This window comes from Zychaea mexicana, assembly GCF_025766255.1.
Source record: "Zychaea mexicana strain RSA 1403 chromosome Unknown BDB00scaffold_122, whole genome shotgun sequence".
NCBI lineage: Eukaryota > Fungi > Mucoromycota > Mucoromycetes > Mucorales > Lichtheimiaceae > Zychaea > Zychaea mexicana.
In genome coordinates, this window is record NW_026516785.1 from 6,921 (window position 1) to 131,632 (window position 124,712).

General features: G+C 43.3%; 33 protein-coding genes and 1 non-coding gene across 34 annotated transcripts; 18 read left to right on the plus strand and 16 right to left on the minus strand.

Moving 5' to 3' along the window:
- Window positions 1-6,509: 6,509 nt before the first annotated feature.
- Window positions 6,510-8,196, minus strand: BDB00DRAFT_877967 (uncharacterized protein; the record flags this gene model as incomplete). Its single annotated transcript, XM_053127677.1, has 6 exons — window positions 6,510-6,862; window positions 6,937-7,181; window positions 7,253-7,442; window positions 7,516-7,725; window positions 7,784-7,967; window positions 8,110-8,196. The coding sequence occupies 6 exons, from the start codon at window positions 8,194-8,196 to the stop codon at window positions 6,510-6,512; spliced, it is 1,269 nt and encodes a 422-aa protein (XP_052974172.1).
- Window positions 8,197-8,397: 201 nt separating this feature from the next.
- On the minus strand, window positions 8,398-9,476 carry BDB00DRAFT_85202 (uncharacterized protein). Its single transcript, XM_053125549.1, has 3 exons — window positions 8,966-9,476; window positions 8,665-8,900; window positions 8,398-8,569 (listed from the first exon to the last, which is right to left on the minus strand). Exons 1-2 carry the CDS (start codon window positions 9,226-9,228, stop codon window positions 8,690-8,692), a joined length of 474 nt encoding a protein of 157 aa, XP_052974173.1. The 5' UTR covers window positions 9,229-9,476; the 3' UTR covers window positions 8,398-8,569; window positions 8,665-8,689.
- Window positions 9,250-10,369, plus strand: BDB00DRAFT_85235 (uncharacterized protein). The gene is made up of 4 exons (XM_053125558.1): window positions 9,250-9,354; window positions 9,430-9,555; window positions 9,652-10,010; window positions 10,086-10,369. The coding sequence occupies exons 2-4, from the start codon at window positions 9,552-9,554 to the stop codon at window positions 10,224-10,226; spliced, it is 504 nt and encodes a 167-aa protein (XP_052974174.1). The 5' UTR covers window positions 9,250-9,354; window positions 9,430-9,551; the 3' UTR covers window positions 10,227-10,369.
- Window positions 10,370-16,065: 5,696 nt separating this feature from the next.
- Window positions 16,066-17,688, plus strand: BDB00DRAFT_850978 (uncharacterized protein). Its single transcript, XM_053125473.1, has one exon. It carries the CDS (start codon window positions 16,201-16,203, stop codon window positions 17,611-17,613), a length of 1,413 nt encoding a protein of 470 aa, XP_052974175.1. The 5' UTR covers window positions 16,066-16,200; the 3' UTR covers window positions 17,614-17,688.
- A 3,418-nt stretch (window positions 17,689-21,106) lies between these two features.
- Window positions 21,107-22,916, plus strand: BDB00DRAFT_792285 (rho guanine nucleotide exchange factor; the record flags this gene model as incomplete). The annotated part of the gene is made up of 6 exons (XM_053121106.1): window positions 21,107-21,242; window positions 21,385-21,685; window positions 21,769-21,820; window positions 21,895-21,999; window positions 22,133-22,326; window positions 22,424-22,916. The coding sequence occupies 6 exons, from the start codon at window positions 21,107-21,109 to the stop codon at window positions 22,914-22,916; spliced, it is 1,281 nt and encodes a 426-aa protein (XP_052974176.1).
- A 1,363-nt stretch (window positions 22,917-24,279) lies between these two features.
- Window positions 24,280-26,764, minus strand: BDB00DRAFT_850985 (cytochrome P450). The gene is made up of 5 exons (XM_053125474.1): window positions 26,660-26,764; window positions 26,157-26,473; window positions 25,868-26,071; window positions 25,166-25,776; window positions 24,280-25,071 (listed from the first exon to the last, which is right to left on the minus strand). Exons 2-5 carry the CDS (start codon window positions 26,421-26,423, stop codon window positions 24,417-24,419), a joined length of 1,737 nt encoding a protein of 578 aa, XP_052974177.1. The 5' UTR covers window positions 26,424-26,473; window positions 26,660-26,764; the 3' UTR covers window positions 24,280-24,416.
- Window positions 26,765-35,585: 8,821 nt separating this feature from the next.
- On the plus strand, window positions 35,586-36,399 carry BDB00DRAFT_851023 (uncharacterized protein). The gene is made up of 2 exons (XM_053125476.1): window positions 35,586-35,923; window positions 36,004-36,399. The coding sequence occupies exons 1-2, from the start codon at window positions 35,867-35,869 to the stop codon at window positions 36,169-36,171; spliced, it is 225 nt and encodes a 74-aa protein (XP_052974178.1). The 5' UTR covers window positions 35,586-35,866; the 3' UTR covers window positions 36,172-36,399.
- Window positions 36,400-38,042: 1,643 nt separating this feature from the next.
- On the plus strand, window positions 38,043-38,563 carry BDB00DRAFT_851025 (C2 domain-containing protein). The gene has a single exon (XM_053125477.1). It carries the CDS (start codon window positions 38,089-38,091, stop codon window positions 38,395-38,397), a length of 309 nt encoding a protein of 102 aa, XP_052974179.1. The 5' UTR covers window positions 38,043-38,088; the 3' UTR covers window positions 38,398-38,563.
- Window positions 38,564-41,770: 3,207 nt separating this feature from the next.
- Window positions 41,771-43,178, plus strand: BDB00DRAFT_851029 (ubiquitin-protein ligase). Its single transcript, XM_053125478.1, has 7 exons — window positions 41,771-41,926; window positions 42,170-42,265; window positions 42,392-42,469; window positions 42,554-42,659; window positions 42,734-42,778; window positions 42,850-42,939; window positions 43,011-43,178. Exons 1-7 carry the CDS (start codon window positions 41,903-41,905, stop codon window positions 43,013-43,015), a joined length of 444 nt encoding a protein of 147 aa, XP_052974180.1. The 5' UTR covers window positions 41,771-41,902; the 3' UTR covers window positions 43,016-43,178.
- BDB00DRAFT_947798 (uncharacterized protein) lies at window positions 43,179-44,843 on the minus strand. The gene is made up of 4 exons (XM_053129539.1): window positions 44,818-44,843; window positions 44,204-44,737; window positions 43,619-44,061; window positions 43,179-43,511 (listed from the first exon to the last, which is right to left on the minus strand). Exons 2-4 carry the CDS (start codon window positions 44,608-44,610, stop codon window positions 43,354-43,356), a joined length of 1,008 nt encoding a protein of 335 aa, XP_052974181.1. The 5' UTR covers window positions 44,611-44,737; window positions 44,818-44,843; the 3' UTR covers window positions 43,179-43,353.
- Window positions 44,844-46,374: 1,531 nt separating this feature from the next.
- On the plus strand, window positions 46,375-47,906 carry BDB00DRAFT_792290 (uncharacterized protein; the record flags this gene model as incomplete). The annotated part of the gene is made up of 4 exons (XM_053121107.1): window positions 46,375-46,399; window positions 46,572-46,707; window positions 47,403-47,482; window positions 47,581-47,906. The coding sequence occupies 4 exons, from the start codon at window positions 46,375-46,377 to the stop codon at window positions 47,904-47,906; spliced, it is 567 nt and encodes a 188-aa protein (XP_052974182.1).
- Window positions 47,907-48,812: 906 nt separating this feature from the next.
- Window positions 48,813-48,884, minus strand: BDB00DRAFT_t110. Its single transcript has one exon. It is a non-coding gene; the product is annotated as a tRNA-Gln (tRNA).
- A 9,141-nt stretch (window positions 48,885-58,025) lies between these two features.
- Window positions 58,026-59,942, minus strand: BDB00DRAFT_851039 (sterol 24-C-methyltransferase). Its single transcript, XM_053125479.1, has 5 exons — window positions 59,586-59,942; window positions 59,311-59,451; window positions 59,059-59,192; window positions 58,741-58,953; window positions 58,026-58,651 (listed from the first exon to the last, which is right to left on the minus strand). The coding sequence occupies exons 1-5, from the start codon at window positions 59,857-59,859 to the stop codon at window positions 58,271-58,273; spliced, it is 1,143 nt and encodes a 380-aa protein (XP_052974183.1). The 5' UTR covers window positions 59,860-59,942; the 3' UTR covers window positions 58,026-58,270.
- Window positions 59,943-62,880: 2,938 nt separating this feature from the next.
- On the minus strand, window positions 62,881-66,167 carry BDB00DRAFT_851045 (kinase-like domain-containing protein). Its single transcript, XM_053125480.1, has 10 exons — window positions 65,781-66,167; window positions 65,554-65,718; window positions 65,387-65,470; window positions 64,947-65,282; window positions 64,737-64,871; window positions 64,113-64,644; window positions 63,972-64,035; window positions 63,618-63,897; window positions 63,364-63,537; window positions 62,881-63,276 (listed from the first exon to the last, which is right to left on the minus strand). Exons 1-10 carry the CDS (start codon window positions 65,898-65,900, stop codon window positions 62,908-62,910), a joined length of 2,259 nt encoding a protein of 752 aa, XP_052974184.1. The 5' UTR covers window positions 65,901-66,167; the 3' UTR covers window positions 62,881-62,907.
- Window positions 66,168-68,734: 2,567 nt separating this feature from the next.
- On the plus strand, window positions 68,735-69,148 carry BDB00DRAFT_728865 (STE like transcription factor-domain-containing protein; the record flags this gene model as incomplete). The annotated part of the gene is made up of 1 exon (XM_053118280.1): window positions 68,735-69,148. A coding segment is annotated over one exon (414 nt), but the record flags the coding sequence as incomplete, so codon positions are not given.
- A 1,392-nt stretch (window positions 69,149-70,540) lies between these two features.
- BDB00DRAFT_721936 (uncharacterized protein) lies at window positions 70,541-70,705 on the plus strand (the record flags this gene model as incomplete). Its single annotated transcript, XM_053118190.1, has 1 exon — window positions 70,541-70,705. A coding segment is annotated over one exon (165 nt), but the record flags the coding sequence as incomplete, so codon positions are not given.
- Window positions 70,706-72,804: 2,099 nt separating this feature from the next.
- BDB00DRAFT_773571 (uncharacterized protein) lies at window positions 72,805-75,096 on the plus strand (the record flags this gene model as incomplete). Its single annotated transcript, XM_053120101.1, has 8 exons — window positions 72,805-73,006; window positions 73,115-73,170; window positions 73,259-73,426; window positions 73,534-73,754; window positions 73,880-74,068; window positions 74,152-74,293; window positions 74,405-74,796; window positions 74,880-75,096. The coding sequence occupies 8 exons, from the start codon at window positions 72,805-72,807 to the stop codon at window positions 75,094-75,096; spliced, it is 1,587 nt and encodes a 528-aa protein (XP_052974187.1).
- Window positions 75,097-77,652: 2,556 nt separating this feature from the next.
- BDB00DRAFT_86028 (RNA polymerase I-specific transcription initiation factor RRN3-domain-containing protein) lies at window positions 77,653-78,843 on the plus strand. The gene is made up of 2 exons (XM_053125988.1): window positions 77,653-77,863; window positions 78,350-78,843. Exons 1-2 carry the CDS (start codon window positions 77,726-77,728, stop codon window positions 78,692-78,694), a joined length of 483 nt encoding a protein of 160 aa, XP_052974188.1. The 5' UTR covers window positions 77,653-77,725; the 3' UTR covers window positions 78,695-78,843.
- On the plus strand, window positions 78,720-80,389 carry BDB00DRAFT_773584 (RNA polymerase I-specific transcription initiation factor RRN3; the record flags this gene model as incomplete). The annotated part of the gene is made up of 2 exons (XM_053120102.1): window positions 78,720-78,986; window positions 79,100-80,389. Coding segments are annotated over 2 exons (1,557 nt in total), but the record flags the coding sequence as incomplete, so codon positions are not given.
- A 299-nt stretch (window positions 80,390-80,688) lies between these two features.
- Window positions 80,689-81,465, minus strand: BDB00DRAFT_792297 (uncharacterized protein; the record flags this gene model as incomplete). Its single annotated transcript, XM_053121108.1, has 1 exon — window positions 80,689-81,465. The coding sequence occupies one exon, from the start codon at window positions 81,463-81,465 to the stop codon at window positions 80,689-80,691; it is 777 nt and encodes a 258-aa protein (XP_052974190.1).
- A 260-nt stretch (window positions 81,466-81,725) lies between these two features.
- Window positions 81,726-83,324, minus strand: BDB00DRAFT_851073 (galactose-1-phosphate uridylyltransferase). The gene is made up of 2 exons (XM_053125481.1): window positions 82,249-83,324; window positions 81,726-82,169 (listed from the first exon to the last, which is right to left on the minus strand). Exons 1-2 carry the CDS (start codon window positions 83,196-83,198, stop codon window positions 82,061-82,063), a joined length of 1,059 nt encoding a protein of 352 aa, XP_052974191.1. The 5' UTR covers window positions 83,199-83,324; the 3' UTR covers window positions 81,726-82,060.
- Window positions 83,325-84,441: 1,117 nt separating this feature from the next.
- Window positions 84,442-86,485, plus strand: BDB00DRAFT_877987 (uncharacterized protein; the record flags this gene model as incomplete). Its single annotated transcript, XM_053127678.1, has 10 exons — window positions 84,442-84,542; window positions 84,651-84,706; window positions 84,793-84,906; window positions 84,984-85,015; window positions 85,099-85,367; window positions 85,435-85,471; window positions 85,537-85,627; window positions 85,699-85,964; window positions 86,053-86,129; window positions 86,221-86,485. The coding sequence occupies 10 exons, from the start codon at window positions 84,442-84,444 to the stop codon at window positions 86,483-86,485; spliced, it is 1,308 nt and encodes a 435-aa protein (XP_052974192.1).
- Window positions 86,486-89,977: 3,492 nt separating this feature from the next.
- Window positions 89,978-93,453, plus strand: BDB00DRAFT_851079 (uncharacterized protein). Its single transcript, XM_053125482.1, has 3 exons — window positions 89,978-91,156; window positions 91,991-92,059; window positions 92,154-93,453. Exons 1-3 carry the CDS (start codon window positions 90,126-90,128, stop codon window positions 92,953-92,955), a joined length of 1,902 nt encoding a protein of 633 aa, XP_052974193.1. The 5' UTR covers window positions 89,978-90,125; the 3' UTR covers window positions 92,956-93,453.
- Window positions 93,454-94,743: 1,290 nt separating this feature from the next.
- On the minus strand, window positions 94,744-95,673 carry BDB00DRAFT_773537 (UV radiation resistance protein/autophagy-related protein 14; the record flags this gene model as incomplete). Its single annotated transcript, XM_053120100.1, has 3 exons — window positions 94,744-94,924; window positions 95,010-95,166; window positions 95,502-95,673. The coding sequence occupies 3 exons, from the start codon at window positions 95,671-95,673 to the stop codon at window positions 94,744-94,746; spliced, it is 510 nt and encodes a 169-aa protein (XP_052974194.1).
- A 511-nt stretch (window positions 95,674-96,184) lies between these two features.
- On the minus strand, window positions 96,185-97,711 carry BDB00DRAFT_86193 (uncharacterized protein). The gene is made up of 2 exons (XM_053126055.1): window positions 97,487-97,711; window positions 96,185-97,364 (listed from the first exon to the last, which is right to left on the minus strand). Exons 1-2 carry the CDS (start codon window positions 97,548-97,550, stop codon window positions 96,274-96,276), a joined length of 1,155 nt encoding a protein of 384 aa, XP_052974195.1. The 5' UTR covers window positions 97,551-97,711; the 3' UTR covers window positions 96,185-96,273.
- A 351-nt stretch (window positions 97,712-98,062) lies between these two features.
- BDB00DRAFT_792304 (uncharacterized protein) lies at window positions 98,063-99,940 on the minus strand (the record flags this gene model as incomplete). The annotated part of the gene is made up of 5 exons (XM_053121109.1): window positions 98,063-98,100; window positions 98,581-98,884; window positions 98,971-99,189; window positions 99,275-99,530; window positions 99,618-99,940. The coding sequence occupies 5 exons, from the start codon at window positions 99,938-99,940 to the stop codon at window positions 98,063-98,065; spliced, it is 1,140 nt and encodes a 379-aa protein (XP_052974196.1).
- Window positions 99,941-103,241: 3,301 nt separating this feature from the next.
- On the plus strand, window positions 103,242-104,095 carry BDB00DRAFT_964455 (uncharacterized protein; the record flags this gene model as incomplete). Its single annotated transcript, XM_053129770.1, has 4 exons — window positions 103,242-103,309; window positions 103,404-103,517; window positions 103,583-103,681; window positions 103,807-104,095. 4 exons carry the CDS (start codon window positions 103,242-103,244, stop codon window positions 104,093-104,095), a joined length of 570 nt encoding a protein of 189 aa, XP_052974197.1.
- Window positions 104,096-104,165: 70 nt separating this feature from the next.
- On the minus strand, window positions 104,166-105,361 carry BDB00DRAFT_86329 (uncharacterized protein). The gene is made up of 4 exons (XM_053126119.1): window positions 105,229-105,361; window positions 104,803-105,041; window positions 104,427-104,697; window positions 104,166-104,324 (listed from the first exon to the last, which is right to left on the minus strand). Coding segments are annotated over exons 1-4 (600 nt in total). The 5' UTR covers window positions 105,230-105,361; the 3' UTR covers window positions 104,166-104,235.
- Window positions 105,362-105,419: 58 nt separating this feature from the next.
- BDB00DRAFT_851091 (uncharacterized protein) lies at window positions 105,420-106,013 on the minus strand. The gene is made up of 2 exons (XM_053125483.1): window positions 105,630-106,013; window positions 105,420-105,532 (listed from the first exon to the last, which is right to left on the minus strand). The coding sequence occupies exons 1-2, from the start codon at window positions 105,921-105,923 to the stop codon at window positions 105,494-105,496; spliced, it is 333 nt and encodes a 110-aa protein (XP_052974199.1). The 5' UTR covers window positions 105,924-106,013; the 3' UTR covers window positions 105,420-105,493.
- A 1,496-nt stretch (window positions 106,014-107,509) lies between these two features.
- Window positions 107,510-108,361, minus strand: BDB00DRAFT_885040 (uncharacterized protein; the record flags this gene model as incomplete). The annotated part of the gene is made up of 2 exons (XM_053128378.1): window positions 107,510-107,896; window positions 108,092-108,361. 2 exons carry the CDS (start codon window positions 108,359-108,361, stop codon window positions 107,510-107,512), a joined length of 657 nt encoding a protein of 218 aa, XP_052974200.1.
- Window positions 108,362-108,517: 156 nt separating this feature from the next.
- On the plus strand, window positions 108,518-109,772 carry BDB00DRAFT_851095 (Metallo-dependent phosphatase-like protein). Its single transcript, XM_053125484.1, has 5 exons — window positions 108,518-108,755; window positions 108,849-108,930; window positions 109,031-109,209; window positions 109,316-109,360; window positions 109,445-109,772. Exons 1-5 carry the CDS (start codon window positions 108,626-108,628, stop codon window positions 109,720-109,722), a joined length of 714 nt encoding a protein of 237 aa, XP_052974201.1. The 5' UTR covers window positions 108,518-108,625; the 3' UTR covers window positions 109,723-109,772.
- A 661-nt stretch (window positions 109,773-110,433) lies between these two features.
- On the minus strand, window positions 110,434-112,646 carry BDB00DRAFT_877995 (Scd6-like Sm domain-containing protein; the record flags this gene model as incomplete). The annotated part of the gene is made up of 6 exons (XM_053127679.1): window positions 110,434-110,614; window positions 110,731-111,136; window positions 111,256-112,084; window positions 112,181-112,359; window positions 112,440-112,521; window positions 112,611-112,646. The coding sequence occupies 6 exons, from the start codon at window positions 112,644-112,646 to the stop codon at window positions 110,434-110,436; spliced, it is 1,713 nt and encodes a 570-aa protein (XP_052974202.1).
- A 4,572-nt stretch (window positions 112,647-117,218) lies between these two features.
- Window positions 117,219-117,680, plus strand: BDB00DRAFT_750542 (uncharacterized protein; the record flags this gene model as incomplete). Its single annotated transcript, XM_053118608.1, has 1 exon — window positions 117,219-117,680. A coding segment is annotated over one exon (462 nt), but the record flags the coding sequence as incomplete, so codon positions are not given.
- Window positions 117,681-118,049: 369 nt separating this feature from the next.
- Window positions 118,050-119,078, plus strand: BDB00DRAFT_851114 (uncharacterized protein). Its single transcript, XM_053125485.1, has 3 exons — window positions 118,050-118,162; window positions 118,267-118,711; window positions 118,836-119,078. The coding sequence occupies exons 2-3, from the start codon at window positions 118,539-118,541 to the stop codon at window positions 118,864-118,866; spliced, it is 204 nt and encodes a 67-aa protein (XP_052974204.1). The 5' UTR covers window positions 118,050-118,162; window positions 118,267-118,538; the 3' UTR covers window positions 118,867-119,078.
- Window positions 119,079-124,712: the final 5,634 nt, after the last annotated feature.

Below are 124,712 nucleotides of genomic sequence, written 5' to 3' on the forward strand. Positions count from 1 at the left end.
GAATCAGACGGACAGACGGAACGCACGAATCGAACGCTTGAAGATATGCTTCGTCATTACGTTGCATATAATCAATCGGATTGGGACGAATGGCTGCCGGTCCTCGAGCACACCTACAACGACGCCAAGCACGCTTCTACAGGGGTAACACCCTTTTACGCTGACTTGGGACGACAGGTGTCACTCGCTTTGACCACGGGATTTGCCTCCTCCGATGTTGATTCAGCAGACGTTCTCGCTACACGTTTGGAGTCTATCCGCCTTCAAGTCACTGAGGCAATCAAGGAAGCAACGGATCGCCAAGCCAAGTATGCCAATATGAAGCGACGTAATCTGGAATTCGACGTGGATGACGACGTATTAGTCAAGACGACCCACTTGAATCCTGATGTTTATTCCAACGCTCCCGCCAGAAAGTTACTTCCACGGTGGGCGGGTCCTTACAAAATCCTTGAACGTATTGGATCCGTGGCATACAAGCTTGATTTGCCGGCTTCGATCAGGGCTCACAACGTTTTCCATGTGAGCGCCCTCAAGAAATATTTGGAACCTGACGATGTGGGACGCAAGCCAGAACGGCCACCACCAGTGATCACCAATGTTTCTGACGACGAAGACGAATGGGAAGTTGAAGCCATTCTCGACGAGCGCAAGCGACGAAACAAGCTACAATATTTGGTTAAGTGGAAAGGTTATCCCTTACACGAGGCGACGTGGGAACCCGCCGAACACCTTTCCAATGCGCCCGAGGCTCTTCAAGACTTCAAACAATCCAAGGAAGCGACGCCATCAAAAGCTTCGGATACGAATTTACTTCCTCGACGCCGTGGTCGTCCGCCCAAACACAGACGAAACAGGTAACTGTATGTGCAATGGGTTGTGGTGTTTATTTTTTTTATAGTTCCTCTGGGTCTATTTCACCACGACGACCACCTTTTGGGATCTCTCGCGACGTTTTAATTTGCGGGGGGAGAACCCTAGACCGGGACGATTTCTATCCAGTCGACGCACAAAACGATCCGTCACTGCTGTAGAAGAGTTCCAGCATACGAACCCACTTGGACGCGCACAAGGACGGTGCATACTACTCGCAGATCGACGCACAGACATTAACGAGCTACAAAGGACGGCGATTGAAACGACGCAAATCAAGAATTACTTTGGACGAGTCGACGGATCGACGGCGAGCACCTGACGTTTTACTTCGAGTCGACCTCTTGAAGTAGAGGGGGAGGATGTAACGGTGCATACCGTTACGACGATATCCAACCTGCATGGTTGACGATTGACAACGCATGGTTCAGACGATAGGATGACTTGCGGTCAACCGCATGGTTGAATATGGAGTAATAGGCGTGGATATTCTAGATAGAAGTTATGATGTAGATCAATACTTAGACGATAGCTAGCCCCCTATTACTCGACGTATATATAAAGACGGGATCCTGAGTTATATGGATCCCGATCGTTTTATCCTTTGATATATCCGAGTCTCACCTTATTCACTGATCCACACTGTCTACCCATTCACGTTCCCGATTGTAAGTATCTGGGCCGACACTGTTACACCTGACGTTTTACTTCGAGTTGACCTCTTGAAGTAGATGGGGGAGGATGTAACGGTGCATACCGTTACGACGATATCCAACCTGCATGGTTGACGATCGACAACGCATGGTTCAGACGGTAGGATGACTTGCGGTCAACCGCATGGTTGAATATGGAGTAATAGGCGTGGATATTCTAGATAGAAGTTATGATGTAGATCAATACTTAGACGATAGCTAGCCCCCTATTACTCGACGTATATATAAAGACGGGATCCTGAGTTATATGGATCCCGATCGTTTTATCCTTTGATATATCCGAGTCTCACCTTATTCACTGATCCACACTGTCTACCCATTCACGTTCCCGATTGTAAGTATCTGGGCCGACACTGTTACACCTGACGTTTTACTTCGAGTTGACCTCTTGAAGTAGATGGGGGAGGATGTAACGGTGCATACCGTTACGACGATATCCAACCTGCATGGTTGACGATCGACAACGCATGGTTCAGACGGTAGGATGACTTGCGGTCAACCGCATGGTTGAATATGGAGTAATAGGCGTGGATATTCTAGATAGAAGTTATGATGTAGATCAATACTTAGACGATAGCTAGCCCCCTATTACTCGACGTATATATAAAGACGGGATCCTGAGTTATATGGATCCCCATCGTTTTATCCTTTGATATATCCGAGTCTCACCTAATTTATTGATCCACACTGTCTACCCATTCACGTTCCCGATTGTAAGTATCTGGGCCGGCACTGTTACAGTAATCGTGCATTTTTTGTGTTAGCAGGGCGTCCTTTCGTCTTCACATTGCTTGGTAATTCGATGTCGCTAATGTCAATACCCATTGTATATTCGTCGATAGTCCCATCGATACTACTAAGTAGATCGGATTTTTGCTGATCCGACCCCATATTGTAGAGTACATCATGCAGCTTCTGTAGTACCATGTTCTGTTGCTCTAACAATTGCTTCAGGAGTATACACCTTTTGGAAGCTATCTGTGGATAAATAACTCTCATATTAGGATATAAAGTATATTACAGGCGCATAGTATAATCACAGTATTACTATAGCAGAAAATTATACCTCTGTCATATTCCAAACGCCATCGATCAGGGATATCCGACAAGCTTATACTGAACCCTTCTCGTGCGATATTATGTTGACACGGCAGTCCATAGTTTAGCGTAGTACCACACCAGCAGTCGCTTGAGTCAAGTTGATATTCATCGCAGTTATCCCAAGCTCGTTTGAACTCCCTTCGGAGTCGATTCAAAGCAAAAAACGAAATAGTGCCAAAGAGCTCTTGCATCGCAAACCGATTCACGCTTTCCATACAGTGGCATTTTATTCTTTCTTGCAAGACTGAGTCTCTTCATCAGCCAACTAGTACAGAATTTTGATTAGCATATCCGTTAACACATTGTCTTTTCAATCCGAAAACAAAGGGTGTAGTTCATACCGATTTACGCATGACACGATCAATTGCTTTGACCGTTTTAAACAAGCTTCCGGTGGTTTGCATTGTATCTTTGTTGCGCCAGTGTGTTCCTTCAACACGCGATGATGCCCTCATTTCCATGTTTAAAAGTCTTCCAGCATAACAAGCACCCCATTTCTCCTTATATTCTAGGCAGCTATATAATATACTATAATACAGCTGGTGAGCACAACTCGGCAAAGCTCCAGTCAAATATTGGATAAAGGTAGTTAACGTACCCGTTGAGATAGTCCATCATTTTCTCTTTCTTTTTGTTTGCCAGCAAACATATTGCAGACGTTGCATCATCTTCAGTATCTTTGTCGTTCTCGCTATTGCTGCTGTCGTCATGATGCTTCGCTTTGGACTTTGTTTTCTTGTGCTTTTTGTTGGATCGCTTATGGTTTTCGTTGGCATACGCAAGAGCACCTTTTTCGATCAGACACTTATAAGCGTCAATGGCAGCCTGGAAAATCGCTTCGTCTTTTTTACCAACATAAACCATTTGCTTAATGATAGCTTTGGCTTCGCCTATCTCTTCGCTGTTCGGTGGAAAGCAAGTACTGAAGATGCTACGTAAATGCTGCTCCATATGCCACCCGCAAAGTATATGCTCTGCATCTTTGAAAGTTGACTCGATGGCGTTGATTAAAGCTCTTTCGTTGTCCGTAATGAATATGTGTACGTTTCCTTCTGGCCATATGACTTGTCGCATAGTCCGAAGGAGCCAGGTGCACGACTCTTCTTTCTCGTTTACCAAGAAAGCAGAGGCAATAAGCACGTTCTTGAGCTTTGATGCACCGAGATGACTGACACCAACAACATTGACAAGAGGTTTCTTGGTTCTGCTCGTTTTGTACGTCGCATCGATAGCAATGATCTCGTTGAATCGTCGTGCTTTTGCTATACTCGTTTCATGGGTAAAAAAGAGGGCGTCGAGACTTTTACCTGTGCCGTCTAGCTTATATCCAGTGATATAGTTGTTACCAATGAGGAGCTCGAATATCTTACTGAAGCCGCCATGATTATCCTCACGGAATATTTGCGCACGAAAATTGTATAGATCCCTCATGGTCATAATTGCGCCGTCTTCGTGGTTCTGGACTTCTCAATGTATCATCAGGGGCCTGACAGAATTATCTGTCAATGATAATATTTGCTGCTCGGCATGGGGAGTTGGCGTGCGGTGTTGGTGGTAATACTGAGGAGGCTTGTCGAGGAAGTGGTGGTGCTCATTATCGTTGCTGACCTTCGTTACTTTCCAGTGCTTATCCTTCCTGGACCACCTTAGGTTCATGGTCCATTGGCAGTCGATCGTTTTCGTCGCTGTTTGGCGTCCCCGCGTTTCTTCAGTTACTCCATGTGTATTGCGATAGCTTCCACCATGTACGCACTGGGTCACGATTTTTACGTTCTTCTCACTTCGTTTAGTTGAAACGGCAAAGTTGTATTCTCTGGCTTGCTCGTTGATTGCTTTCACAATTTGCTTATTTGATCCGGTATAAGTAGTGTCAATCAATTGCTCCATAGTGTTGGGATAGTAGTATGATAAACGTAGGTAGAAAGTTGAAGATATACAGTAATATCAAAATATACTGTTTATTGAGGAGCATTTATATAGTTTATTTAAACTACTGCACATAAAGACATCCGTAGAGACACCCTAGAGAGTTTGAAAAGCATTAAGGAATGTTTCTCATGTACCTTTTATGGTTCTCTATTGTTAATATATCGAAAGATGTATAATAACAATAACAAGTGAACAAATCCAGTGAACACATCCTTGCGGACACCCCCACAAGTATATACTTATAGGATGTGTGTAACCTGATGAGGATTAAAAATAGAAGGGGGTGTCCGTAAGGGTCAGAGTGGGGTGTCCGTATCAAAAGCCTTTTCCTACAGTGAAGATCTTCTTCTTATAAACTGCACCCGTGCTAAATAGTGCAGAAGATCTTCTTCCTATAAAATGCACCCGGTGCTAATTAGTGCAGAAGGTCTTCTTCTTATAAAATGCACCCGGTGCTAATTAGTGCAGAATATCTTATTCCTACTAATTTCTGCGAGTAAAGAATAAAGATAGAGTATGAATTACTGAAATTGGGCCAAATTTTTATATGAAAAATATATATTGAGTGCCTATGGTGTATAACAAAGCATGTGGATGTAGTGGAGAGAACAAAAAACATCTTCTCGGAATTAAAATGTTGTCTTATATATCTTTTGTATATACTTCAGCGTATTTTATATCAATTAAATAAAGCATTATAACGAAGTAATAGTGGTATTGTATATACTAACATTTGGCGATATCATATGAATACAGTAGGTGGCTGCTTCTTATTAATGATTACCAAAAAATATACTGTATGTATTGATTGGTCTTTGAAGATCATATCACGTAAAGAGCGCATTGAGTGCCAACCATTACAATATGTATCCATCGAGGCATGGTGCAATAATATTGCTGATTTTTTAATAGCTGCCAGATAGCAAACAAGTGTCTGGATTATTTTGCACAACAGGAGCGATTAATAGGAAGAAGATCTTCTGCACTAATTAGCACCGGGTGTATTTTATAGGAAGAAGATCTTCTACACTAATTAACACCGGTGCAATCAATATGAAGATGATCTTCTACATGTATTCAAACTTATTTTGTGGCTATACATCAAATCACCATTTAAGAAAGCACTACTTTCTCAAATATGTACTAATTTTGACCATTCAGGTTGTAATTACTCCAGTGGTTTCAAGTATTTTATCATCACAAAGCCGAGATTGATCAATAAAGAACATGATTGCGGATGTACTTTAGTAGTAGTGCATGAAAGAATAGCAGAAATCATGGTGGATTGCACTGCTGAATGGCATTATTCTATGTGACATGCCTAGAGTTGTTATAGCTATACCAGTTTATATAGTTTGCTGGACCAAGAGGTTGCGTTTTCGAATGCAAACACTTTCACTATATATATATATATATGTATATCTTATATACGTAGATTCTTGTGCATTGTGCAGTCTGGTCCAGCTAAATTCTATTTTTCAGTAAGTAGTATCTTGCATCATACGAAAAAAGTAGAGTTTCTTTAAATTTCAGTCAAACAGGTCTTTTTCTACTTTGCTTCGTCTTCTACTTTCAAGGCAAAGATATTTCACAATAAGTTCATATACATTACAACACTTTCTTATAGACATAGTAAAGCCCTTTTAAATTAATCATCGCAATTGAATTTACTGTAAAGAGGGCGAATATCAGAATCCTATGTATTCCTACACTAGATAGTTACCTGAGTATATTCTGGCTTACATCAATTCAATATTCGCTCACAATAATTGTTATATCAGTAAACGCCGTTAGAATTAATACCACAAACCCCTTTACAAACAATCATATTATAGAAACTGTTATACTTGCCATTTTACTTGTACAAGATCGAATATTGTTTTCTTATTACTTTCATTTCGAACTAGTAGTCGTCGTAGTCAACGTTGCTGCTGTTACTATCGCTCTCCAGTTCTGAGACATCCGTGTGGCTGTCGGTATCCTCTTCTTCTCCTCCTCCTCATCGTCTGTAAGTGCTTCCGAGCACGACGACACCGCGTCATCCTCATGGCGAGTCCAATTCACCCGGCCAGACCACTTAGCACCACGGAAAATTGGAACGTTGGTTCCTAGGGCGAGCTTGTTGACGTTGTTGATTGCTGATTTGCAATCGTAGAACAAGATTTCCTGCTCTGTTGCTGGCAATGCCACATAGTCGTTGACAGCTGCACGCTCAAGTTTGAGATCGTTCAGAGACATGTAGCTGCCTTTTCCAACATCAATCTTACCGCATGTTCTGGTTGGCGGCTAATCGTTTGATGGATGACCTTGGTTGCTTTACGGACTTGCACTTCAACGGCCTTGCCATCCATTCTGAAGGCGTTTCGCCACTCCTTCGCCTTCTTAATCCAGTGCTTATGCTTCTGCCTGTCTTTTCTGTCGTCTTTATTGGCATAGTAGCTCTCTCTTGCACGCATACGCCGTTCCTCTTTTTCCTCTTCTGTCTTCTGGGACTTGTGGCCACGTCTCAAGCCTGGAGAGGCTATACTATGCTCCTTGGACTGGTGCTGGCGCATACTCCATGCCCTTGTAAAGGGCATGTCGCAGATGTTGCACTTGTATGGGGCACGTTCAACCGCTGGGAGGTCAAACCGTACAAAGAAATCTGGCGACGCGCAATTTTGAGCAATTTCTCGCGTCTCATTTCAAGATCGTCATCGTCGATCAATCCTTCCAGGAGATTCTGCTTGTTGTGATCTTCTGCCTTTTTCTGCCACTGCGCCTTTTCGTCATCGCTTAAACCGGCATACATTTCCTTCAACCGATCCATCTTTATAACCGATCCATCTTTATAAGATTGGTGGTAACTAATTTCGTTTATGAGTACTTATATATGCTGAGAGTCATAAAGAAGTCTTACCGCTGGAGGTGACATCCCTAGGTGGGGCCTCACCATCCTGGTCACCCATTGAAGACAAAACAGCACTGCTACTGCTACTGTTACTGCTATTGCCAAGACCACGTCCACGACCACGTCCACGTCCACGTCCACGTCCACGACCACGTCCACGACCGCGACCAGAAGCGGAATTACTATCACCGCCATCAACAGCCACGTTATCAGCAGCAACTGAGAGACCAAAAGTATTAATTAAGCGCTTACAAATAATTTCAGACATAAATATTACCTTTATTGTTACTGACAAAGTTCCAAGCATTTCTTGCGTGGCTCGACTTCCAGTATCTGGCGATCTTGCCACCGCAACGCTCGATGACGACGCTCTGAGGAACGCCATGTTTCTCCTGCATATCCAGCAGAAACTGCTTGATGTCGGCGTCGAGCAACTTGTAACGCTCAGAGGTGTTATGTTGCTTTGATAAATGTCGTTACAAGTATAAACGTTTGATTAGAATTAAGTTTGCTATTTCGTAGCAAATTTTTTACTATGGTAAGAGACGGTTGCACATGCTCAAACATTTGTCACCAATCTCAGTGATTCCTTCAGCTCAGTACCTCAACCATCTCATTCAGTGTTAGTGATTCGGTTGTTGTAGCGTTAGGGTCAATTTGGTCGCGAGGTTTAGTGGAGATGTCAGTCATTGGAAACAATAAAACGTAACTAAAGGTATGCGAAAGTCAGTGAACAGGATTGATTTAGGATACATTCAGGATCGATCAGTGAAGGGGGAATCCTGAATTTTTTTAGCGCTATACTAACGGGAAATTTGGGGTGACTTAGGTGCGAAAATAACCCACATGTCTACTCCTGCGCAGCGTTCAATATGAACAGCTACACTGTCTATACTACCACCAATTTTGATTATGCCATGGAAACCGATTTATGCAGACAATGAAAATTGACGGATCCAGCGACGCCCAGCGTACGATTGACCGGTAATTATCATGACACTTATTCTTCATTGTCTTTTTTTTCTCATGCCAAATCTATTCTCGTTGAAATACTTACTTTCTCCTTTTTTATCAGTGAGCAAGCACGGACATCATGTTCTGGCTTCGTGATGGTGTTCCCACTGCCATGAATATATTTCAAGAAATAACAATACGAACCGCAACACTGGCAACAGGGGACCATCTACCTGGACCCACCATCTTCATTGAAGATGACAACTACTTGTCCGTGCAGTATCGTCCAACACGAGCTATTGTCAGTCTGTCCAGTCTCCAGATTGCCGCCCAGGATCTCCTCGTTCAATGCCGTGTGCAATTGGAGGAGCACGTGTTGCGAGGATATCGTTTGCCTGTCCCTTTTACCTCCACCAGTTGCAACAACGTCGACCAACAAGCTAGTGAAGGTCCATCTGTTGATTTTTTCACTGCCTCGGGTAAATCTACTGCTGATCCTGCCTACCTCACTGCCTTGATGTTCCACTTGGCCACCCAGTATTCGGACGAGTTCATCTCCCATGTCGCACCCAACGGTACTCTAGTTTGGAAGCTCGATAGCCTCTGTCGGTGGCTCAACCAGGCGCGGAAGTTAATCATGATGATTATGGTCCTTGTCCATATTACCAGTGGCCAGCCAGCACGCGGTGAGGAACTCGCAGCCACCACCATCCGATGTACTGCCCTTGGAGCTAAGCGTGGCATGTACTGGTACCGCGGCAAGATCATGCTCGTCCAATACTACTACAAGCGCCGTTCTCGAAGAACTGCCGACCGGTACATTGCTCGTTTTCTTACAAGAGAATTGAGTGATATTTTGCTGCAGTATCTTGTCTTGGTGCGCCCATTTGAACGGTATGCATTACTTTGATAACTTTTGGCTATTGCTGGTCGATGATTTGCTGAACTGTTGTTTCGAATTTTATCTAGGGTAGCGTTTTCGGAAACGCACAGTGGTGACAGTGCTGATGCCGGCGTCGCAAACTACCAGAACTTTCTCTTCGTCGCCAACGGCAACGTTGTCGCGAGCAGAGATTTGAGCCGATCACTGTATGAGTATGTGTCATCTCAAGTTGCTCATATGATAACCAAAGATGTTAAAAAGTAATACCCAACACATATAACAAATACTTACTTCTCTTCTTCCATTAGGCACCTGCGCACCTATGCCGGTGTTGGCCTTGGCCTCCAAGCGTACCGCCAAGTTGCCACGTTCTTCATGCGCCACCACCTCCAACGCGGCTGTGCTTTCTTACAAAGCACAGAGGAAGTCGACAGTGAACCTGACACTGGCGACAATGACGGCGTTGACGATCAACAACAGGACCAAGCGCGATCTGTCACTCGTGGCATTCGCCATGTCAATCCCGAATTTTATGACTTGCAGGCTGCACACAGCAGTTCGGTTGCTGGCATGTTTTATGCTCGCACCACAAATGATTTTCGGTATTTGTCGTCGGAATCCATACATGAGTTTGACCTCTGTTCTCGTGAGTGGCAGGCCTTGTTGGGTATGTATCAACGTCGCTGTTCACATAAAGAAATAATAGATTACGTGATTAATTATGCAAATGACAAATATATAGGCATTGATGACCATATTGCCGCACCCATACCCTCTCATCCTCAACAACAACCATCGCACCGACCGCATCAACAACCAGCTCAACAACAGCAACAATCTCTTGCCCTTGCTCCTCCTCTCTCACAGTTGCCTGGTATGGTGAACAGCTTGCTTGCCCAAGCAGCTGAACGATTTGTCGTGGCCATACACGAAAAAACAACCAAGAACATATCACCGGTCATTGAACACAAGCGTATGTTTTCTTCTTATCCTCCTATGCCCTTTTCTCTGCTTTTTACTTATCTTCTCTCATTTTTATAGCCGTCCTTCCCGAGCATGTCAATGGCTTGCGTCGGTTCCTCGGCAATGACTCTGCCTACTTTCGTTCCCTTGAACAGGGCCTTGCTCTACCTTGGATTGTAGAGCGAAAATTGGACCTGCTAGTTGTCATGCCAACCGGCATGGGCAAAAGCGTGCTTTTCTCGGTTCCCCCTTTTCTGGAAAACGGCAAGCTTTCGGTCGTCATCGTCCCCTTGGTAGCACTGGTCAAGGACCACGAGCGTCGCTTGGTGCGAGCAGGTTTACGGGCCACATTGTGGCAATGTAAGTGTTTTTCTTTATGGAAAAAAAAGAGTATTGCTTTGTATTAGTATGCCATTTATCAGTTTAAACTCATTATCTATACATTAATTAATATAGCCGGCGCCCCTACCATGCCCAACGCACAGGTGCTGCTGGTACCAGTTGAAGCTGTTGCCTCTGCCCCTTTTGTCCAGTTCTGCTTGGAGCATGAAAGCCGAATCTCCCGTTTTGTCGTCGATGAGTGCCACCTGGGCATGACATGGCTATCCTTCCGCTTCGCCATGGCCAAGCTCACTGTTCTACGCGCCATCCCTGTCCCTCTTCTCCTTCTCACAGCCACCATGCCGCCGTCCATGGAAGATCGAGCCCGTATCTTTTACGGCTGTAACTTTGCAACAATTCGCGCACAGTCCACATCGCGGGTAAACCTGTCGTACCAAATCCATCCCTTGCCCAGCAACATCACCAACAATATCGCATTCAACACATTGGCAGAATCTTTGCGTGTTGTCTTTCCCAACGAACGCGGTATTGTTTTCTGCAAGACAGTACAGGATGCCGAAACGCTCTTTGATGTTTTGAATGGTGGATATCAAGACTTGGCTCCACGACTTTACCATGGCCAGCTCCCAGAGACAGCCAAAGACGAGGCTCAAGAGGGCTGGATGTCCGACGGCGGCATCATGGTCGCGACCTCGGCGTTCGGTATTGGCATTGACGCTCCTGATGTGCGGAAGGTGTTCCACTGGAGGTTGCCTTACAGTTTGTTGGATTACGCTCAACAAACGGGTCGCGCAGGTCGTGACGGGCAAACTTCAGTGTGTCGGGTGTATTATGTCGAAGACAGAGAACAGAGCACCATTGACAGAAACAAACAAAACCAGGAAGTCGAATCCAGCATCAGCGACGCAGAAGAGATGCTTGCGTTTGCAAAGGTAAAACCTAAAATTTAAAGAAGGAGATACAGTTGGGAGGTTAATCTATTTGCGTTTGCTAATATACAATCTGTTATAGTCCAAGACATGCATTCGTTTCAAGTTACAGCAATATCTCGATGGTCGCCCATCCTTGAACTGTCTTACCGACAGTGAAGCTGCAGAGTGTAGCATCTGTCACGACTTACAACAACAACCACACCATGAATCTTCCTTGTCGTTGTCTGTTCGGTCAGCCAATGCCCTGCAAACACAGACGCGGCAGGAAGTTCCATTTGATCTGCCGGCCCCTTCACATGTAAGTCAAGTATATGTTTTTGTAGCTTTATTGTTTAGAGGTTCAATTTTTACTCATCGTGTATATATTTTACTTGTCACACTTACCAGCCTCCAATGCAACGACGACGACAGCAATCACCACCTGCCCTCCGCCCTGTTGCTGCCTTTGTACAGGCGCAAGAAGAGCACGACCGCATCCAACAGGAGAAGGAGCGTTTCCTTGATCAATGTGAAGCGCTCAAGTCAACTTGTGTCGTCTGTTTGCTTCGCCGTCTCCCGCAATGCAATGTTACACCTTACGACGATCATTCGCAGCACGACTACTGCAAAAGGTGCTTCATCAAGCATGGTTTATATGGCATGTGCCTCACCTATAAGTATGTAGCCTTAATACCAAGTTCTCGTATTTTCTTTTTTTTTTCCTTTACTAACCTGTGCTCGATTATTCTCTACTTTGCTTCACAGGCGGTTAATGTGTTTCAAATGCGGCCTACCATTCAACCATCCCCTCTATCACGGCAACGGTGAGGAGTGCAATGCGGTGATCAAGAACGCTGTGTTGCCAGCCTGTTGGGCTATTTTTCAGAGCGAGGACACCGAGGATCAAGAGTGGTTGGTTGATGCATACAACGCTATCCATCGCGCCAACCAGCACCAAAGAACAGATCCATTTTCGGCGACTAAACCAGCATTCGCTCGGTGGTTATCAGACAAGGACGACGGCCATGTCAACAATGCGATGAAGCTATTTGATAAGATAGTTTCTGAGCTTCTCTATTGTTAGCCATAGCTTCTCTTTTTCTCTTCCTCTTTCTTGCTCTCTCTTGTTCTCTTCTCTCTGTCTTTCTCTCTCTTTTTCTCTTCTCTTTGTCTTTCTCTCTTTGATTTTTTGTCATATTTGACCTTTTTTTTACAATAATAAATATATATACTACCACACTTCTTCGTTACTGTGCCCAACCTTGATTGCATTGCTAGTAGCAACGGAACAACATCATTATCTTGGTAGTGACCTGAGCTTCTTTTTTTAAAGAGCACCGTAGTTTGTATCGATGGTGACTTGAGAAACTACGCACATTGATTAACTTTGGCAGTGGCTGCAGTGAAGCAGTGAATATACCATCTAGTGTAGATACACGTCATACGCCAACCATTGTATCCTCACAACGAGATATGAAACGAGTAGCTCCAAACCAGCATCGTCGTCGTTAATTTTATCGTTGTCATCTTACCGTTGTATAATAGCTGATACTGTAATCGTCAAATGATGTGCTGCTTCCAACATTAAAAAGTTGCTTGACTTCGGCTATATCTTTTGCCTTTTTTTTAACAGAACCCAGTTTCCATTCATTGCATATTAAGTTGGTAAAGAATTATTTTTCTTGAAAGTTGCCGACTTTACTACGAAAAGGTGCTTTTAGGTTGACAGTAGAGAGAAGGTAGAAGGGGTGAGAAAGTAAAGAAAAGGAAGAGCACCATCGCCGTAGATTTTTCTACCTGAATCCGGGGTCATCGCTGCTAAATTGTCCGTACTGATAAGCGTGACGATCATTTTATCTGGAGTATTGTAGCCATAGTGTTTTTATTCAGTTACAAGGTCATTATATAGAAAGCTAGAAGTGGGGTACATACTTCTCCGATGTCACAGATATGAGCTGGTGAAAGAGGTGAGGGAAGTATCTGGGAAGGGACTGATTAGGCGGAAACGACAGGAACGACAAACTGGATCAAAAGGGTGGGTTCGAAAAACTGCATAAAATCGTCGCACACGTTTTAACCAACCGGTTTCAGTACGTTCATCGCCACTCGAATACAAACTTCGGGGGTCGTTGGGGTCACTCATCAATATCAAGTTTATAAAAGTAAATTACAGCAGCAAAGCTATATAGACTAGTAAGGTAATCACGATTGACGTGTTGTGCGTTGAGGCTGCCGTAAATGGCTTCTATGAGGTCGTATGTGTTGTAATGCAGCATGAGCATTTGATCTGGAAGCCGGACTCTGTCATCAGTAGCTGGCGCGAACAGCTCAGCACCATCACCAATGCGAAGTTAGTATTGTGCAAGCTCGCGAAGCTCGTTTGCATCAGTGGTGTTTGCAGCTTGTTGGACGCGCATGTTGGTTTCAAGAGGTTGGATGGTGACACTGTGCCAAATAAATGAGCGATTAAAGCATTGCTGTACGATTTGCGAGCGTGGCGCATTTGGAATCACAGGAAGGACCTATTGTCACATTTGATGCGGATACTTTACTGTGAGTACCACTGTTCAATAGTAAAAGAATGCAAAGTAGAAGAGAGGATACAGTGTTAAATACCTGGCGAAAGTCACCACCAAAGACCATGGCTTTTCCACCGAATGAAACATCGGCAAGCGCGGGATCGTCATGTCTCAAGAGATCGTGAACTACTGGTTTACAGTCTCGATAACATCTTTACTGATCATGGATGCTTCATCCCAGATGATAAATCTTGCCAAACATGCTGCGGGGTCAAGCGCGGGTAAAAGCTACCCACTGTCGTATCGTTGTTTCTTTTAAAGGTATTTTGAACGTTGAGTATGCAGTTCGTCCACCATTGAGTAACCTCTTTTAGGTGAAGAGTTTTGTGGATGGAGTGCATAATAGAAGTAGTGGTAAAAGGCTATTTGTCAAAGGTTAGTGCACAATGACCACGCCATGATTCATGTATGACTGCTTCGATGATGAGGGTACTGGGTAGATTGGGTTAGTCTTGCGGGAATTGCATATGGATCATGGCAGCAGCGATTTGTGTGTCGTCAACAGGAAGAAGCAATAAATCCCCCCAAACGCGACGCCAAACAAGTCTTTCTTGGGACAAGCAAACACGATATTTTGAAGACTATCAATGCCATAAACACATATGGGACGTTTGACCGAATGAATTTATCTGGTAAGAGTCGATGTAGGGTCGCGCGGCAAGAAAGTTTTTGGTGAAGCGCACGGAACCAAAGATCGCGCACCGGTATGGCCATCGTGGTCGACCAAAACCGTTGCCATTCTCTCTTGGTAGGAAAATCAGTCGGGCCATCAGTATGGAAATCGTGGTTAATCACGGTATCTCGGAAGTACCAAACGCGGTGCTAATAGCTATCATTGCTCTTTCTGTCACTGCTTGTCATTGTCTGGTCAAACGCTCCCCACCACCGCTGTTCCCTTTTTGGAAAATACTGGTCATGCGTCCAAAAGCGTTTTGGTGATTGTCATTTCGCTTTTCCCTGCTAAAAAACGTGTCCGGCATAGGTTTTTCACTGCCCTTGACGGCAATGCAAAAAGACAGATGCTTACGCTATTTTTTTTATTTATAATACTAGCAATGTATGTGACTAGAAAGAGGGGAATCCCGTGTACACAGTGCTAAGAAACCACTTTTTACTTATATCAGGTTTCTGACGAGTGGGTGGATGATGGTACCAATATGGCGCTAGTATTCCGAGATGAGTACAGTAACGACAAAAATTTGCTAGTCGATCCGATCAGCTTATATACACAGCTCTCTACTTCATAATAAGTAACTTACCTGATCATCAAAAACATGTTAGCACGACCATTATGGCGAGACATTATCGTCGATATATATCGACTACCTAAGCTTTAACGATCTTATGCATACGGCTACTATACAAGTTGATACGGGACAACAGAGCACCAGTCTCGTTATTGCCGTAACCACCTATCCGCGGTCGCGAGGTAACAACTGATAACGTCACCAATAAGCCTTTATCCTGTTATTTTAGTTATACAAAAGTAACGATAGCGCTTCGCTTGAAATATAATTATTAGACAGACAAAGAAATCTTACATAGACGTGAACTGTACAGCACATTGACTTATTGATTACAGCTTGAAGCTATATATAGTGTCTGTTAAAATCACGTCCTACCGTTCACCGGCTACTTCGGCCGGAACTAGTTGGTCCCATCCGAAACCTGCTCAATTATATTTCTATAAGTGATTCGTCAGAAACGCATATCTTGTCTCAGCAGCGGCTGTCTGTCAGTCGTTTGAAAATCCCATAACCGTGCCAAAGCATAGAAAAAGGAGGAGCATTTGTTCTTTAACGCCTCAGAATATACCCTTTTCGTAATAAGCATGCACCAATTTTAGAAATAGATGCACGGTTCAAGAAACCGAAGGCTATTGGTGCATTTGGACCTCTTGAATTGACATGCTATCAAATATGGGCTCCCGCTAAAGAGGTTTTTTTATATCGCCGACACACTTTGAGAGATATTTTTCTTTTTTGCCAACGTTGTTTATCGCTCCGTTTCTTATCGCTCTTTCTCTTTCTTGACTAGCAAGGATCCCTACAACGGCAGAAACATGGTTGCAGCGGTTGCAGTGAAAGATTTTGTTGCAGTCCATGGTCATCCCGAAGAAAAGCATCGCCATGGTAACCAGCAAGGAGATCATTGGCTCAAAGCTTGCTCGCTACAAGGTAAAGGCCGAGGATTTGTCGCCACGCAACGGGTGGCAGCCGGTACTCGGGTGCATACAGCGGAACCATTAGCAGCCGTTGTGTCTCAAGAATGGGTCCCAGAGACTTGTGCATGGTGCTTTCATTTCACCTATCCAAAACGTATGCGGTTTAAAGCCGACATCACCCTCCCGACGACGGCAGATCCAGCAAACAACAGTACCAAGAGAAAGAAAAAGCAAAACGCGCTCATGACTACTACGATAAAGGATGTCATGTTTTGCTCAGAATCATGTCGCAAGCAGTTTCATTTTCATGGACACAGCGAGGATGAATCCAATCTCTTGCTGCGTAGCTATCACGCACTTGAACAAGAGTACAACAGTCGGCAAAAGCAGCATCGTGAATATCCGGAAGAATGCAATGACAAAGACGATGGGCACGACATACAACTTTTTGACAGCGAACAAGTGGATATCACCGATGATGACCAGCTCAGCCATTGGATCAACCGGATATGGACCAGCATCACTCGCTATTCATGTTTTGTACAATCACAGCAACGATGGATACCTGATAACGCAGAACGGACGATGATGCGACTGGTGGCTTGCTGTCTTGCTCGCAGACAAAGTGAAGCGGAGTATCTCTTCTCCGAAAGGCAACATCAAGCAGCAGTTCCAAAGTTTGACGATCTCTTAAACGTGCAATGCAACGAGCTCACTTACGTTCGCCGCATCCTCGACGGCATCAACAGCGATGGCATCAAAAGTAGTACTGACAGAGCCACAGAACGAAAACAACGCGAATTACCGGACGAGCTGCTTCATATAATCAATATGTACTCGTTTTTCGTTTCTGCTACCTCAAGCCTTTTCGATTGTCCGCATGCCGTGTTCCGTGCCATTTATTTTCGTGAAATGTCAAATAGCTTTGGTCTTTGGGAGATGTCACAACAACAGCAAAAGGAGAAATACAGTAAGAACAGCAGTGATGTTGCGTTTAGCGATGACGTCGATGATGCCAGTGATGACATTGGAAACGTGACGGACGATTTGGAACTGTTGGGCTGGGGTATTTACCCGTCTGCTGTGTACTTTAATCATTCCTGTAAGGCCAACGTAAAGAAGATCCGTGATGGCCGAAATATGGTATTCATCGCAAAGCATGATATTGAGCAAGGCGAAGAAGCATGTATATCTTATGGCTGTATTGAGGATTCTGTGCAGGAAAGGAGAAAACGATTGCTTGAGCATTATCACTTTATATGTGCATGCACTCGCTGTGAAGAAGAATCTACAGTTACCAACCCACAGTAATATATCTTTTAAAAAATACTTTATCCCCTATCATCATCATCATGCTTTAAACAAATATACCATTACTGCTCCTATATTTTCTCTTCGAGTGTATCTGATAGAGACCATGCTAATCAGATTAGAAATCACTGCGGTAGCGACGACAGCAACCAGCGAAATCATCACATTTTGAGCGTTCGATTTCTTGTTATTGGTTTTTCTGGCTTCTTTAAATTAGCGAAACTGATTTGCAGCAGAAATCAGTTTGTTTGCACCAACATTAACAGCGTTGATTGTATATGCAGCAAATATATGTAGGGAAGGACGTCGGGGAAAGCATCATATCGTGCTATCTTGGTCATTATATTTTTACTGATGAGTCGAGACTTAATACCATCAGATGGGACCATCTTTTTCATATCAAGTAACGCTTTTTTACTGCTATAACAGTAAATAAATGATAGTGTGCTTCTATTGTGCTGGTCACATCAGAAACTAAACAATTACATACGATATGTCAGTTATCCATGAGTGTGATCGACAGAAGTTCATGCATGGACCCTTATTCTGCAGGTGCGCATGCGGTGAAAGAATAACAATCAATCACCGCCTTTCCAACATGCGATATCTCGTAGTATTAGCGTCGTTTTGCTTAATGTTCTAACAATAATAGTGCGAGACTTAAATATAGCAAGCTATATTTCAGTTTCTCAAGAATGTAATAAATGAGCGTGATGTTTGGATCTCGGTTATAGTGTTGAACAGCATGGAAGCTTCGTTGTGGGCTCATAATAGCTTCTAAACTGAAGTTGATATGTAGTGTAGTGAGCTACTTGTCGTACAACTGACCGAGACTTGCTCACGAGATGATATGGTCTTTTCCAGAACAATTCCTTCTGTCCTACATACACGTACAAGCTCGGCATCTCCCGAACAAAGATATATTTACGGAAAGGCGTATTATACTTGTTGCGACAGGACTGCCTATCACTAAAAGTACTAGACATTGTTATGTATGATATTGTTGGACGATTACAATCAGAGGACGAGACACGTTATTTGTTAAACGGCGAGCTAATAAGCCTCAGCCTTACACGTGTATGATTGCCGTGAAATTCAAGATGATCGACCATCCCGCCACATTGCGGCTTGACAAAGGCAATAGAAGCATGTTTCAGATCAGGAACAATGATAAAGCTTATTGATAGAAACGCAGTTATGAATAGCTCTGTATGATTTCATGTGGATATGGTAAGCAAAATTAGTTGCTTCACACACAACGTATTTTCTCAGAAGGTGACGCATTAGGACACACAAGTGCGACAGACAGTTGACACGACTTGGAAGTTCCACGCACAAGATAATAGCCTCTGATAGGAGTAGTGTAGACAGAAACATACTTAATGATACAGGATCACAGACGGGAAACCACCCGTACACAAAGATACACATGTCAAACTGAAAGCCTTAAGAGAGAAAGCGAAATGACGATCGCTCAACATCTAAGTTACCAGCAGAAAATGGCTGATTTTCTGTACGACTGTATATATGAAATGTACAACAATGCACTCTGGCTCATACTCCCCTGTTGGAGCTGCAAACTTTGTACACGAAAAAAAGGATCTAGGTTATATATAGTAGAGAGCACTGTTCCTATTCTTAACGGGCGTCACAGCACTATTAAGGTTGGCAACAAAAAATCTCTGCATGTAGTAAGGTGAAAGGTATATAACATCGTGATACGTGGCACAACGACTCGTGCTTTTAGCAAGAAGACGTTCGGTACGCACTTACGCAGGTACACAACATAATTTTTAAGTCGTGATAGCACAGTTAGATTAAAAGGTTCTGTGGGTACTATGGTATCTGCGAATATGATGCGGTGATGTACGCTGGTTATAAGCATATTTCAGTTACGCGCCCCAGCTCAATCAATATCCTTTTGGTCATAATAATGTAGGAACAACAATTAGCAGAGATATAAAAAACATCATGTGATGTGGAATTGGCCCATTCACAGCTGAAAACTGTGGGGTCCCGGCATTTACAAAAGATCTGGTCGCTGTAATGGATGATGGGGGGTTACAGGAAGTCGCCAGCGCAAAATAGGGGGGAGGAGAACAGCGGTTGACAAACAACTCCCCGCCGGCCATTTTCTCTTGTAGGTATGGTTCGGACCGATTTGTATCGAGCAGCAGCGGCAGAACTCTACACGACGAGAGAGAGAGAGCGCGCGCAATAACAAGAATCGTGCGACCCAACAATGGAACGTGTGCAACGGGTCTCCGTCTCGGAGGAGCTTGAATTTCAGCTGAACACTACGCAAAGAATAAGTGAATAACAGTTTCCTAATTTCTTGACGTCCACTTGCGAGTCAAAAAGGAGCAAACGATTCTACTGGTGCAAGTCCGCCGTTATTACAAACAAGACGTCATTGCTCGGAAATGACATGCACAAAAAGCATAGACAAGAGATCCTCCTCTTCCTCGCTAAGGAGTAGATGCTTCGTTGTTGCTGTCCGCTGGCTTTATTCGGGCTGGGATTTGCAACAAAAAAAGCGAAGATCATCCCATGTGTTTTTCCACATTCCGCCCAAGGGCCCAAACCCAACAAATTGAGCGCAACAACAAAGGAAAGATTTTTCCAGGCGATCGGGTCAGAGATGTTGGACGACGGCGCTACGTGTGTGTGTCAATGGGTGTGATTTTCCCTAGCGCGAAATAGCCTGTTTCAACTGGTATTAATGAAGGGCCTCTCGCTCTGTCGTTCGCCGCACACTCATTCAAGAAGCTGGACAAGGTGGGGGGAGACAGTGCAACGATTGTAGAACGGGGCAACCGTGTACAGGACATTTCAATACCCGCCGCTGTGTGCTGTGTACATGCTGTGTGCGCTGTGCGTTGGAGGGTGTACCTGTTTTTCATAATTTTCCACAACCTTTCGTGTCTCCCTTGCAAACACTCCTAAGGAAAGCAGTAAAAACGGCATAACTCACAGGCACACGGGCACACACAAGCTAGAGCGCATCTATTCCCGCTCTACCGGGCACACAAATAAACTTTTCTCTTGAAACCGTTTCTGTGTTCTTCAAGACAATGCTTCTTCTTTCTTCCCTTTTCCATCACCAACCGTAAAGCCCTTTTGTTGTCGTCTCTCGCCCATCCTATCCCTTCCTTCTCTTCTTCTTTCTCTTTTCCCTTACTATTACTATTATCCAACCCCCGCCCTCCATATTATCTTTTCAGTATATATATAATATCCCTCTACAACGCTTTGTGCATCGACAATTAAATACAACGACGACGCCTAATACCATCACATACGCACCGTAATCCTTTCCACAACTTCCATGCTGAAAAACACCAGATCGGCAAGCACAGCCTCTACTCGAGCCAACACCATTCGGACAACCACGTCTTCCGAGCTGTCGTTTGCAAGTAGTTGCAGCAGTAGCCGACTAGCAGGAGGAGCATCATCAGTGAGCGACGCAAGCACCGCGATGAGCACATACAGCATGGAAGATTCAACCATATCTCCGTTTCGCATATCCGCCAGCTCATCCCAGTGTCCAACCACACTTTACGACGACGTCGACGTGATTGACGAATTGTACGAGTTCTTTGGAAACGAGCTGGACTCTCGTAATATGGGTACGACGAACTATCCCTTTTTTCTTTATAAACGATACGCTGGCCACCCTTCTCTTACCCAAACTGCCGAGTACTTGTGCTCGCTTAAAGCTGCGATTACACAACTTTGAATCTTGTTAAAACGATACTGACTGTGACATAGATCTGGTGGTGGAGGCTGATGTTCAAAATCGAGAGCGTATCCTAAGAGAGCTATTCGACACAGAAGGACGTTACATTGCAAAGATTCAGGCAGCGCTTGAGTACTACAAAAAGCCAATGATGGGTAGTTTTCGCCAAAATCCAAACGCGTCGGGTACGTCGTCTTCCTCATTACCTCGCAACTTTCTATCCTCAAACAAATCCGCCGGCATGGTCCGTGGCAACGACGTCGAGCTGGTTTTTGGCAATCTTGAAGATATCCTCAGCATCAGCCGTCGGTTCTTCAATGGCCTCAAGGAACGGTAAGGAAACACACACGACCTCGGATGGTTTGACAAGTAAAATTAATCTGAATGTGTGCCCTTGTCCCGCCACTTGTTCTTAGATTCCGTATATGGGGTCCCACGCAACTGCTATCCGATATCTTTCGTACCTTGGTAACCATTTCTTCTTATTGTCTTATATACAGCGATCGCATATATGCTGGCCGTTACTGATTAAGCCAATATAGGTGCTTGACGCATCATCGTACTATACGTATTACGAAAACTACGGAATCGCTATGAGCGTACTGGAACGACTAGCACGCACCCCAGCCACCAAGAAACATGTAGAGGTATGTAAAACGATCGTCCCTTCCCCTTTCTCCCCCAAGGTTGATGGGCGTACAATACAACGTGTATGTTGTTGTATAGCGGATACACTTTTTCCGCGTCACTCACTCTTAGCAACTTTGACGATAATCATAGGCCATACTTGACTCGACCGGCTCTGGTCAAATATCCTTGTTCTCCCTCTTAAGTTTACCGTTACAATCAATACCACGCTACGCACAGCTCATGAACGAGCTCGTGCGATACACCGATCCACATCATCCTGACGCGCAACAATTGAGCCAGTGCGCAAAACGAATGACACGATTAGAAGCTAATATCCGGCACTTGTAAGTCCTACAGCCATGGCGTGTATACTTGAGAATGAGAAACAGAGCAGGAGAGAGGAGAGAGATCATTTATACCAAACGCCTTTGTGATGACTAGGTTACACAACTGCCAGAACGTGAGCAGACTAGTCGATATGATCTGTCTGGTTCGCAACTGTCCTGTGCTCCTGGATGAGCCACGACAATTTATCATGCGTGGCCAGCTGACAGGCGTCAGCACAGGCAGCTACAACCACCGTGACGACCGTCGGATGTACTTTTTGTTAAGCGACTGCATAATTTTTGCACGGCCGCGTGATGACATGACTCCTTCTGCACTCTACTTTAAAGGAAAGATCGATTTACGAGACGCTACCATTAAGGAGCTACCGAAAAAGAAGCTGAACCATCCATACTCCTTTGAAGTATCCATCAACTCGAGTGATCCCAACTACAAATACGCTGATGACATCGATGCACTGCTAGCGGCGGCAGGCGGGTCTACTATCCAGGTGTTCTACTTTAAGGCTGACTCGAAAGAAGCACTTGACATGTGGGTGGGAGAAATCCAAACCGTGATCGACACGCTGAACACTCCTCAAAGGCGATAATTAAATCCTATTTCTCCCTCTCTTGCTCCTGCAAGAGACAAACGTTCCTTTTTCCATATCCATCTTACCAATCTAGCTCATTACCCCTTTCACACACGCATTTTCGCCCCTTCACACAAAATGAAAAAACCTACCTTGTATACCATAGAAGGGCTCATCTGTTGCTGTCCGTAATTCATCATCCTTTCCTTTTTCGCGCACTTTCTCTCACATCCCCTCACAAAACACACTCACTCAACTCACTCATTTCTGCCACCCGCATCTGTCTAATTATATATATTCCTCTTGTTCTGTTCTGTGTATGCATCATCATAAAATATATGAAAATCTCTACTTTTACTGTCTCTAAATGAGACAAAAGCAACAAGCTTTATATTACAACCTACTATATAGAACCCGTCCAGAAAGGACTCGGGTTCTGTAACTATTTTTCAGTGCTCCTCTCTCGCGCGCGCACCCCAACCCCCGCGATGGGATCAGTTCGTGCTTTGACGTTTTCGGAATAGCACGGACGCGATCCAAAGCTGGTCCGCCGCTTGTCCCACAACAGTCTTATATACAACAGCCTTGATGAAGATCACACGTGCTTTTTTCTTGAGTACATACAATCGCCACGAACTGTGAGCACGGACTGTGCTGCATTCTTTGGCAACAGCTGTGGCACACTGCTATTTTAGCTTAGTAGCTATATGTGCTGTTTTGTCTGTGCTATGCATGTAATTGCTTGCTCCCTAATGATTCTGCTGCTGTAGCCGGCCGAGAAACCCGTAGTATGAGAGCTGGTTCGGCGACTGCAAAACAAATCCCGGTAACTAAATTTTTTCAGTGTCAGGCAAGTTGTTGGTGGTCAGCAAAGATCATGTCTTCTCGGCCTTCTAAACTTTTCTGCGGATGTCATCGACTCAGTAAAAGTACCGAAACGTCAAAAGTGCTTCACATCTCGCAAAAAAGTGCCTCGCTTTTGAAAAATTCAACAGCTTGGGTCAATATGTCTTTTAAAACAAACGCTGAAAGTGCTTGAAGCTGCAAAAAGGCTCTTTTTCCGCGATCGTTATGCTACCTGCGACACCGTCTCTATAAATATTGCTAAATATCATTGATAGAGAAAAAGAGCATACTCTAGATATGTGAAAATAGCAACGCAGACTCGATCACAGGCTCGTATCACATGCTGTATGTTGTAAATACAATATGTATGATAACCACAGCAGATTAAGTGTTATTGTCGTGCCTTTTGGTTCATGATTGTTATGACGGAAGTCTACCCACCGCCTTCTCTTTGTATGGCGGTCTCCGTAGCGTTAATCTATTTTATGCAAAGCTTCGATTGAGTAGTGTACTGTATACATACTTACTACGAACACCGGGATTACGAGGAACTTTTAGGATCATACAACCGTTGCAATTTGTGCCGAATATACAAGTTTTTAATTAATATACAGAAAATGAAACGGGAAAAGTGGGAGAACAACAAAGGAAGGAAGTACCAAAAGGATGTTTTTAGTGGGATGATGGTGTTGATGAGATGGGCTTAACTAACAGGGTCATGTTAGGGACAGGCCGCAGGGTAAGTTCTTGCCTTCTTTTGACAACAAATCCAGGTTTTTCGAAGAATTGAAATTTGGTAATCAAAATAGCGAGGATAATTTTGAGCTCAATAAGAGCAAACCTGTATCCAATACATTGTCTTGTCCCAGCCAAAAACGGAAAATACTCATAGGATCCTACTTTGGAATATGCTGGTTCCTCATCCCAACGGCCGGGCCGAAATGTTTCCGCATCATCACCCCAGATCGTCTTGCTATGGTGATTTACGACAATGGGTATGACCACGTCGGTTCCCTTTGGAACAAAATGGTGCTTCATGGTTGTGTTTTTGGTTGCATATCGTGCTGTCACTGGGACAACAGGAATTAAGCGTGCGGTCTCACGGATAACATTGTTTAAGAGGTGCAAGCTGTTCATTGTTTCATAAGATGGCATGTCGGCCCCTTCAAAGCCGATTCCAAAAGGACCTTCGTCGTGAAACACCGAGTCATCCATATTGATTCTTTCCACGACAGGTGTAACTTCGGCTCGCAGCGCATCTTGGACATCTTGGTGCTGTGCCAGCAGCAAAAGACACCATGTTAATGATACTGCTGTTGTTTCGTGTCTGAAGTAAAAAAGAAAACGCCGTCAGCAGCACACAATGTCTCTGTTAACGATCCCAATTATGTGAATTATTTCTTGTATTCCACGTTACGTACCCAGCAGCCAAAAAGGTGAGACACTGGTTCCGTAGTTCTTCGACTGTAAATCCTTGATCAGACTCATCCTCGTCCGCATTCCGGATCATCATTGACAGCAAGTTGTTCCCCACTGATTTTCCGCTGGTAACTTGAGCGCGTTCAATACCATGCTGTACAATATTTCTACTTTCTTCGGCGAGTGTTCGGAGGGCCTTGTTGAGCTGGCGGTTTTGTTTTGTTGGCACATATAGCGCAGCAGGGAAAAAGAGACCCAAGATCGTCCAAAAAGTTCGTCGACTGGGATCAAAAAGTGTTTGGTATGCCCAACTAAGTTTGTGGACTTGTTGCTTATTGCTAGTATCGCTATCCACACTGTCAGCATGTCGAATCGCGTTAAACTCTTGTCCAAACCCACCAAGACCGATTTCATCAAGCGCTACAAGCGAAAGACCATGCGAAACAACAATCTCGACGGCTTCACTTGGATTTGTTTGCTTGGCTTTGATTTCACTCATCCATTTTTCACAGAGTTGAACAGGTGGTACAAATAGAATAGGGGTCAGTTCTCGAACGGCCTGTATAGAAAAGGCAGGATTGAGCATTTTGCGGTGTCGCTTATGTATATCTCCCTGTCATATATACAATGCAATAAGTTGTGAGATAGATTGTAAGAGTTCCTACTATGTATATACAGATGTAACACCTAACAGCGCACTTTACCTCCGAAACAAGCAGACCACTGCCAAGAATACGAGTTATATACTTCGCATCGTCCGGCGCTTTGGTAAAGTCGTATACTTCAGTCATCAATACTTGTTTCAACAGATCAGGATCAGAAACCAAAATAACCGGTCTGTTCCAGGCACCATGATGACGACTGATATCACCATACCGCTCTGCCCATTTCTTGTATGGAACGCCTGACTTTTTATAAGAAAAATGCACTTTAGGCACTCACAACTGTAACAGCTGCTCTTCGTATTCTCTTACTATCTTTCCAGTGCGCTACCTCTTCTCTAATCAGCTCTCGAATATTTCCGAGGAATGGAATCCAGTCGACAGGTGGTCCCGGAATTTTAGAAAGAGGATGAAGATACAGATTATACACAATATATTTCGAAACAGCGTAGCTGATTAAGCCGGTGACACCTCCGCCAATCAAAATATTCTTGAGGGAAGTATCGGTATTACTAAACGGAAGCGCGACGGGATCGCCAAGGTGCTTTTCAACCGTTTGAAAAAGCTGTTGGACCTTCTCAAAAATCGGTGCTAGCATCCTATATAGCAACGAAGGAGGAAGGAGAGATTGAAAATGGTCATTCTAGGTAATGTATATTTAACAAAGATGCGGACATATTTGGCCGCTTGTCACAGGGTGTGGCACAAACTTTCTTTAATGAGCTTACGTTTCCGGTTGGTATGACTCAACTACTCGCTGCAGCAGTTATGATCAAGAATTGAGTCTTGTGTGTACAAAAGCACTCATAAAAGTATTACCTTGTTGCTTTAAGGGTAAAATACTGAATGGTTTAGGAGAACTATTACTGGGCAGCACTGTTTTGCTTGGCCTCTGAGGGTACTAGTTAAACGGTTGTTGTCGAACAAGTTTCCATCCTGTACAGCGGACCCCCGATTTTTTCCAATGCTGCCATTTCTGAGCATTCATCGCCTGGAAATTTAGCTGAAACTTTCTCACCACTGTATCTAATCCATACTGCCACATGCTTTTTTCCATTTATTTTATTTGAAATCTGGTGTGTATGCATAATCTCTACTGTTACCTGACTGCTGATACACAGCTCTGCTTGTTTGAGATTTTGATAAACATTTTATGACTTCCCTACTTTCTCTTGAAATCTGATCCTTGTTCCGATAAATAAAGAAAAAACGAATGACAGCCGCGAGAAGCCAGCAAATCCGCTTTTGAAACAACTTCATTCACTACTTGAGATCAGTCTTAGTACAGAGAATAAAGAAATTGACGGCTCTGTATGAGAATGGCTTCACAACGCGCAGAAAACCTTTTTATTATATATTTCTTCTTCTTTCTTTCCTTTTTCTTCTGCAATGGTGAACAAGAAGTACGCAAAGCTTACAGAAGGTCGACAAGAGCAAGTGTACCAGCTTAAGATGCGCTCAACGGGTATGACCAATGGCGAGCTTGCTAGATGGGCTAGAAACGAATTCAAGCTAGAGCTGTTTCTGAAACGACTATGTCAAAGTTTTTGAAAGGAAGACGAGAAATGAACGATGATACTTTCGAAAACTCAAACACACGAAAAAACACGCAGTTGCGAAATTTCCTGGATGTAGCATATCTAGAATAGTTAATTGGTTGTTGGTACAATAAAACAGTTTTAATTCGAAAACTTTTTGTTTGTTCTGCTAGGATGTTGAAAAAGGTTACATATAGGCGGATTATCAGCTGGGAAGAAGCCAACTACCCACTAAACTGGCCAGTTATTGTTGAAGCTGCTAAGGATTTTGCTGATAAGCTGAATTATCCAAAAGAGGGTCCGGGTGCATTCCATGGTAGTAACGGCTGGCAAGATCGCTTCCGGAAAAGATATAGATTGAAGATGTCGAGGATTCACGGTGAATCTGGCTCTGCCAACGACGAACTCCTTGCATCTGAGATGCCGGATATATTAGAAACAATCGAGCAATACGAGGCCAAGGATGTTTACAACATGGATGAAACAGCCGTATTTTACTTGAACCCACCTTTGACGACTATCTCATCGCGACCGATTCCTGGAATTAAAGCTGATAAGTCAAGAATTACCGTCGCATTGACAGTCAATATGGTCGGATCCGACTTCAGAGAACCATTAATCATTGGTCATGCTGAAAAACCAGCATGTTTTAAAAAGAAGGATGGTGAGTAAATACAGTGATTATAATCTATCATATTTACCGGCATACAATGAAAGTATTGTTGATAACAAGGAAACCTCTTTTTTAGCCTCCCATTATGGTTTCTCGTTGTACTTCTCTAATTCCAATGCATGGATGACGAAAAATATATTCAAGGTTTACCTTCGTCGCTTTGACAGAGCCATGAAATATCAAAATCGAAACGTTCTTCTGATTCTTGACAATTTCTCTGGTCATCAATGTGATTACGAGCCTACCAATGTGAAGCTCCTCTTCTTGCCACCAAACACGACCTCAAGAGCACAGCCGTCGGATGCCGGAATCATAAAAAGTTTCAAAGGATACTTTAAGTAAGAGTTTTTCTCTTTTTGAACGTGCCTCCACCTTGTAATATTATCAATTGATGGTAAACAAACAACTTATTTATTCTTACATTACTTTTGCTACAGACGATTGCAGTATGAGCGAGTTTACATAGAAACCCAGAGGCGTGGTAATCGTCAGTTGGTCACCCAAGGCGGAAACATTTTCAAGGTTGATATTCTCAAGGCTATGAGATGGTCCAAGGCTGCCTGGAACTCTGTTAAACCAGAGACTGTGCGTATTTGTTTTCACAAGCGTTGCAAGTGCCGGCTTTTTTGGTAGTACAGCTACAAAACAATGACGAGGGTCAACAGCAACAAGAAGAGGAACGAGATCTTGCAGACCAGATAATAGGCCATTTGGAAGTAATATATGGTATCCCAGGGGCACGGTATATCAATGCTGCAGATTTTGATCCTGTAGAGGAACGGAAAGCAGTACACCCAGTATTGCAAAAAGATACCATTGTTGCCGCAGTCCAATCTGCTCAAGACCAGGAAGAAGAAACAATAGAATCGCAACAAGAAGCCACAGTCCACCCGACAGAAGAGTGAACGCTCAGAGAAAAGCTCTTCCATTTAGATATGGTTAGCTGTTTTTTAGAGGAAGGCTCCCTCAAAGAAAGGCTTAGACAAGTGAGAGACCACTTGCGCCGACAACAAATAAATGGGACACAGAGCACCTTAACCTCTTTTTAACAATAGGCTTACATGGTCATAGACGTAGATATACGCCTCGTATTCGCAAAATGTATTGAGATAGTTATATTTATTTATATAAATACCACTCACATGTTGTAGCAAAAGATTGATACTTCTCCCCCGTATAGAGTTCAAGTGTAAAAGATAAGAGAAAGGCTACAGATACGAGTTTTTTCTTACGCTTACGAGTTTTTTTTAGCGGGTTCTCAGAGTGGTTGTGTTGTGACACTTCATATAGCCATTCTGATTGCCGTCTTACACGTACGAGTTTTTGTCTACACATCAGTCTTCCCTTTTTGGATGGCCTTGTCAAAATAACAAGCTATTATCATATACTTTTTAATGTAAAACTGCTCATTTAAGGGTGCAATGTTTTCAATTACACTGTTCTTTTCTAGACCTTATATGATTCTGTTCTGCCGCTGTAATGACATAAAGTTCTGCATTTGTTTCTGTTCTTGGCCTTTTCCCAATATTTGATGGCACACCAAGCTCAATCTCAGGATGCCAATCAATCAAGCAATCTATTTGCTTGTGTGTTGGAGTTTTTAACCGAGTCCACATAAGTAACAATCACTTTAGATGAACTCGGGGCAGCGTCCTTTTTACGCGGATGAGTTTTTTCATCCTGATTTCACGCGGATCATAACTAGCTCGGAGAAGTTTTACAGCTACCTGATTACGTGGATGAGTTTTTCCATCCTGGTTCTACGTGGGTTAGTTGTTAATCTGGTGACCGTTCAAGCAGCTCTTTCGAAAGTAGAAGTTTCATAGGAAACTTGCTCACTGTACTTTCGAGAATTATATACTTTCCAAACATAAGAAGGCTATGATCTAACAAATTAAGTAGAAATAGTAGTGAGGATAAGTACTCGTTTCCAACTTCATTAACAATATCATAGAGCTATAGCGGACTAACTTGCTTTATGTTGTGTACTCTGTTGCTGAGTCATATTTTTAACGCACGGTGACACTTTACTATTATATGGCGCGCCATATAACTTTATAAATGACACATGGTTTGCTACTTGATATTATTCGGAACTTGTATATGTGCCATTATAGTGGCAGAACAGAATCATATAAGATACTAGCGGTCCTTCCTCGCTTCGCTCGGATGAATGAGCCCCTCCGCTTCGCTCCGTGTCATTCAACGGAAACGCGTCGCAAGGGGGTTCCCCCCTTGACCCCCAAGTGGGGGGCAAGCCCAACAAACCCGCCCTGTCGAGCGAGGTTGGATCAATGTTTTGGTATTAGATGCTTATTGTCTGTTTTCAAAATCAAAAGCAAGATCATTGTGCAGTGAGAAGTAGCCTATCATAGAAAGTCGTCAAAGTTGGATACTTAACTATCTCCAGTTTAGAATACAATGCGAAAAGAAGTGTTGACAAAGATGATGTAGTGATATTGATAAAAAGAGAATAGGCATGAAAAAAAGAGAATAGGTGAGAAAAAAAAGAATAGGTGATAAAAAAGAGAATAGGTGATAATAAAGAGAATAGAAGATAAAAAAGAGGATAGAAGATAAAGAGAATTAGAGAAGGACTTCATGGAAAACAGCATTTCGGGTGTTTTGGCCTTGCTGACCCGCGATACTTGAGTTCTCGGGATCTAACATGATTCTAATAGATGATGGGGTGCGGACGCGTGACATGGCTACATAGAGTAGACCATGCGTGAAAGGAGGTTCAGGTAAGTAGAGGACAACAGTGTTAAAAGTTTGATCCTGTGCCTTATTGAGGGTCATAGTGAATGCCAGGCGAACAGGGAATTGGATGCGTTTGAAGAGAATGGGGGAGCGTATTTGTGATGGTGTTAAAGTTATGCGAGGGATCAAGACGATGTTGCCGGTATGAGGTCCAGTGGCTATTTCAGCATCAAGTACATATCGTTGGAGAGAGCGTAACAATCAGTCGTGTCTTATTGCAGAGTCCACTATGGGTGTGCAAGTTCCGCTTGGCACCAACAGCTCGGCTCCAACAGCTCGGCACCATCACCAATGCAAAGTAAATGTTGCATCGACTGGCCAAGCTCGTTTGCATCATTGGTGTTGCAGCTTGTTGGACGCGTATGTTGGTTTCAAGGCGATGGACGGTGACACTGGGTCAAATCGATGAACGATTTAGACACTGCTGTACGATTTGCGAGCGCGATGCATCTGGTATCACAGGAAGGACCTATTACCAGGTTTGATGTAGATACTTTAACGTAAGTATTACCGCTCAATAGCAAAAGAATGCAAAGTAGAAGAGAGGATACAATGTTGAGTACCTGGCAAAAGTCAACACCAAGGACCATAATTTTTCCATCAAATGGAACATCGGCAAGCGCGGGATCGCCATGTCACATGAGATTTTCGATACTCTTGTATACGTTGATACTTGTATTGATACTTGTATCCAGCGTGTTTAAAGCGATGACACTTCTCAGATGATGAAGGATTTGAAGTGAGCTTCATATCGTGTTTATAACGCTTATCCGCTTGAGTCTTTTCTCGATGCGATACCCGTCTACTCACATAGTCATACATTCATGTAGAACAAATTTTCTGATCTGGAGGAGCCACACATTTCGGCGCGTCATAAACGTGAGAGAGCAATCTGATTGGATAGATTGAACTGGCTCAAATGCCGTGTTCATTACTACTATATAACCGTGCGGCCGCAGCAATCATGGGGCTCTTCTTCCTCTTCGTCAACGTTTGTAAACCAAAGCTATTCAAGGTGAGTGTCATTGGAACGGATTAGAGGATCGGAGAGTGTATGTTTATGGTGGTGAGTGAGAAGAGTGTATGCAACCGGTTGTGACTATACAGTGATTTCTTTAAGATCCGTTTATCTCACTTTCTTTCTTTTTTGACACAGACCTTCTTCTCGTCTTAACCTGGTCCATCTCCCCCTCACGTTGGCTCTCAAAGCACAGATGCAAGAGTAAGTACAATATGAAAAATGTGAAGTGTGACTTGAGGCTTTGCTTGTGGATGTGATATACGAAAGAAGATCTGAATTTTGACGTGTCTAAAGAAGTGTATGTACAGCATACAGCCGCTAATATTATCCTCCTTTCTTCTCTGCTACTACTGTAGAATTCTGACTTTTTGAAATGGTTGGTTCGGTTTGTTGTTTGCACCCCACCCTTAAACACAAGCAACAACTGTAAGTACGGTAGGGAATGAAATGTGAGCATGAGCTGGAGAGAAGTCGAGTGTCTGTTGGAAGTGCTGATGCCATGACGTGTCAAAAGTAGCTGCATATTTAGAACAGCCTGCTCATGATCTCTCTCTACTTCAGGTTCCGCCTTATGCTGGTTGGGTTAATCGTGTCCAGCGGACAAGTAACAGATGGTAAGTATAAGCAAAAGGGAACTTGAACATTGGTAGGTGAGTGGGATGGCCTGGGTGCTGGAGATGACGTGTCAAAGGTGTGCAGTGTGTACAGCAGCGTGACGGGAAAGGGTTCCTGATCATGACGTGTGCAGTATGGCAGTCTCTCAAAAAAAATTTCTTTCTCTCTCGCCTTTCTTCTCTTGTTCTTCAGAATTGGTCGTCGTGCCCTTCTTGCTTTTTCTTTCTCTAACTCAAGGCTCTCTTCCTCCAAGCCAAGGATGTCATAATAGTAAGTATCGCTGTGCTTGTGTTTGTCTTTGCGTGTTTGAAGAACCAGGAAGATGTGTGCCGTGACATGTCAAAAAGTGTATGCAGCTGCTCATAGATGTTTTCTTTTTTCTAATAGAGGATGGCTCTGCGGTGATCTGTTTGGACTTGGATTGGCTTAGACCCCATCTCTCTCTGTCTATAACTTTGCTGTAAAACGACAAAACAAATGTAAGTATAGCTGGATCCAGCTTGGGATGGAGGAGGATGGTAATGCCGTGTCAGAAAATAAAGATAGCACAGTGTGTGAAACCCTCTAATGTTCTTTTTTTTGTCAGCTATAAGAGGTGTTTTCGTCTTGGCTGCGATTCTCTGCTTCTACACTGGCCGGGTGTTCGGTTATCCTGTGTCTCATCGTAGAAGTATGGGTAAGTATAGCACGATAGAATCTTGTGTGTGTGGTTTGACAGTTTCCCATTAACTATTCGTCTCTTTTGTTTCTCGGAATGGCGGTAGTGCACAGACACCTCCAAGCTGGTCAAGATTGATGCTCCACTGTCATCCCGCTCCTAGAAGCCGACCTGTCAAGTAGTCCGTAGGCTGCGGTCAAGATCTATCCATCCATCTGGACGGTGGCGTGTGCTTTTTGCTTTGAATGGACCTGAGGAAGTCGTTAAAAGCCTCATATTCTTATTGCTTATTTGTATAAATTATCCCCCTTCCCCTCCTCCCCTTGCTCTGACCCAGGAAGTCGTTAAAAGCGTCTATTGCGTTCTTTATATAGTTTATCCCCCTCCCCTTCTCCTCCCCTTTTGCTTTTCTCTCGCAGTTCCTAGTAGCCTCTGTCTCGACCCATCTTCGGATGTTGCATCGTTTCACGCGAACGGCTGTTTTTTTTACTCAGGCAGCCTCCGGGCGTAAGTCCTGCTTATCTCAAAATTCCCCGTGCCCACGGGTAAAAAGTGCGGCCGAGGTCCCCCATGAATTTGGGAAATGCTTTGCGTAAGTACTTGCTTTCTCTCTCTCACTCTCCGTGCGCGGGTGGAATTATATGGAAAGAGCGGAGGTTCCTTTTTTGGATTTTTCAGCTAACTTTTAAAGATTTTAATAATATAGATAGGAAAGAACAGTGTAATTGAAACCATTTCACCCTTAAATATATAATAATAGCTTGTTATTTTGACAAGGCCATCCAAAAAGGGAAGACTGATGTGTAGACAAAAACTCGTACGTGTAAGACGGCAATCAGAATGGCTATATGAAGTGTCACAACACAACCACTCTGAGAACCCGCTAAGAAAAACTCGTAAGCGTAAGACAAAACTCGTACCTGTAGCCTTTCTCTATAATTTAACCCTTTTGTTCTTTAATTTTGATTTGCTGCTGCGGCAAAAAAAAAGAAGAAAAGGCACAAGATCACATATCAAAGCTCTTTTTCACTGGCACATATAAGGATTCACCGAAATTTAAAGCCACAATAGGTTAATGCACCATCACTGGGGCGGGTACTGCCTTCTTGGCGTTAACCTTCACAACCGCTAGTGTTTTTTTGGCTTTGAAAGAATGAAGATATTTTGGTAGAACGACGATTATATGGGACAGCTTTTACATGCGGATCGGCACTATAGCCAACTGTTTGTCCCTGATCCCAGGTCGCGGTTAGTTGTGGCGGTCGAAAATTCATGCCAGGTCAACTCGGTAGTGGCGTAAATTGAACTCGTTCTCGGTGCTGCACTTGGGTCTGTTGCCCAGAGAGAGGGTTGCAAGTCGTGGTTATAATGTTAGGGGGCAAGTCGCTGATAATTAGAAGCTTATATGGTCTGAAGTTGAAGCATTCGGCATATTGACTGTAATGCCACTCTTGCTCTACACGACCTTTAAGACGAACATGCCCCTTCATTCATAATGGATAAACTTACTAGAGGGATCTCGCCCAAGATGAATGCCTGTACAAACTTTCTACCGCTGTACTTTCGGTAATTGTAACTTAGCTTAGCAATGCACGCGAATAGAAATTTGCAGCCGCATCCGGGATCGCGTGGTCACACTTGAAGAAAATCTGTAAATGACGAGCATTGTACCAATATGGGTTACACTCAAAGCGCTACATATACTGAACAAGATTAAGCGCTTACTACACTAAGCGATAGTACCTTGAAAAGTTCTCTCGGACATTATGCCTTGCAGTTCATTAGGCTGATGCCTATATCTTTGGCACATTTATAGTGGCAGCGGGGTCCGGTCCGAAATCGAAAAGCGTCTTATTGTAGTCTCGCTATCGGCTCAAAATGGTATATAGTATCCCCAGATTGCCCTATTAAACTTCCTTAAAACCTTAGACGGGTCCAATTATATATCAAGACGACATAGTGAGGAAAACGATTAGTAGGAGCAAAGAAAACCCCAATTTATCCAGCGCCGCTTGTCTTTTTAAATCCACGTATTATATCTCAAGAAAATTCCGGGATGATCGGCGCACATGCATTTTACTGCAGCAGTGTTAATGAATTCTTCCTTTGCCCCTTAGCTCATCCTTATAGTAAAATCTGACTCGCAAGCCTAATAAGTGCATCATGCATCACTGTATTTACTACCGGGTGATGCCGCTCACTTCATTCTCTGTGAGGTAATGTCGATATATCAACTATACCATTGATCGTTTTACATCGTTGACATAAACGAAACCAGCTCTGATGATGCATCATGGTTTTCAAGCTGTTTGGACCCAGAATGAGGTCGGGGGATGATGGGTAGGAGAAACTCCAGCGCTAGAGGATGACCGATGAACAGCAATAATAGTCTGGCCCCTTCCTGTCGCGCCAAGTTAAAAAATAATACTCAGCACCGAACTATAAAGTGCCACCCTGTTGTGCATGCTGGGGTTTAATGTTTTGACAAGCTTTCCTTCTTTACCACTGCATGCGATGACAGCAATATAACGAAGAGAAACACACCCCGTTCCAGACGATGGTGCTCATCCGTATGTAGTATAACCCCCTTTTCTTCTTCAGAAATATAAGCAGATTATCTATAGGTCGTCTTATACTTTTCTTCTCTTTTTTACTTCAAAAAGATTTTCTTCTTTCCCCTCTGACCTAATCTTTCACCTCTCTGTCATCTATTGCTGCTATATACTACTATCTTTTCTTCTGCATTGCCACCAGAGACTCAGCTTATATAGAAAAAATGATGTGTGATACGAATTGGTGCACTTTTTGCGACGTTGCCATCAATCCACTCTCGGTATGATAGCTGTCCAAGCAGCTGATAATAGCGAACCTTCGAGGGACAAGAGGAAAAGGAACTAACAGTATCATGGCCAGAATTCATTGTATTGCTCACAGGAATGCTTAAAGAAGGACACCATCTACCATCGAAGTTCACGTATCAACTTCCCGCAGTGCCGCAAAAGTATGGTGTTTCGGTTTTCCAACAGTCGACGTTTCGAAATGGTACAGCAACCCCAGCAGCCGCAAACATCGCTCTCTTGAGCGGGGAAGGAGCTGGAAGATTACTGAATGGTTTATCATGATATGGTCGACATACGTCCTCTTACTCTCTATACTTCATACAATGCTCAATATACTTCAAAGAGCAGAAAACAGCATGAAACAGTTATACCACACATATTCAAATACCACACACTTAGCACAGCACATCCCACGAAAGCATCATTTAAGCTCACACATACATTCATCCATTCACAAATCCAAAAAGAAATAGTTAAAACATTTGTACATACAAAGTTCAGTTAAGCATTACTATTACTTCCATCACCGCAACGGGTAACTAACGCGTCCGGATGTTCCGGAAGAGTGATCTAGTGTGCCAGCCTTTGCTCGCTTTTTTGTTGTTTCAGCCCCCTTTGGGTTTTTTGTTGAGCCTTACGCCCGCTTGGCTCGTGCCCCTTATTTATCTGTGCCCAAGCTATATAATACTTCTTAAGTGTTAATGCACTTTGGTATATGATACGCCAAACAATTGTGAATCAGTGTAAACAAGGGGCGGCCGTGGCACCGTCGTCTGCCAAAAGGAAATATCAAGTCACAAAAATGATGCAGCGCTCCCATAATATTTGAAGCAGTGATATTTCATCAATCTTTTTTTCTTCTGCTCTAATCCTCAGCCATGCAAAAGTGACATAGGCAATACAATCATAGTAGGTCCGTATTTGTATGTACATTGTGCCGATGACGTAAACTGGAGACAGATGTGATGTGGAAAGCAGCAGCAGAAAGAGGATATATTTAGATTCCTCTCCACGCTTACGAGTCTCAGAAACACCGCCAACGGGATTACCTATTGGGCACGGATAAAAGGTTGTTTTATGCAAGTTACCCGGTAACCAGATCATACTAGACCTGGCAACAAAAAGTCCTTGACGATAGCAACACTTGAGCACCAGCAACACGTGAGCCTATCTAATTGGAAGGCGTGCTGATAGTTACTATCGATGGTTTTTTCTGCTGTAGAAGATCCTCCATATCAATCGATCATCACCCGCTTATTTTTTTATCACCTTGGCATGGCTACACATAAAGACCGGTTCAGCCGACCTTCAGAGATCAGCTTACCTTAAACAACTTTGCTTTCTGTCAGTTCAGTTCGCAATAAGCGTGATCATCAGTGTCCTTTGTTGTCAGAAGCAATTTGTCGATGACGCTTTGCCATTTTAGGCATGAAGCCCGATGCGTAGGCATACTTTGCATTGTAGGATGCTACATGCCAAGCGAAATATAATGAGAGTATGATGCTCAGCATGTTTCCCGTCCTTCTAAGCGAATATGGCAATAATATCGGCAAAATGAAACGGTTTGCCATTTTACCTTCTTGCAGCTTCGAGTGTCACAAGGCCAAAAAAAGTTTGCAACGAGCCGATACTTAATTTTGCCGCATTGTCGTACAGAGAGATGTAAATCGCTGCAAAGTGCAGCTCACGGTACTACTTCAAAAAGGTATATAAGAGCTCGCTTCTTAAAGTATATTATCTTTATTTCTCACTCTACTTCATCTTTAACAGCAAAATGGGTTTTCCTGCCGGTACTCTGACTGTCACTCTTAGTAAGTCATTATGCTATACTACTCCCACTAACCCCTGTCGTTGCTGCTGGGTTGCCGTGTTGTAGTCTGTTTATTTTACTAATGCGTGCTGCGTGTTTTCGCAAAATCTATAGTCGAAGCTAAGGACTTGAAGAACCAAGATTTGTTTGGCAAGGTAATAAAACACCCCATGAGAGATAAGGGCTCCAAGGAACTCGTCTAGACAGCAAGAAATCAAAGATTACTCATAAATCCAGTTTTAACTTTTTTTTTCTTAGAATGATCCTTATGTGTAAGTGTGATGTTTATAAACTTGGTACCAGGATGGATAGGATGTATGGAACTAAAAAGGAGATACGCCTGGGTACATGTGTAGCGAGTTGTGGCTCGATGACGACTACAAGCAGCGTTCAAGCGAAGTCAAAAACAGTAACAACCCCGTCTGGAACGAGACCTTTACCTTCAACATTCCCCAAGGCTCGTCTGACAAGAAGCTTTATCTCAAGGTTCTCGACAAGGATTTAATTGGCAGCGACAAAATTGGCGATGCCAAGGTTAATGTCAAGGATATTATCAATGGTGGCCAAACCTTTGACGAGTGGGTCAAGTTGCCAGCCAAGCTTGGTTTGTCCAGTCATGGCGAACTGCGCGTGAGCATCTATTTCACGCCCAACTAAACAGCCGCTCGTTGTACCTACATACAAATTATATCTACATACAGCATCTTAAGTAGTGAATAATAACTATTATATAAGCACCATTATCTTTTCTCCCGTTTTCCCTTGGCTTCTAATTAAATACAACAATTTGCAAACACTAAAAAAAAGGCTTCTCTGGGATTCTGTCTACTATAAGCACTAGCAGCTAGTATATTAAGCATGGCTACACAGGGATTAAGGGAACAACGTTTGGTCGACTCCACTGTTCCTGCGTTCCCGGTAGACTGCATGCTTTTTCTCCTTGACTTTCCGCTGCTTTGCTTTTCTTTGTACTGTAGTTCTCCCTTTGGTTATCCGTTGTAAGATGTAGGCAACGTGGTCAACTTCTTCATCATCACTTATTATTTTGTGTGAGAATGATTCATACATCTTATACTTGTTATGGTGAGCTCGGGACCATTGTGCTGTCAATGAAGATGCGACACTCAATGATATCTCATTTTCTTCTATCTCTTGTACACTAAGCACTCATACTCCCCCGAAGCAATCCATCGTCATAATTTCAATTCAACATCCTATATGATGCCCTTATGCATATTTCTCTAAAGATGCGCCAAAAGAGTAGGCTTACCATATGATGAGATCAGACAAATGCAGTTGCATCATGGTTCTCAAGTCGTTTTCTGCTATTTTGACAACCCCTTTGAATATACCTTTCATCGTTTTTGGAATACGTAGACAGCTTTCTACACCTACTTCTTTTTAGGGACTGTGTCGGTTGATTCTCCAACATCGGAACAGTTGGGTTCGACACATTTTTTATTAATAAAAAATCGAGTCGATTCGCTATTTTCGGGTTGTCTAATATGTAGGCGCTACTTAACGCCGGCTCCTATTTACGCACAGCGAAGTTGTTCGGCAGTAACGGTCCCTGGAGTGTAAATAAGATATATTAGTACACCGATGAGCGCTATTTAGCAAATGAGAGCAATTGAAACGAGTGTTGCACCTGTCAAGGATGATCATGATGATGTCGTGAAAGTATTAGTCATCAATGGATTAAAAAGTCATAACGAAGTCTAAATCTCACTTCTGTTCGGTAGGACTCGCCCCATATCATCGTACATGTAGTAGTTCAACAGTTAAAATCAAGCGGACTGTACTCAGTACATGCTGTAGACTGTGCGATAGTCATTGTTTTTGCATCCTGTATCCGCGTCGCTCAGGCACCCAGAGGAAGTTTTTTTGTTATCCTTGTCGTTGTCACTTTCAGGATTATCCAAGATGATCCAAGGTCTTTTTTATCAGCACATCAGACGATGTTCCCATTTTTTTATTTTAAATATGGGGAATGAGCTTCTTCTCAGCAAGCTCACCGTTTTCCACCGAATCGCCGAGGTGAAGAAAATGAAAGAATGAACAGGACTATGGTGTACATAGAAGCTCGCATTCAACTGGGGCCCAAGAACGCCAAACTGAGAAGGAACGTCGAGATCATTATAACCGTATTCTTTGTGATGAGCAAGTCTCGTCAACCAATAATTGCACAACCGTTGAGAGACCAAGGGATTATGAGCACAGAAGGTTTGTGAGCAGCTGAAAGGTTTTCGAGAACCATGAACACCGTAAAACGTAGATGTTATATTCTACTGTAATTCAAAACCAGTGAGGAGAATTACTGCTTATCTTTAAGTTCGTGCCAAAAGCTTACATTGATATCGTCGACGGCTCTACTGTTGTGCAGGCCTATTATGTCTACTTTGTCGCAAATATTCTGTCAGAATTCTGCTCGAGTTTTTCAGAGTGTATACAAGGTAGAAATTGTATTCAAGAGTGCAAGTGTACCTAACAAAGAGTATGCTTCTTTTGTACCAGCAGAGAGAATAAACAGAATGCCTATAGGCAGCAGATAATAAAGAAGGGGAAAGAAATGCAAGGTAAGGATGGGAAAGACAAAATGATGACACTAATTTTGAATAAATGGTCCCGCAAAATTTTTACCCGTGACAAAAGAGCAACTTGATACAGAAGCGAAATTTAAATTGTAAAGGAAGTTGTGGGCTTGACATCCATCAGTAACCGCTCCTTATACATATCCTCAGCGTTTTTTCTGTCTGTTAGTATACCGTGAATGAAGCTCCTCAATGCGTAGCATGCCATCTGGCGGTATATATGCCAATCGACACACCTTTTTTCTTATGCTATAAGAATCATGTAACAGCTTGACAGGAACGAGCGAACCTCGCTTGAAGGCATCGGTGACGCGCTATCACTTTTAGCTTTTGTGGAGTATTTCATTGGCTCACGAATGAGATAAATGCTGTAGACACCCTAGATAACAGTCATGATCGATACAGTACTGAGAAATTGGCGCTAGTAGCTTGCAAGTATCACAGGCTTCAATATTTGATTCGAGGAGAAGTTGAAAAGTTAAAATTTACGACTTTTATATATACTTTGTCAGTTTTGAGTACAGTAGACTGATACATGCCAAACGCACAGGCTCATATTCATTAAAGACTTGTGTATTGTGCTAAAAGAAAGCTACAGAACCTAAAAAAAAGCCTCAAGCCCATGTGTTAATAGTACTCTAAGATTAGCTTGTTTTAGTATTGCTGGATGTTGGATTGTTCAAACCTGGTTCTCAGTTATTAAGGTGGGATGGGTATGATTGTTCAAAAATGTTAAGTCATTGATTGACCCTGGTTTTGACGAAGAAAAAGGAGGACTACTTGGCGCATTTAAAGACTGAACGCATCCATTCACTTTGTTCCGACAAGGAAGTAAACCAGGTATATATGGAAAGCTTACCAAAGCTCACACGACACAGCTACGAGACGAGCTTAATCACTTCCATGACACCAGTACAAGTATTTTTAACACTTAATTCACTATCGAGTTGTACTGTGCGAAGATTTCCACGGCTGTGAAAAGCTCATAGGGAGCATATCTGGCATATCCAAAAGACAATGCATTGCGACTTTCTCATTCTAATTGTTCAATAATAAGAAAGCAAGCAGTGTTATACTTCTGAATATGTATGACCCGTTTCGTTATTTATCACGGCCCAAAGACCACATGCTTACTACTTCAAAAGAGCAACAGGCCGAGTTTAAGATACCTGGTCACTGTACATGGTAACGGTTGCAACAAAAAGAGCACTCAGATTATTTTGGATGATAAACCAGGTGAGCGACGTGCTATTTCGATTTCTCGCACTAGCAAATACAATAACTAGGTACAAGAAACATGCTGTCAATTAGTATTGAATCAAGTACACATGTATCAAAATTGATCAGCGCAACCTGTGTTGAAAGTCTCTCAGAACATAGGAGCGCTTTTCTCTATCTTTTTATAGTTGCTGCTTGGTTTGTATCGGTTACATAAAAGCGTTTTAGTAAAACTTCTGCCATAATCTTTGCTGCGCGTTACTTTAAAAAAACTCCGCGAACCTTTTTTTCCTACAAGCTGGATTGGTTTCAGTGTATCTTCTCTTAACACAAACCAAATCTAAACAACTGAAATGGCCTTGAAGCGCATTAACAAGGTTCGTTCATTGCTCATACTACATTGTTGAGTGTATTTACAGCTCTGGAAATTATGGAAAGGAAAAGATTGTACAAGGGATTGTTGAAGATGTCCAGCATTACTTGGCCTTCTTACCCACCCCCACCCCCGCCCGCCTGCCTTGAAGTGTGTGAAAGAGTAGTTCCAGCAGCGCCTTGAGAACCTCAGAGAGAAAGAGATGTTGAGAATAGAACTCTGTACTAACTCATTCGACGATTTACAGGAGCTGAAAGATCTCCAACGTGACCCGCCTTCCTCTTGCTCGGCAGGCCCTGTCGGTGACGACCTCTTCCACTGGCAAGCTACCATTATGGGCCCCGTATGTATCATTTGACTCTCTGTTGATCATAGCAGACATGGATACATGACAAGAAAAATAGAGAGAGAAAACTAACCTTCACATCTGGAACACCTTTCCAAACGGTCTCTTCAAATGTAATATCAGGAAGACAGCCCTTACCAAGGTGGCGTCTTTTTCTTGTCCATTCACTTCCCGACAGACTATCCATTCAAACCCCCAAAGGTAAAAGAAGCGTGAAGAAAAAAGGAGCAGCTCTGGTCTGGTTTCTAACCCAAACGTATATTGCCTTGGCAACCTCCTCAACAGATCAATTTCACGACCAAGATTTATCATCCCAATATCAACACCAACGGAAGTATCTGTTTGGATATCCTCAAAGATCAATGGTCACCTGCGTTGACGATTTCGAAGGGTAAGTAGCGGTATGCTGCGGGTGCTGTTAAGAGTATTGGAACTCAGCGTTTCTTATTTTTTCCTTGTGTGTAGTCCTGCTGTCAGTGTGCTCACTGCTTACCGATCCTAACCCAGATGGTGCGTTTACTGCCTTCGATTTTTGGTGTGATTGGCTGTCATGATACAAATGCTAACACACGTGTGTATAGATCCGCTTGTGCCAGAGCTTGCACATATCTACAAGACCGACCGCGGACGCTATGAAACAACTGCACGGGACTGGACTAGAAAATATGCCAGTATGTACCTCTGAATTGCAATTTATTTCTTTGGAAGCTAATCACTGTCTTTTGGCATCTCCCCTAAATAGTGTAATGACGAAGTGGTGATGGTTTTTTACTTTAGGGTCCATCTTAGTTTAACATTTTAAATGACGTTATCCTTTTCTGTTCCCTTTGCATTACACTTTTTTCTGGCTCTTCAATTTCTTATTGTTTAAATTTTCCTGCATAAACATCTCTTTATATTTGAGCAAAGAAAGAATCTTACAGTTCGGCTCGTCTGCATTGAGGAGCGAGAGGAAGGGGGGACACAGGTATAAAGAGAAGAATGTAGTTAAAAGCAAATGTAGATGTGGTGCTGTGAATAGAATAGTGTGTAATGGATAGTGTGGGCTGTGTGGGAGGTCTGTAGAGGATGCTGTTTATGTTTTTTTATATGCGAGGTTTAAAGCTGTTGGCATTCTCTTGGAAAAACTTGCGAATGGACCGGGGTGGGAGCGCAGTAATGATGCTGACATGTGGTACGCAAAGACTGCCTGCTTGGTTATGGACCCAGTCAAAATACTCTAAAAATGTCTTGGTCTGCGTCGCTATATATATATAGAATGATACTTGTAAACAAGCGAGTTTCTGGTGCAGCGGGCTCAGCTGACAACTTGTATGCATGTTAAAAAATAAAAGAGAAAAGAGCACGTACGTGTGGGTGCACGCAGAAGGCGAGTGCGGTAATCGTAGCCATCGAGGCTGTCGCTGTATATCTGGCTCTTTTCATGTTTGACTCGAGCATCAAACCATATGTCTTTGGGAAGATCGTCCAGATAGTATGCTGTATCCATCGGCCGAACGTACCGATATTCGAACTTTTCGAAGCCGGTGGTCTTGCTGAGCAGGTAGACCAGCTGCTTGCCATTGACAGCCTGCGGACCTGTCAGTGTATATACTTGGCCAACGTGGTCATCGATAAGCTCGGGTCGGATGTCCTTCTTGTCAGCAGTAATAAGCAAGTTTTCCACAGCTCTGCACAGGTCGGTAATATCCAGTGGGCAGATTTCGGCACTTTCAGGTATAGGTAGCGGTAAGTGACGGTTCTTCTCTACATGAGTGGACCAGAAATGGAAGTTTTGATGGATCCAATCAGGTCTGTATTATAAGCATATGTATGTTAGACATACATACATATTGCATGCAGGGAGTGATATCAGACGAAATATGACGAGTGATAAGGCAAAGAAGCGAGGTGATCTTCCCGCCAACTAGTGTCATCAAGATCAACTATCGTTACCTAAGAATAGTCCACTGGCACTCACTGGTAATCACCTCGTCTTCGATCGATGCATAATGGCCCAAGGTTTCGTGATCGCTTGATACTGCACCAACGTGCGATATGCAGACGATTGATTTTACACCAGATCGACTTGCAGCTTGGCACAATCGCTCGCAGCATGCAACACGGTCAGCTTCGTTGCCAATCGCCAAAATCATATGGTCGACGCCTTGGAATGCCAGGGCAAGGTCGTTTGGATGCATGTAGTCAATTTGGCGTACATCGATGCCTTTATTAACGAAATTTAGGCATGGTGCCTTGTCCTGACAGAGGACTCGTAATTGTTTTCGAAGATAGTCGTATCGTGCCAAATGAGATGTGACACAGTGTCCAATATAATGGTCAGCGCTGGTGATAAGAATCATTGCTGTTGCTGCTATTATTTTCAGTAATGTAGTACAGTATAAGAGAAGCGAGGGAAAAGAAAAAGTATTTACGCAAGAATGAGAGGGAAAGAAGGTAAAAGACAAAACCGAAGGGAAAAAGAAAGCTCTATTTATATCAATTTATGCAGAATGAATTCACTGTTTCTATGTCAGTTTTCAAGCATGGCATTCCTTTTTTTTCATTACCTTTAACTATCTGTCTTCTCTCCAAGCCCCCCTTCCTTCCTCTCTCCCAATGCCACCTAGTAAAGCCCTGGGCTCGCTCGGCCACAAGGACCTGTCGGCTTCTATTCTTATCATACTACTGGTATTCCGGTTGTGTTGTTGTCTGTAACAAATTTTATCCTGCATGTCTCCGGTTCGGTAAATCGTGCGTAGCATCATACAACATGGTAATTGCAATTTGGACCAACACACCTTTTTCAGGGTAGCAATAACTGAAAAAAGAGGAGTGTCACATGCAGACGCCCAATGGCGGTGGCCTATTTTCGACATACACTCTTCAATTACAGATAATTCATGCAATGAACATCTATAAAGGGCTGTGGAAAGGGCTTACTCGGTAAATGCTATTATTTACAGTATCGTCATTTTTCTGCTGTTACTGCACCTTTAGTAGAAGGTATGACTCTCTTCCGGCAAAGTTCGGTCCGTCATCGCAATTCCGGCCATTTTTGCTTATTTCTCTTTTACTTTCCAGGCATTTAATTTCCTCCTCCAACTGCTAGTAAGTACAACAAGAACTGCTCACCGATTAAGTAGATGTACAACTGATATCGTATCAGCAAAGGACCATGTAGTAAGCGGTAATGCACAAATAAATGCACACAGCTGGTTTATTTTTACTGCCATTGTTTTCTAAATGCTTAGCCTTATGTTCTCTGCCCTTCTACTATGGTAATAATTTATTTTTATCGATATTGACAACAATAACAGTAACGCGTATGGAGGGCTCCAATTTTCTCCTTCAAAACTGTTTTCCAGTTTGCGACGAGTGTGCTGTTCAGCTCCGATTTGCTAAACTATAAACGAATCTTACGTTGTATAATACAATACATAATCATTTTACAGTTTCAAAAGCATCACGGCATGCTCTCTCCTATTGCTTAGGCTCCCATACAGCAGCAGCGCCCACCCAAATTTAGACTTAACCCATTCTAAGTACACACATTGCCCAAAACATATCAGGTCATCATGTGCGGAAGTAGAGAGAGAGGCAGTCGTTTATCTTACTCTCGCGCATATACCTCACCTGCAGGGGGGCTTAATGTTTGTTCGACTTCGTTTTCACTTTTCATCCTTTGCACTCTGTTAAAATATGTCGGGCTGATGATTGTTAGCTACTGTTCTTTTCTGTTTCTACTACTTTTTTATGCCGACTCAGTTGACGTTCTGAAACTCTTCCTCAATGACCCACTATCCTTGATATAATTACCTGGACGACAAGCGAGAGCAGTTCTGGGTCCCTGTCTGATACCGTTATTATTGCTAGCATATATACCGCTACGACTACTACAACTCTTGTTGACCAGTAAGATGAGCAAAGCGAGTACAATCCAGGGAGTTGATGTACTGCTTTGCTTGGAACTTTTCTCTGGTGTAAGAATAGTGGTGAGTCCGTTAACACCTCCAATTGCAATGGTACGCTGCTTTTTTCACTAATACTAACATACCCCTTACATAATTATGTAAAGCAGGTATAGCGACAGCTCTATTTTATGCAATAGAATATGTGACTAATGCATGTGCGAGAAAGAATATACGGACAGTAAGCTATTACTTACGTACACAAAAAATGTTACTACTTGAGTAGCTAAGAAGAAGAGAAGAAAGCATGATGCATAAAGGGTACACCCTTTTTATGTGTTATAATTATGACTTAGCTTTCTTATCGTCGCTATATAAAATAAACCAGCTATCTTACTTGCGATAATGCGCAGAATGGAGCCATAGCAGCTCTTACCCCTCGACGTGCGTTCGTATTTTTGTGGCGTTGACAAAGGTCCGATGGTCCATCAAAATTCCATTCTTGAAGACAACTCCCCTGGCTTTATATCCCCAGCCTATGCGTATGATGTAAGTCTGAGGCCATTCAGATTCCTAGAACAAACATGGCATTTATAAGACTAAGAAACGGAAGTAAAAAAAGAGCAATCATATACAACTTTAGCTTATCACTGAAGTCGTTGATTACGTGTCCTACAATAGAACTACACGATCAGTTTAAACAAAGTGTCAACTTAGAATTCCAATCCAGTTAGTTCCAAAGTCGACTTATGTCCCACAAAAGGCTCTGATGCTTCGTGCCTTAATGGTGTCTTGTTTCGTGATGTTGGGCACACATTACACCTTTTACTGAGGACATACATGAGTTTGAGAGAAGTATACCATCTCTCGTCTTAGCCCATTCAGCGTTGGTGACGATGGACAACGTTATGCCATTCAACACGTATTCGACGGTCTGTACTTCATACACAAACATCCTAGATATCTGGCGGCGAGACGCTTTTGGCTCAATATAATAGCCACTTTATTGCAGAAGCCGCCACACATTCGTTGGTAGTAGCAGGCTCACAAAAGCTGCAAACTTTGTTTCAGACATGTATCACCGAAAGAATTGTTGCGAGGTTGTGCTTCTTTTTAAAATTGTTTGATCTGTGTCGATAAGATGTTGCACAAACCTCGCAAACAAACATTTGAACACCAAGCGATCGTTTTGTTAGTGTTACGGTGACATCGAAGCATCCTATGCAGTTAAATTTTTAATACAGGATCACAGAAATTGACGACCATGTCCTCGTCAATAAGACAGACGTGAATGCTTTACAGCAGGCCTACTTTGTAACATTTGGTAAAGCATTCTGTCGAAATTATATCTTAGCTTATGCTCTTTTCTATCACTAAGAAATGCTCTGCATACTTACTGGAATTACATGCATTATTGTGTAGAGCCCACAGGTATCTTTAACTTCAGTGAATATAGTCAAGATTGTCTCAGAAATTGTCAAAATGACGAAGCATTATCAAAGCCAAATAGCATATTTACAGAGCCGGTAGATATACCATATGCAAAAGCAAAGAGGGAAAATGAAGGTGCCTTGTTAAGCTCTACCAATGTCCTCGATGCAATGGACCCGGCACGAGATCGCTGTATTTGCAATGTAAAAACACGTACAATGGAAGAGATCGCCAATGGTGGCATTAGGGAGTTCCCAACGACGACCTTCGATGGGTCATACGTCGAACCAAACCCCATCAGTATTTCAGTCAGCTAATAAGAAGCTGTTTATTTTACATATATCCTCAATAATTGTTATATGTGTTGCTCTTAGAAAAAGAAAATAGTGAAAGAATAAAAGCAGAAGGGGTCATACACATATTCAGATAATTCAGCGTTTATTTGAGCAGAATAATTGAAAAAGATTCATTTGTCGATACTACAACGCTGCTGTGGAAACTTTATGCTTCTTTCATAAGGTAAACCATATTTAAGATACCAACTTATATTCATTGGTAATTCGATTAAGCGAAAAAATAGGAATGACGTTCAACGAAGCTGTGGCAGAACTAATCGGTATTACATACTTTGCTGTAAAGGTGCATACTCTTCTCGGTAATAGTGTCTAACATGTGTGGCAACTGATCAACAATACGCATGATTCGGACTTTACGATAATATGCAGCTACATGTACCGTTGGGTAAGGAGATAAAAGTACGATTTTGGAATATAATGTAGACTAATAATGCAGTAGACGCTAATTAACCCCTTATTACTCTTCTGACGTGTATATAAAGGCGGGAGGTACTTATCACTAATGTTCCCCCATCGTGTATCCTCTCAATATCGAGTCTCACATCTGTCACATTGTCGATGCATATACGTTTTTGGATCGTAATTAATACGAACGACACCACCGTTACAAGAACAACTTTTTACCCCCAGTACTCTTCTTAAATGTATTTCATGTATCTCAGAGAATACAGAAAATGCTTTGATTGAAGATGATTAGTGTAGTGCAGTAATAGTGTGCTCTTACGGAGAAAAAATTACTATCTCTCTTCTCTTATCCCTGGTCTACGGTAATTCCGCCAAAAGGATCGACGATGGTAAAAAAAAAAGCCAAAGGAGAGAAATTAAAAAGAAACTCTGAATTCTTTCGAATTCAACATTTTATTGTTGAGGTCCTCCCGAGAATCGAACTCAGATTGCTGGATTCAAAGTCCAGAGTGCTAACCATTACACCAGAGGACCCTTGTTGTATGTTTCACATTTTAAATAAAAACAAGGCAATGTCAAAATAATAAAAAAAATTAAAAATATAGTACTTACTGTTTAATTAATACCTCAAAAATAATGAACTTAACTCACTAGTGATAGAAGAATACAAGAAAGCATGTGACTTTAAAGATATATAGCAGCTCATAATATATTATTTTAAATTATTTTTGAGTTTTTTAATTATTTCATTAAAAGTTAATGATTTACATATTAGGATTCAATTATTAACAATTAATTTTATTGTAAACAATAAATTAATTTTTGTTAATAATCGAATCAACATCCGTAACAAGTTACAAATTTTAGAAGGGATATGCTCATTACCATTTCGCGACTATATTTATCCCGGATTAATAGGGCTTATAACAGTAGGTGATGGTTTCATAAAAAATATCTAATATTTAAAAAATAAAAAATAAAAAAGCAATTTTTTTTAATTTTCAAAAATACTTTTAATTTTTTAATTTTGGTAGATTAGTTATTTATAGATAGATTAATAGTTACGGATGGTTTCCCGTTGTATACTACTGCTAAGAGTAGGAGTCGCAATTGGATGGGTCAAAACTCGGGTTGACAGGTCAAGACTGATTTCGATATGATAATGAAGGAAGTGGCAGTCAACCTGAACTTGAGTACTAGAAGTGCAAAACTCCATATATATATATACACAGCTCTCTAAGATGATGGAGCACAAATTCCTAGCAGTGCTAGCAACATCTACTTTTAAAGGTAAAGGGTTTTGTGCAGTCATAAAAAAATTAGCTTTAGCTCACATCATGTTATCATGTATTAAAGAAAACATAATATATATTTAAAGTGTGGTTGAAAATCGGCTTCCCTACATGCCCCTAATCCTTTTCCTTTTCCCTTTGCTTATCACTTCTTCCTTCTTCCTTCGTTTTTCTTTTCTCAACTCCTTTTCAGTCTTTTGTCAAGTCTCATCTCTTACTGCCACCCTCTATTGTCCTCCGTTCTCATTGTACTATTTCTGCTTCTTTACTCCTTTTATATATATCGCTTGTAGCTTACTTATTGTGGTGAACCACATTAATACACTGCTTAAGATATCAACAATAAGATATTCGGTTAAACATTATAGCACACACGTATGAACACTACGGCATTTCGGCTAAACACTATTGAATAAAATCTCTCACTCAAATGATCCACCTTACGTGAACAGGACAATGAACCTATCAACAGGTACCTCGGCCATTACATCAGCTAACGCCGGTTTCAAAGATGTGCCCGATTAACATAGCGACTTCAATAGAAGTTCTGATACGTCCTTGATCCATCCTCTATCACATAGTTTATCCATTAGTCGGATGAATTGATATCGCCGTCTTAATAGCTAGAATATAAAAGAGCTTTATCTTTTGTTGGAATAAAACATCATCTCAAAGATACTTAATCTTGTCCCTTATTATCTTTATTAAAGCTCTATCATCACATTTTTATCTTTGAAAACCTTGTTTTTTCCTTATATCCTACATCATGTCCTCCGATAACAACCAAGCTACAAACATTAACGAAACCGTTGATCAAGCCAACGTGGTTACTCCAGGAACGGTCGAGGTCTCAAGCAACGATGTTGAAATGGTGGACTCAGAATCGGCGTCCAAAAATGGCACTGAAACTAGCACTGAAACTAGTACTGAAACCATGGCCAGGAACATAATTACACCGAGTACCTACCTGGAACAAAGGAAGCTGACACCGTCTAACATGGGAGCTATCCTCAAGGCACGCTTAGCAAAAGCCACCGAAGAATATTTGCAGGCGCAAGATGCTTCACCAGATGACCTACTAAAGCTAAAACAGGCACACAAAGAAGCACTTGATGCATTCAACATCTACCAAGCTACTCAGCAAGCACTCAGCATGTCTGAACAGTTCGAAGATCGAAAGGCAAGCTGCGTGGTCCCAAAAAACCTACCGATACTACAAGTACAAGGAGGCCCTGTCCGAGATTCGTCAAAGCCAGTGCACAATTCCGTCTCTGCTTTCATTTCCGCCTTTGAAATCCAATTGCGCAGCCATAGCATTGACCTTGATGGTAATTGGGAACGTCTTTTCTGGTTATGTCTGGATGATAACCAAATGACTTGGTTCCGCCGAGATGTCGCCGACCGTCAATTAAAATGGAAACAAGCCTGTGTCGAAATCAAGAAGGAATACGGCAATCCGTTTCATACGTACCTCAAGCGTCATGAGCTTTTTGTCGCTCGTCCCCAAGCCAATGAAGCGATCCGTGTCTATGCCGAACGATGGATGTCATTAGCACACGAGGCAGGAAGAGCCAGCGGTCGTGACTTGACGTTCGATTTCATTTCGTCGTTGCCACCTTCGATCCGCGAAAAGATCTACCCAGTACTAGCAAGACAGTATGGTGTAGATTGGCCATCTGAAGTCACTGAGGTCGTGCAACTCATAATTTCCACATTGGGTGAATTCGTTGACAAGTTTCAAGACAACGGTAGTTATGCGAGCATCCATGCACCAGGAAAGAAACGTCGCATGGGTAATGAACACCTGTCTTCGTCCTCCTCATCGCCAGCACCAGCTTCTCGCCGTCCTCGTCATTACGGTGATTGTCCTGTCCATCCAAAAGGAAATCACTCGGCGACGGATTGCCACGTTCTCCAGCGCCAGCGGGAAGCAGTACAACAACAAGTCCGCAATAACCGGCAATCAACAGGTTCAGACAACCTATGTCGTTATTGTAAAAAAGTTCCATATGTCTTAGGCCATCGCTGCCAAGAATATTTTGATGCAAAAGGAAAAAAGAAGTCAGGAACGTCGACAACAATGGTGAGCAATCGCTCTGTACACATTTCCTCGTCTCCTTCCTCGTCTTCTTCTACTACACCATCAAAGCGGGATGAAGAAACACTTAATCACATTTCATTGGACGGAATGGATATTACAGGTAATTACATCAACCGCACAACACAAATAAATAACACACTGCAAGCAACAGATGACATTGACTCACTCATTGTTCCTATCACTGTACAGACTAAGCAAGTCTTCGGATTAGTCGACACAGGCGCCAACAAGTCTTTTATCACACCTACATGGTTACAAAACATAGAGTCAACATCTGTACTTAAAATCAATAAAAACGCAGTAAAAAATATATCCATTACTTTAGCAGCAAAGGATGTAACAGCCTACCTTTTAGGTTTACTTGAAAATGTTGAACTACAGTACAATGGGAAAAGATTCAAACACAATTTTTACATCATGGAATTATCCGGAACAACACCAGTCACCATTGGTCTGGATTTGATGTTTAAACTCGGAATTGGTATTACTGGTTTAGCCACATCATGGGAGCCACTGACACCAAACAATGAGAAACAAATTATTGATTTACCCGAACCTAATAATTCGCCATATGGCACAGAAGAACAAAGGAAACAGTTTTTACAAGCTATCCAACCTTCTCTTGATCGCAATGCACAAATTCCTAAACGCGCGTTATGTACAATGCCTGAAGCAGTGGTCCGTCTTGATGTTCCAGAAGGTATCGTTTGCCATCGACGTCAGTACCCATTACCAATCGCTTTCAAGGATTTAATTGACGATCAGATCAAAACCTGGTTAGATGAGGGCATTATTGAACCTGCACCTGCTGGCACAGCATGGAATAGTCCCATCACACTAGCACCAAAGAAAGATCCTGTTACAGGTGCATATGATACAAACAAGCGTAGAATCTGTATGGATGTCCGCTTAATCAACCAGCATTTATTACAATGTGAACAACATCCACTTCCTTTATTAAGTGATGTTATTGCAGCCATCCAAGGCAATGACAACAGCGGTAATTCAAATCGCACCGTCGTTACTACCTGCCTCGATGTAAAATCTGCTTTCACTTCTTTACCTCTCTATGAACCACATCGAGAACGAACTGCTTTCACAATTGAAGGACACATCCAATATCAGTTCCGAGGAGCTTGCTATGGATTACGTCATCTTTCTTCGGTATTTACTCGTTGTTTAACAGTTCTTCTTAGAGAGATGCCCTTCGTTCGTGCGTTCATTGATGACGTCATTATCTTCTCAAACAGCATAGAAGAACATGCTATCCATGTCGCCGCAGTAATTGACAAATTAACTGAGGTAAATTTCCGCATCAATCATGACAAAGCCGTATATGCACAACGTTGTGTCTACTTACTTGGCCACTGTGTATCCACCGAAGGTGTATCACTGGATAAACGCAAAGTATGCAACATCCAAAATATCCCTACACCTACAACTGGCAAAGCTATAGCTGCCTTCTGTGGTACTATCAATTACATGCGCTCTTACCTACCAAAAGTCTCTGAAGTTATGGCACCTTTAGACCGACTTCGCAATGCCAAATCTTTAAAAGGTTTATGGACACAAAAAGAACAACACAGTTTTGACACGTTAAAGAAAATGCTACTTGAAGCTCCCATCCTGCGCTTTCCCGATTTATCACACCCTTTTCAGGTTGCAACTGACGCTTCAAATACTGGAATCGCTGCAGCACTTTTCCAAGTCATAGATGGTGAAACACGTCATATTGCTTTCATGGCTAGAGCACTCTCCAAGTCAGAAAGATCCTATAGCACTACACGACGTGAGCTCAGAGCTATTATATTTGCACTTGACAAATTCCACAAATATTTATATGGCAAACCGTTTAAATTATACACGGATCACAAAGCATTGACCTTCCTCCATACACAAAAAATAGCCAACGCTATGATGATCAGTTGGTTTGACACCATCTTACAATACGACTTTGAAATTATTCACCTACCAGGATTAGATAACATCCTTCCTGATCAATTATCTCGCCTTTTTCACATCGATGAAAAAGAGCTGGAGGGGGTAGTGCTACGCAAATTCATACAATTAATAACACTGTACAAAATAAGACTCTCACAGTAAACACACAAACAAGTAATAACACTGACAACATAGATGATGACATCTATTTTGAACCACCCGAACATGAAAGACTGGAATTACTTAAAAAAGCACATGCATTTGGTCACTTTGGCGCTGAAGCTATCACAAAAGCACTACACAATGATGGTTTGAAATGGAACAATATGTACAAAGAAGCCGCACACATTGTAAAAAGCTGCCCTGAATGCCAGCGATTCAACATCACCAAGAAAGGTTATAACCCTTTGAGACCTCTTCATGCATTCTATCCGGGTGATCATTGGACAATTGATCTTGCAAGCGGCTTCGGCACAAGCCATCGCGGAAACAATTATCTCTTAGTCATGGTAGACGTATGCACACGTTTTTGTGTTTTACACGCACTTCCTGATAAAACATCAGACACTGTCGTTCAAGCAGTCATCGACACATTTTGCTTAGTGGGCTTTTGCCGTTATCTCAGCAGTGATAATGGTACTGAATTCAAGAACCAACTAATGACTCGTCTTCGAGAAGCCTCTGGATTCGACCAAAGACTTTCTACGCCTTTTCACCCAAGAGCTCAGGGATTGGCTGAAAGATTTGTGCAAACAACTGTTAACATCATCCGCAAGTATACAAAAGGAGCAGTTAGAGACTGGGACTTATATGTCAAACCAGCACAATTAGCCCTTAACAACAAAGTTGCCAATAGACATGGTTCTACACCATTTGCTCTTATGTTCAATAGAACAATGAACGGTTTCAGGGACTATAGCAAAGAACAGATCCCGCGACCACTCACAGAAGATGAGCTGCAAAACCGCATTGAACAAATGACAAACATTGTCTTTCCTGCAATTTCGGAAAGAGCAAAGGCACTGGATGATATAAAAAAAGGCAAATACAATGCCAAGTTCAGAATCACCGATTATCCCATCGGAAGCACGGTCATGGTCATTGATGAATTACGCAGTAAGAAGATGGATCCAAGATATGAAGGACCATATACTGTAGTACGCAAAACCAAAGGTGGTTCTTATGTCCTTAGAGATGAACAGGGTCTATTAACTTCTCGTAACTACGCACCCTCACAAATGAAACTTCTATCACAGGATGAATTAATTGACACAGAAGAAGCATTTGAAGAAAACGGTAAATATTACACCGTACAGTCAATTGTAGACCACAAAGAGCTTGCACCAGGCAAATATCAATACCGGGTTAGATGGAAAGATTATACACCTGATGACGATTCCTGGGAACCAGCAGAAGCATTTAATAGTCCACAACCAATCATGAAATATTGGGAACGTGTTGGTATCACACCACCGAAGCAAAGCAAAATACAAACTGCATTACCTGTGACGCACATCCCACAGCAATCACAATGTAAAGCAAAAGGAACTATTTCCAAACGTCAAGAGGGTTCCACACCTACACCATCTACTAGACGCAGTAAGCGTTTACGCACACGTTGCTAAGCACATTCTTCACAGAATAATGTTTAACCTGGAAGGGGGTGATGTGGTGAACCACATTAATACACTGCTTAAGATATCAACAATAAGATATTCGGTTAAACATTATAGCACACACGTATGAACACTACGGCATTTCGGCTAAACACTATTGAATAAAATCTCTCACTCAAATGATCCACCTTACGTGAACAGGACAATGAACCTATCAACAGGTACCTCGGCCATTACATCAGCTAACGCCGGTTTCAAAGATGTGCCCGATTAACATAGCGACTTCAATAGAAGTTCTGATACGTCCTTGATCCATCCTCTATCACATAGTTTATCCATTAGTCGGATGAATTGATATCGCCGTCTTAATAGCTAGAATATAAAAGAGCTTTATCTTTTGTTGGAATAAAACATCATCTCAAAGATACTTAATCTTGTCCCTTATTATCTTTATTAAAGCTCTATCATCACACTTATCCTTCACTCTTGAATATAAAATATAATCCTACACACAATAAAAAGAATATAAGTACATTTTAAGTTATAGTTCTATAGCAAACATATTGACAGCTATATCTTATAATATAATGATGCTTCCCAATAAGAAGATTGACTACTTGAATATAAGTACCTTATATATATTATATGTATAATACATGGGTCACAATGGGTCAACGGGTCGGGTCAAGGGTTAGACGGGTTGACCCACAGGTCAGAAAAGCATAAACCTGACCCGTTGACCCATCCTCAAACTACGGGTCAGATTGCGACCCCTATACTAAATATATGGTGTAGACAGGGGGGGATAAGTAAACAAAGAAAGAGAACAGATGGAACTAGAATAGAACAAAGACAGAAAGGCTGGATAAGAATGTGGTGTTAGGTGCTCCTTTCAGTATGAATATGACTAGACAACAAGAATGAAACTTAAAGCTCCAGTAGTTAATAATAACTTGAGAAAATGCTGAAACAAGATTTATAACGCAGTTTTTACAGTTAGATTAATTGACGCTGTTAAGCACACTAATAATTTATAATGTTTCTTTCTCTACTGTCTTCACGCACAAATATCTACTCAAAGAGAAGCTTTTGCGACATATAGCTTGTTTGGATATAAAGCGCAAAAGTGCAGTAATGCTGGGACTTGAAAGAACTAAACTTGAAGTTCGTTCACCTACTGTATTTACTGCCTGCTACAGTTTCTATGTTACTGTTGACAGCAAATGCTTCTAGATAATAAAGGTGGGAACAGAGGACGTGAAGTAGACCATAATAATAAAGATGTGTAGTGAAATGAAAGATCGGTACATCATTCATGTAACAAATGGCAAAAACCTATATATAAGCACTTTATATTGGAAAATCAAATTGACTGCTGAGTAGCATAATACGTAATAAGCGTACTACTTTGATAGGCATCCCATATCGGCTAAGAAGAATATTTAATGCATCAGTAAATGAATCACGAAGAAACTACATGCGTGTGAACATGCCAATTATCTGCTAACCTGCAAATCTCATGCTTATTATATAAATCACAAGATGACACTTGTAAAGGTACAGTGTTATAGTTTTGAGTATCGTATTATAGCTAATGAAACAATTCAAAAACAGTATTAAAAAGCACTCTATCTGAATACTACGAATCGGACGCTTTCTCTTAAGCATAGGTCAATTGTAATGATGGGATTATATTGAAGGTTTCTTGACTGTATGTAGTATATGGCGATATGCAGATGTCGATGTTCTAGATATAGATAGAGAACTTAAGCTATTTAGGCCAAGGAAGAGTTCTGGATATGTATATAAACGGATAACAAATGAGCGGCCGGATACAATTTTTTTTTCTGGCAATGCCTGGCACGACTTTTTGAAAAAGCCAGGAGCTATAGATATACTTCCATCATATTGCGATTCGAAAGCAAATAACAAATCGGCACGGACCACAACAGAAAACGTATTGAATTTAATAAACAAAACAAAGAATCAAAAACCATAACACTGGAAGCTTTGTGGGCATGGCGAAGTAAAACTGTATTCGCGTGTGAGTAGAAATGAACAGTTGAACTATCGTCCTTCATTTTTGCTACTGGAGAAAATACCGCCCTTGCTTCAATTAATCACTCGTTGAGAAAAGAATAGGATTTGGCTAGAAGAAAACCACCTTTGTCTAGAAAATAGATGCACCTCATGACACTGCTTCGAGGGCAGTCTTAGGTAGATAAACACCAACAACGTGATGTTAAAATCAATTAATAGTATTCACCTTTGATAACCGCCGCAACGCTTGAGCCCCTTTACAGAACTGAAGAGTGTCTTCCCTGATCCATTCATCTACCTTCCTCGTCATACAGACCCGCCAAGCGTAATATGTATAACTATATATATAGAACTCGTAAATAAAAAATACTTCACTATAAAAGTGCACAAACTGACCGGTTATGTAGGTTTCTTGTCAATTTTTGAGTGAATATATTCGCTTTTGACGTTCAGCTTAGTATACCGACACTCACGAGGAGATACTAAACATTTATTACAAAGAGGCGGATCGAAAGGACGCGGTGGACTACCGTAATTTTATTCTTCCCAAAACTAGCCATTTGTCGATCCAACATGCTAACTTCAAATCGAGGATAGCATATTTAACGCATATCGACGGTTTTCTCATAGATAATATACAAACGTTACATGATGAAGCAGTAATCCACCATTATCAGCGATACCATATAGATCCTTTCTTTCTCAAAAAGACCAAGTATATATGCTTGTTTTTAAATGTTGATTTTACTTTTCGATGAAAACATTAGTAAGTAATAATAGTAAATAGAAAGGAAAACAGATTGATGTAAAAGAAAGACAAGAATATCAACTACGACATGTGGGTGCAGTAAAGTAAAAAGTGGCGAGCGAATTGATTTCAATGGCGGAAAACGAAGAGTTAAGTAAGGCGTAAGGTGAGAGGTCATTTTTTTACTGAGCAGTTTCGGGCTTCTTGGCAACAAAGAAGAACATGGGGGTGAACAAGTTCTTTTGTGCGCCTTCAACAAGAGCATCGGCAGCCATTTCCAGGAACTTTTGAGTTTCAACAGTACCCTTGGGAGCAAGACCAACCTTTTCCAAAACACGGCAGAAGTTGGTGGTGGTGAAACGACCAGCCTTGGTCATGGCAATGGTGGTCAAGACATCACGAACGGTCTGACACTTGCGGAGATCACCTTCCAAAGGATAGAACCATCTAATCTGGTCACCCATATTGGCAAGATCCTCGTGTAATTCAATCTCGAAACCGACGTTCTTAAGAGCCTGGAGACATTCGGCGATGGGTCTCATCTTAGGAATACCGTTACCACGCTAAGAGACAATATATGTCAGAAAGAGCAATGTCCGATAGCTTCCTCTTGCGTATAACCCCCCTCCTCGCCTAGCAATCGTTTACATACCTCAATACCGTGAGCGATACGGTGGTGCTCAGGGTCGCTCTCGTTGTAGTCATCAGTCATGCACCATTCGTAGCAGCCAAACTTGGCACCGGGCTTCAGCACGCGGAAGATTTCACCATAAACACCTTCAAAGGTGGGGGCGTGAACAGTAGCTTCGATGGCATAAGCAGCATCGAGACTGTTGTCCTCAAAGGGGATCTCCATAAAGTTACCCTATAACAAACAGGCATACAGACAGATGCACAGGTCAGTTCGTTTGTACGACAGCGCAAAACATGAAATTGGATTAAACATGTGAACGAGAGAAAACCAAATTACCTTGATAAATTCGGTCTGGTCAGACAGACCCTGCTTGGCAGCGTAGAAAGTAGCGCGTTGAACTTGGTAAGCGTTGTTGTTCAAACCAGTAACGTGGGCACCGGTGAACTCGGCAATCTCACGAGCAGGACCACCTATTAACATCATCGTTGTCGACAAACAGCAATTTAGTAGCAAATTCAAATACCCCTCATCAAGCTTGCTTTCCTTCTTCCCCTCCTTTTCTGTTCGTATCAAAAGAAAGTTACGTACCAACACCACAGCCCAAATCCAAAACCTTCATGCCACGCTTGATACCAGTGTTGGCAGCAAGGTAGTGTTCGTGGCGAGCAATAGCGCGGAAGAATTCTTCACCAGGGTAGTAACGGCAGAAATGAAAACTGCCACCCCAACCTAGTTATGATAAACGACGTTAGTCTTAGATTTCTTTCTTTTCTTCAACGTCATTAACAGTGGATGAAGTTCCCCTCCCCCTCCATCAGGTCTCTTCCTTCATCTGCTTTGTTTCCCCACGCATTTGTATGTACCATATTCATAAAAGTCAGTGGCCAAGTTATAGTATGAGTTGACAAGAGCAGTGTAGCTGTCCAGACGGTTGGCCTCATCTTCCTTGTTTTCGGCCTCAGGCTTCTTCCACATGTTGAGGTAGGTCTCGCTAGCGACGTTACTGACATCGCGGTTCTTGGATGACAAATTTGCCAAGAAACCAGTCTTGACTTCCTTGCCGTGCATAGCACGAGCAAAAGCAATATCTTCGGCGTGTTGAGCGGAAACGGTACCAGTAGACTGAGCAGAGACCATGATGATAAATATGGAAGGGGCGGGTTGAATCAAAGAAAAAAGGGAAATACCACTTGAAAAAGCGCGGTTTATATCGAATTGAGCGGGAGCCCAATAGGTTGTACACCTCCTCTCATATTCGTGACACGATCATGAACGGCGCGGGCGGGGGTGGCTTTTTTGATTGGCACCCTGCGACTGAGGGCGAAGCTGTCTTGCAGGCCGGCCGGGTGCTGTCCCCTTGGCCGTGCCTGTCTGTCTTAATATTTTCCGCTGGTCCAGCTGGAGCTCTTTGTTCTTGAAATTCTTTCAGGAACAATATTGTCACGTGCTTCTTTTTGAATGTATTGCCCTGATCAGTTTTGTAAGTTAGCTGCTTTCTTGGAAAAATAGAGAATTTGACAGTTTGAGTAAAACTATACACCTCTCACAGCTCGTATCAGTAATAGTAATGTTTTTTTACCTTCATGCACATGCTTATACCAGGGCAATGGACCATGACTAAACCTCAATTTTTATATTGAGATTTATCCGCTTATCATCGATCTACTACGACGTATTTAACAATTTAAGCCTTCACGCAATTTCTATATAGTAGATTATCTCTAAATTATACGTCATCCGCAAACATCTAATATTACCAGTTCTCACTTTGAAACCCTTTACAAAGTACCAAGTAGAACTCAAACTCAGGGTAACAGTAGAATCTACCCACAAGCGAGAACAACACTTGAGATATATCTCAGTATACTTTTGAGTCCGAAAAATTGTGTTTGCAGCCCCCGAATTGATTAAGAGTTTGGCGTCTATACAGAATAAATGGACGAGAAGACGATCGATGTTTGTGTTAGTACTTTATGGTGACGAACCTAGTTATATATATGCATTGTCTAGTTGTTGAACCATCGCTCGATAGTTTAGCATTGGGCTAACTACTATCTTTGATCGTTGATATGCATAACAAGGGTTATAGCAAAGGCCGGTTGGCAATAATTCCGGCAGTAGCTACCATAGGATCATTAATAGTACTAATATAATTCAATGATAGTTCGTGCCTGAAGATATTTCGCAAAAAAATTAAAAGTTGAAAACCTTACAAGTACAGGGACCTTAGCATGGTGATGCTGATAGAAGCAGTCTCATTATGCAAGATAAGGCTGCTTTTGTGAGCTTATTTTTCAAAGAATATTGCTACCTACTTAACAATAGTTATGAGCATTATATACAATGTATAACGCCGAATACGAATATAAAAAATAAGCTGTCTAAATCTATTCTTTCCGCCAGCAGTGCAAGCGAAAATCGTCGTCGTGAGTTATAGAACAAGCTAAATTGTTCAAGTAATCATTTCGACGTGTTCATATTTAAATTTATTAGCAAGTTCTGAAAGCCGTGATGCTACCGAATCAAACGTGATTCACTAGAAAACTAGCTGTTGATTGAAAATTGGGAATGTACAAACAAATATTTTGCCAGTACTTCTATATAGTATGTTTGTTCTTTACAGAATAGATAGCCTTTCTCTGTCCTCAACGCTGATACACGTATTTGTCAAAGGAGCAAAAGATGACAGGGTATTGGCTTACTACAAGAAGACATCAACAACAACTTCAATGAGATAGCGAAGATTGTCCGTAAGTAATTGATAGGAAACAAAGGAGAGTGAGATATAGAAGAGAAACAGCTACGCTTTCTAAAAAATTCTGCTTGTAGACAACACTGGAACAACAACAACAAGGAGTATCATCATCGTCAGCAGTAGCAACAAGAAATTTCAACAATGATGGTGATCATGATAACGAAGAGACTGTGTTCGATGACGAAGTGGGTGAAATTGCTGTAAGTATCGAAAAACCACGAGAGAGAGTGTGTGTACTTGCTGGTGGAGTTGATCACTTACTGTATCATCAATTGACAAATCTGCCTAATAAAAGGTGTCCACATCAGTCACCGGTGACAGGATCATTGTGCTCCAAACATGAAAATAGTACTTCGTATCGACTAAGGAAAGAAAACAGACGTAAAAGTACCAGTACTAGACTGTGTCTATCTCGAAAAACATAGACCCTATTCTTAAGAACCTAGTTTTATGCGATGACGGATGGCAGTATTTTTGAATATAGAATATACGAAACATGATCAGTACAATGGGTACTCGCACATTTGCAGCAACCGACGACATTGGAGAATTTCTCAGTGATCTACAAGCGCCGCCTTTCCCCAAGAAGGGTACTCTCTGGGACGCGTTCCACCTGCTCCTCGTTACTCGATGATCTCAACGTGTCAGTAATTCCCCACATCTACAAACACAAGGCAATGCAAGAAGCAATAAGTACACAAATGAGCTACAGGTGGACACTCAGCTCTACTACACTGCGTCACTTACACATATCAGGCACTCAAACCTGATCAATAGTATGACAACCACGGCGGTGAAACGTTCACGCATTAATCGCTAATACGAAGTTTTATTCCAACTGTTTAAAAGATCACAGGAATTTTGTATATACATATCTATCGGCTAGAAGGTTTGTGTTTTATTTATATTTAGTACGATCTTGGATATTGGCAAGTTGCTTTAGTTAGTCGTGTTCATCTAAATGCACAGATCAGTATCAAAGCCGTCAGCTGTCAAATACGTACGAAAAAAAAGTGCCACCCAATGTCAGTCGATGCTGCTAAAGATGGTAACATTGCGGCAACCATAGCTAACAAAGCAAGTCGATGCAGCCCTAGCGTTCCAACAAACTTTAGCAGTAATGAATGAAAAGAACTTTGTACTACGAATATTAGAAAGCTGGGTTGCCACTTTTGACCCAGGTCGAACGTTTGAGAAGCAACCACAACAGCCTCTAATTCAAGACGCGTTAAGGGAGTCCTATTATAGAGATGAATCTGTGGGTTTGTTCGCCAAATTGAGTCTCTCGAGTGCGCATAGGAATGTCTTAATGTATGCATTTTTTTGTGTGTTTCAGCGAAAATGTACATCTTCTTTTACTTGTTTTTAAATCGTAATAATGATGGAAGAATATCTACAGGTCCCGCCTTTTTCAAAAAGTCATGCTAAGTTCAGAAAAAAGATATTCCTGTATTAGATTTTTCATTTGCCTTGTATATTCCTATCCCATGTCTCCAAATCTCAACTAATAGAGCCATTCTTTCCTCTTTTATAATTACCTGTAGCAATTCAGCGGCTGTGGCACGCGATTTGACATCCACACACAGACATACAGCCAAGAAGCTTTTAAGATCCTGCGATAATTGATCTGGACTCTTGAGAGATGGCGTACCGTTCGTAGCAATCAAATAGAGCGCTTTTAATGGCTCTTCATCCAAGTAAGGTGGCTCGCTCTCGACCATTTCAATAGCCATGATACCCAAGGACCATATGTCGACTTTGGCACCATACTCTTTCTGCTTGACAACCTCAGGAGCCATCTAGTAAATGCATCAATGATTAGATCATGTTGATAGCCTACATGGACACGTAGTAAGCAATTCCATAATCCGTGAAAAACTTATTACCCAATACGGAGTGCCCACCATAGTAGCACGCTTATTGCGCTGGTCAGTCAGTTTAGCACAATATCCAAAATCACTGATCTTGACCTGGCCTTGGAAATTCAACAACACATTATCGGATTTAATGTCTCGATGGATGATATTCTGTGAATGCAAGTGATGTAGTCCTTTGGCCGTCTAAAACATAATATCGTCTTCAGTTGTGAGTACCAATACTAATAGACTTGTTCCGTATCCCCTTCTTAACAAGGTATTACCTCGGCACTAACAACAGAAATATGTTGTTCGGTCATTGTATTGTTTTCAATCACATCCGTCAATGCTCCTCCTTCCATATACTCCATGACGACCCACAAGTCTCCACGGACCAGGAAGCTGTCCAGGAAATTGACAATGTTCTCATGTCGCGACTCTTTCATGATCATGATCTCGTTTACTATTAGGTCCAGTCGAGATTGCTTGCTCAGATCCATTTCTTTGATTGCTACTTTGCTGCCTGTGACCAAGTGATTTGCCAAGTAGACATAACCAGATGCTCTAATTACAATGGATAACAAGTATCAGCCTTTCTCTATCTCTTGTGAAAAAGTTCTTCTTTGTTGTGATCATACCCTTGTCCAATTCGTTTGCTCCGCTTGTATAATGTATTTGGATCACCAGTGGACACAACTGACCCTACATGATATGCGATTCGTGTGTTAGCTACTACAAATTCATTAGTTACTATGGCGGTCCCCGCTTCTCATGCTTACGTAGTCTTTCCATGACTTGCGCATCGCTCATGGTACTGATCCGCTGCTCCTGCTTTCTGGACTGTTGTTTTTTCCTGTCGCTTGTAGTCGTGGTTGTGCTGGTCGACGTAGTGACCGGCACAGGCGTGGATGCTTGAGGTTGCGGTTGTATCTTTTTCGTTGACTTGATCTTTTGTAGTTGCGTATTGCTTTCTTTCTTTTTAGGTATTGACTGGGGCTGCTGTTGCTGCTGTTGAGCCGTCTTGGCCGTATTTGCTGCCTTGAGCTCTGCGCTTTCTTTATCCAGAACAATGGCTAATTGTTTTAAGCGCTCCTTTTCTCGTTCAAGTCGTGATTTTTCAGATGCACGTAAAGCTAGCTTGCTTTGCTGCTGCTGCTGCTGTTGTTGTTGCTGTTGTTGCTTGTGTAATGCTGGTATGGATGTTTTGTTCTTGAGCGTGGAACGAGGTAAAGGCACTTGAGATGGTACTAGCGACGGCTGTGGTGTCGGGGGAGTTTGCGGCTTTCGTTGCTTTGGAAGACGGGGTGATGGCTATAAGGAGTGTATGATTCAGATTTGGTCTGGAAGCTGTGGATGTATTGCTGCTACAACGCATCGTCATTTTCAATGTAAATAATGATTACCTCTGGAAGCACTTTTGCTGCTGGCGCCGTTGCTGCTCCTGACGATGTAGATGAAGATGATGCTGGCGGTGGTTGTGGTTGGGATTGTGGCGGTGCGTCAGCTGACTTGCCGCTGCTGCTATTGCTGCCTGGTGCCTAGATACAGAAAGTATTGTTGAAGGCAATGTACTCGTTTATGTAAACACGGCATTTCTGTTTATGTTTATTTACTTGTGACAGTTTGAGCTTTTCCATAAGCGCTTGTACGTCTTTGTTGCTGGGTACGTCAGGTGGCCGTGCGGGTGCTTCGCGAATGTGCCTTGGTGCTGGTGTGGAACGACTGGACTTGGGCTGCTGTAGTTGCTTCAGCTGATGTTGTTGTTGGTGCTGTTGTTGCAACTTTTTCCGTTGTTGCTCCTGTTGCTGATATTCCTCCTTTTCCTTTTCTTTTCGTGCCTGTTCTGTGTAAAACTCCAATGCCTCCAGCACCGCCTGTGGGTTTTTTGCTGCATCCTCTGCCGTGATCTTTGATCCTTTCAACAACGCGTTCCATTGATCAGGTAGGCCCTAATGCAAGCGGGGTCACACGTTGTGGTTTGGGTTATCCGTGACTCCTCATCCAAGCGAAAAAAGTGCAAATTAAAAGACGAGTGCTGATGTAGTGTACGTACTGTGAAAGCCCCCGTGATTGGATCAAATCCAACGTGAACTTTGTGGACGAAATTAGTTGGTCCTGAGGCTCCGAGTGGAGAGCGCTAATGCATAATAAGTAAAAAGACAGGGTCAGTGATGATGCGGATTGCGCACACACATGAAGAGAGGATTGTTTGGTACAAACATTATAGATCTCATCCATCCATGAGTACAGCTCCTCGTCACTCTTGCATGCAAGGTAGTAGCTCTTGCCCTTTGTTCCGAGCTCAAAGCAGTATGACTTTAGTTCTGCACGAGCAACGGTGTTGATGTCTTTAAGGAATATCAACGCAACGCATTGACCGGTTTGCTTGACAATTGTTTGGTAAATATTGCGCTTTAACAATAGCTATCGTGTCTTCACTAGTTTACCTCGTTGCGATGGAATGTTAAGGTTTGCTCACGCAGGACCACGTAGCGCTTGGACCACATCCATGCTCGCAGCCCGTCTTCTTTCACTTGCAAGTAGCCGTCTTTTTTTATTTCTGCCATCGTATTTTTTTAGAGACCAGCGCCCTTTTTGGGATTTATCGAGAAATTCTACCGATCGAGGAGGTTGCTAATGCCGTTTCTCAAAATTCACAGAAAGATTCGCAATTCGGACACAGCACGAATTGGAAAAAAAAGTGTTCAGAGAGCAGAAGAAAAAGGTAAGAAAAGAAAGAAGGGAAGAAACTAATACGTAGCAACACAGCATAGCACAGCATACACGCACACATAAGTACCGCTTAGGTTGCTTTATGTAAAAATAGAAGTCAGGGGCCCTTTTTTTATATATGCCAGATTCATTGTATGCGGGTGTACACACACCGGCTTTGTTGGAAACCTGTCCCTGCTGCTGTGGTGCTTTGGGAGCATTTAATCAGGCGATTGTTGTGTGAGCTGGGTGCGCAGAGCCAAGTAAACAGTACAGTGATAACTACGGAAAATTATAAGAGTTCTTGCTGGAATTCAACAAACAACAATTCTTGTTTGTCTTCCGTCAAGTCGCCTGTGCCAACGATCACAATCCTGACTGTGGTGATGGAGAGGGGCACCTTTTTGACACGCACGCTTATTGTACACACGCTTATTATCGCATGGTAATACAGCATAGTGGCTATCCCTGTGTGGAAAAAATAATATAGAAGCTGGTAATGGGTTACACCAGGGTCCACGATATACAGGAAGAGTGTTTTAGGAAAAAGAAGGGGGTTGGTGGACCTCTCCCAGTGCTATCTTGGTCGTTGATACATTTTTCAAGTGCTTCGCCTAATAAGTAGCACAGATTAAGAAGAAGAGAGGGTGTGCTGCTAACGATTGCGCTTTAAGCACATAAGCTCAAAGTCAAAAGTCAAAAGTTTATTCTAGGAGCACCTTGTACTGTATCTACGGTAGCAGCAGCCCCTCTTTTTTTTGCGACCACACAAGTTTGCTGTTGCTGTTGCTGTTGTTTGGAGAAATGCACATGGGCGATGTTTGTGCGCCATCACCGTTCTTTCTGTTTCCTCAATGCATTAACAGTACCAGACGGAATATCCCATCAAGAACGTACGGATTCATGTCCCCAGTATAATGCTGGTCCACCACACACACCCTATTCCTGACATAGCCTATAGTAGCTACCCACTCATACAAAGCAGCAGCCACGTATCATTGCTACTGTCATGGTAACATAATTTGATGGACGGAAAAGAGCGATCGGTTGTTAGGGCAACTGTTACCATCGCAACAACAGCGACAAGAGCCCACGATAATATGGATGAATCAGATCTTGAACGTACGAGTGTGTCCCATCTCTGTTTGTGTCCAAAAGAGGGGCGATCTGCAGCCTTTTTTTTTGAAAGATTTGAAAGTAAAAAAAAAACAGGAGTGGGGGTGGAATGGATAAAGTGGCAGATCGATGTTTATACTAAAAAAACTCCTTTGCCCCACTCCCCCTCACCTCCTTTGTTAAACTAGTGCCGCGTATGAACGATATGCTGCTGATGCCGCTTGCTGATTGATGCTGCTGCTGCTTACCTCCCCCACCGCGAGTGCGCGCGCGCAAGTTTTTTTTTTGTTCTCGGAAAGCGTATCCGGAACTCTTGTAGCTTCCACCGTGAGTGGGCACCGCGTGACGCCCTCTGATGTACCATCAGAATTGGGCAATAAAAAGGTGAGGGGGGGGAGTGCGGATTAGGGTCTATATACTAACGCTTAGAACAAAAAGATTGCTTTCCTGTCTGCTAAAAACAAAAGCGATCTTCTGAAGAGGACGTCGAGTGACAGCCCTTTCCTTGTCTAACACCATCACAGTGGGCGCTACATCCACACGACCTACCCATAAAGCGAACCAATCCTCATTGCTGGCTAGTTGCAATACGAACTGAGATGATGATGATAATCGTGATGACGGAGCTCTTATTGGTAATAATTAGAAAAAGGCGGTGCTGAATGGTGTGGATGATGTATGCCAACAAAGCATTAAACCCCCATCGTCACCCATGCCATGTCCCCCGCTATCCTGCCGTATTTATAAACAGCTCAAGCGTCCAAGTAATGACTGTCCACTACTTCTACTACTACTACTACTACTACTACTACTACTGCTGCTGCTGCTAGCCAATAGCCATGTAGTAGACACACCCTTTCTTCAGTTGCCCAATTCCCCCCATGCATATACCATATATTTGTCCGCCCAAAAGAGTGCAGTGTTCAACCCTACTCAAGCCCCCCCAAAAAGCAGAATCCTGCTCCTTTTTGCCCGCCTGCTTTGAGCACTCACTGCAGCAGCAGCTGGCAGCTGGCAGCAAGCAGCAAGGCATCAGGCAGCAGGCATCAGGCAGCAGGCATCAGGCAGCAGGCAGCAGGCATCAGGCAGCAGGCAGCAGCAACAAACAGCAGCAGGAGCCGTTTCCTTTTGTTAGACTCCCCTCCAGATATCTAATAATTGAAGCTTTCTCGAATCTTTTCCTTCTTTTTCCTTTCGTCTTCTTTCCCTCTCTCTTTGTACTAATACCACCACCTCTTTTTATAACAACCCCACCTCTTTCTTTGTACAAAAAAAAATACCCACCTTTCGTATATACAAAACAAAAAACACAAAAAAAAAACATTACACACTCGCATACGGAACAAATTATTCCATGACGATACCCACCAAGATGCATCCCAACAGAGGGTTGCCCAGCACAATGTCGCCAGTGATAGCCACTAGCAGCAGCACCGGCTCCACCGCCTCGTCGTCGACCACAAACAACATGCCCACACCGACCAACAGCAACACCGCTGAGCGATTGGCGCAAATTGACGACCTAAAGTACTTTTTGGCCACCGCAACGGAGAACTGGGAGGACAGCGCGCCCATCAAGCGTTTCCGGCTGCCAACGGGCGAGGACATGTCCTGCGTGCTGTGGAACGACCTGTTTTACATTACCGGCACCGACATTGTTCGCTCGCTCACCTTCCGTTTCCACGCGTTCGGCCGTCCAGTGACAAACGCCAAAAAGTTTGAAGAAGGCATCTTCAGCGACCTGCGCAACCTCAAGCCCGGAAGCGACGCCCGCCTGGAAGAGCCCAAATCCGAATTGCTGGATATGCTCTACAAGAACAACTGTATCCGCACGCAAAAGAAGCAAAAGGTGTTCTACTGGTACTCTGTTCCTCATGATCGTCTGTTCCTTGATGCCCTGGAACGGGATCTGAAGCGGGAGAAGATGGACATGGAGCCAACCACCGTTGCCGTTGCGGAGCCTGCAGCCTCGCTCTCCCTTGATTCGACGCAGGAGCTCTTTGATCAATTGAGAAAGAGCATGTCACTCTCGGCTGCAGCAACAGCGCATGCACTGGAAGATGAAGCGGCTCGATGTAGCACCGTACCCCATACACAAGGTAGCAAGGAAGGCACAACCTGAAAAAGTTACCAAGGCTTAAAGAGAAGCTTACATGGCAAGTGTTTTGTTTACCCTTTTTTTTATGCAGCAGGCTATTGGGGCTGGTCACCGCATCAACGCAACAGATCTGCCAATGCTGCCATCGTCAACAGCAAACCACCCGCCACTAGTACCACCCCTACCACAACGTCTCCAGTCCGTCGATCACGCGTAAATTCCGTGCCAGCAACGACGACGACGACGACGACTCCAGCTACCGCCACTGGCAGCAGCGGTCGCCATCACTATCACCACCTGAGTCATGCGGGACACGCTGCCCCTCCACAGACACCCGCCCGACCTCGTGTGCGAAGCCGTGCAACCACACCCAGCTCGCCTGCGTCTGCTTCAGTTGCCAGAAGACGCTTGTCGTCCAGCTTGGATGGTGCTCACCCTCACCGCCACGTAGCTTATGCAAAAGTAAGCAAACCGACGACGACGATGACGACGACTTCACCCAAGGCCGTGTCCTCGTCTTCGCAACAGCCAATGGCTCGGGCCCCCGGTCGTAATGATCAGCCTACAGCTCCTGTCGTCGTCAATGGTGCTGGTGTAGCTCGCCAACAGCAACAACCACACGTGTCGTCTGACGCTTCGTCGTCAAAGTCCCCGCTCGATTCGAACGCGCTCAAGAAGAAAAAGGCAATCTTTGGCACACTGTCGCTTTTCGATGGCTCGCCAACGTACAAGCAGCGCAGACGCCGTCAAGCTTCAACCTCTTCGGCAGCAACAGCTAATCCCATGTCCAGTATTGCAGCAGTGGCAAATGCGACAGCTTCGCCAGCAGTAGTAGCTACGTCCAATGCTACCACTCCAGTCCATACGCATCACCGTCATCAAACCACGGTAGGCGGCGACAGCTCCTCGTACAGATTGGTGCATCCTCCACCTCCTCCTCATCCCCATCACCGCCACACGATGATGGATCCTGCAGCAGCAGCAGCAGCTGCTGCTGCTACTGCCGCCGCCGTAGTAGCTGCCCAACACCAGCAACAGCCATCTCATCATCATCAGCCTGCTCCCCTTGTCAAATCGCTCACGCCAACGCAACAGCACTATGATCATCACGGTGGCAATAGCAGCAGCCGTTTCGCCATGGCAGCAGCAGCTGCAGGGTTCGTTTCTCCAACAGCAGCAGCAGAGGCATCCGTCCAACAGCAGCTTCCAACACCCACTTGGCAACCTGTCATGGCAGCGGCGACAGCGACAGGAACAGAAGCAACCACAAAGCTCGTCGAGCCTGAACGTACGTACACTTGCCCACAACCATCGTGCGGCCACATGTTCAAATTGTTGGAGCATTTGGATCAGCACCTGCGAGCACACGAACTGGATCAGCCATTCATGTGTGCCATGTGTGGGAAACGATTCACGCATCCGGACTTTTTGATGGATCACCAAAAGATGGTCCACAATGACAACACCTTGTTTGACGATGCAATGATGACAACAGCGACGACGACGACCGAAGGGCATAGCAGCAACGACTGTGGTTGTTCTTCGACAACAACAGCAACGCCGCCCACTTCTTGGCAGCAGACGGTGGCAGCAGCGGCAGCAGCAGCAGCAATGTGTAGTAGTACGACGACGCCTCCAGCAACAACGCACAGCAATAGCAGCAGTGACAACAGTCGATGCAGCACACTCAGCCCAATGTTGGATTTGGACAGCTTTTACAATGAACCGGCTCCGACGACGACAGCGGGTGGTCTTCCGCACTATCCGATAATGCGATCGCGTACCAACTCGTCGTCCGAGGCAGGTGATTCGGCCTCGTCGCTCACATCGTCGCCAGCTTCGGCCATTCATTTCAACCAGCAACAGCACTACTACCATCAGCCCCAGTTCATCTCTGCTGCTGATGATATGGTCGTCTCGGACAGCAACAGTCATGGTCCATTCATGTTCAACACTGCCGATCGCTATTATGCACGCCCACCGGTGACGCTCTTCTCGTCGTACAAGCCTGAGCTGTTCCAACAACAGCAGCAGCAGCAGCAGTTTCTGTCACCGAGCGCTTTTCAATACAACGGCAGCTTCCATCATCAGCAACAACAACAACAGCAGCAGCAGCAGCAGCAGGACTATGGTCCGTTTGTCGCACCAACAGACGTTTCCATGGCAATGATGTAACGTTGCTCACTCTATTATTCTTGTTGCTACTAGCAACAACAACAACAACATCATCATTATTATCGAACAAACCGCAACCCAACCCGGCCACTCGTTTCTTTTTATTATCATTATCATTATTATTACTATTCCATTATCTTCTTCTTTATTATTCGCTCTCATCGTCAGTTTATTTTTATTCGCAGTTTCTACTCTCTTACATATGTGCTTTTTTTCCCTTTGTATATGCATCGTCTCCACATCCACCGTTGATGTTCATGATTGACAGACACTTTTTCCTATAATTCACTCTCCATGACCACCCCCCCAACCAACCCATCCCCCCCCACTTTTTTTTATATTTTACCCCGCATTTTTTTTCTCTCTATATCATGTTTGGCGCATTTTCTTTTTACTTTAATTATATGTTGTATATAAGCATTTTTTTTTTCTCGCACACCCCCACCAACTCCAACTCATATGCTCTCATCAAGACTGGCCATACGAAAAAATCCCTTTATTTCAACTTCTTTTATTTTTTTATTATTATTTTTTTTGCAACTCGAAAAACATTGAGAAAGAGCCACCCTTTTCTACCTTTTTTTTTCTTTATTTTTGCATTAAAAACGAATTCTTTACATATGATGATCCCGCCACTTTTCAATAAAAAATAAAATACCTCTCCTCCTTAATATTTCAAAGATAATGCCGCAAAATAAAATGCCTCTTTTTTTTTTAACCTCCTGCAGCAGGAGAAAGGAGGTGCAGACCATCAAGCGGCTCAACTTATAAGCGGACGAGGACGAGGACGACAACGACGCGCGCATTTGTATAATAGGAGATGATATGCACTCGCCCCATTCATCAACCCTGTCATCAAGAAGGAGCCCAACGCAACCCATCAAAAACTACGCTGCATGTGGCAAAACAAACTTATTTGCTGTTCTCTAGGTCGCCCCTTGGTTATGCGGAATGTGGTTCCGCAATGGGAAACAAGTCCGTGTTTTGCTTCCAAAGAGAATATATAATATATACCTCTTCCCTTTATCTCATCGTAGGCGTCACTATAATCAATACTTTAAACGTAAATACCAGAGCAGGACAAATGCTTGCTGCTGCTGCTGCTGCTGCTGTTGCTCACGTGAAGTGTCATACATGGGAGTGGATGGCCAATCGGATTATCGGAGATATTGGTCGAATTTAGGACATGTAGACCGCCATGGTAACTCGTCCCTCTTCATGTGCGCCAGTAATAAGAACGTATCAAAAATCGCTATTATTCTTCTTAGCATTATTTAGCTGCTGCGATATGTATTACCCGCACCATTTAACCTCTTTCTCTCCTCAATCCTTATTTCTTTTTTTTTTCTTCTTCTTCTTCACTCTTAGTGATGATAGTGCGGATATCCCTGCTTACTACTTTTGTTTCCACGCTGCTGCTAGCTACAGCTACAACGAGATGCCACGCAGCTCAATACCGCACCAAAGTGGCTATCCTAGGGGCTGGTGCTGCTGGCATTTCTGCTGCATCTCGTCTAAGCCAAAAGAATGAAACTGATTTCATGATTATCGAAGCGCAGTCATTCATTGGAGGTATACTGCTTCTTTGTCTCTCTGATATTCGCGCGATAAGGGCCGGAGAAGCGCAAGAGAGGGTTATTAACCATAGTTCCTGATTTCAAAAAAAAATAATCACACAAGGTCGAGTCCAGCATCAGCCGTTTGGCGATTATTCTGTTGAGCTCGGAGCAAATTGGGTAACACATACATACATTTTAGTGATAGGTTCGAAATCATGTGTGCACAAGTCATTATCTAAATAAAACAGCGTGGCATGTATATCAGATATATGGCAAAGGAGCCAATCCGATCTACAGGCTAGCCGTACGCCATGGCCTCGCAACAACTCCTAATGATAAACGAGACGTCGTGTACTTTGATGCTTATGGCCCGACATCGACAGAGATGGGCCACAAAACCACCGAGGATTTTGAGCAAGTCATGGAGGATATGGTGCTTTACGCAGGTATCCCCTATTAAATGATAAAGGGGGCGATTGATTGGTAAACAAACAAGTAAACACATTCAGAACTAATCTAAATAATGATATCATCGTAGAGAAACGACTGTCCAAAAACCAAGTCGATCTATCCAGTCGAACCGCTCTCCGGTTACTCGGTTGGGAGCCAGACACGCCCCTGAAATCAGCAGTCGAATATTTCGCTATTGATTGGGAACTGGCAGAGCCTGCCGAAGTGGCCTCTTTGGATTATGCAACCGGTACCACCGATATGACCGTTGGCACTTTCCCTTTTGGAAATGAATTTGTGGTGGATCATAGGTATAAGATAAATAAGCTTTTTTTTTGGGAGTACCGAATAACCACGCGCAGGATCCCGTGACGATCATAGCCTGTGAACTTTAATAGTTCCACAGCATTCTCACCTTCTTGTTACTACATTACAGAGGATTTAACTTTATATTACGCAAAGAAGCCGATATGTTCCTGGAAGAAGAGGATGAAAGATTGTTATTAAATACGATGGTTACCCAAGTAGACTATAGTCAAGCTACCACCGATGCTGATGGACTGGTCAGGGTAACAACAAACAATGGCCATGAGATTATTGGCGACTATGTACTGTGCACCTTCTCGTAAGTTGAAAGGTAGGGGAAGGGTGGAGATAGACCGTCGGCTTCTGCTGCTGATTACTTGCATGACAATGTTCGTACATTAGTCTCGGTGTCCTTCAAAGCAACACCGTACAATTCATACCAGAGCTTCCTGAGTGGAAAAAGGAAGCCCTTTTCAGCTTCCACATGACAACTTATACTAAAATCTTTGTAAAATTTGACCATCAGTTTTGGGGTGACTGGCAGGTACGTATAACAAATTATATAACTTAATGCTGCATACGGATACAAAAAGGGCCGTCGTACCTATGTCCGCCTTGTTTACTATACAAATGTTATGTTGCCACTTTTATACAGTTTGCACTTTATGCAGACACCAACGGCACCAAGCCAGACAGTGGTTACACAGTGTGGCAGAACCTAAACGCACCAGGCTACTTTTCTGCACAAAATTCCGACGAAAAACGACGCGACAATATATTAATGGTGACAACAACTTATAAAGATTCTGAACGGATTGAGCGAATGTCCGATACCGAGATTATCGAGGAAATCACGGCCGTACTTCAGCGGATGTTCCCAGACTTCACTGTTCCACGACCTTTAGAGATCCTCGTTCCACGTTGGCATAGTAACCCATTGTTTCGGGGCTCTTACTCGAATTGGCCCATTGGTATGCAAACGCAACACCATGACAACATACGCGCTCCACTTCCAGCAGACAGCAAAAAGCCAAAGGTAGTGTTTCCGTAAAGCTGAGCTAGTGCGTGATATATTTTTCTATGTTCCTGTGTATATATAACAAATGTGTATATCTTCAGCTGCATTGGAGTGGGGAGGCTTATTCACAAGATTACTACGGATATCTGCATGGTGCTTGGTTAGAGGGTTCATCTACCGCAGATTCGATTCTCGAGTGTATGGACGATGAATGCACCCCGCAACCCTTTTTTGATGGCATCACAGGATGCAGCTGGGAGCCAACCTTTAAGTTCCGCAAAAGTGATCATTCAGCAGCTGCGAACATTGTGCTTCATAAACAAAGTTAGCGCAGTTCTTGTTTTCAGTAGAGTAGTGGCTTTCTCCATTGCCACACACAATGTGTACATGTAGCTCAATTGCATTAAACATATCTCTAGTATTTTTAACGCATTAAATTATCAAGATGTGATACTGGAGAAATAGAAGAACCGGTAAACTTACACCACACTTTTCTGTACAAATACTACCTCCTTTCCGTGACGTTCATTTGCTCTCTATGATATACACTTTTGGGAATTGATACGGGCACGACAAGTTATTTCCTTATATGTTCGGGGCACGACAAGCTCTAATAATAAATATGCTATGTTACACAGAGCAACATAAAAGCTGACACTCTTGTGTTAATTACAGCAGATGGGTGGTGTCGTGCCCGTAAGAAGCATTGATTTCTTGTGCTTATTTATAAGTCTTCTGTTCAAATTTGCTCATAGATCACAGCCAGATTTTGATTAATCAAAGAATTCTGCAGTACAGTGTAAAATTACTTGATATAGGATATTCCATACTATTTCTAAATAGAATATGAAAAGTTTCATAGATATTTGCCCAGCAAACGTTTGTACTATATAAATATGTACGTCAAGAAGTATGTTATCAAGCTGACAGCTGCATTCGGTATAAATTAAAACCATTGAGAGACAAAAGAAATCTATGTAGAGGAAAATTAGAGAAGATATATATGATGGTTTAAAATGTAAAAAAGAGAAATACAAAGAGAGAAACCTTTCTATGTAGCGCTGTGAATGTGTGAAATATTAAGTATAGTAGAGGCGCTCTTGTACGAAAACGTGCTAAAGAATAAAACAAGGCAAGTTTCTACTTATACGTCTTCAAAATTTCCTCCTTACGGGCACGACGCGTCCCACCTACATATGTCATCGAATTGACTTTTTACATAATACATACGCGCTGTGCTTCTTACGGGCACGACACCACCCATCTGCTATAAGTAACACAAGAGTGTCAGCTATTATGCTGCTCTGTGTAACATAGCATATTTATTATTAGAGCTTGTCGTGCCCCGAACATATAAGGAAATAACTTGTCGTGCCCGTATCAATTCCCTACACTTTTATATATCACGAGCCCGCTGATTGAGGCATTTGTGAAGAAAAAACATGTTGTAATTAGCCGTTATCAACATGATAATAAGGCCAAGTGCGAGAAAACAACTCGGTATCGTAAGATACCATTTGTTTCTATGCTCGTACGGCTATCCACGTGTTTTGTATTTGTTATTATGTGCGTGAATTGTTGTGCTCTGCGAATATGAAGACCTTTGATTCTTCAAACAAACATGTCGTCCTTGCTTGTAGCTAGTATGCTATAACGAAGAATTTCTGTTGCATCTGGATTACCACATGCTTCACGCTTGCATGGGCTATTGTCTTTTTCTTATCGTGATGCCCGGAGTGTGGAAACCTCGAAGACGGTATACATGATAACCTTGCCGCCAGCTTTGAGTTCCGGTGGCTGCTGTCGCTTCTGTTGCTTTTCTCCTAGTCGCAAAACGAGTACTTGTATGCTAGTACCCCAACGTTGTCGTCTATCTGAGCCCAGTACTTAATTTTATTTGACGCCTCCATTATATTCTTCTTTGGCACACGCATTGTCGATATCAGGCATCGTTTGGGTTGATAACAATACGAATAAGTACGACAGAGATTTAGTACATGAATCCAGCCAAAGAGTACCGGAGCGCGTGAATCAAAAAAAATGCTTGCGCCATTTTTGGACTTTTTGACTGCACTCTCGCAGTGCTCGTGTCATGTCAGTGCCACCGACTACCCACTATGCGGAAAAATGTATCAGTAAAGTGGTATATCATAATATTGTATACTAAATTAACTCACTTTCTCTTCACCTTCCTCCTCGCCAAATAAAGGTCAACAAGAAATGCTAGCTACTGATGTAGACATTATGATGCTTTGGTCGCTTGTTCTTATTAACACTCTCCCAGGAGTATCCCCCAGAGTTGTCGTCGGCTTCTTTCTGCCAAAGGTGCTGATATTACTACGCAGATGTACCATTGAAGCATTCTTTCTTTATGTACAGTAGTCAGAGCAGCGACGAATCTGTTGCTTGCGAGCTAAAATGGGCCGATGGAGTTCCATCGTTCTACGGCATATGATCATCCAAAACAGAAGCCGCTCAAAAGTGATCCTGAGCTCTCTAGTAGTCTTGTAAGCATTTTGTAATATAGTAGAATGATATAGGTCCATATAGTACTATTCTAAGAAGCTCTAATGTAGTAGAAGAGCAGTATAAGAGATAGCCTGTACTTGAAGAAGGTCGTCTTGTTATTCATATCATGGCAATAGACCTTATCCCAAAAGAATGTGTAAGGGCTGTCAATTTATGCTGTCAATGAGAAGGGTTACCCACTGCAGGATCAATTTCTACTGTAATGACTGACTAACGTTGACCCGGATTGCAGAATGCAGAATGGGCCTTATATAAGCGATACATACTTTCGGACTTTGGAGTATTCTCGAATGGTGGCATTGTGCCACAAAATGCAGTTCAAATTTGTGGCTTTGAAGTCTTATCTGCAGCAGTAGGCAGCACTTTCTTCTCCCTTTCCCCGAACTTTTTTCTTTTTCTTCTATTACACGCAACTCCAAAAAAAACAGGATGCCGATGGTCATGGATACGTACCGCGATCCTGAAATCGATCAAACATCGATTGACAATGTGTCTCGAGCAAAATTGACAAATACCAAAATGATCATGCAGACATTTGTCACTGGCGCCTTGAAAGAGAAGCAACAGGTAAAATATGCCGCAGCAGCACATTGACTTTTTTTCTTCTTCTTTATGTTTTCTATTGCTTTTGTTTCCCCTTTTATCTTTTCTGTTTTCCAAGGAATGGAAAGAAGGGAGGAGCCAATGAAAGGAACTTTGCTCATACATGATCCCAATTGCACACTTTTTACCGAAAAAAAAAAGATTCAACCGAAAAACTAGAAAGAAAAAGCGAATGGCAGCTTTCTATACAACCGTATTGTTCTGAGGGGAAATGACGCAAGGCCAAAGATCACAAAAGGGAGAGCCCAATCGCTTTTGTAAAAGATGTATAAAAAAAGTGTGAAAAGGAATTGACGGAAAAACCTGGTATACGAACTCTTGCTCGTGCTGCCCTCCTCCTTCTTCAACTACTTTTTTTTGTTTCTTTTACTTTATGTGTTTACTCTCCCCTTTGCTGTATTCAACCCAAAAACCAACTCTAACAACACACACACACACACACACAAAAAGGGTAACCTCAAGCGCTACGAGGAGTTGGCGAGCCTACTGCTGACTGATCCCAATCATGCCGATGCACCGTCGGCTCTGAAGCTCTTTCTGTGGATCCAAATTCTGTCGGAAAACGTATCTCAGCTTGACAAGTCATGTGCCACTTTGGTAGAGGCAGTGCTGAACATTGACTGGGCTTTCCGGGAAGACAAGTTTGCAGATGCCTATGTAGCGTTCCTTGAACACCTTGTGTCTGCGCATGCATTCTACGTCGTACCCGTAATTCGCAAACTGGTCAAGGGATTTGGTTATCGTAAGTGGAGCAAAGAAAGGAGGGCCTTTTGGACATGGGATACTAACCATTGAGGGCTGGCTTTATCATATCGGTAACATAGGTCCGTTTATGCCATCATACGCCAAAGTATCTCGCTCAGACGCATACAAACGAAATCATGCTGCGCTCAAGAGCATTCTCAAATTGATCCCAACCAGTATCTCAGCGTTACAGCAAGCCATCCTCTCGTACATTCCCAGAACGCACGAAAGCAGTGCCAGCCAGGCTGCATACATCAATAATATTCTCCAAGTCACCACGTACATACCTTTTCTGCGCAAACATGTAATGTCGTTGCTGATAACGCACATGATCCAGTTTGATGTAAGATGTCTTTCTTTCTTTCCCGCTGTGGTGAAAGTACATTTTCGTATCGTTGCAATGTTTCTCTTAACAAACTTCACCTCTTTGCGGCGCGGGATTTGATGACAATACAGGCTCATATTCAAATCGAACTCGATGAATTGGAAGAAGATGTGGAGTTACAAGAATTTACGTTGGATTTCGATGCGGACTACATGTCGGACGACAGCGATGATGAGGGCTCGGATGAAGATGACGGGGGTGACGACGACGAATTCGATGCTGACGGTGACGACAGCGACAATGAGACTGAAAAGAAGCTGTCAGAAGAGAAGCGGAAACAGAAGATCGAGTCCATGACGCGCAAGCTCGATGCCATGATGCTACTGCTGCTACGATATCTTTCCAGCTTTGGCATGGACGGCGCCACCCCTTCTGAACGCACCGATATGTTCAACAACCTCGTTACGATTTTTGATGGGACTGTTGTCAAGACATTAAAATCGCGCTACACCCAATTCTTGGTCTTTTACTTTTGCTCGCTCGACGTGAATGCCTACCCAGAGCTCTTCTTGAACCATCTCCTGGAACACATGATGGAGCCATCGCGTCCGGGTATTACTCGCATATCCTGTGCCATGTACATTGCGTCCTATGTCGCCCGTGCCAAGTTCCTTGATGTCAGCAGTATCCAGAGATCTGTGAACGTGCTTTCGCAGTGGTGCAATGACTACGTCGACCATCACGAGCATCGTGGAACCCAGCCGGATGCATCCAAGTACGACATATTCTACGCAGCGATGCAGGCTATCATGTACATTTTCTGTTTCCGCTGGCGAGAGCTTGTGTGCGAGGACGGTCTGGAGGATCTAGTAGTGGAAGAACCTGTACAGCAAGGGCCACCCATGAGCACAAACGCAGCTAGCAGCAATGAGACCATCGGCAGCAATGGTGAGGTCGACACTGTACCTATTATCACTCTTGGTGGTAACGGTGATGTGACGCGCAACTGGTGCGTCGGTTTAAAGAACTTGCCTCGATTGATCTCAAGTCGGCTCAATCCACTCAAGGTTTGCTCAGACTTGGTCGTGAACCAGTTTGCACATATGGCACGTACAACCAATTTCATGTATGTCCATCCAATTATTCAACGAAACAAGAAGATCGCTATATCCGGCATGGGCCACACCAATCTGCAAGCGGTCCAGTCGTTTTTCCCGTTTGACCCGTACAAGTTGAAGACGAGCAGCCAATTCATCGAGAACATATACTCTGTATGGCGGGGTGAAAACGACGAAGACGAGGACTCATCGAGCGAAGACGACGATTCAAGTGGAGAAGATAGCAGCGATGAAGAGGACGAAGAAGTAGCAACGGGCATGTCAGCCATGAGCATCAGTCCAAGCCCACACATACTCGCATAATTCCACCTCTATCCCACGTCAAGCATCTTTCATCCCATGTCATCACTTCTGTTACACCTTTCCACACCGCTCTTTCTCATCGCTCAGCTCACATCCACATCCACGCTTTCTGTACAAACATACCATTTTCTTTTTCGCATAATATGCATGTTCTTACTGCTTTCCACGCCACCCTTTCATCGCATTTATACACTTTTTCTTTTCCTCATCCCAACAAGCAATAAACACATCGTTTACTCGCACACATGAAATATCAATAATAATAAAGAAAAAGGAAAGAATATTACACAAGTAAAACTTTATATCTCTTCGTCTGACGGTGGCTGTTGTGGATGAGGAGGAGGAGGTCGCATATTATTACTGGTGCGCCAGCCGATAGACGCAGGTTTCAGGACTAGGGTAAGAATGAGTATAACAAGAACAGTAACAATGAAAATGAAAAATGCATTGCGAGAACGCCGTTTCCAGAGCAAGTCAACAGCCTGACTACCGGGATTTTGACGCTGTGGCGGTACATGCAATGCACCAATGATCCATAGAGGTGGAAACAAGAACCCAAAAGCAAAGTACAAAAAGGAGCGACGCCGTACAGGCTTCTTGTCATTCCTCTTTTTCGGCTTTTCTGTCGTATCGTCCCCGCCCTCAGGATCATTATCCTCGTTGTCATCATCGTCTTCTTGGTCCTCATTGATCTTCTCTTGTAGACGCTCTTGCCAGTTGCGTTGTGCCTCTTGTTGGTCCATCAGTTTCCAGGTATCATGTCGATCCGATAGTCCTTGCTCTCGTATCGTCTGTAATAGCCCCAGCCGTGCTTCGTTCCGTTGATGCTTTGCAAACGATGCAGAAGGACATGGTAGAATGTCGATCTGGTCGGGACATGGCGCTTGTACTTTGATATGATCGATCCTTGGCAGCGTAGGTGTCTCTGCTAGTGATGGGCCAGGCGATGTATCTTTACGGGCAGTGAGTCGCCGCAGGTGTGTGTATTGTGGGTCGAACATGGCTTCCCATTCGTCGTGTTCGGCTGCTGTGGTATTGTTGTGGCCGTTGATGATTGATGAGGATGACAAGGTCATGTTGGCTGTAGATGAGCTGGGGGTAAAAGGAGGCGTCATTTTACTGCTACTGCCGCCGCGTGGGGTATCATCCATCTAGGCGTGTTAGTTTTCGAGAGTTGAGTGCTATAGAATGAGAGAGCGAGAGAGCGAGAGAGCGAGAGAGAGAGAGAGAGAGAGAGAAGAGGGAGAAGGAGGAAAGGGAGAAAAAGAAACAACCCACTACAGAATAAATTTACGTATTCTTATGTTTGTTGAACGTTGTTTTATTCCTTCCTCGGTTTTCTTTCTGGTGCGGAAATTTTTCTCTTTCTCTTTTTGTCTTCTTCGACTACATGACTGCATAGTAGCATTGAAAGCTGTTAAGTGAATAATATCATGCTGATAATAAGTGCTTGGACATATTCTAGTGATCGTAGTTGATGACAGTAATAGAGGCGCTTCTTTCTACTCTTTTAATAGCAGATACAGTGACAAGTCATGGATACTGAATGTACCACTTGATCTAGCTCTTTCAGCAAGTGTGATAAAGCACATAATCCGGGTACAACTGCAGCGTACGATCATTATGTATTTCATTGAAACATGTAATCGATTTCTATTTATCATTTATTAGTTATTGTTGTTGTTGCTGATGTTTATAATGTACTTCTGAACACCCTCGTAATTGTTCAGCAGCTTGTTCCGGTGTAATATCACGCTGTGGTTCTCCAAGCATTTCGAATCTAAAAAGAGAGTTTAAGCGATCGTTATTGTCAGCATGTCCCCTTAATAGCAAGCAAAAAGCAGCATAATGAACCATACCCAACAAGGAATTTACGAACTGTGGCACTACGTAAAAGCGGCGGATAAAAGTGGAAATGCATGTGCGCATAATCATTGTTTTCTTGGACAGGTGCTTGATGAATACCCATCGAGTACGGGAATGGGCATTGGAACAGATTGTCATAGCGACATGTGATCCTTCGCAACAGATCTGCTAAATCGTCAATTTGTTCTGACGTCAATTTGGGCAGGCAGGTGGCATGAGCTTTTGGGAGCAACAGTACTTCAAAAGGCCAAACAGCCCAGAAGGGAACGAGGCAAACGAACGTGTCATTCTCGACAACGATGCGCGTTTGTTCCTTTAGCTCTCGTTTGATGTAGTCGCAGAGTAGACAGTGGCCGTTGTGGGTTTCACGGTACGCCAGTAACGAGTCAAACTCACGCTGTGGCTCCACCGGTATGCGCTCCAAGCACCATAGCTGTCCATGCGGGTGTGGGTTGGAGCAGCCCATGGCCTGACCTTTGTTTTCAAAGATTTGGACGTAGCGGATAAACTCCTTTGTAGACATGTCGCGATAACTTTGGATCCACTGATAGATGACCTTGATGATATCGTCTGTGGTCATTTCTGCCATCGTCAAATCGTGTCGCGGCGAGAAGCAAATCACGTGGCACTCGCCTCGTACGCCCTCGGTACGCAGCAGATCGTCCTGTTCGCTGGAACTCGGTGAAGGCGGCTGATCGCCTTGTACCGCTGCAAAGTCATTCGTGAAGCAAAATGTTGATGTATATTGTGGGTTTACGTCACCGTGTGCGCGTTTGTTTCCGGGACATAGGTAACATTGTGGATCATACCGAGGTCGTTCTTCCTGGTTGACTTTTTCTTTCTGACCTTGCCACGGTCGTTTATTGCGATGTGGCGAGCATAGGACCCAGGATCGCGTCAGTGGATTATATCGACGATGTGAATGGCTGCTGTAGTCGAACATTTTGTACTATGTGTGGTTGAAGTAATATTAGCAGTGGTAGATTTAAAGCTTAAAGAAGTACAAAGTATAAATCAAAGTTGAAGAAAGGATAAAAAAAGGTGAGAAGAGTATATTTTGGGGTTATAGCTGGTTTTTTTTTTCACCTGGAGTCTCCACACGCTTCACAGGCTTATGTAAACCCAAGGGTTTCACAAGCTATTCACCTGTTCAAAAGTTGCACAGGGGCTTCACAAGTTCTCTCCACCACATAGCTCATCGTATCACATAGACTCCGGAAGAAAGTTTTGTGTGCGTCATTGCACCTTGGACCCCGTTTTTATGCACGCTTTTGAAAGGAGGATGCGCGATCGCATAATCAAGCAAACATTTGTCAGCGTCACATGGCTTATCTAAAGAAAAGAGGAAATCGCCCGGGGCCGATGTCCCTGCCCTGCTTGCTCCTGATATATGCCATGGTTGAGTGTTGAGCTCTTATCGCTTCTTCTGCAAATGACACGCAATGTAGTGGCAAGCAATTTCCTTGCTTAATAAAAGTCTTTGGAGAGTTAGATGTTATGCGATGCAAACTACATAAAAAGTGAACCCTACCCTTATCTTAAAGCCCAGGGTTTCTAATTAATAATATTGAAATCAGACACTGTGGCAGTAATAATCTTCAGTGAGAGAAGCAGGGATGATGCGACAGTTCGTAGGTACATCTGCTGATCATTTCACTAGAAAATGTATTAAATGTATTATATATTGGTAGGTCTATATACAATAATAAGTACTTCCTAATGGCTTACAGATCGCTGTAGTGAAAGATGTCATAGTCCGCTTTGCACGTCTGAGGCCACACACACTTATTGGAGACTCAAGAGTCGTTAATGATCATACACAGTGCAGAGATGTGGTATATTTCAGAGTGATTCTGCTATACTAATGATGCTCTCTTTTACATATAATTATGCGAACTCATCTGTTAGTTTCTTCAATTTAACATGTAGACCGAGGAAGAAATACGCATGAACTCCACTATGAGATATCCTTTGACTTTATCAAAAAAGCTACTCGATGCACTGAAAATACTGAGATACGGTCACTGTATTTACTGCGTTATGAACATATCATAAAGATGTAGCATTATATAGCACGATCGGTATGTACACCTTGGTAATCGGCAATTCATTCGAAGCATATTAAAAGCTCCGCCAAGAAAGGGAGAACGAACCTTTTTTTACTCATACGCGTCGAAACACACACCATGTCTTTAGAGGAGAAGGAGAATGTCGAACTCGGAATCATTGGTGCAGGTGGAATGGGTCGATTTTATGCACATCGTCTTTCCAAAGCTGGCTGGAAAAAGTAAGCGATTGAGCCAGGCTTTTTTTCTTTTCCTATTTTTTTTTTGCGCGTACAAAACCACTACACGGTACGATTATGACTCAAACAAATATATAAAACTGTTGCCAGCGTGAATGTATGCGATCTACCAGAGAAATACGAAAAGCTCAAAGAGGACTTTGAAGGTATTAATCTATAGTGTGGAAAAGTGTAAGATCGCTTGACCTCGTATTCGAAGCAAAAATCTTACTTTCTCTCGTTTGCTGCACAGGAACACCTATTAATGTATTGCCTGATGGATTTCACGTTTCGCGTCGTTGCGATTGGATCATGTATGCCGTTGAAGCCGAATATATCGAATCTGTAGTAGCGAAATTTGGACCTGGTAAAGTGTGGATGCATGAGTTGAAGCGACGGAAGAATAAGGCATTCATATTTTAAGCTTTGTTATCCTTATTTTAGCCACGAAAATGGGTGCCATTGTGGGAGGCCAGGTATGTGAAGGAGAGAAAGGGAAGGTTTTCTGTGGGGTTGGGTATTTAAAGATACTTAAAGACCTGGGATATTCTTTATCTAGACATCAGTGAAGCAGCCGGAAATCGATGCATTAACAAAATATCTGCCATCTGACGTGCATATCGTGTCGTGCCATTCTATGCACGGACCTGGCGTCGATCCCCGTGGTCAGCCGCTGGTTGTTGTATGTCAGCGAGCGACAGACGAAAAGTACGACCTCGTATTGAAGATTCTGTCATGTTTCGAATCCAATTTTGTACATCTCAGTGCCGAAGAGCATGATCGGATCACCGCAGATACACAAGCTGTCACCCATGCTGCCTTTTTAAGGTAAGAGGATTTTGTAGTTGTCCGAGCGCTTACCAAACCTCACTTTTGTTGTCGTCCTTCTATACAGTATGGGAAGCGCATGGAAGGCAAACTTTCAATTTCCCGTAAGTCATGATATGTATATGTGTCTGCATGTCTACATCTTTGCTAATCTCGTTTGTCGATTTAGTGGCTCATTCCACACTTTGTGGGCGGTATCGAAAACGTCAAGGTCAACGTAGCAATGCGGATCTATAGCAACAAATGGCACGTTTATGCAGGTACAGCCCGAACAGGAATCATCCATTTCCTTTCTTATTTTGGACTAACATGTTTTCTTGGAGGATAATAGGTCTTGCTATCATGAATCCCATTGCCAAAGTACAAATTACACAGTATGCACGATCCGTTGCAGATTTATTTAAACTGATGATCCAAGAAAAAGAAGAACAGTTTCGAGCGCGGATTAAAGAGGCTGGCGAATATGTATTTGGCGGATTACAAAAGGACCATGTTCCAATTTTACTGTCAGACGATATCCTTGACGAGTTCTCATTATCCAAGATGCCCAAAGCACAACAGCGTCAGCCAAACTCGCACTTGTCGCTGCTTGCTATGGTAACTATACTAGAGATGTGAATGCGTTATGGAGCAAAAGGATGTCCAATGCCGAGACAGAGGGAGAAAGCTAATTTGCCTATTATAGGTCGATTGTTGGTATACACTCCGTTTGAGTCCGTACGAACACATGGTGTGTCAGACTCCGTTATTCAGATTATGGATGTACGTCTTACTGGTTGCTCTAATGGATATCAGGTGAGATGGTAGAAGGGGACACATCAATGCTAAACGGTGGATGTACATCTTCTTTTAGGGGCATTACGGAGTATCTATTCCGCAATCCAACCATGCTGGAAGACGCGATCCAAGCGGCACTTTACCGTAAAGAGATTCGACCAGATGACATGGAGTTTGTTACCTGTGCACGTGGCTGGGCCGAAAGTGTATCCTTAGGAAGCATGGAGGCATATCAAAAGCGATTTACGGAATCAGCCGCATACTTTGAGGATCGCTTCTCGGAGAGCACCATCCTGGGCAACAACATGATTGCCATGATATCGAAGAACATGCAGAAATAACGTAATTAGAGTGGCAGAGACATGCATTTCTTTTCGAGATATAAAGAAGATGTACGCTTTATTCAATTTCGAAGCAACAGAACAATGCCTTGTGCTACGTGACATGGTTCATTAAGAGGATTCCTTTCATGTGCTATTTTTTTACACATACCGCCAATTTGTAAACCTCTTTTTACTTTCTCTCCTCTCACGCGCACGTATATTTTTCTGTGTACAATCTCCCCTTCATTCCTTTCCTAAATCTCGCCCATTCTTTATATAATGATGACAATGATAAATAACAAAAAGACAACACTGACCACCACTACCGGATGGGTGGCAGTCGCAATGGCTATAGTCAATACGCTTCAGGTCATGGGCGACGACCAAGACAATTTAGATCAACTACCAGATGACACAAACCTGGATATACAAAACAATATTGACATTGACGACGAAGACAGCGTAGAAATGAACCAAGACGAAGAGGAAGAGGAAGAAGAACAAGAGGAGGAAACTTGGGCCGACGATTCCTCAAACGGTCAAGACGATAACGACTTGGTGTTGGACCCCGAAATGGAAGAAAACGAGCCTCCTCAGCCTGACATTGTCATTGGCAAAGCTGAGCAGGACGCTGAACCACCTGTTGATTATGCCCCTGACGTGCTCGATGTCGCCGGTAACGAGGATGAAGAAGAAGAAGGCGGCTTTGACGATGAAGATGACAAGCAACAAGACGAAGAAGAACAGGAAGAACAAGAACGACAGGAGGACGAGGCATTAAGTCAAGAACTTGCTGATGAGGACGAGCAAACCTTTAATATCGAGAACAACAACAGTAACGACGAATTTGATCAAGGAATTACCGAGACCGAGGAACAATTCAATATCAGTAATAACGTCAAAGAACCCATTGTCAACAACGACGACATTGCTGGTTTTGACGATAATATCCATACCAACAACGACAACGACTATCAACACGAGCAATCATTAAGCCAGCAACAACAAGAAGAAAGCAACGACCTAGATCAAGAGTTAGCTAATCAAGGTTTTGAAGAAGAAGAAGATTTGACATCAGGAGCACAACCGGTACCCGCAGCAGGAATGGATGGTACAGCAGGACAAGAAAAGAGCTGGGAGTCCAAAGACGAACGGATAACGCCATTGGGTGATGTTGTACATCAGAATGGCTGGGAGGAGAGCGAAGAAGATGCAACGGAATTAAGCGACCTGTCATCGTCACCAGAGCAACAGCCACCGCCAAATGTCATTAACAACCCAGTAATACCACCACAGCAAAAGCAGGGAGACTCAGAAGAGCGGATAGGCCAGTCCCCGCAGCAGCCTCCGGCTATTATTGGAGATGACAAACTCGCAGATCATTATGACCAAAGCATCGGCGACTCCCTCGAAAAAGCGCTTGAACAGGACGCAGATGTGCCTTGGTACGAGGACAACAATGCCAAGAACGAGGATCCAGAGGACCTCCTGAGGGAGATGGACCTGAGCGGCGATGGTCAGGGACAATTCACGCCAGGACAGCAGCCAGGGATTAGCGGCGGTAATGCCCCTGCTTCTCCTACTAATGCAGTAGACCAAAGCGGCCGCCATTCTACTTTATTGATCATATTGATGATTCTCTTTATGGTCTTATTTGCTTTGCGAAAGGTAAGTTAATCCCATTATCAGCTATTATCTATCATGCAAAATGATCCCGTTCCTATATGTATGTTTATTGCCACCACCACTGCTAACTAATCATATGATACATTTACAGCGATGGTCAAAACTTTTGACAAGACAGAAAACCTTTTCCACTTTACCAGTAAGTTTATTACGGCTTTTTTTCCTAGAATAGTGCATGAGTACATTAGGTCTCAGCCTAAGCCAAGCGACCAAACCTTCATCCTCATTTACACATCCCCGTCTCTCTTTGTTTATTATTTTTATGACACACTAACATGCTTTTTGTCATTTTAGTTTTACCGGAACACTTACTCAATAAAATCACTTGATTAAAAAGTTAACACAATCATCATCACCGGTATACTTTCATGGATCTGAATGATGCGTGTAATTGCTGATGAAGCTATGACGGTGGCGGTAGTGTTGTTTGAATTATTTGGAAGAAAACGTTTCGTGGAAAGAAACAAAGGCGAAGGAGAAGAGTTACCGTAGTGTGCCTATGTGTGTCTGGGGTCGTTATGCGTGAGACACACTAGGAGTTTCAGCGGATGTGTCATACTTGTGTATATTCTTCCCCGACATCAAACCAAGTAAATGATTATGTATAGAGCAGCAGTAGCAGGACTTGCAAGGAAGATGTGAGCAATGTTGACGTGCAGAAAGTAAAGCTAAACATAGCAGGAATGCGCGACGACAAGCTCCTTACACACACGGACTGTACCGAGAGTTAATCAAGATGTATATCTGGTCACTTGAAACACTTTCGACGAGTATTATTATTATCTTTGACATGATGTTCTTCTCCGTCCCTCCGGCGCAACTACATATAGAGAGCACACATCATCATGTACATGTGATGCGACTCGATGAGGGCGTCGCTATACGTCTCGGTCTAAAATGATACATTTATCCGCATCGCATGAAATACCCAACCAGAATTTTTTTTTTGGGGAGACATGGCTTATGTATTGGACTTTTAGTGCACTACCCACTTTTTATAATAGAGTTTCGCGTATATCATCTAATGAACGATGGTGATGGTGGCGATGACGATGGTGATGATGTGTATGCATGCATGATGTAAAAGAAAAAGATTCGCTCTGGGCTGTTTGAGGAGAGAGGAGCGAGGAGAGCGAGGGATAAATGTCCAAAAAAAAACGAGCCATACAAAAAAGAACAGACGAACATTGTCTTGGCCATTTGGGGAAAGGTTTGCGACCAGCGAATGGTGTGTTTGGTGTACTGTTTTGGTTACTCAAACAGCAAAGCCCAGCAGAATGAAACGGTGCTCTCTTCTCGGGTTTATAAACTAAACCTGGTGCGCTCATGGTGACGGAAGGTAGCGTCATGTTCCCCGACCGCGTCTATTTATTTGAGATTACGGAAAGCATTTTTTGGACGGTTATTGAATAATTTGACCACTATGAGGGACCTAGTAAAAGGGGAAGAGGGCGGTGATACATTTGACTAATTGAATGATACATTACTATGATTTTGAGGCGAAAAAAAAGGAGCATGCTTTTACATTTGGGGGGTATGTAATCGACACAGAGCCTGGGGAAGAGGCTCGTATCGACGACTAGTTTTGATATTATAGAGGGTATTAAAAGCGAGTTTATAAGAGAGAGACCATTACTACTACTACTACTACGATTATAATGAGGCCTGTTATGGCTGACACTGAGCAAATAATTATATAAGCGTTCATTAGCGCATATGTGCTGTGTAGCTGCAGAAAGAGAGTTGAGATTTACTTTTAGAAAGACATGTGAGTAGGGTACAATACCAAGCGATTGAATGAAATCTTTTGGGTAGCTGCAGCGCCTTGCTGCTAGTAATAAAAAAATTCCTTCCTTCTAGTCTTTTCCCTTCTCCCTCTCTTTCTCTCTCATCTCTTTTCTTAAAACAACACTTCATCGAAAAAAAAGAGAGGCGTTTTCCTCATCCCGCATATACATCCGTAATATACACAATGCTCAAGGATTTCAAGCGTCGCGTCAGCAGATGTTACACGCCGTCACCATCGACCCTTGATACCAAGAAGAGGGACAGTACCATGAATGACAAGAAGCCCCCGCGCATGAACAGCACCAACGGAAACAACAGCACCAACAACAGCAACATGAGTAGCAAACGTAAGGAGAAACGTCCTCTTCAGCCATCGCCCACGATGGCCAGCAGTATGACGACGGCGATGGCACCATCGCCATCATCTCCTCGTCTTCCCAATATGACTGGTGCTGGCGCAAGAGTAATAATGCAAGGCGCTAATCGTAGCAACACCTCCAGCCTATCGACCTTGTCATTATCAACGCCATCCACTCCCACGTCACTCGCCAGCCCATCACCTACACCCAATCGACTGCAATCATCATGTAGCTTGATGACCATCGGCAGTGATCAGCTTCTGGACCACTCGCACTTGAAGCCAGGAGTCAATGCCGAGCTGCTATCGTACAACAAAACGATCAACATGTATAGAGAAAATGCCAAGAAGACCAACAATTTGGATATCCAATGTGACTTTGCCATGTTTTTGGTCGAGGCTGCCAAACGCATTGAAGTCCCGGAAGACGAATTCGATGACAACGAAGAAGACAACGACGATGAAAACGAGGACAACCCTGGCAACAACAGCAACCATCGTCGCGATAGCAACAACAGCAGTAACGATAGCAACGATCATGTAGACGAAGACGAAGACAACGATACCGATGATAACAATAACAATGACGATGTTCGTAGCTTTACGCCTTCAACAGCTTTCACGTCGATCAGTGCGGCGGAACGAGCCAACCAGTACAGGATGCGACAATCTTATCTGCTCGAAGCGGAGAAGCTGCTCAAGCAAGTTTCCCTGCGTGGCCATAGCGAATCACAGTTCTATCTGGGCAACATGTACGCAGCGGGAATACTCCACAGATCTGGCAAGCCAGAGTTCGACAAGGCATTCCCTTTGTTTGTACAAGCAGCCAAACACCACAATCCCGACGCGGCGTTTCGGTAAGTGTCCTTCTGTTTTATTTTTATATACTTTCGTAACATCATGGCGCGGTTCCCTTGCCGCCCAATTGCAAGTGTCCTACTTGTTCTCTATGTCTGGCATCTCCCACAGCACACAACTCTCCGCCTTCCCTTCCTTTCCTCCCCTTTCTCTATTAACCCAAAATACGTGTCCCAATGTGCATCCACCTCCCATTTCAAATCTCCTGCATATTTGTGTGTGTACACAAATAGACTGCCTTTTCTCGTTCTTGCGCTCTTTCTCTCAATGAGCATGTCTATCTGGCTTTGCTCGCCGGAGATCTATTATGGGATCGTACACAGAGATACTGAGAGACAGAGAAAGGTCGAGCGAACATTTTCGCCTGAAATGATCGTTTTGGTTTAGTCCCTTGTCAAGCCGCCTTCCACCCCCCCGAACGCCCCTTTCCTTTTTTTTCATGTTGTGTGGAACACTTGTCGTTGTCTTTGTCGTCGTCGACCATTAAAGAACCAGACAAAAATGCCACTACGAATTTATTCCCCCCCGGGCCCCCAATTGATACGCATCACCATTACACACTCAATCATCACCCCCACCCCAAGCGTTCACCAGCAATTGGGTGCATGGATCGACAGATTCTATGCATAAAAATGGAACCTACCGTTTTGTTATTCTTATTTTTGGATGGGATGGGGCAAGCAAACATGAAAGCAACAGGTTTCAAGTGCTTGCTTCTTTTATTATTCTTATTGTTAATTTGTACACGTCCGTGTGTGCGTGTGTGTGTTGTACGTACATTGTATCCGCTAATCGTTGTTGTTGTGTTGTGTCCCTCTATTTATAACCAATAGTACGGCCAAATGCTATGAAGACGGACTCGGGACCAAGCGTGACAGGACCAAAGCGTCGCAGTACTACAAGTAAGAACACAGTAGCTAGTATACGTGCAGATAGTATAGTAACCAACCAACAGATGCTGACTCTTGCTGCTACCATTCTGCTCTACTCATCAAGGAAAGCGGCGTCTTTAAACCATCCCGGCGCAATGTATCGCTTTGGACTGGCCGAGATGAATGGTGAATTGGGTGTTACACGCAATGTGCGCGACGGACACAAATGGCTCAAACGTTCAGCCGAGGCTGCAACACCTCAGTATCCACATGCACTGCATGAACTGGCACTGTTGCACGAAAAGGGCTTTGATTCCGTCATATTCGCCGATCCCGAATATGCTGTCCATCTCTACACAGAGGCTGCCAGCCTGGGCTATGCTCCCTCTGCCTTTCGCTTGGGCGAATGCTACGAGTTCGGGCGCCTCCAATGCAAGATTGATCCTACTCTGAGTATCCAATACTACAGTATCGCTGCCAACCAGGATCATCCGGAGGCCTGCTTTGCCTTGACAGCATGGTATCTGATGGGAACTGACACGCTGGAATCGTCTGAGGACCAAGCCTTTGCGTGGGCGTACCGTGCAGCTTCAATGGGCTTTCCCAAAGCAGAATATGCAATTGGCTACTTTCATGAAGTGGGTATTGCCGTTCCAAAGGACATGCAGGAAGCAATTCGCTGGTACATTACCGCAGCAGACAAGGGCGAAAAGCGTGCGGCCGCTCGTCTTCATCAACTGCCTTCGCGGTATCGAAGTAGCATCCGTCGATCGACAAGCGCCGTTGTCTCTGTGCCACCGCCACCGCCATCCATCCCTCACTCACCGTCGCGCTTTGTCCAGCACAGGGAAAGCTTCATAAGCCGCGCAAAGGGACTTTTGGGATCAAAAAAGGGAGGTGAAGAGCCCATAGCTAACTTTGTCTAGCCATTCTTCTTCCCATCCTCATTTTTTTTAGCGGCTCGCTTTTTGTTTTCGCACATCAATCGCATACCCCCTTTCATTTTCTTCGTAGTAGTCCCATCCCACGAGAAAAAAAGCTTCTTGCCATTTCCCCCCAAAAAACCCCCCTACGCGTTCCTTGCTTCTTACATCTTACATCTTACATCTTACATATTATTTACTTGTTTCTTCTCCCACCAGGCCCTATCCAATCACGCCAGTCTCGCGTACCCACTCAATCTTTGCACATGCATTTTATATTCGTATAGTAGATAACCCCATGGACCTGTAACCGTCTGTAATTGGCCGCTTTGCAAATAGCGCATTTTCTATATCTTCAACTGTTCTTTTACTTTCCTTTTTTTCCCTATCACTTCGTCCTATGTAATAACTCTCTTTTGTCTCGTTCTCTTTCTCAGACGCTAAAAAACGCAAGCCACTGTGCTACTAATAAAACCAAACCACGTATATATTATATGGATCTTTGAAACTCTTTGTTCGCTGTTTCTCAATCACGATGACGGGGGCGTAGTAAATATATAGTAGAAGACTGGAAAATGAAGAAAAAAGTGATACAAACTGTCGTGCATGCATGCATACATGTACATCAAAAAAGCCAAGTCGATTAATCATAAATTTGATTACATCTAAATGCGGGCGCCAACGTGCATTTTGGATTCACTACTATAGTATCACTGTAGTATTGGCACCACACATACAAAGACGGAGAAGTGTGGTCTGCATAGTTTCAATTGCATACCTAAAAGCGATGGTTATATAGTAAGAACTTCTACCAAGAAACATCTATATGTCGCCTTCACCCCCGAACAAAAAAATCCACGCTAATATTAGTAAAGTTCTAATTGCAGCAACAGCAAAAGTGCGTCTGTTTATTTGTTGATTTTCCATCTGTAGTCGCATTCGGTGCCGATTAGATTATCAGTCGTTGACATCTAGTACATAGCAAACACACAGCACTTTGTTTTATTGACTTTATCGTTATTACTATTATTATCACCCTTATTATCACAGTAGCGGCCTGCTGAGTCGAAGCCCATTTCGTTTTACAGCTGCACTTAATCTGCGATAATAATAAGGATACTGCTGCAGCAGCTGCAAGTGCGTTTGCTGCTGTTCTGACCGCGAATCTTGCTGTTCTACGCCCCCACTACCACTGCTGTTATGGCGATGATGATCTTGTGATGCTGACGATGATCCACTCGCCATCATATTTCCTATGACATTTCGGCTCATACCAATGACTCCAGGCATGATCGTAGCGCCTAGCTGGAATATACTTTCACCTTCGCCATTAGGTCGACCAAACGATGGCATCACATCCACCAGGTTCCAAGTTTCGCGATTGATGCCTCCAACTCCGTCACCGTCGTACTCGTCTTCTTCGTCATCCTGTATGTCATCCTCGCTATTGTCGAGTAATCCGTCATAATAGTACCACTCGTCATTGCTGCTACTGTTGTTCATAGTGTTGTTGCTATTGGTTTGTAAGAGACCATTGAGAACCAGCTCTTTGTTCAATTCTCTAGTGATGGGGGATCCACTTTGGTATCGCTGCGCTGTGATTTTCAATACTTGGTGAAACTCGAGAGGAAAATCGACCCCTCGGATGCTCTGGTATATGGAGAGATGCGATCTTCTATTTATTGTTGTTTACAGCATTGATTATGAATTAAATTAAAAGCTTTGACCAATTCTTCTCCTGCCGCCAATCCTCTCCCCTTTGTCCCCCTCTTTTTATGATCGAAGCCACACTTACAGTCCGAGCCTTTGTGAGCGACAGCAAGCCATTAATGCTTGTAATGAATTAGCTACTTGCGATAATTGTATTTCAACGCCTTGAGAGTGACACAAATATGCAATGTCATAATTAAGCATGGCCATGCCAATAGTAAACCGTCGGAGGTTCTTGTCATCCAGAAACAATGGCATCTTGCTAAAATATGATATAACAATGTCCATCAACATATTTTCTTCCTTTTCCCATCTCCACTGATAGAAATGCCACTTTTCATATCTACCTGCTATGACGTAGTTTGGCTGTAGCAGAACGTACATAAGGATACATTGTCTTGTGAAAAACAGGAAAAGGGAGCTTCACACCCAGATAACGAGTGATCAGACCGAGCATGTGAGTCAGATGACCGATAGCCGCATTCAGCTCTTCTTTCGAGTATTCTATAAAAGCAGATAATACAATTAATCAACAATCTTCTTTGAAGCTGATAGAAAGACACGACTCCCCTTCCGTTCCCTCTAAGTACAAAACATACTGGATACATCAATCACTCGAGCTGGTAGCGTCACCCCGCATATATACAAATCTTCTGGCTGCCGCTGCTGTTGTTGCTGTAGATTGTGCTGTAGCTGGGAATGATGTTGATGATGATGATATTGATGGGAATGTTGCAGTGGTATCGAGCTACTACCACGCTGTTGTGCAAAAGGTAAGCTCGGCGAAGCAGCGGAAGACGAGGAGGATGATGTAGATGGTATTGGTCGAGGTTCAATACTTGTCGCCGTTGCCATTATAGCAGGACTGCTGCTATCTTCCACTACACCAGGCTTAAATTCGAAAAGAGTGATGGTCTCACGAACCAAAACACTTCGTGCTTTGACTATTGATTTATGTAATCGGTGCCATCTTTTGGTGGTATGTTCAATATCATTTGCACAATCAGCCATAGCCGCTTCAATATGACCTCGATCCACGTTTTCAAGTCGATTGCGACGTTTTTCAATTTCCACACGTAATTGTTGTATGCGTCGGCGTGCTGCATAAAAGAATCATTATGTTAATCTGGTACTCGTATACAGTTAATGGCAGGCCCGTATTTTTACTAACCTGCTACACAATCCTCATTTAACTGCTGCCGTTCTTCATTCGCTTTTTTTATATTTGTCGTGGAAATGTGCTTTTTCGACCACAGTTCACGGATCCGTGAGGTGCTTTTCACGTATTCGGCAGCTTCGTCAACCAGCTTATCTCGCTCAGCTTCAAGCGGAGCAAGTTCAACATTATGACTGTCCAATCTTACACACAAAATTAGTTCAGTGGACACAAACGAACGGGTTTCTTTTCCTTTTTATATAGGCTCTCATACTTACTTGTCTTTTAAGCATCGTCGACAGTAGAATTTTCGATTGTGAGTATGGCAATAATGGCACTCCATTTCTTATTGGAATTCATAAAGAGAAGAAAAAAAAGGTTACATGCAGAGCGAGTGAGAAATTCCCAAGTATCAACAACTCCGATGCTTTGTGTAGTTGCTTTATTCATTGTAACTATCGATGTGTTGGATACATTGGTAAGGTATTATTATTAGGAGAACTGTTGTTATTCGCATTGCTTGTGGCAATGTACATGGCGGCTTGCTGTGGTTGTTGCTGTTGAGGATGATGATGCATGTGTTGTATTGGTTGTTGCTGCTGCGGATGAATATGATGATGATGCTGCTGTTGTTGTTGCTGCTGTGAAGATTGGAAGTATTGTGGCATGTGACCAGCCACCTGTGAAGCAGCGCTTTTGAGCTGCTGATAGTTTTCCAAAAGAACATTGTAATGTTGGCGCCATAATTCCACCTCCTTTCTCAGTTCAGCAATTGTTGCATCTCGATCTTCCACTTCCTTATAGATTGATGCTGCCCGGGTTTCAAGCGCTTGTCGACTGTTTGCCAATCGTTTCATTTGTCTTTCACTCTCTTGCCATTTCTCTTTGACTTTACGGAGCATTTGATGACAATGCTCGTGTGTTGGCACAGCTGCTGCCTGTTGTGGCTGCGGTATTTGCGTTGCTGCTACAGGTGATGGTATTGAAGGCCGTAGTGGAGGTGTTTGACGTATCGAAGAACTTGGGACGGATGATGGAGAGAGCACCTGTTGATGTAGTTGTGGTGATGATGCTAATGGTACGGTAATAACTGGAGGGGATGTTGTTACTGTAGCTGCTGCTGCTGCTACTGCTGTAGCAGTAGGTGTTGTTGTAGATGATTCTGGCGCGGAAGTCCTTGGCAGCTGTTGTTGTTGCTGTTGCGTTTGTGTGTTTTCTTGCTTTAGTTTTTTAACCTCTTCTTCGAGATCAGATGTCTTTTTTTCTAGGTCGATACGCTGTAGCCGCTCTTCTTGTAATATCTCAAATAGCAGTTCGTAATTTTCGCGTGCAGTGTGTAAATAGTCGGCATATACATCGCGTTCTTTGGATGACTTGTACATTTTTTCTTCATACATTTTGGTTTCTGTTTCTGCATTCGAAGCTTGGAGTTGAAGCCCGGATATCTTTTGCGATAGCTTTGAAAGGAAAGACCGATAACTTTCTGGCGCTCGTCTACTGTTGGCTTCTGCGCGTAACGCCTCGATTACTTCTTGATCCTCAGAATCTAAACGAATTGTGCAACAATCATACACAAGCAGTGTAAAGTGCAAACAGTGTCAGCGTAAATGAAGTAACGGTAAGGTAATCTCAAGAGAAAGGTCAATCATTGTTTTACTCAAATCTTACTTGAGTAGGCACTGTAGTCGGGTGGCCAAGTAGGTGACTGTGAGGTAATGGAGTTTGTGTTCATGTTGGTAGAGGGCTTTGCTCCTGACACTGTAAAAAAGATTTATTTTCTGATGGTTGAAATAAAGAATGAGCCTCAACTAATGATATAGAAATACATGAAAAAGGTTATGTACAGATGACGGGAATGAGATCCAAGGAAAAAAGCGAAAACCCGCGTTCGACTGACCACAGCTGCCAAAATAAAAAGACGCACGAGAGTCGCTGAGTGTGTGAGCGGCGGAGATAATATACAAAACACAAATGCTCACACTGCAACTGTGATACTGGATAGTCCGCCTTTCTACTTGTTGTGGCTATTATATAATATGCGACTAAAAGTTGTCATCACAACAAATTTACAGTAATTCGACTATGTGTCAGTAGCAAACTCTTTTCTGCAGAAGGATTTACTCATATATGTGTGATTTTACGTAATATTATAGAGCTTGTTTAATTATGGCACATGTATATTCTTTGTTATAGCCAAGCATGCCTTGGTTTTGGTCCAAAAAAAATGTACAATCTTGAATAGTGCTACTCCTGATCACTACAGAGATTCAATTCTCCACAGCCTACAAAAAATAAAAAGCGACCCAGTGCTATGGTCAACGGTCTAATTCATGTTGTTATATTGATAACGACAACTCTTCATTAGCTGCGCTATAGTTTGCTGAGATTTATTACGTGAAAGACGTGTTCATGTGCTAATCAGAAACTCAAATTCTAAGGGTAGATGAAACAACTTCAAAGGAAATTGTAAAACGACGATATGATTACAGACAATGATTGATGATGCTAAAGGGTATGCATGTACGATGTGAATGCGCATAATGCAGCTTATAAAAGGATATATGGTGTAGGTGCTGCTCTAAAAAGACGGGCTCTTCTACATTTTCTATTGCCTCTATGCTTTGTCATAACGTATTTGCGGGCAAATCGAGATCCACAGATATTGCATCTATGTGGTCTTCTATCGTCATGGACTGATAATTCGTGCCTGACTCGATCTCGCCTGCGAGTAAAAGTCTCATTGCAAAAACGACAAGCCTTACCATCTTCTCCTTCCACGGCAAATGATCTCCCCGGTGGTAGATCATTGGATGATAAGACCGATCTCACTAGTTGGTCGCCACGAGACGGAGGAAGCTGCTGTTGCCGATGCCCTTCGGGTGCCGTAGTAGTAGAAACAAAAGACGTCCGTTGTACGTTTGTAGCGAGCTGGGGCTCTTGTAAGCTACCATTATGATTCATTGGCACCCTGCTGTTATTCCAATAAGAAGCCATTCGGCCACCGTCATGATTGATGTTAATATCCTGCTGCTGATGGTTGTCATCAAATAGCATAAAATCAGAAAGCTAAATGAATACAAATTGGTATAAGCAAGTGCCACACATGCATGTGAGCTGGCAAGAATACGGTTTCAAGTCAATAACGAACGTACATTTGACAGTGAGGTGCTTCCTGGAATGATCACGTTTGTTGGTTTTGTTGTTGTTTCAGACTCTTGGTTTCGTGTTTCTTCGCAAGGAGGGCTCCCTGTAGGTTGACAACGACTGAAAAGCTCGACACATGGTTGAGCATCCTCAGATACAATGCTTAGCCTGTTCAAAAATAGCTGCATGTACGCATCATCGTTACTACTTGTCATGAGCGGTGCTTCCTATGTATGAATTACATATAAACAAACATTGCGGAGTCAGAAAGTGACAGATGGATTTGCATGAATTTTATATACTTTTATTTACCTCCATGACAATATCATCTCTGCCCTGGTGTTCACTAAGCTCATTGTTACTATGGTGATGCATTCTATGCTCGTCTTCTACTTCTGGATCCCATGATGCTGCCTCCGTAGTGATATGATTACAACCAAAAAAGCGACCGACAGCCTCATCTTTACACGCGACATCATCATCAGAAGATGCGGCGGCGGCGGCGGCAATACCGGCGGCGTCATCAGGGGTAAGACAATCAAAGTAGCCCGTAGAAGATAAGGAAGTACTACATACGGTTGTTGGTGTCGAAAATAGTTGTTGACCCTCAAAAGTATTAGGCGAACAGTATAGTGTCGATGCCTTTGAAACTGACAATCCTATGCCATCATCGCCAGCAGAATCCAGATAGTGACAGCCGGAAGAAGGGGAATACAAAGGAGAGGAGGGTGCAGCCATCGCAATGCTTTGATTATGGTTGGTAGGTTGGCGGCTTTCGTCGTTGTCATCATACAGCTGCTCTCTACCAATATCATTGAACGGTGAAAGGAAACAGAGGTCGCTTGACCAATGATAGAGCTGCTGGTAATCCAATTGTTGTTGTTGTTGTTGTTGCTGAGTATACGTGTCAACGGTGCTAGGTTGTTGATGTTGTTGTTTTGCCCACCGGGTGGACTGACTGTAGCCTTGAAAGTTCATTATTGACGATGCTCATATGAAGATTCCAGACAACTTGAGATGATGATCTATTTTCCTGCGCTGGTTGCTGCACTTTTATATCCTGATGATGGCCTTGCAAAGGAAGACAGCTGACTTGTAACAGGAGCAGTAATAGCAGTTTGTCGTTATTATCGATTTCTGATAGTAGTCATTTGCAATTGTTGTTGCGCGCCACAGGGCGTTTTGTGTGTGTGTGTATGTCTGTGTGGGTGTGTAAGAGAGCAGAAGGAAACTGCTGAAGCTCATCCGCCATCCTTCTAGTAACAAGTATATTCGTGAACCAATAAGAGTTGGTGCCACCGTAAAAGCGAAAACCATAATCTCATTAGCGCTCATGGCTTTTTCTCCCCACGTTCCCGTTTCTGTTAAAACCCCGCATTTCGCTGGAAGCAGTAGTGGAGAACAACGGCGTTGCTCATCGAAAATTCACATAAGTACTCAGCAAACGACATAAATGTAATTTGCCTAAGCGTACACCTGACTAATACTCTTCAACCCGATAGGTGCTATGTATTATGTGCTGATAGTAGGTTGTCGTGCAAAGAATAGGTCACCCCTGCGTAGTTTTTGAGATTTACATAGTTCTGTATCATATACAGCAAATAGCTGCAACTATATCTCTACGTTGGTAATAAGCTATACTTTATTTGCTCAGAAGCACAAAGAAGTTTTCTCAATACGGCAACATTGCAAGTGAGCTCAATCGTGAGCTTCCGTCAACTACCCAAGTTTCCATTTCTATCATTGATTCAGCATTCTTTATCAGCTGTAGCACTGTAACAAGACCAGGAAATGGTTAACCTGGTATACAAGCAAAAATGCCGCCATTACACGTGAATGTTTAAGCCCGGTTTAGGAAAATAAATGCGCGGGGAGGGTCAGAAAGGGGAAAGAATGAATAAAGAAGGCAGGTAAGTGAAAAAAAGAATATTGGTCAAGAACGAAAAATGTGGCGACTTTTAAGTTGCAATAAAAAGAAAACAGATCAAGAAAGATAGAGTGCAACTATTTTCGGATGGAAAACCATCATTATGCTTATGCTCTTTTGTTATAAATGAAAATATTCTCGCTTGGTGGCGGATTGTCTTTAGGTGCGAAAATACAGTTGATGCAGCTGTAATGAAGTACCCCCCCAGGTGAAAGAAAAAAACAACCAGTAAAAGCAGACGCCGTGATCCCAGTGATCCGTTTATGTTTGACAATGACAGACGCGAAACTTAAAAAAAGTGCTTTGGTGTTGTCTGATATAGTTATACTGCAGCATTTTTACTAAACTGTCCCACAGTAATTTACTGTCAAATCCCTGCTATTCTATTTATTAGCCTGTCGCTTACCCTCAGATATAATCTGAGAAGCAAGCTTCAGCATGTTTTGTCCTCTTCCTGATGATGTTTTCCATTTCGCATTTATATTATGATACTCAATGCTACTAGCAGATAGTCTAAAAAAACACGTAAGAAACAAATTAGCTTTTTGCTCCTCTTATTTGCGTATCCTCCGTCTTCCTGATCAGCCGGTGTATTTTGACGGTCAGTTGATGATGATATACTGGTCTTTGCTCATTATCGTTGTGTCTAATGATTTGCATGAATGGGGGAACTGTGTGGTATATGGTGTAATGGTAGTACCCGAGTTGTTGGCGATCTGGTGCGGACCCCACCAGCCATTTCACTGTTTTTCTTATATAAACACTTTTTCTCCTTCTTTTCCTTTTCAAGGAGCCACGTTTTATATGTGTTATATAGTCGGTAGCTATCGCATTTACATATCCGCATATTGTATCAGATGATTATAAGCGGCGCAGCATAGAAAGAACAGCATGCTGTATCCACATGCATTTGAAAACGGGTCATTTTGGGATACGTTTATGATATGTAATGAGATAGCTTACTGCTGTACGATTGCGCAGACATCGTTCACAACGATAAATGTGTCCATAGTTGACTTGATACTGAAGACGTTTATCTGCATAAAGTATCAGCATACACACCACGTTAAACAATCCAAATCTTTACCATATATAGATACATAACTCCGCGCCACGCTCACAATATCGAGACCTTGTTAAAAGATAGAGTAATCTCCATTGCTGATGATGTTGGCGAAAAAATGTTAGAAGCTGTTGAGCTGCTTTCTTATAGCCCGAGTAAATCCAGCATAAGTATGTAGCAACGTTCTAACTAACATGTATACGATAAAACAACAGATACGTGCAGCCTTAAGCACCAACATAATGTCTACGATCACAACTATGCATTTCTCTTGGCAATCTTTGTCACATGTCCCACTTCTAACACAACATAAAGAAAAGCTTTCACTAGCATTTACAGAGACGCTGATATTCAAACCTGTAATTCCTCAAAAGACAGCAGGTCAAGGGGTGCTCATATTTCTTGAGATTTGGAGTGATATGATGGATGAGGAATTGTGTGCTATAAATGAATATCTCGTTACACGGGATTTGCAGCATGAACAGTAGCCGACAACGATTTGCACTTGAAGGCAGCGATCATCCTTAAGCGCTGCAAGAAAAAGACCACAAACTTATATGGAGGGCACTAGCTGTTTGCTGTAGTCTTGCGCTTTTTTGCAATAGGCTCTTGGTGCAAGTCCCACCGTCCCTTTGTTTCTACACCTGGAACGTCAGATGCTGCGAGATGGTGCAACCATCGCCGAAGCAACTGATTTCCATTTAAGCAAGGTGGTATCCTCACACTACTCTTATAGACTATTTGTGCGCGTGCTGCGGTCTTGATGCCTTTCCATATACGCTCAAGTGCTTCATATACCTGGTATACTTGTACCTCGCTTACCTCCTGAACAGCATTTTATCTATCATCCATCATATGACGGTAGCTGTTGCAGTATAGTTACAGATCTCCTCTTGCTTCTGACATATAGCTGCACAATTTTACCATGTATTGTCATGATAGCACAGTATAGAATGGATAATTACTATGTATTCGCGTCTCATTTAGAAAAACCAGAACCCACAAGAAACCGTCATCACGCAATATCTCTTATAGCATAACCTTACATATTCTAATTGCTCATTCTCAAAACAAATAACTGACATATGACAGCAAACAAGCATAATGGGTTCTCGAATGGTTGTGATGATAAAGTAGGTTTCCGCCCCTGTTGCCATGGTTACAGAATGTCGCGCAGTCGCATTGGCAACCAATACTATATTTGGATTCGTCGCTATAAAGGCAGAAATTCGCGTCGCGGTGGCGCATGAATTTATATTTTTTCTTCTTCTTTGAGCCTTTGAACTTCAATGGAGACTCGACCACTATATGGAGGCGCCATTAGCTGCGCTGTAGCCAATTCCTTTCTCGATGCCAGGTAGCTATAATTATAGTATGTTTTTCTTCCGCCAATAAGTCATATCATACAGCGAAATCACTTAAAAAAAGAAATCTTCCAAAAACCGGTGCAGCCAAGTTCGACAGATCCCGGATAATCAAGAAGTGTTTGTAGACACAGAAACACAACAAAGCCTCATTATCGAATTACTTGAACCTGTTGAAGCAGAAGATGAGCGCATTGCAAGGTTTGATCCCTTTTTCTTATTTTTTGGGCTAATGAGAAAATTTTAAACGACTATTTTCTCTTTAGACTCCATTTCGAACAACTAGCAAGAGACAATGAAGCTGCGGCAACAGAAATCTTGAAGCTTGAGCGCATACCCACCGAGACTGCAACACCTCGACTTCCGTAAGTTTGTGTTTTGGGTAGAGTGTAAACTCAAAAACTCATGAGGGACCGACAGGTTCGTTAGGTCCATTTTTTAGACTAACAACAGCCCCTCGCAACTTACTTTGTAAACTCGTTTCGAATAGGCCTTCCACAACGAACGTACATGTACTGCGAGGCAATCAAAAAGTGGCCAAATTCGACGAGGCCAAAAAAATGGCTTTTAATACTGTGCAAATTATGATGGCAGTCGTTCGACTCCAACAAGTATCCACGGATTTGGTTATTTCAATCAATGCACCTGTTTTGATTGCATCTGGCAGCAGTGATCAGCAACAGCAGCAGCAGGAAAGCACGACTGTCCTTGACGTTGAAAAGCATATGCAAGAAGTGCTAAGTGAACTAAAAGTGAATGATTGGAGTCTTTTTGGATGATTGTAATAATAAAGAAAGTAGCAGTGAAAGGGAGAAAGAAAAAAATAACTTGTAGATGAGATGTAGTATATGCAGAAGAGCAAATGTACATATGTATAAATACAAGAAAGATCCGGATAAGCAGTGAAAGATCACTACAATTATGCTTGTGGATGGAGTGGTGGGTGAGAAGCAGGTCGTTGGACGAGTCCGTCATTAAACAAATTGTGAGTACTTCCTGTGGGTGTGCCTTTTGCGTCATTTGTTTGGTGGGCGCAAAAGATAGAATGAAGTTAGTAAACATTGTACTATCGTAAGTCAATAAAAGGCACCTATATGAGCTGCTATATACCTGCAACAATGCCACGATAATCCAATCGATAAATCTTGGGTGGCAATCCTTTACCAAACTTGCGATTGACATGGTTGGAGCAAAGCAATGCCGAAATCAAGACAAATATATGAAGAGGGACTAACGAAAATGCCACTATAAAGCAATCCGTCAACGCCTGTCGTGTGAATTGGGTATACTTGAACCGGCATCCAGGCAGAATGGTTCGTGGAAAGCACAGGCCGGATTGTTGATGGAAATCCGTAAATTCTTTATAGCCGCAGCAATGGAGCTATGAAATAGTTCGCGATTGATGGTTTTTTTTCGTGAGTTACAAAATACAATACGAGTCGCTGTCCACCCCCCTATCCTTCTCCTTCTCAGAGCAAGAACTTACATTGGCTTGGATTCTAGCACGACCATCCGAAGTTAGGTCGTAATGCCATTGATACGAAAGTTTGCCTTCAATGTTCCATTTGTTTTTACGATAAGATACGTATCCGATCGCAGCAATCATTGCAAACGTGAGCCAAAGCATAAGATTGTACAGAGTAAGAGCGCCACGGTTGTTAAGTATAATGCCGACATAGCCAATGAATGACGTGATAAGACATAATACACCTGTTGCAGTCACCACTAGATAACGAAATTCTTAGTAATTCAGATACATAATAGAATAAATAAATCTTGGACATTCACGTGTCGAAAAGTAAAATAAGTTGGCATAGAGAGATGTGGCACTAGCAGGGCTAATGATATAACACTATCCTGTTGAATATATAACTGAAGGAAATAGCTATCAAGGGTACAGATCATCACTTACTGTTTAATAACGTTCTTTCGCCTACAATAACAATATCGGCTCGAGCGTAAACTTAAAAGGAAGCATATAGGTTAACCAACTTAGGCACACCGAGCTTTTTTTTAACGGATAAAAAGGGTATAACATCCCAAAATACGTAGACTAAAAAATATAAAGTGCTAGTGACTGATGATCATGTTTTTGATACTTACATTTGAAAAATGTAAGCAATGCCAAGAGTAAAATGCCCAATCCGTAACAGAATAGCTATATTATATGTTATAAGTTAGTAGCTTTTCTTTTTATAAGTATTAGAGATCTCAAACTAAAAAAAGACAAGTCCCAAGTTGTTTTGGAGTTATAACATGCAGTATGCTCAGGGTGATACACTCATGCCATCATGCCAACTAGATATTCCTTACCAATGAATTGGTCATCAGGATCCACCACTTGAATGAAGACCATCGCATTTTTCGTTTTACTGTAGGATCTTGAATGTTACGCTTCACCAAGTGGACACTCCCGGCTGCAGTTGTATCCACCGAGCTGCGGGACAGCGTGCTTACTGCCGAGTGTCGATCAACATTCCCACCGTTACCGCTACCTGATGATAATACCCAGGGTAAGATAGGTTGTGGAAGATCTCCTTCATTGGACGATGATGAATGGTGTTGATATTGATAGTCTTGACGTTTCGATGAGCCTGGAGCATCCATTTATCCAAAAAAAAAACAGAGAACGATAATGCAGGAAGAGGAAAGAGTAGTATGTGAAGCAGAAGAAACAGTGCGAGAGAGAGGAAGAAAGAGAGAGAGAGAGATAAAGAAGATGTTGACGAGAGATGTGAATATTTTATTTTGGTCTCGGGAAGACCGCAGACCCATCGTCGCATCACTCACTTGCTTGTCCTCCCACTCAACATCGATCCACTTTTTGGCTCTTGCATGGTTTACTTCTTTTGGTGTAAATCAGTTTCTTGAGCTTTAATGCTCTCAGGGATATGTAATAGTGTGGGATCATGATAAACAAGCATGCATAACATAGTATGTAAGCCCGCTAACAACAATAACGCTCCTTCTCCTGGGCGTTGATCTTTTCTCTCGCTATCGGTATACAAAACATGTATGAAAAATGGCGTTATTACATACTCTCTTCTCTCTATCTGCCTTTACATGTACACACATACAACAGTTTTTATAAGGACCTGCATAGAACGTGCAGAAACGTGATGTCACATCAATACATAGACAAACAATTTAACCAAGTGCTATATTATGTACCGCCTTTGCTGCAACCACCCCTTACTACCTCATATCCGTACGTCATCACTAACATGTGTTGGATATCAAGTAAATGGTTTTCATGATCGCCGGTACTAATTATATTAGCCCAGACAATTACATTGCGGAAGTATATATATGGAGATGGATGGCTCGCTACAAGCTATTGGAATAATGGTACCAAATTTAGGTAGATCCGAAGCAAAAACAAAGATCATCATTATGCACTTTCTTTTACGGCCTGTCTTTTTCTTTTCGTTTTGATCCTTGTTATTGGACGAAAAATAACACAAACACGAAGAGATGCCAAGTAGTTAGTTATGTGAATCGGTGAGGAGCATTTTTGTGTGCAGAGGGAAAATTGAGGATTGGATTCTACTAAAAAGGGTAACTATAAGAAAGTTTGAATTGATAAAAACTAGTGGATATGAGATGGTATACAGCAGTAATACAATAAAGGAGGCGAAAGGTGTTAGCGAGTAATGGTAAAGAAACAAATTTAGCGCACGCGCATGTGTGTATCTGAAAGATTTTCGTGAGCGAGGGTGTATGAGGTGTGATAACTATCATTTGTGATGTGGTAATAACAGTAGGGGGAAAGCAGGTAAGGCTGTACTTTTACAGTCGCTTTGACGGTACAGCAGCAAAGATGATGGTCAACACAACTGCTATTACGAGACTGACAGCCAGCAGCCATAATGATCGCGACCGTAAGATCCGTTTGACTTCGGGTTGTCGTATCTTGTTAAATTTGAACGTTGTGGTTTCACTAGTCCCAAAAAAATACAGAGAACCCTTTTAGTATCCCCCAGGCGTACACGTATCAGCACCATTGTCCCATACTTACCTCACGTTGAAAACAAGAGCCCAAATAGGGTCTAAGCCCGTCAAGAAGGACAAGATATTCAACACACCGATCCATAGCGGCAACAGCACCTGACGAGAATAAGAAATAAACCCATATAGCGGTTGTTGAGTTACTGCTAATTTCCCTCCCTTGTCTAGTATATAAATTAGCTTATTTAATTTAATTTATTACTGCTTACCCAAAATCGTACGCCCCATTGTGGATAACCAAGAAAGATCAAACTGAAAGCAACCGTAAGACCGGCCAACAGGGCAACAAGGCCTATGACTAATCGAAGCATTTGCTGCCACAGCGTCAGGTTGCCCCACACCTTCAACCGTAAGAATTTGGGATACGCGTTCCGGCGCATATATTCAAACAGATACTCCTTGCCATCGGTAAACACGAGCGGATCGTCCCGACCGCCATCCTCCAACTGTCGTCGCATGGTTGCTTTCAATTCCGGCGGTAACTGTGTCAGTTCCTTGGATGCCGAAGGTACCAAATATCGCAACAAAATTCGATGTGCCGAGTCGGTCAAGTCATGTCTGTTCAAAATGGCCTTTTGATGCAATCGTTCTCGAGTTTGGTCCAATGGTGGTCGTTCTAATGGCACAAATGAATCTTCCAAAAAGTCTTCTTCGAGTCTCGGAACTGGCTGTTGTTGTTGTTGTTGTGGTGGTGGTGGTGCAAGCGATTTTTTCAAAGTTGCTGTTGAAGACAAAGGCGAACTCTTTTTCTCGTCCAATGAGCTGACCTGGGATAATCGACTCAATACGCGAGGCGATTGGAATCCATCAGCTAAATCTTCTTCAGTCAGATACCCGGATCGTCGCATGGTCTTTACGTAGCGGCGCCAAAGCAGCTCATGATGTTGTACGTCGAGATAGAAATCAAGTACTTCTTCCATGTGTAGGCGATCACGCATGATAATGTATAAATTGTATAAACACACAGGTGGCTGTGTTTTGCGGGTCAACACTTGCTCAAGTGTAGGTAGATCATTATGGAACGAGGCTGATGTCATTGAACCGAAAGTGAAGGTCGAGAGGAATAAAAAATAGAACAAGTAAAACAAAGAACGACGGCACAGGGGTTTCTTTGCCATTTGAAGAATCACGATTTCGTATATATTTGATAGTGACACAGAGCGTATCCCGGTGTGCCCCCCCCCCACCCCAACCGCAGTGCTACACCCGCAGCAACAACGAAACTCACCTTTTCTTTCTTTTTTTCTTACTCTGCCCCTTCTTCTTCTTATTCTCCAACCCCTTTATCTTCCGTCTCCATCATGATCCATGCTACTGATTCTTTGGATTATCTAAAGGAAAAGGAACCGCATGCTTGTAGATTTGTGTGCGTCTCGGATACCCACGGCAGACTCAACTTTTCATTCCCTATACCCGATGGTGACGTATTTGGTAAACTAACAACAACAACCTCATCCTCCTCTTACTGCTATTTCTTAATTATATGCATGATCGTGGCTAACGATTACATTTCATGGATTCTAGTCCATGCCGGCGACTTGACAAGAGTCAGCTCGTACGACGAATTCGAGAGAACTATCGCTTGGATTGAATCACTACCTCACAAGTACGTAATCATCCATTCATGCGAAACACCACACCAACAACCCCACGCATCAGCAATGCTAAAGATCAAATATTTTGTCAACGACGCACTATGCGAGTAGGATAAAAATCGTTACAGCAGGCAACCATGACCATGTTCTCGACGATAAATTTGGATTCGTGAAGGACAAGCAACAATTCTTGGCAAGAATGGACCATGCAAACATCACTTATTTGGAGCATGAGTCCTTCCGACTACCGCAGTCGCTTGGTAGACACAAGATGTTCGTTAGTCCATATGGTAAGATACAGCTTCTTTTTCACTATTATGAAAACAATTGGTGATGATAACATAAAGAAAAGGGCTTTGTGTGATTCTAAAACCTGTCGTGACACTTTCACATTAGCACCCTTCCACATCGGAGGCGCGTTCATGCTGCATAGTCTACGCAGTAAGTAGCTTTTCCGTTGTCAAAAGTAGTCTTTTTTCAATGTCATGCAACTCTGATACTTATTTTTTTACGCCATGTTTAAAGATATATGGGAAGCGATCCCTGAAGATATTGACATTCTGGTTACTCATACCCCTCCATTTGGCTATCAAGACCGAATTGCTCGCGGCGGGCAACATGTTGGCTGCCCACATCTTAGAACCAAAGTTGAAGCGATCCGACCACGAGTACACATTTTCGGTCACATTCACGAAGATCATGGCTGGCAGTACACACCGAACGGAGCAACATTAATGATTAACGCGTGCATTTGCGATCGGCGGTACAGAGCTAGCCAACGCCCTGTTGTATTTGATATATAAATAGAGTAGAGTAGACCCCACCGAAAAAAGTAATAGAAGCTTCTTTCCAATGACATACTACACGTGTGTTGCGCATATGAAGATATGCTTAGTGATATATGGAATTGTGTACAAGCAGCTGTAAAGAAGGAGGTATCAATGTGTATGTGCAGATAGCAGCAGTGAGCGCAAAGGGTATTATATAGAGGTGGTAATGGAAGACTTCCCTGCGGATCCACGAGTTTTGAAGCTTTTATGCCAAAGATGCAACCTCAAAACTCCTGCTTTGAAAAGCAAATCATACATCTTCATTATAAACCCCTTTGTACGAATAGACCACATGTACGCCACTCTCTTTTCTGTACAAAAACCATCACATTGTCATCAATATTTTAATCAAGAAGTTGCTGGAGAAGACAGGGGATGCTTCTTCTAATGCTCAAGATACTGGAGTGCTATTATCATCAAAGCAGTTCGATTCATGGATGTGTATTCGAAGTACTGTAAGGAGACTATATCCAGAAATATAAGATGAGATAGGATGTGGAAAAAGATTGGCCAAACCTGATGATGTATAGATAAAGAAAGTGTAGTAATATAATATTTTCAGGCTACTATATGAAAGAAGACCCGACAACGATCATAATTGTCATGAATTCACTCAAAAAATAAAGGTATGGAAGAAAATGGTGCATGACTATGTAATAACTCGGCCTTTCATACAAACATTCCTTAGGCTGCACCTTGAAGTGGTCTGCCACCACGGCCTCTGGCGCTACCACGGCCTCCTCTTCCTCTTCCACCACTTCTTCCACGGCCTCCACGGCGTCCAGTCGTCTCCACCGACAGTTCACCAAACGTTTCCAAGTTTAGTTTCTGCTCTTGCTGGTGCTTCTTGCGATAATCGTCGCCACTATTACACCATGAGCATTAATTATGATAGAAATCAATGAACGTATTATTTATCATTTCACCCGGAAATCCCTCTTTTTGGCTTCGCTTTTCCACTGTGTATAAATAGACACATACCCTGTTTTCTTTAATTCAGCGCGCTCCTTGGCATCACATGAAATATCATCAAAGAAACTCTTGGACTTGTCGTAAAAGGTATCCGCTTCTGGAATGACAATCACTTCTTCATCATCCTTCTTTGCTCCTTTTGCTTTTTCCTCACTCTTGTTCTTCTTGTTGTTATGGCTATTAATATTTTTGTTGTTACTGTGGTTGTTCTTATTGCTGCTGCTACCGCCGTTGCTAATACTAATGCTGGTAGTCCCGGTATCAAACAAACTACGCAAAACTTGCTCCTTGTCAAACTTGGCATTCGATGAGGCAAAATCAAAGTCCTGTAAAGGAACTACAGTTCCATTCTTGGATGCTTTTCTGGTGCTATTATTGCGCGTCATTCTCGCTCCATTTCGCGATTGGCGCTTGTCTATTACGGTTACTCACATTAAAACTCTTGCTGTTAAGCCCACAGCAAAGAAAACTTCAACTTCAACTCCAATCCTTTTTTTACGCGTTCCCCTCCTTTTTTAAGCATTTAACACAAACCTCGTGCAATAGTTGTGGTCGAAGAAGTCGTTGGGTCGTTATCGTCTGCAACCATAATAGTTGTGTTAGCAGCAGTAGTAGTAGCAGTGGTACTGCTAGTAATAGTGGCATTGGGAGGTCGCTCCTTGCCAACGCCCAGTTCGCTAACGGATTTGGCAAGCTTTTCAACAGATGAGGCAATTTCTTCGGACCCACTCGTCTTTCTTCCACCTCGTGTTGCTGTTGCTGCTGCTCCTCCCTCTTTCTTTGTCGTCACCTGACTATCGTCCTTGAGGTCCGGTTTTGGAGCAACAACTTGCTGCTGCTGCTGCTGTTGCTGTTGGGGAGATACTAGCGGTGGTGGGGTTTGCTGAAGCGGTGGCAAAGGCAATTGGGATTGGGGTTGTTGCAGGGACTCGTCTCCGGCTACAGGGTGTTGCGACGATGATAGTGTTGTCGCCGTTGTCGATGTAGTAGTGGTCGTCATTGGTATCTCGTGTGGAACCTCCATGGCTGGCGCCATCAAGGAAGGTGGCGGAAAATCGGGTTGATGGAACGGTTCAGGCATCTGCATTAGGGCGGGCGATGCTGTAGAATGTTGCGGTTGTTGTTGTTGCGGAAGAGGTGGTGGAGGATGGTAATATCCAGGGAAGCCCATGACAGGAGGAGGCATTGGCGCTGCTGTCACTCCTCTGTAAGGCTCAAATCCATAAGGCGGATAGGATGAAAATGGCTGTTGTTGCTGTTGCTGAAGTTGCGGTTGAGGGAAAAGAGGAGGGGGAGGAGGAGGAGGAGGAGGAGGCTGCTGCTGTTGCTGCACCATGGATGGTGGATAATAGCCGGGCGAGTTCTATAGAGCAGAAACATTAACAATGAGTATTACAGGTATTTCGTGCGCGCGTGCTGGGGATCACCAAAAACAGCATAAGGTTTACGACAGACGTACAAGGTCATTGGCCACATAAGGCTGTTGCGTTGCAGCAGGCTGGGCGGGTGGCCCCTCAAACACCTGCAGGTCCTTCACATCCGAGCCTCGAAAGACAATGTACTTGAATACGTTATCCGAAGGCGGTATTTCATCCATCGGATTTCCGCCCCGTCTGCCCTCGGTGCCAAGCGATACGACTTGGGAATATAAAAAGAACAGCGTGAGAAGTTTAGCGCTACTCCCACTACCACCCTCCTCCCTTGTTGTTTTTCTTTACCTTGCTCGAGTGCCAGTGTCGCATTCTGAGGATCAATGTCGTGAAGGATACCAATATAGCGTATATCGCTTTTTGACACGAGCTGCATATAGGTTCAAAACGGTCTGATTTAGTTTCCGCGTCGAGGCTAAGAAACAAAGGAAAAAAAATACATTAAAGGGCTCTTCTTACCGAGATTTTCGAGCCAATGAAGCGTGCGCCGCTCATTCTTGGCGACAAAAACAAAGTTTAGAGTAAAAAGGGGTGGGTAGCGGCGGTGGTAGTGGTGGGCGGGGAGAAGACCTTTGAAAGGTTGGCGAGTAGTGTGTCTTGTAATTCAACGAGTAAGGGAGCGAAGAGAAGAGGAAGAGCAAAAGGGTTGAGTGAGTGTGTGTGGTATAAAAAGAAACAAAGGAAAACGAAGGGCAAGGCTTCGGCCCTGGGAGCCGGCTAAAAATGAGTGTGTGCTACCTACCACACACATCACATACACGCAATTGCTACGCCTGGCCTGGCCTCTTTGTTATTTTTTTACAGTGCAGGAAACCTCAGACTTCAACAATGACAGCAAATACGAAAAGAGTAAGCGAGCTGTTCTAAACGACATCCATTCTCGATACTTTGGACCTAGTTGCCTGGGTCAACCGCAGACGTTGAACTCTCTTTAAAGAGTCGCCATGGTATCGGTTAGCTGAGATTTCTATTTAATTCATTGATTGCATAATGTAAGCGCTGTTCATATCAATGGCACTCCCATAAACTTGTCTTCCTACAGCCACCACTGAACACTACGATGGCAGTTGAAGCAAAGCTTTTTTTTTTCTGAATTGAAAGGATGAAAATGTTATTGTATTGTTTTTTATTAGGCTATCGCGTCGGAAATCCAAGTTTGTAGCTTAATGCTTTTTGATATCGTCAAATGCTCTGGAAAGCTTTCAAATGCTTTTGAAGGCTTCAAAAGCATCGAATTACAATCTCAAATTGCCGACGAAGTAATCTGCAAAATGTGAGTATATTCGTATTCTGCTGGCTAACTCTATGTTTTTTTGCCGTGCACTCAATCGATTTGGATCTTGATGATGCCTGTTAGTAAACTATAATCACGGTAGCCCAACTAGATCAAACTGAGAGCAGAATACTCTTCCTCTTCCTGCCCTGCCCCAAGATTTGAAACATTTCCCGATTCTAGGTCGAAAGAAATTTCTCGTAAGAATCTCTTGAGACCGTCAGAACAAAATAGGAAATGTTATTATGCTAGAATCTTCTCGAACCTTTATTTCATAGCGAATTCAAAGATATATAAAGGCAATAAATCCAATTGATATACATTAATCTTCTTTTTCGCTCGGTCATTACCAGCTTCCTCACATCTCTATTCTATCCCTTCCATTTTTCTCAATTTCAACTTCCCAATGTCGCCCCTGGAAGAACAATTACACATGATGCAACAACAAATTGTTGCTCTACAGGAACAACTCCACGGTGCTACTACTACTCCTATGCAGTCAGCGGATGACACTGCTACCCTTCCCTTACACTCCATGGGTACTCGACCCCATTACGATTGGTCTCCTTCTGAAGGTCTTACTGAATTGATGAATTTGGATGTTCCATTGCACACTTCGTCGCTACTCTCTGACTCAGAACGTAAAACCATCATCGAGTCCTACCCTCCCATGGCGCACGTGGACTACAAGGCTCCGGCTACTATCCCCACAGCGGAACGTGCAATGAACAAAGGTCAGCGCTATGAGGACAACTCCTTGAAGCAACTGCAATATCAATTGTCAGCTGTTTACCGCCCTCTTGACATTCTCAGTCATGAATTGGTCACCTCTGAAGCGGACAACCCTAATTTGGAACGCTATTGTACAATGCTTCGTGATATCCGCAAGCTCTTATTGCATGTCGGTGCCTCTATGACTCACGCTCGTAACAATATCGCTCTTCGTGCCATCAATCCTTCCTTTTCGTTGAAAGCTGGTAACGAGGTCAATTACACGCTCCCTCTTGACGAGTTCCAACACACATTGATTCAACAAACTACAGCACGCAAGGCTACTCGAGAAGCGACTATCAATAAACGTCAACGTCGTCGGGCTCCCAATGACTACTCTCAATCTTCTGGTTCTTTCTCGAATTTTCCCGACCAGCAGTTTTTTCGATCAGGTCCACCCTCTCAGCAGGGTGGTTTCAACAACAACAGCAACAACACCAACAACAACACCAACAACAGCAACCACAGCGGCCGCAACAACAACAACAACAACAACAACAACAACAACACCTTTCGTGCCAACAACAGCAGCTACAACAACAAGAAGCACACCAACCCTTTTCGTCAGTAATCTCAACAACGGCTCGTACAACAGCAACATCCGACCCAGTCGGAGGTCGGCTCAGCAAGTTTTATACACATTGGACTCAAATTTCAATCAACTCATTCGTCGACACCACAATCGCACACGGCTACAAAATTCAATTCCACACACAACCACCAACGACAACAACACCAACGCCCATCCAGCCTTTTGGCCCGGAACAGACTCCATTGATAGATCAGGCAATCCAAGACTTATTGTCCAAGCAAGCAATCGAACCCGTTTCCAACACAGAAGTCCGTCAAACACCAGGCTTTTACAGCTCAATGTTTGTCATCCCGAAGAAGGATGGCGGCGTTCGACCAGTCTTCAACCTCAAACGGCTGAATCAATATCTGGATGCCCCTCATTTCAAGATGGAAACTATTCGGGAAGTGGCTCTAATGATCAAACCCAACGATTATCTAGTTTCTATCGACTTGTCCGACGCATTTCTGCACATAGGTCTTCACCCAGCTTCGAGAAGGTTCTTACGTCTAACTTGGAAAGGCCAAGTTTACCAATATTGTACGACCGCCTTCGGCTTGTCCACAAGTCCCTTTGTCTTCACCAAAGTTTGCAGGCCCATATTAGAACACTTGCGCTCTCTAGGAATCAGGATCTCAGCATACTTGGACGATTGGCTTCTCATCGCGGAGTCCAAGCATTTGGCGATGGAACAGGCTTATCAGGTTGTCTCTCTTTTACAACATCTAGGTTGGCTAGTCAATTACAAGAAGTCAGTTCTCACCGCAACTCAACAATTGGAGCATCTCGGCTTTGTATTGAATACCCGCTCGATGACAGCTCTCCTGCCACCAGCCAAGCTTCGGGACATTCGTCGATCGATCAAGCAAGTACTGGACAAACCACATCGTCAATCCCCCAGGACCATTCACAGCTTAACGATGCGTATTCAGTCGGCGACTTTTGCGATCTTTCCGGCACGTCTTTACACTCGACACCTATTATACTACAAGAATTTAACAGTGAAGTCAGATGCGGATTGGGATCTTCCTCGCCCTCTCGATCAAGCGAGTCTGGAGGAACTTCAATGGTGGTACACGAACATCCGCAAATGGAATGGACGCTCACTGCTCCCTTCGACACCCTCACAAACAATGTTTGTCGATGCCAGCAACACCGGGTGGGGTTGCAGTTGGAACCATCTTCGAGCTCATGGTTATTGGACAGAGGAAGAAGCTGCCCAATCCATCAATTGGCGGGAGCTCAAGGCAGCTCACCTAGCTTTGAAAACTTTCCACCTACCGGAGACCTAGACGGTGATGATCAGGACCGACAATACGACCAGCATGGCCTACATCAACAAGCAAGGTGGAACTCGCTCCCTCCCTCTCATGGAACTGGCAACGGAAGTATGGACGTGGTGTCTGGAGAACAAGATCATGATTCAAGCCCAACATATACAAGGAGTACAGAACACCATAGCCGATTTCGAATCTCGTCGACAGTATTTCAAGAATCAATGGAGAATCAAGCCGGAGATCTTCCAACAAATTTACCAGACTTGGGGCCCTTTCACGATCGATCTCTTTGCCGACAGGACGACCAAATTATTGCAAAAGTACGTCTCTTGGATGCCGGATCCGGATGCTCTCCACACGGATGCGTTCTCCATCCCGTGGCAGAAATTCCATCATCCTTTCGTAAATCCTCCCTGGAATCTCATATCTCGAGTCATCAACAAAATTCTTCAAGAGCAACTTCCTCTGGTAACGCTGGTGGTCCCATACTGGCCGAGCGCCATCTGGTTCCCGATGGTCCGTCAAATGGCTCTAGGTCTTCCTTGGCTACTGTCCCCACATTCCATCCAGACGACCTCCCCATGGACACCACACCCGTTACTACCGCAGAACTGGATGCTCTCCGTGTGGCAATTGTCCGCCAAAATTTAGTAAACAAGACTCTCAATGCACAAGCGGTGGAGGATCTCTTAGCTCAACGGTTAGCCAACTCCAACACCAACAGGCTCTATCGCAAATCACAACTTCGGTTCTTGGCTTGGGCTAACCGCAAGCAAGTCTCCCATACATCTTTCACGTCTGTCGATCTGGTGAACTTCTTGGCGGATATGCGACAAGAACATAATTTACAAGCTTCAACCCTCAAGACAATGCGCGCAGCGGTGACTCATTTACACACTGATGGTAAACGTATTGGCGAAGACAACATCGTCACTTCGTACTTGAACTCTTTGCTCGGACAGGCTCCCCCCGTCCCCATTCACCGACCTCAAATCGATGTGGCACCTGCTTTGGAACGTGCACGTTCAATTGCATCAAGACCGTCTTCCTCCATCAAGGCGTTACAACAAAAGTTGGTTTTCCTTTTGGCTATGGCAGCATTCCTTCGTCCCTCTGATTTGGCCCGCATTCCCTTCTCCTCTTGCTCCATCTCGAACGGTTGTCTTCATTTTCAGGTGGTAGCCCCGAAAGAGACCAGGGGTAAGCGTCGGATTATCAAGCCTTTCAGTATCCATCCGCACGCAGATGATATTGAATTGTGCCCTGTTCACTGCTTCGCCGTTCTCCGGGATCATCCCACCTTACAAGCTCGCTCCGCCTCTAGCATGCTCTTCGTCAAGTCTAACAACATACACCAGGCTCTCTCTGCCTCCACGATTTCTACTTGGCTTCATCGGGAATATATTTCGTTATGTACAACTGAAGCAAATGTCTCTATCCGTTCTTTGGCTGCCTCTCGTGCTCTGGATCTAGGTGTTTCTCAGGAAAACATTGTGGCTCTTGGAAACTGGGCTTCTGCCGATACATTTGTGCGTCACTACCAACGGAATCAAATGGCACGCGTGGACTTTACCTCAACGGTGCTCTCAAACGACGACGAATTTCATGATGCTGTCGAGTCTTTTTCTCTGGATTAGCATAATAACATTTCCTATTTTGTTCTGACGGTCTCAAGAAATTCTTACGAGAAATTTCTTTCGACCTAGAATTGATATTTAGACCTGAAGAACAAAATAGGAAATGTTATTATCCCCACCCTTCATTTTCTTTCTTTCTTTACTTTATTTTATTGACAATTTTCCCTCCCTTCTTATTATTATTATTCTTTTGACCGAGCTTCAATTCGATTAATGGATATCAATTGGGATTATTGCCTTTATATATCTTTGAATTCGCTATGAAATAAAGGTTCGAGAAGATTCTAGCATAATAACATTTCCTATTTTGTTCTTCAGGTCTAAATATCAATTTTTGTTGTCGTCCATTCTTCTCAACAAATCAATAATAGGCTGTTTCTCCTCGGGTTCCAATCCAGACGAATCTGATTTACTGCTTCTTTTCGTGCCTCGGGAAGTTGACTTTGATTTTGGAACTATCGAAAAATTAGTATCAAATAACAGTAAGTGATCCTCAAACTGAAACCAACCTTTTGTAAGCTGAACCGCATGCACTAAAATGGCATTCCAATTAGGTGGTTTTCTAACCTTGATCTAATAATCAAAGATATTAATATAGAACCTTTCTTATTACCCATATATCTATTGATTCTTACAGCACGGACGCCATCATTTTCAGTTACTTCTTCGAACAGGTATGACCAATACTGATCTAGTGTTTTAATATCATCAGGAAGATTGTTTGCAATGAATTCCACGTTTGAATCCACAAAGTTAGCGAGACTTGGTCGCCTAGCAACCTTGAGGTAGTCAGAAATAGCTACCATGGTTAATTTGTTGCTATGTTAGTTACATACAAACAAAAATTTATATCCCGTTATGTCTTGCTTAGCAACGTACCTTTGCGATGTAATTCCATGGCAACTGAAACTTAACAAACGTGTTGCTTCGGAAGAAGGTGGCGATTGGAAGCTGCGGAACGCGTTTCTTAACTTCTGCTTTTTTTTTGTTGCTCAGCAACCAATTATTGCTCAGTCAACTCATAGAAACAGGTAAATATTTTTTTCTTCCATCCTTTCACATAAACTATAATAACAACTGTTGGTTTTGTTCATCAATTTAATTATTATATTGCTAACTTAATTGTCAATCTTTACTATATATTATTACTCATAGTTTCTCAATGAATTTTTTTTTATTAGAGTGAAACTATCGTCTTAGCTGCTCGAGTGGACGTTGTTAACTCACGTTTCTTAGACGATGTTACTTTTTCAATTTGCTCGAGTGGCCGTTGTTCACTTTCTTTCAGGGTGACGCTATTCACGCTCGCCCGAGTGGCCGTCGTTAACTCACGTCGCGCATTTTCTTTTTTGGGATTGCTGTTGCACTTAGCTTCCTCGAGTGGCCGTTGTTCACTTTCTTTCAGGGTGACGCTATTCACGCTCGCCCGAGTGGCCGTCGTTAACTCACGTCGCGCATTTTCTTTTTTGGGATTGCTGTTGCACTTAGCTTCCTCGAGTGGCCGTTGTTCACTTTCTTTCAGGGTGACGCTATTCACGCTCGCCCGAGTGACCGTCGTTAACTCACGTCGCGCATTTTTTCATTTATTTTATTGTTATCACTACATTCTCTGATCTATTATGTAGGATTTCGAAAACGTGTTTAAAGAACTAAAATTATTCCTTTCCTTTCCAAGGTAATTTTCAAGAATTTCAATTCAATGCTCGCTATCTGCTAATATATCATATATTTTTTGATTTATTCCAGTGACACGATATGTACTTCTTTTCAAAAGGCCAATAACTAGGAATTATCAGTAGTGCTGTACATAATAAAGCTTCAAAAATTGTTTATCTATAGTATATGGGGAGAAAAGTTTTCCTAATAATCTTCTTAACTTTTTATAACCAGATTAGTTCCACTATGTTAAACTCGGCTTTATCGTTGCTCTTTTTGGTGGTACCAAGAAGCCATGCACATGATTTATATGAATCAATCCATTTAGTTGCTGTCTACTCAAGGCTTACTTTCTGTAAGGTGCGGACAGGAACAAGACAAGACAAGGACAGAAAGACCGGACGAGAATGTGCTAGGTGCTTTCAGCAAGAACAGGACAAGACAAGAAGGAAAGCTGGAGGTAGGAGAGCAGATGATGAGAGAGATATAAGGAACAAGATATATGATGGAAACAAGATATCTGACTGATGTTTTATTATTCAAAGACTATGGTGTTTATATATCTTTTACTATGGAATTTAATAATGCGAATAAACGGAAAGATTGGTATTAGGGTTGTTAATTCGGACGATGATGATGGATGATATTGTTACTTGGGGATGTAATAAGTGATCATCGAGGTTGAGGGTGATCACTTAGTAGAGGTCGAGGAATGTTCATAACATTACCTCCCCTCTTAGGCTCGAGTAACACGAGAGCGGGTCGAACGCCGAGGTGATGGTGGTGGAGCAGGCTTGGTCGGATGCTGCATATGAAAGTCACGAACTACGTCAGCGGCGTTCCAAAGATTTGAAGCTGGTTCCCAGGTGTTTTCTGAGGGAGGGCCACGTGCCCCTGGCATTTCAGGGAGAGCGCCAGCCTCTCGAGAGCCACTGCCAACAGGCCACCAGTTCGAGTCCGTCCAAGTCCGTTTTTAGCCTAGCAAATGTCCTCAAGTCTTTTAAATAGTCTATCTGTTTGTCAACAATCATTTGTCTACTCTGCCCTATCTGTCTTGTCATCATGTCTTCACAGCCTACCAAACAAATATCGTTTCGGAGGCCGCCAATAAATTGACTAGTGCGCTGGTTAATCTTAAAAAAAAAAAAAAAAAAAAAAAAAAGTTTTCTGAGGGATCTATGTATCCCTTCCACGCAACTAGATATTGCAATTGACCCCGACGACGGCGACTGTCAAGTATACTGTCGACTTCGAAATGCTCTTCGCCCTGAACTTCTACAGGAGGCAATGGCGCAGGTACACGGTCTTGAATGTCCGGAGTCGCCGGGTTATCGCGAGGCGTTAACAGGGCAACGTGGAACACTGGGTGAACCCGTAGTGCAACAGGCAAGTTCAACTTGTAGGCATGGGAGCCAACACTCGCAATGATTTTGAATGGGCCCAAGCGAGTATGGTCAAGCTTCGAAGATGGCCTAACAGTCTTGATATTTTTGCTAGAGACATAAACGAAGTCGCCTATATTGAAGACTGGTGTGGGTCGATGGTGCGCGTTGTAGAACACGGCTTGCTGTTGCTGGGCGAGGCGAATTTCACTTTTCAACGATTCATGAAGTTCTTTCAACTCCTTACAAAAATCTTCGGTAGCACCAGAGAGACCTGAACCCTGGGGCGTTGGCAACAAAGAAAAACGTGGGTGGTAACCGTAGGTGGCCTCAAATGGAGTATGGCGCGTGCTTGACTGGACAGAATTGTTGTAGCTGAATTCGGCAACAGGTAACAAGGAAGACCAGTCGTCCTGCTGGTAATTGATATACGCGCGAAGATACTGCTCCAATATTGAATTTACTACCTCAGTTTGTCCGTCGGTTTCGGGCCTGAAAGCTGTTGACATATTTGACTTGATCTGGAGCAACTCGAGTAATGAACGCCAGAAACGCGACGTGAACAGTGCGCCACGATCCGAGACAATATCATTGGGTAGACCATGCAAACGGAAAACTTCCGTGACAAAAAGGTGGGCTAATTCGCTGGCCGTAATGGTGTCCTTGCATGGGACGAAGTGCGCCATTTTTGTCAATCGATCAACAACAACCCAAATTGCATTGTGACCTGACGAGGATGGCAAACCAACAATGAAGTCCATGCTGATGGAAGACCAGGGACGAGGAGGTACTTGTAAGGGCTTGAGCTCACCGAGAGGGGCTTGACGGGAGTGCTTCGAGCGTTTGCAGGTGCGACAATTGGAGACGTAACGTTTGACGAATTGACGTAGTCCCGGCCAGAAGAAACGCCGAGCCAACAGTTCGCAAGTCTTAGCGATACCGAAGTGGCCTGAGACTGGGTGATCGTGGTGTAGCCGCAACAATTCTAACTTCAACGCATCAACATCAGGTACATAGATGCGGTCATCGAGGAACAACAATCCTGAATTATCGTCGAAGCGATACCGGCTCATCTTGACGTGAAGCTGCCTGGGTATGCTGGAAGGGTGTTGTACGAGATTCAAGATTCTTGCGGTCTTAGCATCGTCATCGTATTTATCGCGTATTGCTGATATCAGGTCGTCATCAACAGGGCAACTAGAGACAGCCCCAAGAACGACTTGATCCTCACGAAATATGGATTTTATTGGCTGTTTATCGCTATCGTCCCCCTTCCGGAAGGCCATGTCCGAGCGACGGGAGAGGGCATCGGCCTTGGGGTTCTTGGTGCCTGGACGGTACGTGATCGTGAAGTTTTCAACTTCGGACAGCTTAATAGCCCAGCGGGCATGACGACGACTAAGGGTGCGGGCACTGGATGACATGAAATACTCGAGGTTCTTGTGGTCAGTTAGGACAGTAACTTGGTGCTGGGAGCCTTGGAGATAATGGCGCCATACACGGAAACTGTCAACAATGGCAAGCATCTCTTTGTCATAGATGTCATAATTGACCTCGGCAGGATTCAACTTGCGACTATGGAAGGCTACAGGATGATGCACACCAGTAGAGTCGGGCTGGCTAAGCACCGCAGCAATGGCAAAGTCGGATGCATCAGTTTCAACAAAGATCGGTTGAGAAGGCACGAAATGCTGCAGAACTGGCGCAGTAGTGAAGCTCTGCTTGAGTGCTGAGAACGCGGTATCTTGTGTAGTAGTCCAATCGAACGGAACATCCTTCTTCAGCAGCGAGGTAAGGGGGGCAGTGATGCGAGAGTAATGGTGGATGAAACGGCGATAGAAATTGGCGAACCCAAGGAAAACCTGAATGTCATGAGTGTTTTTGGGGGTAGGCCAATCCAAGATGCAGGTTACCTTGGTTGGATCCATGCTGACACCCGAGCGACCCACGCGGAAACCAAGGAAATCAACCTCATCGACGTCGAAATTACACTTGTCAGCTTTGGCATAAAGGGCTGACTCACGAAGTTTTTGCAAGACTAGCTTGACATGTTCATCGTGCTCTGCTTGATTGTCGCTGAAGATCAAGATGTCATCCAAGTACACGATAACGAACTGGTCAAGATACTCGTGCAGGGCATTATTAATAAGTGCTTGGAAGGAACCCGGCGCATTGGTCAAACCGAAGCTCATAACATTATACTGAAAATGACCGTATCTTGTGCGGAAGGCGGTTTTCCATTCATCACCCTTGGCTATACGGATACGATGATAAGCATTGCGGATATCAAGCTTGGTAAAGACGGTGGCAGATGAAAGACGGTCGAGCATTTCGTTGATCAGAGGCAATGGGTAACGATTCTTGATGGTGATCTTGTTAAGCCCACGGTAATCAACGCAAAGGCGTAGGGAACCGTCCTTTTTCTTGACAAACAAGATGGGGGCTCCAGCAAGACTAGTCGAACGACTGATGAAACCGTTATCCAGGTTGGTCTTTATATATTCACGTAGGACGCCGAGTTCTTCTTGTGATAAGGAATAGATCGGCCCATATGGAACTTGAGTATCCTCAGCAATCGGGATAGCATGATCGATGCCTGGACGAGAAGGGGGAAGGGCATCAGCTTGGTCCTTATGAACACATCAGCAAAAGCGCGATATTTGGATGGCAGCGAGGAATTAGCAGTGGATCCTTCAATCGTGACGGAAGCGATGGATGACAGGGACCCTAAGGGGTCGACATGAACTGAAAACGCTTGGGCGCCCTTTTGGATAAGTGACTTGATAGTAAGTGCACTAACCAGTCGGATATCCGGTGGATGCTTAGCAGTAGGTGGTGAAGGATGTGAATTGCTGCTGCAAGGTGCTGGCAAGCAATCTGTGGTGCAGGTGGTGGAAGTCAGGTCGATGTGGCCGGTGCGCCAATTGATAGATGGATTATGCTTGATCAACCAGGGCATACCAAGAATGATGCTGTATTGTCCCAAGGACGTTGGATACAGCAAAATTCGTTCATGGTGTTGGCCAACGAACAGATCGACTGGACATTCGTCAGTGATAATACCGGAACGAAGAGCTCGACCGTCGACTGTGCGGACCAAGAGTGGGTTATTACTTTTGATGGACGGCAAGTTATGATGGCGTGCGAAGGATTCATCGACAAAATTCTCCATGGCACCCGAATCGATCATGGCATGTGTTTTTACTATACGACCCGAAATATCGATGGATACCGACATTTTGAGAGGATGGTGCAAGGAAGGTGAGGATTTCGGAGAAGATGAAGCAGGCAGAGGTGGAATAACAGAAGAGCAGAGAGGTTTGGTTTCAACAGTTGTTTTATTTGAAGTTACTTCTGATGATAGGGAGCCCATGGTATACTCTCTTACAGGCCATGGGAGGTGCCTTTTCCCGACTTCTTAGGGCAAGTGCGGGCCTCATGACCTTCACCACCGCAGTATAAGCAGAGACCAAGCTGACGTCGACGAGCCTTTTCCTCTGCCGACAATGGGATGAACTTGGTTTTAGCTGCATCCAGGTCCATGGGCTGCACAGCGCTTGTGGTGTTGGTGGGGGAACTGTGACCGGTGCCGAAAATCTTTGACGAGGGCGGAACGGCTGATTGCGTCGTTGCCCTTCTCTTTCGCGCATTCTGTTGTCGAGTTCGATTACCTTCGTTACATACGACCACAGCTCAACTGGCATGTCGCGAGTGGCGAGCTCATCCTTAAGGCGATCGCGGAGGCTTTTGCGAAAGATGGCAAGGAGGGCAGCATCATTGAACTGAGTGCGTAAGGCGAAGCGCGGAAGGTGGCGGCGTGCTCAGAAGCTGCAGTCGAACCCTGACGTAGGTTAGCAAGCTGTTTTCGATTTCCAGTAGTTCGTTGACCTGTCCAAAAGCCAAACGAAATTCATCAAGGAAGAGCGAAAACGAAAGCATGCACGGATCAACCTCGTCCGTACCGATGTCATCGAGATAGAGCGAAAACGAAAGC

Bases quoted from the DNA above. Each gene is read 5' to 3' on its own strand.
- BDB00DRAFT_85202 (XM_053125549.1), bottom strand. From the start codon at position 9,228: ATGATCTTGCCGCGGTACCAGTACATGCCACGCTTAGCTCCAAGGGCA. The intron at 8,901-8,965 runs GTAGGCAGGATC...GACCTTCACTAG, and splicing joins TGGAACATCAAGGCAGTGAG to CTTGTTGGTCGACGTTGTTG.
- BDB00DRAFT_85235 (XM_053125558.1), top strand. The intron at 10,011-10,085 runs GTATGTATCAAC...ACAAATATATAG, and splicing joins TGAGTGGCAGGCCTTGTTGG to GCATTGATGACCATATTGCC.
- BDB00DRAFT_850978 (XM_053125473.1), top strand. From the start codon at position 16,201: ATGGTTGCAGCGGTTGCAGTGAAAGATTTTGTTGCAGTCCATGGTCAT.
- BDB00DRAFT_850985 (XM_053125474.1), bottom strand. From the start codon at position 26,423: ATGCTAGCACCGATTTTTGAGAAGGTCCAACAGCTTTTTCAAACGGTT. The intron at 26,072-26,156 runs GTAGCGCACTGG...TCTTATAAAAAG, and splicing joins GAGAGCTGATTAGAGAAGAG to TCAGGCGTTCCATACAAGAA. The intron at 25,072-25,165 runs GTACGTAACGTG...TTTTTACTTCAG, and splicing joins CTCACCTTTTTGGCTGCTGG to ACACGAAACAACAGCAGTAT.
- BDB00DRAFT_851023 (XM_053125476.1), top strand. From the start codon at position 35,867: ATGATGTGTGATACGAATTGGTGCACTTTTTGCGACGTTGCCATCAAT. The intron at 35,924-36,003 runs GTATGATAGCTG...TATCATGGCCAG, and splicing joins TTGCCATCAATCCACTCTCG to AATTCATTGTATTGCTCACA.
- BDB00DRAFT_851025 (XM_053125477.1), top strand. From the start codon at position 38,089: ATGTGTAGCGAGTTGTGGCTCGATGACGACTACAAGCAGCGTTCAAGC.
- BDB00DRAFT_851029 (XM_053125478.1), top strand. From the start codon at position 41,903: ATGGCCTTGAAGCGCATTAACAAG. The intron at 42,266-42,391 runs GTATGTATCATT...ATGTAATATCAG, and splicing joins AAGCTACCATTATGGGCCCC to GAAGACAGCCCTTACCAAGG. The intron at 42,660-42,733 runs GTAAGTAGCGGT...CCTTGTGTGTAG, and splicing joins TGCGTTGACGATTTCGAAGG to TCCTGCTGTCAGTGTGCTCA.
- BDB00DRAFT_947798 (XM_053129539.1), bottom strand. From the start codon at position 44,610: ATGATTCTTATCACCAGCGCTGACCATTATATTGGACACTGTGTCACA. The intron at 44,062-44,203 runs GTAACGATAGTT...CTTATAATACAG, and splicing joins TGCCAGTGGACTATTCTTAG to ACCTGATTGGATCCATCAAA. The intron at 43,512-43,618 runs GTACGTGCTCTT...ATATATATATAG, and splicing joins CCTTCTGCGTGCACCCACAC to CGACGCAGACCAAGACATTT.
- BDB00DRAFT_851039 (XM_053125479.1), bottom strand. From the start codon at position 59,859: ATGGTCTCTGCTCAGTCTACTGGTACCGTTTCCGCTCAACACGCCGAA. The intron at 59,452-59,585 runs GTACATACAAAT...TATCATAACTAG, and splicing joins CACTGACTTTTATGAATATG to GTTGGGGTGGCAGTTTTCAT. The intron at 58,652-58,740 runs GTATGTAAACGA...ATTGTCTCTTAG, and splicing joins GTATCGCTCACGGTATTGAG to CGTGGTAACGGTATTCCTAA.
- BDB00DRAFT_851045 (XM_053125480.1), bottom strand. From the start codon at position 65,900: ATGGCAGAAATAAAAAAAGACGGCTACTTGCAAGTGAAAGAAGACGGG. The intron at 65,471-65,553 runs GTTTGTACCAAA...ATTATGCATTAG, and splicing joins GGATGGATGAGATCTATAAT to CGCTCTCCACTCGGAGCCTC. The intron at 64,645-64,736 runs GTAATCATTATT...CACTCCTTATAG, and splicing joins CAGCAAAAGTGCTTCCAGAG to CCATCACCCCGTCTTCCAAA.
- BDB00DRAFT_86028 (XM_053125988.1), top strand. From the start codon at position 77,726: ATGCCGATGGTCATGGATACGTACCGCGATCCTGAAATCGATCAAACA. The intron at 77,864-78,349 runs GTAAAATATGCC...ACACACAAAAAG, and splicing joins CCTTGAAAGAGAAGCAACAG to GGTAACCTCAAGCGCTACGA.
- BDB00DRAFT_851073 (XM_053125481.1), bottom strand. From the start codon at position 83,198: ATGTTCGACTACAGCAGCCATTCACATCGTCGATATAATCCACTGACG. The intron at 82,170-82,248 runs GTATGGTTCATT...CTCTCTTTTTAG, and splicing joins GTTCGTAAATTCCTTGTTGG to ATTCGAAATGCTTGGAGAAC.
- BDB00DRAFT_851079 (XM_053125482.1), top strand. From the start codon at position 90,126: ATGCTCAAGGATTTCAAGCGTCGCGTCAGCAGATGTTACACGCCGTCA. The intron at 91,157-91,990 runs GTAAGTGTCCTT...TATAACCAATAG, and splicing joins AATCCCGACGCGGCGTTTCG to TACGGCCAAATGCTATGAAG. The intron at 92,060-92,153 runs GTAAGAACACAG...CTACTCATCAAG, and splicing joins AAAGCGTCGCAGTACTACAA to GAAAGCGGCGTCTTTAAACC.
- BDB00DRAFT_86193 (XM_053126055.1), bottom strand. From the start codon at position 97,550: ATGAACACAAACTCCATTACCTCACAGTCACCTACTTGGCCACCCGAC. The intron at 97,365-97,486 runs GTAAGATTTGAG...CAATTCGTTTAG, and splicing joins CGACTACAGTGCCTACTCAA to ATTCTGAGGATCAAGAAGTA.
- BDB00DRAFT_86329 (XM_053126119.1), bottom strand. The intron at 104,698-104,802 runs GTAAGTTCTTGC...ACTATTTCATAG, and splicing joins GTGCTAGAATCCAAGCCAAT to CTCCATTGCTGCGGCTATAA. The intron at 104,325-104,426 runs GTATATAGCAGC...ATGACGCAAAAG, and splicing joins TTATCGTGGCATTGTTGCAG to GCACACCCACAGGAAGTACT.
- BDB00DRAFT_851091 (XM_053125483.1), bottom strand. From the start codon at position 105,923: ATGGATGCTCCAGGCTCATCGAAACGTCAAGACTATCAATATCAACAC. The intron at 105,533-105,629 runs GTAAGGAATATC...GTCTTTTTTTAG, and splicing joins TCCTGATGACCAATTCATTG to TTTGAGATCTCTAATACTTA.
- BDB00DRAFT_851095 (XM_053125484.1), top strand. From the start codon at position 108,626: ATGATCCATGCTACTGATTCTTTGGATTATCTAAAGGAAAAGGAACCG. The intron at 108,756-108,848 runs GTAAACTAACAA...CATGGATTCTAG, and splicing joins ACCCGATGGTGACGTATTTG to TCCATGCCGGCGACTTGACA. The intron at 108,931-109,030 runs GTACGTAATCAT...CTATGCGAGTAG, and splicing joins ATTGAATCACTACCTCACAA to GATAAAAATCGTTACAGCAG.
- BDB00DRAFT_851114 (XM_053125485.1), top strand. From the start codon at position 118,539: ATGTCTTGCTTAGCAACGTACCTTTGCGATGTAATTCCATGGCAACTG. The intron at 118,712-118,835 runs GTAAATATTTTT...TATTACTCATAG, and splicing joins CAGTCAACTCATAGAAACAG to TTTCTCAATGAATTTTTTTT.